This window comes from Mytilus galloprovincialis, chromosome 5, assembly GCF_965363235.1.
Source record: "Mytilus galloprovincialis chromosome 5, xbMytGall1.hap1.1, whole genome shotgun sequence".
NCBI lineage: Eukaryota > Metazoa > Mollusca > Bivalvia > Mytilida > Mytilidae > Mytilus > Mytilus galloprovincialis.
Window position 1 is genome coordinate 72,745,934 of NC_134842.1, and position 108,766 is coordinate 72,854,699.

Below are 108,766 nucleotides of genomic sequence, written 5' to 3' on the forward strand. Positions count from 1 at the left end.
GGCATCATTTCCAGTTGGTCGATCTATACGATGTGGCTGTGTCTTAAATAACTTATGCATTTTACCACGTCTTAGATTGTGATTAAAAATCACAAAAATATGTCGTCTGTCTGCGAATGTACGAATGTGACCTATTCCTGAATATGACAGTTAATTTACTTTGATGTAAGAAGTGTCTCGGTATTTGTACATCCAACATTCATGTATTCATTATATCTCACCTACGATAGAAGAGGAGCAGTATGTTTTCTGGTCTGTGTGTTTGTTCATCTATTATTTCGTCCGTCCTTCTGTCCTGCTTCAGGGTAAAATTCTGATCATGGTAGTTTTTGATGAAGTTGAAGTCCAATCGACTTAAAACTAAGTATACATATTCCATATGACATGATCTTTCTAATTTAAACGAAAATAAGATAGTTGACCCCATTTCACGGGCCACAGAACATAGAAAATAATAGTGCGAGTGTCAGGTTTAAGAGTTTTTTCAATTTAGTTTTTGATGAAGTTAAAATCCAAGAAATTTTAAACTTAGTACACATGTTCCCTATGATATACTCTTTTTAATTTAATTGACAAATAAGATTTTTGACCCCAATTCCACGGTCAACTGAACATTGAAAATAATACGCGAGTGGGGCATCCGTCTACTGTTGACACATTCTTGTTTTTTATGTTTTAGTTTTGGTTTCAGTTGAATTCTGTGTTATGTCGTATCGTTTATTGTTAGAATAGTTATACACTTGCCTTTCAACACCATTATTGTCATATTCCCGAATATAACTGTTATACGGAGTGTCAAATTGCATTGCAGAGCGGCGTGACTCGGTGTTAAGTTAGTTCAACATTCATAGTTTTATTTTAATGTTTCTGTTATGGTTTCGTTAGGATAATCTGTTTTCGTTTGTAGTCCATATAATTATAAAATTGCCTTTCCATACATTTTTTGTCATGAAAAACAAATTGAACGTAAACGTGTGACTGTATTTGATATCCTGTGGCCGTTGTTGGAATATGTTCGTTGTTGTTCTGCAGATTAGATGTTGTGTCGACTATTATATTTTTTGTTTGTGCGTCTCTCTGTTATGGATGTGCTGTCGTATGTTTGTGTTGCACTTTTGTCCCGTAGTGTTTTAGTGATATATTTTCCAACATTATGATAAAGCGGGCATGCCAATAAACCAGGTTTAACCCATTATTTTTGCCCCGAAAATGTCCTGAGCAAAATCAGGAAGATCGGAGTTGTTATCAAATAGTTCGTTTTAATGCATGTTAAGGTTTGTTTTTGTTGCACTTCGGTGTCCCCGTGCCTTTATTTCTTCGTGTAATTGATGATTTTCCCTTTGTTTTGGTTTGTTACCCGGATATGTTTTTTCTATCGAATTATGACTTTTTAACAACGGTTGCCTTCATTTATTTAATTTTAATTTTAAGTTTAATCAGTGCACAAAAGGTTATAATGTATTGAGTAGTCTGAGGAGATCAAGACCTTTTAGAAAAATTTAAGAGCTGATCCACAAATCGGACAAAGAATATTTAACTGGACAAGAAACTGGACCTTTGCATGATAAATATATATTCCTGAAAACATTTTTGATCGTAAATTTCAATCAAAACAATATCAGTTTTCATTCCAGGATCGAAGTTTTGTCAACTGTGCTGGGTGTACCCTCAGGGACAAAAACCCGCCATAAGAGCTATCTGATAATTATAATATTTATGTTGCAGGTATACCTTCTTGCACAACTCTCGAGGATGGATGTGTACATTATTTCATAATTTTTGCTCTTAAAGGTGTGGCTGATTCCAAAAGTTTTGATGGGTCAGTTACACCTGATTCAATAAATTCTGATATTATAGGTATACCTAATTTTACAACTGGTGATGTTATAGTGCCTGATTCTTAAACTGTTTATGTTACAGGAGTTCCTAGCTCTCAAACTTTTGATGTCACATTAATGATCTGTTTGATCAGAAATCTGACATCTATTTCTCAACCAATTAATGGATTTGACAGTCTACCACTACCAAGCGAATCCAACCCAGAATCTGACCTAGCCAGAATTAAATGGTACAGAAATAAACTAGCCCATCATGATAATAATACAATAGACACTGCTTATTTCAATACAGCATGGAATGATATTACAGTTGTGAGTATAGTATTTACCATTAGATAATGAGTATATAAACTCATCATAGATAACAGGATTAGATTTTATATTTACCCAAAAAGCCCAAAGAAGTACGAAGCCATAAAAACAACAGACGGTGAAAAAAAGTAGCGCTGAATAACAGTTTAATAAAGATTGATCATTTAAAAAAATGGACACGACTAGTACTCTATAAAACTTATTGTACATAAAGAAGTAAGGGAATAGGTTATTGTATATTGACCTTGGGTTACTCGAATCAAACATGTATTACAGTAACCTGTATGTCAGGTCCTCTTTACTTTGTCTGTGTTTCGATTGTATATTTTGAATTTATTTATTTGTAGGCTGTGAGTAGATTGGGTGGTCAATCACTTAATCAAGAGTGCCAAGAGTTAAAGGTGAAAATCTTAGATCAGTCAAATCAGGAAATTATGCTGGAAGTCAGACAATCACAGGAAGAGATAAAACAACTGAGACAAACAATGCGGATAGAGCACTCAGAAGTAAACAAAAATCTGAGCCATTTACAAGATTCTCACAGTACTTTACAGACTGAACACTCAAAATTGAAAGAAAACTTGAGCATTTTACAAGATTCTCACAGTACTTTACAGAATGATTACAGTACTTTACAGGTTTCGCACAGTACTTTACAGACAAAACACTCAGAATCAATGGAGCTTTCGAGAGATCCAGTACCCTGGAACATCAGAGGTAAAACATATTTATTCTGGGTGAAGAGTAGAATATTTATAAAAGGGTCGACACAGGGGGATTAAAAGAATTGTGATACTCATTTCTCTTAAAATGTGATCGATAAAGGATATTTTATGAATACTGAACGGAAACAAGTCATTATAATATCTAGGTATTGAGGGATGCGAAGGAACGAAATGTACGCTTCTCCTTGCCGACCTCTTTTTATTTTCATAGAACTCGGTGTTTCGTCACACTCTTCCCAAAATAACAGGAAAATCATAGAAGCCAGATCATTTAATTTCAAATTCAGATATATTGATGATGATCTTTCCATTTACAAATTAAAGAAACAATAGACACGGGTTCCTCTGTCTCATTTTTATGCTGCGTTGTTTTCCTCTTAGAGTTAATGTGTTACCGTCGGTTTAACTTTCTAACCCGGATTTGTTTTCTCTCAATCGATTTATGACTTTCGACCAGCGGTATACTTCAGTTGCCTTTCTTTAGTCTTATACCTAAAATTTGACATAAACGGTCATCGCAAAGACAAAGCCGACAAAGACTCAGTACTTTTGATTATCAATATCCTTCGCCTTATGATTGTTGCCTGTTATCTTTTTCTTGCATGAATATATATTTCTGCGTGAAATGTTATATATAAACGATAGAGACGATATAGCAGCATTGTCATTTGCTATTCGTAAGGTCATTGGTGACTTCAAAGGTTCACCTAACTACGATGTTATATTGTTCTTTTATTTGTCTTTGTTCAATTATCAATATTACTTTTACTGTTCGATCTGTTTTATGTGATATCCATTTGACGTGGCTCTGTTCTTATACATCCCTTCAATGTGTTGGTATTATCTTTGCTTTTTGCTGGTGTGTTTTGTATTTCTTTGGTTCTTATAACGTGACTCCGTACTTTTAAAGATCCCGTCATTATGTTATTGTACTATATTATATGATATTATGTTATTGGTCTATTATAAATTTGATTATACTTGAAACGACAAACGACACAATTATTTAACTCACGCAGTGGTATTAACCATATATATTGATTCTTAAAAATTAAAAAGAACTTCTGGACAACTTTAAATAGCGGTCTGTGTCTGAAATTAATTCTATAAGTATTTTAATTTTCATAATTATTAATAAATGTTTTATCAGTCTTACAAATCTAATCTTAAATTCTATCCTAATTCTATCTTATTTTTGGGAAATCTTATTAGAAATTCAAATGTGACGTCAACAAGTGTGTTGATGACTTAAGCTTACTCGGCTGATGTGCTGGTTGAAGTTGTTTCATGTAATGAATCCGTTTTTATTCTGTAGTAAGTCACCGCTTCGGTTTTCTAATGTGTATCTATTATATAGTCATTTTATAAATTTACTGTTTGCAAAAGTACGAATCATTCCAAATAATAAGGATGTTCTTATCCCAGGCAGTAAACCTTAGCCGTATTTGTTAAAACTTTTTGGAACTTTCGGTCTTCAGCTTTGTTTTTGTGTTGGCTTTCGATTTTTTTTCATCTGAGCGTCACTAGTTAGTCTTTGTGTGGACGAAACGCACGTGTGGCGTTTTGAATTTTAAACCTGATACCGTTTGTTAGCTATTATTCGTGTGTTTCTCTGTCCTATATTTTCTCCAGTTACTGAGGAATTAGAATATGGAATTACTTTCAATTCATTGATAACGATTGTTAGTGATGATATGTTCTTCCATAAAAATCGAATTAGCTCTCGCTGCGATATAGCCTTTTTGTGATAAGGCGTAAAGCAACCAACAAACAATCAATCTTCTATAAAATACATATACCAATCATTTTTACCCAAGAATGTCTCTGATGCCTACCCGACTGCAAACTCTAGAACCAACTTACTAGATATTATGACACCTTACAATTCAGAGAGCTTTGAGCTCACTATAGGGGATACCATAGCTGCTGCAGGAAAATTAAAGTCTATGTTAAGACTTTCAGAATTACACTAAGGTGTGTCTGATATCAAGAATACATTAAACAAAAGTAGAACAATAACTTCACTCTGCTGCTAGCAGAACATCTGTTCATTTTGGGTGCTTCTATAGAAAAGATGCTCGCATCGCTGTTATAGTTCATTTGTTAGTTATTGGTGAAACATCACACAAAGTCGCTTTTGAACCGTATGTTGTTCCTAAAGATAAACTAGAGGCTCTAAAGAGCCTGTGTCGCTCACCTTGGTCTAATTGAATATTAAACAAAGGACGCAGAAGGACTCATGACAAAATTGTGTTTTGGTGACGGTGATGTGTTTGTACTGAACATTCTTGCTGCTTACAATTATCTCTATCTATAATGAACTTGGCCCAGTAGTTTCAGAGGAAAATGTAAGTATAAATAGATAGATCTTGACCTGATAAGCAATTTAACTCCAGTCAGATTTGCTCTAAATGCTTTGGTTTTTAAGTTATAAGCCAAAAACTGCATTTAACCCCTATGTTATATTTTTAGCCGTGGCGGCCATCTTGTGTAGATGGCCGGGTCACCGGACACATTTGTTAAACTAGATACCCCAAAGATGATTGTGGCCAAGTTTTGATTAATTTGGCCTAGTAGTTTCAGAGGAGAAGATGTTTGTAAAAGATTACTAAGATTTACGAAAAATGGTTAAAAATTGACTATAAAGGGTAATAACTCCTAAAGGGGTCAACTGACCATTTCGGTCATGTTGACTTATTTGTAAATCTTACTTTGCTGAACACTAATGCTGTTTACAGTTTTTCTCTATCTATAATAGTATTCAAGATAATAACCCAAAACAGCAAAATTTCCTTAAAATTACCAATTCAGGGGCAGCATCCCAACAACGGGTTGTCCAATTCATCTGAAAATTTCAGGGCAGATAGATCTTGACCTGATAAACAATTTTACTCCATGTCAGATTTGTTCTAAATGTTTTGGTTTCAGAGATATAAGCTAAAATCTACATTTTACCCCTATGTTCTATTTTTAGCCATAGTGGCCATCTTGGTTGGTTGGCCAGGTCACCAGGCACATTTTTTAAACTAAATACCCCAATGATGATTGTGGCCAAGTTTGGTTAAATTTGACAAAGTAGTTGCAGAGGAGAAGATTTTTGTAAAATTTAAAGACGACGACGGACGACGAACGACGGACGACGGACGCAAAGTGTTGAGAAAAGCTCACTTGGCCTTACGGGCCAGGTGAGCTATAAAGGAATCGTAAATGTATGGCTATTACAAAATCAATCGTTTATGTAGCAAAACCTTCGACCGTTATATTTGGATTAGTCGTGCAATATATCATGAATATGGAAGACTATACCTTCCAAGCATTGCCATGCACGAGTTTGAACGAATTAAGACGGGTTTAACGTTTGACCTTTAAGTTATTCCATTTTAGACCGGATATAACATTATTATAATAATGATGATGATAATAATAATAATAATAATAATAATAATAATAATAATAATAATAATAATAATAATAATAATAATAATAATAGATAATAATAATAATACTAATAATAATAATAATAATAATAATAATAATAATAATAATAATAATAATAATAATAATAATAATAAAAATAAAATAAAAAATAATAATAATAATAATAATAATAATAATAATAATAATAATAATAATAATAATAATAATAATAATAATAATAATAATTATAATAATAATAATTAAATCTTTATTTAAAGAGAGTAACTCAATTAGAACTAGTCTAATTTTCATTGAGACCCTCAAACAAAATACAACAAAATACATGCATACACTTAACATTCATACATTAATATACAATATATATTACAATATATTTTACTAGTATATAAAAAATTCAATCATTCAAATATACAAACGGCAATAAATGGCAATATTTGATTAATTTTCTTATTCTTACAACCCCCCCCCCCCCCCCAAAAAAAAGAAAACAAAATATTTGACTTGCATATAATTTTCAAGAAAATGATTATAACAATGTTTCTTGAATAATTCCACATAACGACATTTTAAGCTCACCTGGCCCAAAGGGCCAAGTGAGCTTTTCCCCATCACTGTGCGTCTGTCGTCCGTCGTCCGTCGTCCGTCGTTAGCTTTTACAAAAATCTTCTCCTCTGAAATTACTGGGCCAAATTAAACCAAACTTGGCCACAATCATCATTGGGGTATCTAGTTTAAAAAATGTGCCTGGTGACCCGGCCAACGAACTGAGATGACCGCCATGCCTAAAAATAGAACATAGAGGTAAAATGTAGATTTTGGCTTATAACTCAAAAACCAAAGCATTCAGGGCAAATCTGACACGGGGTAAAATTGTTTATCAGGGCAAGATCTATCTGCGCTGAAATTTTCAGATGAATTGGACAACCCGTTGTTGGGTTGCTGCCCCTAAATTAGTTATTTTAAAGAAATTTTGCAGTGTTTTCTTATTATCTTGATTATTATTATAGATACAGATAAACTGTAAACAGCAATAATGTTCATCAAAGTAAGATCTACAAATAAGTCAACATGACCAAAATCGTCAATTTACCCCTTAAGGAGTTATTGCCCTTTATAGTCAATTGTTAACCATTTTTCTTAAATTTTAGTATTCTTTTAAAAAATCTTCTCCTCTGAAACTACTGTGCAAAATTTGACCAAACTTGGCCACCATAATCATTTGGGTATCTTGTTTTAAAAATTTGTGGCGTGACCCTGCCAACCGACCAAGATGGCCGCCATGGCTAAAAATAGTACATAGGGGCGAAATGTAGATTTTGGCTTATATCTCTGAAACCAAAGCATTTAGAGCAAATCTGACAGGGGATAAATTGTTTATCAGGGAAATTTTCAGGCAAAACAGACAACCTGTTGTTGGGTTGCTGCCCCAGAATTAGTAATTTTAAGGAAATTTTGCAGTTTTTTGTTATTATCTTGAATATTATAATAGATAGAGATAAACTGTAAACAGCAATAATGTTCAGCAAAGTAAGATCTACAAAATAAGTCACATGACCAAAATCGTCAGTTTACCCCTTTAAGAGTTATTGCCCTTTATAGTCATTTTTTAACAATTTTTAAAAAAATTTGTAAATATTTGTAAATTTTTAGTATATATTTTCTACTGTAATTACTGTAATTGTTTTTTATCATGAAAATGCAATGTTGAATCAATAGCATATAAATCCATGTTGTATTCTTTAACATGAAGTTGTAAATCATTTATATATATAAAAAATAACAGTGGACCTAAAATAGAACATTAAGGCACTCCATATTTTACAAACTATTTATCAGATTTAATGTTAGCGTATTGGACTTCTTGCTGTCTTTCAGCCAAAAATGATTTCATCCAATCTATCATATGTTCTCCGATATGATAAAATTTTAACTTTTCTAAAATTAAATCTGACCTCAAGCTTGAAATTTCGGGCGGGAGGAAAAAACGGATAAACCTCAACATTTTTTAAGAGACAAATGTCATCAGATTACTTACGAGATTGACTTTTTACCTTCAATGATAAATATTTGTGCTGAAAAGCTGTGTTTGCTTTGAACAAACTCTGTCCTGCACCGAACTTGTTTTTGACTTAAAAGGAAGTGTGTCGTAATGCAAATGAACGTACCAAGTCCGCATACAATGACAAAGAGATTGATCCAAATCCCTTTTTCTTAAATAATAGATATATTGTATCTAGCTTTTAAAAGACAAGTTATGTAATGGTCCCACTAAGACAATGTTCATTCACCAAAGTGAGTTTATTTTACACCCAAACAACTGCCAAATTAACGCAAGTCACACTTATGATTTTTTTAAACCTCGCATTCGACTCGGTTGACTATGATATTTTTCCTGTTATAACTGATATTTCCAGACCTTGCAAATACACAATATTTATTTAGATATAGCTAGATTCTAATTTCCCAAAATACGCAACCTTTTAGATGCAAAATTAAAAAAACTGTTTCAATGCTTGAATTGTTTTTCAAAGATAGAAAAAAAAATGGAAAAGTTTTAAGAAATATTATAGTTATTGGATGTCAATGGGTAAAGGCCACTATTACTTTTGCTATGTCATGAATGGAAAAAAATCAGAAGGTTCCAGATTCATCAGCGGTCATGCATCAGAGATCATAAATAATGCACTGAAATATGCCGACTCTTCGATATTAAAAAACAAGTCACATTTTGTTTTGTGTTTCTTCACTTTCTTGGTTACATAAGATGTTACTGTGTACTTATACATTCTGCCATTGTGTTGTTATGTCCTGGTTAAGTTTTGTTTATTTATCTGTTTGTTTTATAGTGATTAAGATTATAACACAACGTTTACAAAATAATGGAATTAGAAGTCATAGAAGTAAGAAATGAAGCAAGCTATAAAACCAGGTTTAATCCACTATTTTCTGTATTCGAAAATTTCTGTAAGTCTGAATTATGACAGTTGTTGTCCATTTGTTTGGTGTGTTCGAACTTTTGATTTTGCCATTTGATTACGGACTTTTCGTTTTGAATAGTCATCTCTGAGTTATTTTTGTGATTTTACTTTTTATACATTAAGGTTGAGAACTTGCGAACGCTCTAACAAAATTTTCTCAGAGCAGAGCGAATAACAACAAGTATGTTGAAATCACAACACCAACAAAACAGGACAAAAACAAAAACATATGCGCTTTAAAGACAATCGCTTTGTTTCGTTATTGGGCAACGACGGAAGTTCTGTGCCAAATGAAATAGTTTTGATAGTTAAAAGATTTTTGCGATGCAGCTGGACGATGAAAAAGTACGTCATCTTGCATATTTAAAAATTCAAAAGAAACTCAATCTGGATCGACGAAATGCAATTGGTATATAATGCAAATGCTTACTTACGTAAAAAGCACCGTCAATGATTCAGAAGATTTATGCCTTTGAGATTCATTGCATGATATCACCAATACTATCTGCATTAAAGATATGAGTTCCCTCAACTAACATACATTATAGCTAAACTCAAGACGTTATACCGGTTTTCTATGTTTTTGATTGCCTAAGTATGAATTCTTTTCAAATAACAGTGTTTCAGGAATTTTTGGTTGGCTGATGCGTTAAGCCTTTTTCGACTTATTTTTATAGTTCGTTCTTATGTTGTACTGTTATACCACTGTCCAAGGTTAGGGGAGGGTTTGGATATTGCTAACATGTTTAACCCCGCCACATTATGTATATATTTGCCTGTCCCAAGTCAGGAGCCTGCAATTCAGTGGTTTCGTTTATTTTTGTGTTACATATTTGTTTTTCATTCATTTCTTTTATATACATAAGGCCGTTAGTTTTCTTGTTTAAATATTGTAGAACATTGTTATTTCGGGGCCTTTTATAGCTGATTGTGCGGTATGGGCTTCGCTCATTGTTGAAGGCCGTACGGTGACCTGTAGTTGTTTATTTCTGTGTCATTTTAGTCTCTTCCCGAGACTTTTCTCATTGGCAATCATACCACATCTTCTGTTTTATATTCACTCTATAAGTGGCCTATGTTGGGTTCCTTTTCAAAAGTCTCCCAACAAAAACATTCGTTAAGATTTCTATTGCGTTTATACGCAATGATAGGTACTTGTTTAAATATTTATCTGCATACCGCATCTGCCTGTAAATTATTCCAGGACTTTCTTATCACTCTATCGGGCCCTTTAACTTCCGGGTTATATTTTGTTATAAGACTCAACGGTATATTTTTTTACGGCCAGAAACTTAATGATTTACTCTCGAAATTTTAAATTACACAAATTGAATGCTTATACTGTTTATGCTTAATCTAAGCATTATTCATTTAGATTTAATTTATTCATAATTTAACGGGTTTATTACTAGTTTGGATTTTAATCTAAAAAGATTAAATGCGAGTAAAGCCCGTTTTTTTCAAATGACTTCAGTAAGAAACTACTTCAATCTATTTATGTCATAGAGACCGTTGTAAGTTAAAGTTGCGGAAATTTAAAAAAAATGTTGGAATTCAAAATACAACTGATAGCCGAGACAGAGACATTCTCCCTACATGAGGTATCTGATTTAATATTTACAATTTAACTGAGTATGTCTGCTTACCTTTACATCCAACATAGCAAAACGGACGCCCAAACTTTAACCCTGGTTATACTACCGGTTTAAAAACAAAACCTAATGTAATTTATTTCTATTTTTTAATGAAATACTAAAAATAAGTATACGTTAATGAAAAACAATAACCACATAACCTACGTATTTATAATATGAACATGAATGATAGTTTCAATAAAAGAAAATAAATAAGCTTGATATAGACAAGATTGGACACGTTTGGGTTTGTATTGAAAAATAAGCATGTCTGGGCGTTTATACAAATGACAAACTTTGGTGCCCTTATACAACTATGCATTTTTGCAGTTGAGTGACGTCGATGTGGAAACGTTTTGGGGGAAGGAAACGTTTCTGAGTGTTAGATGCCTTTGTTCGTGTATGTTGTCATTTTGCTTAGTTTCTTTTGTTACCTATGCTGACATCGGACTCGGACATTTACTGGGCATATTGCTTTGTATTTAATTATTCTACATTTGCTATGAATACAGGGAAGGGTTAAGATAGCACAAAACAAGTTAAACACCGTCACAGCTTTGTGCATGTCCCAAATAAGGAGTTTCTTGCCTTTGTCAGTCTTGAATGATAACCATTTTCAGTACATTAATATATTCTGTAGTTATTTATGCCGTCCATTTTCACTCAACTAGTACACATTTGTATTTAGGGTCCATCTTAAGCCCGCCTCCAGGTGCGGGATTTTCACACTGTGTTGAAGACGCATTAGTGGCTTGTAGCTGTTTTCAGCTCTTTGGTCTGATTATTGTCTCATTGACATATTCTCCGTTTCCATTTTCAATTTTATTTGATACAATTTGAAGCGTGTTCTTTTGTAAAGGCATAAGTTGATTGGTGAAGACTGTAGGTTATCATCTTTTTGCTTTTGTTGTTTTTTGTTTTTGGATTGCTGTCTCATTATAACTTCTTTCAAATTTCATTTTACTCATACTGCAAGCAAGTCTTGAAACGTTTTGCCATTTCGGGGCCATTCATGTTTAATAATTAGCTGACTATACGGTACGTGATTTTTTCATTGTTGAAGGCTGTACGGTCACCTATAGTTGTTACTGTCTGTGTCATTTTGTTTTTTATCAATCGTTGTCTCAGTCGCAATCATACCTTATCTTTTTTTTAAAGACTTTACTATTCTAAGATTGACATATTGCTTATCTTTTAGTTCAAATCAAAGAGGAATTAGAAACATGGAAAGAAGATGATAAAAGGTTTATAGAAACAAATGGAGCAAAAACTGTTTTAAAGTTTATCAAAGAAAATGATTGCATTGTTGTTACTGGATGTTCTGGTACAGGAAAATCATCATTGGTGCGTCACGTAGCTCTACAAATGCAAAACAAAGGCTATGACATATTACCAGTATTAAATCCAAAAGAAATAATCAAGTGGTACAATCCAAATAAGAAGATTCTGTTTGTAGTGGACGATTTTTGTGGAATATATGCTGTCAATCCAATACAGCTTGCAAACTGGAAACTTTTGATGGAAAAAATAGAAAAATTAGTCGAAAAGAAAACAGTTAAATTAATTATGTCTTGTAGACTACAGGTTTATAAGGATGAAAAAATGAAGTCTTTGACATTTCATAAATACTGTGAATGTAATCTTTTGTCTGAAGATCTGTGTTTATCAAAAGCAGAAAAACAATCTATTGCAGAACTTTACTTGAAAACAAATGCTTCTAACATCAATGAATGTTATGACTTATTTGACTGTTTTCCTCTTTTGTGTCAATTATGCAGCAAAAACACAAAAATGAATATTATAGATTTCTTTAAGAATCCTTATACAGTATACAAAGACGAGATAGATAAATTGCAGACTGAGGGTGCACATGGCAAATACTGTGCACTTGCTTTATGTGTCATGTTTAATAATTGTGTGAAGGAAAAATGGCTAATAGGAGAAGTAAATCAAGATAAAGAAAAAATAATAAACAACACATATGAAGCGTGTAAAATGATCAAAGGTACATCACGATTGCTTCTACGTGATGAATTTGATTCGCTTACACATACATTTATCAGAAAGGATGGTAAAATGTACCGAACTATTCATGATAAACTGTTTGATTTTCTGGCTTTTTACTTTGGAAGTAAAATAATTGATTGCTTAATTATTAACGCCTCTTCTAGTTTAATAAGGGAAAGATTTTTATTTGCCAATAATGCTAAAAGTGATGAATTTATAATTAAAGTACCAGTAACAAAACAGGCAATGTATATCAGAAGAATAGTAGATGACTGGTCAGGAGGAAATGTAGTAGACGTCTTCTCTAACAGAAATATGGAAAGTAAAATGTTCAGGCAAAGATTCCTTGTACATATACACAGTTTAGAAGTTTCACAACATAAACAATTGGCTAGTCTATATGACATAAATAATCAAAGCACTCCTTTGATACAGAGCTGTGCTATAGGAGACCTTGATCTTATTCATTGGTGTTTACATCATTGTCCCAGTAATGTAAATCTTGGTCGTACGGGTGATGGGTTATCCCCTCTGATCGTTGCGTGTGATTATGGACATTGTGACATAGTTAAATTTCTTTTGAACAACAAGGCAGACATAAAGAAGTGTACATATACTGGAGAATCACCTTTGTTCTTTGCTTGTGAGAAAGGACACATCGAAGTAGTAAAGATGTTAATAAATAATAAGGCAGACATTAATAAGTGTACAGACGATGAAGCATCACCTTTATACATTTCTTGTCAGAATGGACATAGTGAGATAGTTCAGATGTTAATAAACAAAAAGGCAGACATAAATAAGTGTATAAATACTGGAGAATCACCTCTGTTTATAGCTTGTAAGATAGGACACACTGAAGTAGTTAAGATGTTAGTAAACAATAATGCTGATATAAATAAGTGTACTGATAAAGAAATATCACCTCTATTCATTGCATGTTCTTTCGGACATTTTGATATAGTAACAATTTTATTAAAAAACACAGCAGATATTACGAAGTGTAAATATACTGGAGAATCACCTCTGTACATTGCCTGTCATAATGGACATACTGAAATAGTACAGATTTTAATAAACAATAAATCAGATATTAATAAATGTAATGATCAGAAACTATCACCATTGCACATTGCCTGTCAGAATGGACATACTAAAGTAGTTCAGATGTTACTAGACAACAAGGCGATTGATAACAAGTGTCGAGACACGGGAGAAACACCTCTGTTCATTGCTTGTTACTGTGGATATTCAGAGATAGTAGCAATGTTTATGCACAGCACGACAGAAATAAAGAAGTGTAGATATACTGGAGAATCACCTCTATACGTTGCTTGTCAAAATGGACACACTAAGGTAGTAAAGATGTTAATAAACAATAATGCGGACATAAATAAGTGTAATGCTAAAGAATGTTCACCTCTGTTCATTGCTTGTGAGAGTGGACACGCTGAAGTAGTAACAATATTAATAAACAATAAAGCAGATATTAATAAGTGTGAAGACACTGGAGCATCACCTCTGTACAGTGCCTGTCATAATGGACATACTGAAGTAGTTAAGATGTTAATACACAATAAGGCAGACATTAATAAGTGTAAAAACACTGGAGAATCACCTCTGTTTATAGCTTGTTTCCAAGGATATACAGAAGTAGTTAAGATGTTAATACACAATAAGGCAGACATCAATAAGTGTTTTAACACTGGAGCATCACCTCTGTACATTGCATGTTTCCAAGGACATACTGAAGTAGTTAAGATGTTAATACACAATAAGGCAGACATTGATAAGTGTAAAAACACTGGAGAATCACCTCTGTACATTGCTTGTTTCAAAGGACATACTGAAGTAGTTGGGATGTTAATACACAATAAGGCAGACATAAATAAGTGTAATTATAAAGGAGCATCACCTCTTTTCATTACTTGTATTAATGGACATACTGAAATAGTTAAGATGTTGATTAAAAATAGTGCAGATATCAATAAGTGTGATAATAACCAGATATCGCCTTTGTTTATTGCTTGTACTCAAGGATTTACGAAAGTTGGTCAGATGTTGATAAACAATAAGGCTGAAATAAATAGGTGTTCAGTTAATGGAAGATCGCCCTTATACACTGCTTGTAACCAAGGACGAACTGAAGTAGTTAAGATGTTGATAAGAAATAAAGCCGATATCTATAAGTGTGATTATAACGAATGGTCACCTCTATACATTGCTTGTCTTCAAGGAAATACTGAAATAGTTCAGATGTTAATAAACAATAAGGCTGAAATTAATAAAGGTTCGGTTACAGGGACATCGCCTCTGTACATTGCTTGCTACCATGGACATACTGAAGTGGTTCAGATGTTGATAAACAATAAGGCTGAAATAAATAAGTATTCAGCAACTGGAGAATCGCCTTTGTACATTGCTTGTTACCAAGGACACATTGAAGTAGTTCAGATATTACTAAACAATAAGGCTGAATTAGATAAGTTAACAGTTACAGGAGAATCACCTTTGTTCACTGCTTGTTACCACGGATATACTGAAATACTTCTGATGTTGATAAAAAGTTATTGTGACATTAATAAGTGTGATGAAAAAGAATGGTGGCCTCTGTTCACTGGTTGTCTTCACGGAACTCTAAAATAGTTCATATGTTAACAAACAATAATGCTGGCATTAATAAGTGTGCATTTACTGGAATCTGAGAATCACTTTTGTTCATTGCTTGTCGGAAAGAACATAATGTAAATATACCATATGGCGGGCATTAATAAGTGTTATGATAACGAGTTTCGTCCGTGTAACTTAACACCAAACCATTTGTAATTTTAAAATGAAAAGTAGATTTTTCAAATTGCTCTACACCTTTGAAAGTTAATTTGTTTGAGAAATGTAGCAAAAATCTTTTGAAGTCACTTTATAAAAATCATTTTCTTAGTGAGATTTGAAAATTGTCATTTTTATGAGATTACATTTTTTGATTTCACAAGGATATTAAAAAAAATAATGATAAGTCGGTGTTCAAAATTATTTGATTTGTAAACAGTTTAAATAAACTCAAGCATTTTCATTTGCTTGATTTAGACAAATATCATATTTCAATCTCATTGTAAAAAGCAAATATTACAATTTCTGACCTAAGCATTTTTCATTTCGATTTTAAATATTGAAAAATGAAAAATGATCTAACGTAGAGCATTTTTCAATTTGACTTTTAATATTGAAAAATGATAAATGCTCCAACGTGGATCATTTTTCAATTTGAATGTTAATGTTGAAAAATGCTCCACAAAGCATTTTTCAATTTGACTTTTAATATTGAAAAATGAAAAATGCTCCATATAAAGCATTTTCCATTTTGACATGATAAATTGAAAAATAAAAAATACTCTAAGGTTGAGCATTTTCATTTTACTATGCAGTTATGAACGAAATGAAAATTGTTTGAATATAGGTGTTTTAAATTTTCGAATTGTCGACATTATTTCAAAATATCCAGTGTTCCTTTTATTTTTGTTTTTCCTCGATATTTCGTTTATCCACAGAACACACGACTGTATAACATCGAAAATGGAAATGGGGAATGCGTCAAAGAGAAATCAACTCGATCAAAGCGCAGCTCTAGGTCACCAATAGGACATCAACACAGCGAGAAAATCCAGCAACCGCAGGCGGGTTTCAGCTGGTCCCATTAACAAATAAGTACTTATTCGGTGAAAATGGAGGTGTCATTAAAAACAAAAATATAATTGAATTAAAATTGAAAATATAAAATAAACACAAAAACAAATTAAAATGTCAATTGTTTTTGAACAATTGAAAGGTCTTTCCCTTATTAATGTAAAATGCATGTTCCAATAGACGTAGAATGTATTGAAAAGTTCTTAAACACACAAAAAATTGTTAAAATATGATACAAAGCATCAAATTCGCTTATTATTAGATGACCTTGACTTTTTACCTTGTGACCTTAGTGAAGGTCATTGGTCCACAACGTCAATTTAAAAGATCCAATGGGTCTAGGACCTTTGATTCAAGAGTCAAAGCTAATTTTGTATTTTCATAAACAGTTAACAGTGTCTCAGTCACTTTAACATTTTTCACTGTTTACTATTTCTGTAAGATTAACCGATTTTGAGATATCGACCAAAAAGTGAAAAGGTCAAATGTCAAGGTCAACCTTTAAAACCGTAAAACACTCTAAATATACCTTAAATAAGGTCAAAAACACATAATATCTACCTTTGACATGACCTAGACCTTTGACCTTTTAACCTTTGTCAAGGTCATTAGTCCTAAATGTCATTGATGAAAACCCCATGGGTCTAGGATCTTTGGTAATATAATAAGCTGATTTTTACTTTTCCGAAACCTTGAACAGGAGTTATGCCCTTAAGAGGAAGGCCAAATATCTTCGATCAGATGTAACAAAGTTGCGCATTAATGACCCAAACATTTTCCTTATTCAACACTTCTGTAAGTGTCAGGTCTGGTCCTATACAAATTTCATCCTTCGGTTTTTTTTCTACCTATTACAGTTACAGTGTTGGAACGATAACAAGGTTTTTTGGTTTCGGAGGGATTACTCCGAACTGACAAAATTTTTCCACTCACAGGGTGAGTTCCATATAGATATTAATGACACCAATACAAAGTGTGAACATCAAGTTATCAAAGGTACCAGGATTATAATTTAGTTAGCCAGACGAGCGTTTCTGTGAAAGAGAGGTATGGACTCCCTAAGCATTAAGTTATCTATGTTTTGAGTGAGGGGTTGGAGATTTTTATGTGATTTTATCCCTCAAAAGTAAGCAACACTGAAAAATCTTATTAAGAAATTCCAAGTGGAATTTTATTTTATTTAGTGAGGGTGTAGGGGTAACACGGGGTGTTCATTTCCCAAAATCCTTCTTTTCTTTTCCCCCAGATCTCAAATTGTCTCATGTATTTCAAATTCGACTTTTTAGCTCGACTGGCCCAAAGGGCCAAGTTAGCTTTTCTCATCACTTGGCGTCCGGCGTCCGTCGTCGTCCGTCGTCGTCGTCGTTAACTTTTACAAAAATCTTCTCCTCTAAAACTACTGGCCCAAATTTAACCAAACTTGGCCACAATCATCCTTGGGGTATCTAGTTTGAAAATTGTGTCCGGTGACCCGCCAAACCAACCAGGATGGCCGCCATGGCTAAGATAGAACATAGGGGTCGTATATTTTGGCTTATAACTCTGAAACCAAAGCATTTAGAACAAATCTGACATGAGGTAAAATTGTTTATTTTTCAGATGAATCGGACAATGGGTTGTTGGGTTGCTGCCACTGAATTGGTAATTTTAAGGAAATTTTGTCTGTTTTCGGTTATTATCTTGAAAATTATTATAGATAGAGATAAACTGTAAACAGCAATGATGTTGAGCAAAGTAAGATCTACAAATAAGTCAACATGATCAAAACGTAAATCGTAAATTTTTGTAATTTTTAACAAAAATCTTCTCCTCTGAAACTACTGGATCGAATTGAACCAAATGTAGCTACAATCATTATTAGGGTATCTAGTTTTAAAATTGTGTGCGGTGCCCCCGCCAACCAACCAAGATGGCCGCCATAGCTAAAAATAGAACATAGGGGTAAAATATAGATTTTGGCATACAACTCTGAAACCAACGCATTTAAAGCAAATCTTACAGGGATTAACTTGTTTATCTAGTAAATATCTATCTGTCCTGAAATTTTCAGATGTATTGGACATCTGGTTGTTGGGTTGCTGCCCCCCAATTGGTAATTTTTTAAAGGAATTTATCCGTTTTTGGTTATTATCTTGAATACTATTATAGATAGAGATAAACTGTAAACAGCAATAATGTTCAGCAAATTAATATCTACAAATAAGACAGCATAACCAAAATGGTCAGTTGACCCCTTAAGGAGTTATTGTCCTTTATAGTCAATTTTTAACAATTTTCATTAATTTGGTAAATTTTGTGAAGTTTTTACAAAATGTTTTCCTCTGTAACTAAAGGGCCAATCATTACAGATAGAGAAAATTGTAAGTAGCAAGAATGATCAATAAAGTATGATCTACAAACACATCACCATCACCAAAACACAATTTTGTCATGAGTCCATCTGTTTCCTTAGTTTAATATGCACATACACCAAGGTGAGCGAGACAGGCTATTAAGAGCCTCTAGTTACATTGTACAACAACAAAAACCAAATGCTGCATGCCCTCAGTGATTACGAAAAAAATCTAGTTTAACTGAACATCGCACATGAATTGTTCTATCATTAAGAAAAACTTATTGTTTTATGTAATTGTGTGAAAGCTTACCAGATGGACATTCCAACCCATAGATCGAAAATAAACCTACAATGCTATGGCTAAAAAAGAAAAAGACAAACAGACACATAATAGTACACAAGACACAAACAGAAAACTAATTACTAAGCAACACGAACCCCACCAAAAACTTCGGGCATTCTCTGATGCTTCTGATAGGAATACCGAATCTGCTCAACATGTGGTACCCTTCGTTTTGCTCATGTTATTACAAACCCGGTAAATAGTGTAATTCGGTAGGTCCGATTAGTGAAGAGGGAACGGGGTTGTAGTACGACATGAGGAACATATCCGATATCATCTGTGAAATGCATGTTTCCTAACAGTCCACCAACTCATGATGGCGTCCGTAAAATTTACGAAGAAATTATTTCAACCTCATCATTCAAAAATATTGACTTAATAGCTTCATTGAGATCAGCACCCTCTATCAAGGAAATCATGATAGGACATACAAGCCCGGGAATATCGCATCAATTGGGAGATATATACTCCGTATGCAGGTGCTGCTGGAATGTTGCTACATAGAAATGGAAAGTTCACAATTGGAAAGCCGAAGTCACCTCTTTTGTCGAAAAGTTTTGTTTTTAACCAACCCTTATTGTCAATTTATAGATGTAAGTCAAGATACACGTATTAAGTTTCAAGTCCAGTTTTTGAATCGTAATATTACAGTATACGACTGGTTTTCATGCTACTTATTTATATAAATATGAAGCTTGAAAGATGTGGTACCAAAAAAAATATATGATTGCAAATAAGACAGCTATCCACTATAGTTCAAATGGAGCAATTATAGTTAATCATACGGCCTTCAATAACGAGAAAAACAACCATACCATATGGTCGACTATAATTAAGAGGCCCGGACATGAAAAATGCGAAACAATTCAAACGAGAAAAACTCACGGCATAATTTGTAACAATACAGATAACGAAATCACATATGACAGATATGAAGCAACGACACCAGTCCACTGATTTTTAAACTCCTGATTTGGGACAGATACTTCAAGAATGTTACGGGGTAAAAAGATTTTTATGAGCGCTCAACCCTATCTTCTATAAAACACCGGATACAAAATTATTTAATTTTTTTACTGCCTCGTGGCAACTGATGATACTGTAACCTTGAGATTGCTATCTGTATTATTTATTCGGCAGCCATCTAATATTATGTTCATCAGAGTAAACAGTACGTCAGTACTTTGATTTGTTTTCTCTATGCATTCACACCTTGCTATTCAATTCCTTTTTTTCTTTGTCATAAATAAGCTTAATTAATTTGAAAATCAGATGTCACTGTGATTATATCTGTTCTGCAGATCTTTTCTTTACTCTCAGATTGGTAAATTTCCCGACACGAAATATTTTCAATGATTTTATAGCACAACTAGTTTTTTGTTAGTGCAGCGAACGAACTGAAAAGTTGTGTCGAGTGATTGATATTTTTCGATATCTATACGAAGAAAATTACCGATTACATATCTGTTTATTGTTCTATTACTGGGTTTTTTTCACACTCCTTAAGGAAATGCCTGCTCTATTATCAAAGCCGTGATATAAAAATCACTACAGAGCAGGGTGATACAGGCGTAGGGAAGGACGATATATATCAACTGTATGTTAGGTTTTTCTTTCTACGAAGTCGAAGTTAATAACAAATTTGTTACCTTTGACCATAATTTTGTTAAACTGGTAACAGTGTGGTCGTTGTCGGTTATCTGTTCTCTGATAAGACGAAATATTTTTTTCAATGCTAGGTCTCACGGTTTGTTTAACAAATAATGGATGCAAGCTATACTTTATTGTAGTTTTAACATGGGTAGGCATTATATTCGTGATTAGTTTTGCCCGAGCGATAGTGAAATAATGCTTTCATATGTTAAAATACAATAAAGTATACTAAAGTGGCTTAATTGCATCAATTATTTCGATTCTGATTAGGACAATTAAAGGTACTTTCTATGTCCGATGTGTGAAGAATTGAACATTTGTGTAGGCTCTTCCATGAACCTTCCTTTTATGTTTGTAAACAAACAAACGACTGACAATGTGATTTTTCAGAGGGGGGAGTTTTGAACAGCAAGCATGAACGGTTGTTGTATCTAGGTCAAATATGTCAATTTCGAATTGCAACACATGCCAGTCATATTTAACATGTTTAATGAATTAGTAACAGTATGTGTATCATTTAAGAGTTAGGAAGTGTTTTAAGTTTATGAAATATATTAAATACATGTCAATTTGATAAAACCCAGTGTTCTGCAGTTAGGCAGTAGTAAATATAAGCATGTGCAAAGAAATTTTATTGGATTAATAGCCTGGGATTGTTCACAAAGCAAAAGAAGCACGTCATATTAGAATTAATATTTTGTTTTGTCTTGTTGGTGATAGTTTAAATATAGATATCCAAGATAAAAAAAAGTTGTTTGGTAGTACATTAAATAATGTTTTAGGAGTAATACTTGTTTTCATTTAATAGAAAATACTTACTTGTGGAAAATTTGTAGTTTCAATACCTTTCTAGAACGCCTCCATCCATGTTTTTTTGTCGGGTTTTAGAAAACATAAAATTAAAAGACAACGATCCGACCACCAATGGGTCGTCAACACAGTGAGAAAAGCCCGCACCCAAAGACAGCTGCCCCTTAAATTGCGTACGTATATATAAAAAAAGAAGATGTGGTATTAATCCCAATAAGACATCTCTCAACAAAAAACTAAATGACACAGACATTAATATATATAGGTCACCGTACGGCTTTCAACAATGAGCAAAACCCATACCGCAGCTGACAAACTACATAAACCGACAACATCGGAATCTTAATTTTTACTCTGCGTTTTGTTGTGTGTTTGTATATTCTACATTGGTTAAAGGTATAGGGTGATAGTTTAGATCTCACAAAAAATATTTAACCCTTGTCCCAATTAAGGAGCCTCTGTGTTTTATTAATTTTAATTAATTGATATCTTAATTCATTAATATTTTGCATTTTGGTGTGACATCCATATTCACTGAACAAGTACAGTATTTTAATAGGCCATCTGAAGCTCGCCTCTGTGTTGAAGACCCATCGGTTGTCTTAAGCTGTTTTCGGCACTTTTTAAGGGTTATTGTCTCTTATACACATTTCCTATTTCCTTTCGCAATGCTTTCTTATAATATTATTCATCCCGTGTTTTCATTATTTTGTATATAAATAAATTTTGTGTTTTTACTGTCTTCTGATTGGTTAAAATTATTAGTTTCATTTTCAAGGATGTCAATTTTGATGGCGACACGCCCACTTTGACGCTGTGTATTCATACGCCAACATGTGTGTACGTTGTTGTTGTTAATACAAATAATATAAAAGTTCTTTGAGCCTTAGTTTTGATAGAAATTTATTTATAATGAATGGCAATAATTTATTTTGATTTTATTGAACCATAAAACTAATTTTTGACTCTTCACATTTTACATAATCCGCTTCGCGGATTATTCAATGTGAAAGTCAAAAATTAGTTTTATGGTTCAATAAATTCAAAATAGATAATAGCCATTCATTAATTACATTGTATCATAGATCAAATTTATTCGTTCAGTGTTAATATGTCTTTTGAACGAGTTAAGCCATTTCGATTCATATTTTATAGTGTAAAATTGAAAATGGAATTGGGGAATGTGTCAAAGAGACAACAACCCGACCAAATAAAAAACAACAGCAGAGGGTCACCAACAGGTCTTCAATGTAGCGAGAAATTTCCGCACCAGGAGGAGTCCTTCAGCTGGCCCCTAAACAAATATATACTAGTCCAGTGATAATGAACGCCATACTAATTTCCAAATTGTACACAAGAAACTAAAATTAAAATAATACAAGACTAACAAAGGCCAGAGGCTCCTGACTTGGGACAGGCGCAAAAATGCGGCGGGGTTAAACATGTTTGTGAGATCTCAACCCTCCCCCTATACCTCTAACCAATGTAGAAAAGTAAACGCATAACAATACGCACATTAAAATTCAGTTCAAGAGAAGTCCGAGTCTGATGTCAGAAGATGTAACCAAAGAAAATAAACAAAATGACAATACATAAATAACGACAGACTACTAGCAGTTAACTGACATGCCAGCTCCAGACTTCAATTAAACTGACTGAAAAATTATGATTTCATCATATGAACATCAGGCACAATCCTTCCCGTAGGGGTTTAGTATCATACCATCATAACATATATGAGAAGAACATAACCCGTGTCATGCCAACAACTGTTTTTAGAATAAATGTGTCTTTCTTTGTTGTGATGTTTCACTATTGTTTCAGGTAAGGGTGAAGATGTTCAGTAGTTGTCGTTTGTTGATGTGGTTCAAAAGTGTTTCTCATTTCTCTTTTTTATAGATTAGACCGTTGGTATTCCCGTTTGAATGGTTTTAAACAAGTAATGTGTGATTGATGTTCTCAGAGAGCCATGGCTCAGACTGTACATTGACCTTTAATGGTTTACTTATAATAATTGTGACTTTGATGGAGAGTCGTCTAATTTACACTCATACCACATCTTCTTATGTCTTATAAGTACGTCTGAAGCAGTCTATCTATTGGATCACTAGTGAATGATCCAATAGATCAGAAAGTCAAAAAATAGTTTTATGGTTCAATAAATTCAAAATAGATAATAGCCATTCATTAATTACATTGTATCATAGATCAAATTTATTAGTTCAGTGTTAATATGTCTTTTGAACGAGTTAAGCCATTTCGATTCATATTTTATAGTGTGTCTTTCTTTGTTGTGATGTTTCACTATTGTTTCAGGTAAGGGTGAAGATGTTCAGTAGTTGTCGTTTGTTGATGTGGTTAAAAAATGTTTCTCATTTCTCTTTTTTATAGATTAGACCGTTGGTATTCCCGTTTGAATGGTTTTAAACAAGTAATGTGTGATTGATGTTCTCAGAGAGCCATGGCTCCTTGTTGAAGACTGTACATTGACCTTTAATGGTTTACTTATAATAATTGTGACTTTGATGTAGAGTCGTCTAATTTACACTCATACCACATCTTCTTATGTCTTATAAGTACGTCTGAACCAGTCTATCTATTGGATCACTAGTGAATGCAATACAAGGCTGAAAACACATTCTGTATATATAATATAATTCGTCTAAATAACAGTTCAATAATGTTAGATCTGTATGTTTGCGGATATTAACGGGTGTTTGGCATGTTCCACACACATGTAGGCCTACTGTCGTGTGTTCTGCAGGTAAAATACTTAATAACAATTCACATCTTTTTTGGTCATTATCGTACTTTTCGGTATACTACTTATGTTCGGAATTAGTTGGTACCACACAGAGTGCACACGTGTACATCATTAATTAACATGTTATTGAAGAAAGTTTTCTTAAAACAAGCAAAAAGGAAAAAGATACAGTGAAACATTCAAAAATAGTGTAGACAAGTTGAAAATATAAAACACCTATATTCAAACAAATTTCATTTCGTTCATACACTTTGGAGTATTTTTTATTTTTGATATAGAAAATCAAATTGAAAAATACTCCACATTGGAGCATTTTTCATTTTTCAATATTTAAAGTGAAAATGAAAAATGCTCAACGTTAGATAATTTTTCATTTTTTAATATTTAAAATCAAATTGAAAAATGCTAAAGGTCAGCAATTTCGGTTGATACAAAAAAAGTTTTGGTTGGGACTGTGTTGTTTTTGTACACCTATTTGTGACATTTTGTTCACGCATCATTGTCAATATAATGGAAATTGACGCGACTGTCGTACAAGTGAGAGGTTTAGCCCTATAAAACCAGGTTCAATCCAACTGTTTTTACATTTGAAAATGCCTTTTCCAAGTCAGGAATATGACAGTTGTTGTCCATTCGTTTATTATGTGTTTTGTCATTTGAATTTTGAATTTTGCAATGATACGGGACTTTCCGATTTGATTTTCCTCTGAGTTCAGTATTTTTTTATTTTAATCTTTTTGTTTTCAATATTTGCTTTTTAGAATGATATTGAAATATGTTTTTTTCGTAAAACAAGCAAATATTAATGTTTTAATTTATTCAAACTGTTGATAAATTACACAATTTTTAACACAAATTTATCATTATTTTTTTAATATCCTCGTGGAAACCAAAAATTTAAGTCATGAAAATTACAAATTAAAATCTCATTAAGAAAATGATTTCTCGAAAGTCACTTCAAAAGATTTTTGTTCATGACATTTTTCAAACCAATTAACTTAAAATTTTGTAGAGCATTTTGCAAAATCTATTTTTCCAGATTAAAATGACAAATGTTTTGTGTAAGTATACACGGTCTGAGTTGTCGTTCTGTTTATTGTTAGTCAGAATAAATCATACTGAAAATGTCAATAAACAATAAGGCAGACATTTATTGGTGTATGAAAATGAGAGTATCACCAAGGTTAATTTCTCGTCAGTGTAGTCATACAGAGATTGTAATTAAGACACGTAGCACAAGAGTAGAGCTTGATTAGAAATTCAAATCAAATCCATATATTACAGAGAAATAATACATATACAATTATCAACAGTAAATCGAGACAAACCAATTAAACTATTTTAATTTGTAATCAATTTTCAGATTAAATACAAAGATCAAGTAGAACTGAATTTCACTCGAAAAGAAAATCACATCAATATATATTGTATATAGTTATGACTGAAACAGATTCTATAGAATTTAAATAAAGGCAACAGTAGTATACCGCTCTTCAAAATTCATAAATCGATAGAGAAAAAAAAATCCGGGTTACAAACTAAAACTGAGGGAAACGTATCAAATATAAGAGAACTACGACACAACAGGGACACAACACCGAAACGTAACACATACAGAAACGAACTATAATGTAACAATGGCCATTTTCCTGACTTGGTACAAAGCATTTTATGTAAAAAATTATGGGTTGAATCTGGTTTTGTGGCATGCCAAACCTTCCGCTTTAAGGCAGTGTTAATTATAACATTAAAATGACAACATTACACGACAGGGTTACAATGAATAAACAGATAAATGGGAGAAAATATATAGGACAGAAAAACAAACGAATAACAGCCATTAAAAGGTAACAGGTTAAAAAATATTTTTATAATCCAGACGCGCGCTACGTCCACACAAAACTATGCTCAGATGTAAAAAGTTTGAAAGCCATAACAACTACAAAGTTGAAGATCTCCGAGGACCAAAAGTTTCAAAAAGTTGTGAGGCCAGGGTTATCCGCCTGGGACAAAAACATCATTATTATCAAGAATAATTCATAGTTTTGCAAACAGTAAGTTTTATAAAATGACTATATATTAGATATACATGATTTAACTGAAGTGGTGGCTAGCTATAGAATAAAATCGAATACATTACAAAATCACATCCCTGTAAGCCATAGTAAATGCAATGCCCAAAGTGACGTCACATTTAAATTTCTAAAACGTGTTCCGAAAGTTAAGGAGGAATTTGGATGAGATTCAAAATAAGATTTGTATGACTTATCTAACTTATATTAATAACAGTAAAAAAGATAATACTACTAGTAATTTATATTTAATTGAAGTAGTAATTACATGATTAATTGTAATATCTAGCTTTGCATACGTAAAAACCATTATTTGCAATGTCTCACAACAGAGCTTGGAATGAATAGAACCGCTGGTAATCCTACATATTCTTTAACATCATTTACCAAGGACGAAATTTTACAAAATCACAAATCTGTCCTTCTTTCTTTTGGTATCAAAATCGCAGAAAACGAAGAAAATTTACCGTCATTATACTGGATACCAAAACGTTCGACTAAACATCTTTCTAAAGAACTGACTACTATCGTTCTACAGTTAAACATGGGCTTCAAAAATATTGTGATGAGATATATTCTACCAGTGATGTAAACCAGATGTGGATTCTCAAAAATTCAAAAGATCTACTGCTTAAAATTTTATCACAATCTTTGCATTTTTGCAGCAACATAAAGACTTTTGATTGTTCTATGCTTTACACTACTATTCCCCATGCTCAGTTCAAAGATCGACTTCACAATCTCGTTTAACAGAGCCTTTTCTACAAAAATGGGAATCGTAGATACAAATTTCTTGTTTTGGGTTACAATAATTCATATTTTGCAAAGAACCACACTGAATCTACCAAAAAATATACTGAAGATTATATTATCAAAATGCTGTACTTTTTGATCGACAATATATTTGTTGAGTATGGAGGATTTATATTTCAATAGTAAGTCGATATTCAAATGGGTACTAATTCTGCACCTCCAGTGGCCGATTTGTTTTTGTACTCATATGAAGCAGAATTTATTCAGAACCTTCTATAAGACAACAAGAAAAAGTACCTTGCGAAGTTCTTTAATTTTACTTTCCAATATATTGATGATGTCATATCATTGAATAACCTATTTTTCAGCAAATACTTACTTCTTATATATTCCAGTGAACTTGAAATTAAGGATACTAGAAGGACTGCTTCATACCTTGATCTTTTCCTCAATATTTTGGCACAGATGGACGTCTTCGCATGAAAATCTATCATAAACGGGAAGATTTTTTCAACTTACCAATTACCAATTTCCCATTTCTCAGCAGTAACATACCCGCTGTCCCTTCGTATGGTGTTTACATATCTCAGTTGATACGTTATGCTCGTGCATGTTCACACTATACGGAATTTATATACAGGAATGTGCTGCTAACGCAGAAACTGCTCAAACAAAGTTATGAGGAGGACAGATTAAAAATGACACTCCGTAAATTTTACAGACACCATCACGAATTGGTTGATCCATACGATGTGTCTTTGTCCAAACTAACTTGATGTAGGACATTTTTACCACGTGTAAGATTGTGGTTTGTCATTACGTCGTCTGATCTTTTATTACCTAACGTGACTTATTCCCGATTGTGACTGTTTTGCTGCGTGCGAATTCGCATTGCTATAAGACGTGTCACGGTACTTTTCTATCCAAAAATTCATGTATTTAGTTTTGATTTTACATTTGTTATTTGTCATCGGATTTTGTCAAATGTCTAGTCGTTTGTAGTTGTAAATTGTATTTTTTTCTGTTGTATTCGTGTGTTATGGTAAACATGGTAAAGATAATTAATCACCCAGTTCATTTATTAAATTCTAGTTTGGGTCAACTGAATGTATACGATATATTTGGTTTGATTTAGAAGAAACACCATCATAGCTAGATAATACAATTAATTATCATTGTTATTGATTAATGTTATATCAGAATTATTTTTTGGAAATTTTAGAAATTCAAATGTGACGCCACTTTGTGCGTCGATCTCTTCGGCAACTCGGTGTGACTTTTTATGTGCTGGTTTAAATTGTTTTATGTATTCGTTTTTATTCTGTAATTACTCACCACTTCGGTGTTGTCATGTATATCTTCTAAATGGTCATTTTTATAAATTCACTGTTTGCAAAAGTATGAATTATTCTAAATACTTAGGCTGTTCTTATCCCAGGCAGAAAACCTTAGCCGTTTTAGGCATAATTTTTTGGCCCTTTTGGTCCTCAAAGCTATTCAATTTTGAACTATTTTTTTATCTAAGCGTCACTGGTTAGTCTAGTGTAGACGAAACGCGCGTCTGGCGTATTATATCATAAACCTGGTACCTTTTGAAAGCTATTATTTGTGTGTTTCTCTGTTCTATATGTTCTCCCATTTATTTGTATTGCAGTCCTGTCATGTAAAATAAATGTTGTCATTTTAATGTTATATATAGCATTGCCATAAAAGCGAGAGGTTTGGCTAGCCATCAAACCAGGTTTAAACCACCAGTTTTTATGTCCTGTACCAAGTCAGGAACATGGACATTGTTATACTATAGTTCGTTTCTGTGTGTGTTACATTGTAGTGTTGTGGTTCTGTTGTGTCGTAGTTCTCTTATATTTGATGTGTTCCCTCAGTTTTAGTTTGTATCCCGGATTTCATTTTTTCTCAATCGATTTATGAATTTCGAATAGCGCTATACCACTGTTGCCTTTTTCAGCTAAGTAAGATCTACAAATTAGTCAACAGGATCGAAATTATCAATTGACCCCATAAAGAGTTACTGCTCTTTAATATAAAATTTTCACAACTTTTGATTAATTTTCGTAATCTTTGTACAAATTTTCTCTGGAACTACAAAGCCAAAATTAAATCAATGATGGTCTTAATCATCCTTAGTGTATCTAGCTTTAAATATATATCCAATGACCATGGCCATTGACCAAGATGGCCGCAATGGCTAAAAATAGAACATGAGCCAAAATGCAGTTTTTTGGCTTATATCTCTGAAACTAAAGCATTAAAGCAAATCTAAGATGGGGTATTAAATTTGTTCATTGGGTGATAATTTAACTATCTGGAAAGTTTCAGACGCGTCAGACAACCCATTGGGTTGCTACCAATCAATTGGAAATTTTGCAGTTTTTTGTTTGTTTGTTATTATCTTGAATATTATAATAGGTACAGATAATGAAAAATTGAGAAAGGAAATGGGGAATGTGTCAAAGCGACAACAACCCAAACATAGAGCAGACAACAGCTGTTTAGTAATGTAAGATCTAAATATAAATTAACGCGACCAAAATTGATAATTGACCCATAAAGAGTTGCCCTTTAAAGTCAATTTTTACATAAATCTTTTCCTCTGAAACTACTGGACCAAAGTCAGTCTCAGATAGCAAACATGTATTGCATGGGCCCATGTTGGCATTCTGTTGGCAACATTGTTGGACCAACGTTGGAAAACTATGTTGGGCCAACGTCATTTTGCTCATCGGCCCGTCGTTGGCCCAACATGTTGGGTCTTTGTTGGCCCAACATCAGTATGCCAACAAAGGTAACTATTTGCCCACATGTGTTAACAATGTTTAATTATGCTTTCCATTATATTTATAAGTAGTCAGTATATATTCTAGCCTAAACTATTAAGTGCATAATTAATACACAATCAACATGATCAACTGTCAATTGGAGAGTGAGAGATTTCACTCGTGTCAATCGAGAAGAAGTAATAATTGAATATTTAAAAAATTGAAACTATATTCAAATTTTATTTATTATTTGGGCTGTTTGCGCAAAAAAATATTCAAACATTAAGATAAATACATTTAGATGACTACACAGATTTGAAAATATTTGATAAAGAGAATAAAGAGCACATGTTTTGTTTGCACTTTGAAATAAGGCAGCAACCATTTGATTTTCTGGGGGGGGGGGGGGGGGTCTATGGTTTTTTTGTCTGGACAAATTTTTATTTTTTCGCCTGCGGCGAAAAACAATCTATTTTTTTTTGCGACAAGTCGAAAACATTTTTTTTTTTCTTTCAATTTTCAATTTTAGCATAACATATAGTGGCAGCTGAGGGTGAAACAAACAATTTTTTTTCTCAGAATCAAAAAATGGAAACAAACTTTTTTTTCCAAAAAAAAACATAGCCCCCCCCCCCCAGAAAATCAAATGGTTGCTGCCTAATATTTAAAAAAAAATCTGTGGTATAAAACGGGGAGATAACTGTTGGTTGAGTTTTGTTGGGCCAACGTTGGTCTCTTGTTGTCCTGCCAACGCCAACTGTTTACCAACTGTGCCAACCAATCACCAATGTTGGCCCAAGGCAACAAAGTATTGTTATCTAGGATATAGAAAGAAATAATTGTAATCAGTATAGATAGAAATAATTGTAAATAACAAGAATGTTCAGTAAATAAAGATCTACAAACAAGTCACCATCACCAAAACAGAGAATCTGAAATAAATGTATGAATGTAACTTTATTATTTCATAGCCAAGACTGGCTCAATGTTTTCAATTAATCAAAAGTAAAATCACAAAAATACTGAACTCAGAGGAAAATCAATTCGGAAAGTCCATAATCACATGGCAAAATCAAATAACAAAACGCATCAAAAACGAATGGACAAGAACTGTCATATTCCTGACTTGGTACAGGCATTTTCAAACGTAAAAAATTATAACTTGATTGAACGATGGTGTCTTCATCATATATATGCATTCATTTACAACTTTTCATATTTTTTTCGAAAAAAAAATCTTACATTACAACATGTGTTTGAATACAAATAGCGTGATTACGTCCACAGTGTAAAAAAAACCAACAACAAGGGAGCGAACGACGTGTTTTAGGATGGAAACAGACCCAATACCGTATCTGCTTCCTAGGTTATAGCATTACCCAGAATTGCCTCCCTTTGTACGTTGTTTAACCGCGATGGCGGACTCCACGGCAAACGAAAATAAAAAAGAAATGCAAGATAGCGACGACGAAGAAAAGGCAGATATAGAAATGGAATGCGAGAAGGATTCAGATTCAAACGACTCTGACAGCGAAAATGAGGAATCGGAGAGACAAGTTGCAGAACTTAAGAAACAGGTCATTAACCATTTACAAACTTGTACAAAAATGAAGTATATTCAGCGAAAACTGAGGCCTTACTTCAGTACTTTTTATATATAGTATACAAATTTCCGGTGTCTGTCCGTCTGTCTGTCTGGCTTAAGGTTTATGAGCCCTTCTGTAGCCATTTTTGTACGAATCTATCAAAACTACAGATATAATGAATAAATTGAGACAGGCCATTTTGAAACTTGATGCAAAGCATTATTATTTACTGTTTTATTGCATTTAATAGAAAAAGAGTACTTTGTGGCAAGAAAATCCACAGCCTTTAATACAGAGATTTTTGCCAATATGAGGAAGGCGCTACCTTAAATGCCAGCTTTATACTAAGACAATGTCCTATATATATTGATTGGTTGTTCATGATCATGTTGTTGGTTGTTTAACGTCCAGTGGCAAATTTGAAACATATATTACTCACTTGCTTTTCTATGATGTGCTAGTGTTTACAATGTATTTTTTACAAAAAGATCTAACCAACCTGTGGGTTACACTAAAGACCTGAAAGTGGACCTGAAAAGACCTGAAAGTATACGACTAAAATTATTCAAATTGCAATAACTTTTTTATTATTGGATGGAATTTCTTCAAGTTGGAATTTTATTAATTGTTAATATCCATATTTCATTAAAATTTAAATATTTTCAATCAAAAACATTTTTTTGAAGCTAAAAGTTGGACCTGAACGGAGAAATGAAAAGACCTGAAGGTACCTGAAAATCTATGGTTGGACTAATTCTAACTTCAATAATTTTTTTAAGACTTAAAGACCAAACAGCCTATTGTTTATGCGCATCAGCTAACGCAACTTGGTATAGTGACATAAAAGCTCTATGACGTTGTTTCTAACTATGAAAAAACATCAAATTATAACGTCCTATTTCGCGTTTTTCACGGATTTCAAGATGGTGTACGATACGTAGGTACGCTACCAGTACGTCTCCCAAGAAAAGAGGAACTATTATGCGTCGCGTTACTATAATATCCTGTGGAAATTTAACACAACTGGACACATAAGATACTACACTATATTTAACCTTCGTTCTAATAAAAATAATAAAATATCAATTTTGATCTCGACGTTTTGCATTTGCGCCGTTCTGCATTTCATTTTTTTTATTCTTTCACATGGCTGCGTAGATTTTGTCTTATATTTGCGTCAATCAGCATTTCATTTTTTTTTTTCTTCACTTGCAAAGATTTTGTCTTTCGTTTGTGCCGATTGTGTACAGGTTAGGTGAAAGTTATTTTTATGCCCGATAAATAGGCATTATGTTTTCTGGTCTCTGCGTCCGTTCGTTCGTCCGTCTGTCCCGCTTCAGATTAAAGTTTTTAGTTACAGTTTTTGACGAAGTTGAAGTCCTATCAACTTAAAACTTAGTAAACATGTTCGTTATGCAACGATCCTTCTAATTTTAGTGTCGTTTTTTTCACAAGGTTAGGCCGATAATCAATTATTCCTTAAAGTTTTGACATACTGGCAACACTGATGTGCATGTAACTGATGTCTGGATGATTCCCGTAAAATAATGTCCGATCTTGCAATGAAGTTAAAATTTATTTATACTGCTTATTTGACCAAGTCTTATAGTAAAAATAAAATAATGACAAAAATCAAAAACTCGATGCAATAATTTCTAAACGTTCGTCTTAGTCGAGAAAAATAATGGTAAAAAGAACTCCGTCCATGCTTTTGTATGTCTGTCTTTCAACAGTCCCGAATGAGCTCGTTACGGCAAACTTCTGAACTATTCACGCAAAAAGAAACAAGCACATCTAGTTTGGTATAGTCAAATACTCTAAGTTAACCAGTGCCGTCTTTCATTTCTTTTTTATACGACCGCAAAATTTGAAAATTTTTTCGTCGTATATTGCTATCACGTTGGCGTCATCGTCGTCGTCGTCGTCCGAATACTTTTAGTTTTCGCACTCTAACTTTAGTAAAAGTGAATGGAAATCTATGAAATTTTAACACAAGGTTTATGACCACAAAAGGAAGGTTGGTATTGATTTTGGGAGTTTTGGTCCCGACATTTTAGGAATTAGGGGCCAAAAAGGGCCCAAATAAGCATTTTCTTGGTTTTCGCACTATAACTTTAGTTTAAGTTAATAGAAATCTATGAAATTTTGACACAAGGTTTATGACCACAAAAGAATGGTTGGGATTGATTTTGGGAGTTTTAGTTTCAACAGTTTAGGAATTAGGGGCCAAAAAAGGGCCCAAATAAGCATTATTCTTGGTTTTCGCACAATAACTTTAGTTTAAGTAAATAGAAGTCAATGAAATTTAAACACAATGTTAATGACTACAAAAGGAAGGTTGGTATTGATTTTGGGAGTTTAGGTCCATCAGTTTAGGAATTAGGGGCCAAAAAGGGACCCAAATAAGCATTTTTCTTGGTTTTCGCGCCATAACGTTAGTATATGTAAATAGAAATCTATGAAATTTAAACACAAGGTTTATGACCATAAAAGGAAGGTTGGTATTGATTTTGGGAGTTTTGGTCCCAACAGATTAAGGGGCCCAAAGGGTCCAAAATTAAACTTTGTTTGATTTCATCAAAATTGAATAATTGGGGTTCTTTGATATGCCGAAACAACTGTCATGACTGTGTATGTAGATTCTTAACTTTTGGTCCCGTTTTCAAATTGGTCTACATTAAGGTCCAAAGGGTCCAAAATTAAACTTAGTTTGATTTTGACAAAAAATGAATCAGTTAGGTTCTTTGATATGCTGAATCTAAAAATGTACTTAGATTCTTGATTTTTGGCCCAGTTTTCAAGTTGGTCCAAATCGGGGTCCAAAATTAAACTTTGTTTGATTTCATCAAAAATTGAATAAATGGGGTTCTTTGATATACCAAATCTAACTGTGTATGTAGATTCTTCATTTTTGGTCCTGTTTTTAAATTGGTCTACAAGAAAGTCAAAAGGGTCCAAATTAAACTTAGTCTGATTTTAACAAAAATTGAAATCTTGGGGTTCTTTGATATGCTGAATCCAAAAATGTACTTAGATTTTTTATTATGGGCCCAGTTTTCAAGTTGGTCCAAATCAGGATCTAAAATTATTATATTAAGTATTGTGCAATAGCAAGTCTTTTCAATTGCACAGTATTGCGCAATGGCAAGAAATATCTAATTGCACAATATTGTGAAATAGCAAAAAAAAATTTAATTAGAGTTATCTTTCTTTGTCCAGAATAGTAAGCAAGAAATATCTAATTGCAAAATATTGTGCAATAGCAAAATTTTTTTTAATTGGAGTTATCTTTCTTTGTCCAGAATCAACTTAAATCTTTGTTATATACAATATACAATGTATATTCACTTTTTACTACCAACTGATAAATTAATATAATCTTTACCATTCAGTGATAACAAGCAGTTTTTTTACATCTTAATATTTTATGATGTATTTAAATGAGTAGTTATTGTTGCAAACTCCATTAGAAATTTTAATTGAGATTAGTTTTGGAATAAGGGAAAGGGGGATGTGATTAAAAAAATTGGGTTCAATTTTTCTCATTTGAAATTTCATAAATAAAAAAGAAAATTTCTTCAAACATTTTTTTGAGAGGATTATTATTCAACAGCATAGTGAATTGCTCTAAGAGAAAACAAAAATTTTAAGTTCATTAGAACACATTCATTCTGTGTCAGAAACCTATGCTGTGTCAACTATTTAATCACAATCCAAATTTAGAGCTGAATCCAGCTTGAATGTTGTGTCCATACTTGCCCCAACCGTTCAGGGTTCAACCTCTGCGGTCGTATAAAGCTACGCCCTGCGAAGCATCTGGTTTATTTTCAATAATTTTGCTTATGCGGGACAGAGGACAAAAACAAAAGCGGCGTGAAAGGTTATTTCAAACAATTTTCCATTCCGATTGATGGTGTTTCTGCAGGTTTAAATTGTGCGTCAACAACATCATAAACATCTGAAACTGATACATGTTTAATCTCTAGTATTACCGGATAATAAAGCCACGTAGGTGAATATAGTTGTTATTCTTGGAAATTTAAATGTGGGTTTCAAGCGTCCAATTTCGCGATTTCTTTTTTCAAATAGTGCGCCAGCAAGGAAAGTTTGTACATGTACTATGACGTCAGATGCAATGTTCTAAAGAAAGACAACTCTTTTCTTCAAAACGAACGAGGAAAAAACATGAAAACTTTTTTGAAAGGTCGGTCACATACACTTTTTTTTGCTTCATTTTGAAGAGTACATATGGCACTTTCCTTCTTTAAATTTTTATGAAGAAATCACTGGTAGATATTTTTTAATACTGGAAACGTTTTTCAGTTTAACGTTTAATTTTTGGCGGGAATGAAATAAATCATATTTTTAAAGATCAAATCAATATGAGCCTTAAACTCTTGGACCTGTATTTAAAAGATACAAATCTACTGTTTAACGTGAAACAAGAATTATGACTGTAGGTTTGATATAAAGCATTTTTTTGAGAGTTTATATAACAAGCAAATATTATGTTAATATTCGGGAAAACACGAAACTGAGGTTGCTATAGTGACAAAACTAAGTCGGTGACCCCAATTTTTTTTCGTCATATTTTGTTCTTCAAATCATGCATCACCTTCACACAAAATTTGAAGGAAAAATCACTGGTAGAAATGAATAGGCTGTTTGGTCTTTAATGGTTATCTTTCAACTTTAGATTTTGTGAAACAAAAAGTTCAGTATAATGTTAATATTAAAAAAAAATATTGAAAAAATATCGTTGAGGTGTCAAAACTCGGACCTGAACGGAAAATTAAATAACATAAATTTGCTTGAAAACCCTGTGGTCGGATTTATTCAAGTTCTTTAACTGTTTTCAATCAATCTCCTTGAAATATGAATTTTGTTATAGGAAAGGTATAAAATATCATTGAAATGATAAAGAATTTTATCGAAATTAAAAAATATAATGGTTGAGTTACAAAATTCGGACCTTGTCGGGGAAATAAAAGACAAGAATGAATCATAGGGGTAGATGTATTTAAACTCGAACAACATTGTTTTTTTCTATTTGTTTTCATTTTAGACAAAAGTCTAATGAAGAGAACGAATGACTTTATATTTATACAGGAACATATTTGAATACAAAATACCTTTTTGATGATGAAAAAAAAGAAGATTGCCCGTTGAAATTATTCAAACCAGAGACATATAATACAAACATATAATACAATAGTATTATATGTAGTATTATATGTCTCTGTTCAAACTAATTCAACATGCTTAAACTGCATTAATATATATTAAAGCAGGTCTTAAACTTAAAAAGGAAAATAATAGTATTGCTTCCCCAGTAAACTATATGTAATTTAAAGACGCGTGTTCGTCGATTGAAATGTTTTAATTACGTGAACGTGTGCCGGTTGTAATAAACTATTGAATCTGAATCTGTAATTCAAACCTTGTATTGATATTAGGTGATAATTGGATCATTAGTCTAAATAAACATTTCACTTAAATCTTTTAATAGGATTATCACTATATCTTGTTACACGAACTATGCCTTTATTTATAAGATTTTTACCCAATTTTATAGTATTTCATACTTCATAGTTAACATATATCTTTTTTAACCTAAGAATTATTTATATCTTAAGCTACTTTTATTGCCCCATTTTGAATATAACTTCTATGAGATTATTTACAAGTTTAAATAGTATATTTTTGTATATATTTTGGTTTTAAGGATCAGTGTCTCATAAGTATTTTTTTGGCTGGATATTGATTGTTGTTTGTGTGTATATGAATATTGTTTGAATGCCTTGTTTCAATCAATATGTGACACTATAATAAACAATGTTATTCTTTATTCTCTTCCGTCAATTAAAAATTACAAAGAAGATGGGGTGAGATCCCAATGAGACATGTACAGATCTCCACAAGACAAAATTTTGGGAGTTTTGGTTCCAACAGTTTAGGAATAAGGGGCCCAAAGGGTCTAAAATTAAACTTTGTTTGATTTCATTAAAAATTATATAATTAGGGTTCTTTGATATGCGGAATCTAACTGTGTACATGGTGTATGTAGATTCTTAATTTTCGGTCCCATTTTCAAATTGGTCTACATTAAGGTCCAAAGGGTCCAAATTAAACTAAGTTTGATTTTAACAAAAATTGAATCCTTGGGGTTCTTTGATATGCTGAATCTAAACATGTACATTTGTACTTAGTTCTAATATGACGTCCTTATTACACTTTGTAAACAAAGCCGTGTTCTAATGAGCACAAAATATGTTTGACACATGCGCACGAACTTACTGTTTATATTAATGTTATTTCTATCGTTATCCTTTAAAATATATACACTTAAGCAGCTAACATAAACTTTATTATATTTTTTTTATGAAACTACATATATTTACCCTGTTTGTAGATTCAAAACTTATCAAATATGAAATGCAATGCACAGACTCCTCGAGGAGGAAATGGGAACAGACAAACATTTTTACGGTAATTTTGTACGCTTCGACCTATAAAAATACTGTATTTGTCCTATTAGAATCGAAATAATTCCTTCATGTCATGCTCTATGCTCATTTTAACATAGGTAGGCATTATATTTGACCACATTTTACACCTCGCTAACGCTCAGTGTAAAATATCGACAAATATAATGCCTACCCATGTTAAAATGAGCATAGAGCATGACATGAAGGAATTATTTCTTAAATTTTTGATTATTGGCCCAATTTTCAAGTTGGTCCAAATTGAGGTCCATTTTAAACTTTGTTTGATTACAACAAAAATTGAATTCTTGGGGTTCTTAGATATGCTGAATCTAAACATGTACTTAGATTTTTTTATTATGGGCCCAGTTTTCAAATTGGTTCAAATTGGGGTCCTAAATTAAATTTTGTTTGATTTCAACAAAAATTTTATATTTTGGGTTCTTTGATATAAGCTTAATCTAACCAGGTATCTAGATTTTTTATGTTTGGGCCTGGTTATCAAATTGGTCCACATTGAGGTCTTAAAGGGTCCAAAATTGAACTGTATTTGATTTCATCAAAAATTGAATTATTGGGGTCCTTTGATATGCTGAATCTAACCATGTATACACATGGAAAAAAGTATTGCAACACCTTGATTTTTTAAAACTTGAAAAATCAGCCTCTTATTTTGGATGGAATATGATAAAATATTTGAAACACAGTAAATGATAACATTGGCATTAAAACAAACAAAAAATGTATGAAAAAAAATGTTTTATCGAAACCAAAATTTTTATTACAAAATGAAGTGTTTTTTGTACAAAAAAATGCATTTTACAACTTTTACTGTAGTCGAACTTTACAATGTCAGACATTTCAAATTTAATCTATAGATGATTGTTCACATCATGGTTGATTATTATTGGCCAAATAGTTAGTACTTTGTGCGCAGCCTCCATTCAAAAGGATAACTGCATCTTAACGTCTTCTGATACCTGCCATAAGTCAACTAATTTGTTGCTAAGGTAGCAGCAACCATTCCTGACGAAGGATATTGTTTATATCATGACGTTTTTGAACTGGGGTACTGTCCTTTCGTGCACTTTAGCTCAATAGTGTCCCATATATATGCTCGAGATGGTTCAAATTCGGGCTATGATCGGGCCAAAGAAGATAAACGTCGTCGTCGTTGTCCGAATACTTTTAGTTTTTGCACTCTAACTTTAGTAAAAGTGAATAGAAATCAATGAAATTTTAACACAAGGTTTATGACCACAAACGGAAGGTTGGGATTGATTTTGGGAATTTTGGTCCCAACATTTTAGGAATAAGGGGCCAAAAAGGGCCCAAATAAGCATTTTCTTGGTTTTCGCACTATAACTTTAGTTTAAGTGAATAGAAATCTATGAAATTTTGACACAAGGTTTATGACCACAAAAGGAAGGTTGGGATTGATTTTGGGAGTTTTGGTTCCAACAGTTTAGGAATTAAGGGCCAAAAAAGGGCCCAAATAAGCATTATTCTTGGTTTTCGCACAATAACTTTAGTATAAGTTAATAGAAATCAATGAAATTTTAACACAAGGTTTATGACCACAAAAGGAAGGTTGGGATTGATTTTTATACGACCGCAAAAATTTTAATTTTTTGGTCGTATATTGCTATCACGTTGGCGTCGTCGTCGTCGTCATCGTCCGAATACTTATAGTTTTCGCACTCTAACTTTAGTAAAAGTGAATAGAAATCAATGAAATTTTAACACAAGGTTTATGACTACAAAAGGAAGGTTGGGATTGATTTTGGGAGTTTTGGTCCCAACATTTTAGGAATTAGGGGCCAAAAAGGGCCCAAATAAGCATTTTCTTGGTTTTCGCACTATAACTTTAGTTTAAGTGAATAGAAATCTATGAAATTTTGACACAAGGTTTATGACCACAAAAGGAAGGTTGGGTTTGATTTTGGGAGTTTTGGTCCTAACAGTTTAGGAATAAGGGGCCCAAAGGGTCCAAAATTCAACTTTGTGTGATTTCATCAAAAATTGAATAATTGGGGTTCTTTGATATGCCAAATCTAACTATGTATGTAGATTCTTAATTTTTGGTCCCGTTTTCAAATTGGTCTACATTAAGGTCCAAAGGGTCCAAAATTAAACTTAGTTTGATTTTAACAAAAATTGAATCCTTGGGGTTCTTTGATATGCTGAATTTAAAAATGTACTTAGATTTTTAATTATTGGCCTAGTTTTCAAGTTGGTCCAAATGGGTGTCCAAAATTAAACTTTGTTTGATTTCATCAAAAATTGAATAAATGGGTTCTTTGATATGCCAAATCTAACTGTGTATGTAGATTCTTAATTTTTGGTCCAGTTTTCAAATTGGTCTACATTAAGGTCCAAAGGGTCCAAAATTAAACTAAGTTTGATTTTAACAAAAATTAAATTCTTGGGCTTATTTGATATGCTTTATCTAAATATGTACTTTGATTTTTGATTATGGGCCCAGTTTTCAAGTTGGTCCAAATCAGGATTCCATATCAAGTATTGTGCAATAGCAAGAAATTTTCAATTGCACAGTATTGCACAATAGCAAGAAATATCTAATTGCACAATATTGTGCAATAGCAATTAATTTTCAATTGGAGTTATCTTTCTTTTTATAGAATAGTAGTTGATAATATATGTTGGAAATTTGCCAGACATGACTATGATGTCATTTTCTATTTTTATTTGCCAATAACTTTATGTAAATAACTTCATTGGAAATTTGCCAATATAAAATGTTGCTGATGGAGCTTTTTTTCCTTATCTTATCTAAAATGTTTTTAGATAATGTATGTTGGACATTTGCCAGACATGACTATGATGTCATTTTCTATTTTTATTTGCCAATAACTTTATGTAAATAACTTCATTGGAAATTTGCCAATATAAAATGTTGCTGATGAAGTTTTTTTTATTGTTTTATACAATAAACAATGTATATTCACTTTTACTACCAACCAATCTTTACCATTCAGTGATAACAAGCACTTTATTTTACATTTTAATATTTTATGATGTATTTAAAAGAGTAGTTATTGTTGCAAACTCCATTTGAAATTTGAATTGATATCAGTTTTGGAAAAAGGGAAACGGGGATGTGAAAAAAAGGGGGGGAGGGGGTTTAAATTTTTCTCATTTCAGATTTCATAAATAAAAAGAAAATTTCTTCAAACATTTTTTTGAGAGGATTAATATTCAACAGCATAGTGAATTACTCAAAGGCAAAAAAAAACTTTTAAGTTCATTAGACCACATTAGTTCTGTGTCAGAAACCTATGCTGTGTCATGATCAACTATTTAATTTTAGATTTAAAAAGTTTGAAGAAGAAATCTTTAATTGATTTGTAAAATCTTGACATTTGTTTTGTGTAAAAAAAAACCATGTAATGTCAAAAATTTGATCACAATCCAAATTCAGAGCTGTATCACGCTTGAATGTTTTGTCCATACTTGCCCCAACTGTTCAGGGTTCGACCTCTGCGGTCGTATAAAGCTGCATCCTGCGGAGCACCTGGTTAGGATTGTATTATTTGCAATGGGTTTCCTTCTGATCAACCTTCAATATGCTTGATTTTCCCTAGTAGATGTTATAGGGGGTGTTTTTTATCTCGAAAGGTCTTTAACATTGTTTGTTGCCTGATTTGTATTCTCAAAACAACTTATAGTGGAATGGTGATGACCAACAATATGTGCAATTGACACAGCGACATATCTGCTTCTTTCATGCTGATTATCTGCCATCTTGCTGCAGTACCAGACCTATCCCTATGTTTGCCATCTCAAGTTTCTCAAGACATAATGTACAAAACAAATACTTCTGTAATACAAGTCCCTGAGGACACTTTTAGTATTGAGGATTTTTTTTATATTTTTATTTACTTATTATATACTATGTGTATCATGTTTATGTGTTATTGACAATACTTATCTTATTGATAAGGATACAGAAAATGATGATCTTGCATTGTACATGTAACATATGGATTTAAGAAATGCAAAGGTCTTAAAATATGTTCCCACAATGTGAATAGATTGGAATGCAAGTTTGATGAGATTAAATACAATCTTATGTCCACTCCAAATCCCCCAGATATAATTGGTTATTGTGAAACTTTTTTGGGTAAAAATACTTCTGATAGAGAAATAGATATTCCTGGATATATTTTACAAAGGAAAGATAGACTAACCGATGGTGGGGATGGTTGGGCTGTCTATTTAACAGAAACCACCTCTTTTTCTAGAAAAAATGATTTTGAAATAAGTATATAACATTGAAACTATTTGGTTTGAAGTTAAACCTAGCTATAAGAAATCCTTTTTGTTGTGCTTTGTTTATAGGCCACCCAAGTCTCTAATTGGTTGGATAGATAAATTTGAGGATGAGATTAACATGATTAAGGTTGCAATGAAATATAATTCAGACGTAATTCTTATGGGAGATTTTAACATAAATTGTTTACAACCCAATGAAATACCACAAAGATGGTTAAATGCCCTAGAAACTTATAACTTTCAACAGTTAATTAAGGAACCAACCAGAGTAACAAATGAATCAAAAACTTTGATTGATCATATATATATATGTCACCAGTTTAAGCATGGTTAAAGAGGCTCATGTTTCTAAATATTCTATTAGTGATCATTATCCAATATGTATTTCTTGTGTACAATTTGGAAATTAGTATGGCGTTTATTATCACTGAACTTGTATATATTTGTTTAGGGGCCAGCTGAAGGACGCCTCCGGGTGCGGGAATATCTCGCTACATTGAAAACCTGTTGGTGACCTGCTGTTGTTTTTTTCTATGGTCGGGTTGTTGTCTCTTTGGCACATTCCCCATTTCCATTCTCAATTTTATGACAAGACAAGAGAAATTGTATGATAAAAAACATACTCATTCAACAATCACTCATAGAAATTTTAAGACTTTTAATGAGCAAAACTATTTCAAAGATTTAAAAAGTGCACCTTTTCAACATATTGAATTTGAAAATGACCCATCTGTTTGTATTGAAATGTGGTACAACATTTTTAATAACATTTTAAATAAACATGCCCCTATTGTGAAAAAGAGGCAGACAGCCTGAATGAATGGTACAATAAAGAAATCTCATATGCAAGAAAAATGAGGGATAAATATCATTCACTGGGAATGTGGGCTGAATATAGATTCTGGAGAAACAGAACAAAACATATCATTAATACATCTAAACAGAAGTATTATAATAATAGATAGAAGACTCAAAATATACCGTGACTGATAGTTCTCAGGCCCATCATGGCAGGGTAGCACTCGCTAGATGTTATAAACCAGCGTACGTGTTCGGCATCGATCGACCTCCCAATTGAATTCGTCAAAATTACATGCTAGGTCAGTTTCGTATGTTTCAGACAATATTGAGATTTGTTCGTTTGTGATATTTCCTACAACACGATGAAGCAGATACAGCACAAAGAAGCGATTTTCTGATAACTTGACGTGACTCCACTCTCCAGTTGCCTTATCATATGGTCTATGAACGCAAAAAATAATGAGACTTTCCATTACTGTTTTGGTGTGCCGTGGTTGCAGGCTGATTGGCTCCGGTAGTCTGTCAACCACATCGCCTTGGCATATTTTCAACGATATCGAAGGAATCTGATAATTCTAATGCCGATTGGTACATCTCATTCCAAACTGATGAACTGTACACTGTAAAATGTGCTCTAAAACTACATATCTAAGACTTGAGTGTTACAAATTCAAAAGTAAAAATCTTGTAAAAGATACAAGTAACCTTCCGATTTTGTCATAATCTCCAAAAAAAAAATATTTTGAAACCAAATGTCGTTATTTAATGATATTTCATCAATTAAAAGAAGTGACAACATAGGTGTTTCCTTTAACATTCAATTTATAAATTTTTATTTTGCCATTTCTTTTTTTGCATGCCGAATCAATGTGCACGCAACTTTGGAGCTAAGATCTTTTTCTGAATGAACAGCTTCATCAACACTTGTAACTAGGTTGTCAAACTAATATCCGGGATAGACGGAAAAGACAAAAAGACACCAACAGTCTCCGATTCCGATTGACCAACTAATCTCTCTCTTCTGCCTTTTTTTTTTTTTGTGAAAATGACGTGTCTCGGGGTAGCTCCCTGAAGTCAAAACCACAACGCCAAGTGACGTCATATTTGAAATTGTAAAAAATAACAAAAAAATTACGTCACATTTGAATTAGTAAAACAGATCATCAAAAAATGAAAATGAAGTCACATTTGAATGAATAAGATAGAATTAGGATTGATTTAAGATTATATTTGAACTAAATACTGATATTACATTTAATAACCATTCCCAAATCATGCCTCTACAAGATGAAATATAGAGATCATATCTGGGAACCAGTATGTCAAAAATATTAATTATCTATTAATATTGTATATCTCCCCAGCATGGTTTGTGAAACAGCTGTACAATGTGCAATCTATAGCATGTTTTATTCACATACCAACAATTTTATCAAAATTTGGACTTAAACATGTTAAATTACCAGACATATCTGTGAAATAAAAAAAATATTTGACTAGAATATAAAGCCACTGCCTGGCAGTTCATTTCAAATGCACTGCATTTTTTCCCACTATCATTGTCTTTCACCCAGTTAGAAGTGCTAAATCTAAGCATTTGTCTTATTTTACTTTCAACCCTAGAGTGTTTAAATTTTTGTGTGTGCCGAAGCTTCCAACAAAAATGCTACAAGACTTGAAACTCAATTGTCATTTATTTTACATCGCTTTTATTATTGGTCTGAATGGAAAAACTTGGCGATTTTACTGCCAATTATTCTCCACTTTACAGGCCTTTGGTTGGGCATGTCATATATAAATAATATGTCAAAGCTGGTCAAAGGCATCTTTAACATAATCATTCTGATCAAGGGATCACCAAAGGCAATCCCTACATAGGATACAATGTCTGTTTACAAAATATTTTGTACACTCTTTGATAATTTTGTTTTGATTGAATTTAATGAACCTTGCTCTTCAAGTATAAAGACACAGGACAACGTTCTTCATGATTTCAAAACTTTCGACCTCGATTTCAAACTAATGCTTTGAATCTCTATATGCAAGTGTTCATGTCAAACACTCATGTGATACCAAACGGAATAAATCCGAGTAATCCATTAACAAAGTTTTGAGCCGGAAGTACAAATATAAGATTTTTGGTAGGAATGAAAAAAATCAAATAAAACAAAATATTGCCCACCAATTTGTCTGATATTTCAGATATATCTTATGCATTACGGAAATAAAATTATATGTGCAACATTGAGTTATCTGTGAATAGCTAATTAGATGAGAATAAAATTTTGATGCCATTTTTATATCATCAAGAAGAAATATACACCATCAAGTAACCTTCCGATTTTGTCATAATCTCCAAAAAAAAAATATTTTGAAACCAAATGTCGTTATTTAATGATATTTCATCAATTAAAAGAAGTGACAACATAGGTGTTTCCTTTAACATTCAATTTATAAATTTTTATTTTGCCATTTCTTTTTTTGCATGCCGAATCAATGTGCACGCAACTTTGGAGCTAAGATCTTTTTCTGAATGAACAGCTTCATCAACACTTGTAACTAGGTTGTCAAACTAATATCCGGGATAGACGGAAAAGACAAAAAGACACCAACAGTCTCCGATTCCGATTGACCAACTAATCTCTCTCTTCTGCCTTTTTTTTTTTTTGTGAAAATGACGTGTCTCGGGGTAGCTCCCTGAAGTCAAAACCACAACGCCAAGTGACGTCATATTTGAAATTGTAAAAAATAACAAAAAAATTACGTCACATTTGAATTAGTAAAACAGATCATCAAAAAATGAAAATGAAGTCACATTTGAATGAATAAGATAGAATTAGGATTGATTTAAGATTATATTTGAACTAAATACTGATATTACATTTAATAACCATTCCCAAATCATGCCTCTACAAGATGAAATATAGAGATCATATCTGGGAACCAGTATGTCAAAAATATTAATTATCTATTAATATTGTATATCTCCCCAGCATGGTTTGTGAAACAGCTGTACAATGTGCAATCTATAGCATGTTTTATTCACATACCAACAATTTTATCAAAATTTGGACTTAAACATGTTAAATTACCAGAGACATATCTGTGAAATAAAAAAAATATTTGACTAGAATATATAAAGCCACTGCCTGGCAGTTCATTTCAAATGCACTGCATTTTTTCCCACTATCATTGTCTTTCACCCAGTTAGAAGTGCTAAATCTAAGCATTTGTCTTATTTTACTTTCAACCCTAGAGTGTTTAAATTTGTGTGTGTGCCGAAGCTTCCAACAAAAATGCTACAAGACTTGAAACTCAATTGTCATTTATTTTACATCGCTTTTATTATTGCATGTATTGGTCTGAATGGAAAAACTTGGCGATTTTACTGCCAATTATTCTCCACTTTACAGGCCTTTGGTTGGGCATGTCATATATAAATAATATGTCAAAGCTGGTCAAAGGCATCTTTAACATAATCATTCTGATCAAGGGATCACCAAAGGCAATCCCTACATAGGATACAATGTCTGTTTACAAAATATTTTGTACACTCTTTGATAATTTTGTTTTGATTGAATTTAATGAACCTTGCTCTTCAAGTATAAAGACACAGGACAACGTTCTTCATGATTTCAAAACTTTCGACCTCGATTTCAAACTAATGCTTTGAATCTCTATATGCAAGTGTTCATGTCAAACACTCATGTGATACCAAACGGAATAAATCCGAGTAATCCATTAACAAAGTTTTGAGCCGGAAGTACAAATATAAGATTTTTGGTAGGAATGAAAAAAATCAAATAAAACAAAATATTGCCCACCAATTTGTCTGATATTTCAGATATATCTTATGCATTACGGAAATAAAATTATATGTGCAACATTGAGTTATCTGTGAATAGCTAATTAGATGAGAATAAAATTTTGATGCCATTTTTATATCATCAAGAAGAAATATACACCATCAAGTAACCTTCCGATTTTGTCATAATCTCCAAAAAAAAAATATTTTGAAACCAAATGTCGTTATTTAATGATATTTCATCAATTAAAAGAAGTGACAACATAGGTGTTTCCTTTAACATTCAATTTATAAATTTTTATTTTGCCATTTCTTTTTTTGCATGCCGAATCAATGTGCACGCAACTTTGGAGCTAAGATCTTTTTCTGAATGAACAGCTTCATCAACACTTGTAACTAGGTTGTCAAACTAATATCCGGGATAGACGGAAAAGACAAAAAGACACCAACAGTCTCCGATTCCGATTGACCAACTAATCTCTCTCTTCTGCCTTTTTTTTTGTTTGTGAAAATGACGTGTCTCGGGGTAGCTCCCTGAAGTCAAAACCACAACGCCAAGTGACGTCATATTTGAAATTGTAAAAAATAACAAAAAAATTACGTCACATTTGAATTAGTAAAACAGATCATCAAAAAATGAAAATGAAGTCACATTTGAATGAATAAGATAGAATTAGGATTGATTTAAGATTATATTTGAACTAAATACTGATATTACATTTAATAACCATTCCCAAATCATGCCTCTACAAGATGAAATATAGAGATCATATCTGGGAACCAGTATGTCAAAAATATTAATTATCTATTAATATTGTATATCTCCCCAGCATGGTTTGTGAAACAGCTGTACAATGTGCAATCTATAGCATGTTTTATTCACATACCAACAATTTTATCAAAATTTGGACTTAAACATGTTAAATTACCAGAGACATATCTGTGAAATAAAAAAAATATTTGACTAGAATATAAAGCCACTGCCTGGCAGTTCATTTCAAATGCACTGCATTTTTTCCCACTATCATTGTCTTTCACCCAGTTAGAAGTGCTAAATCTAAGCATTTGTCTTATTTTACTTTCAACCCTAGAGTGTTTAAATTTTTGTGTGTGCCGAAGCTTCCAACAAAAATGCTACAAGACTTGAAACTCAATTGTCATTTATTTTACATCGCTTTTATTATTGGTCTGAATGGAAAAACTTGGCGATTTTACTGCCAATTATTCTCCACTTTACAGGCCTTTGGTTGGGCATGTCATATATAAATAATATGTCAAAGCTGGTCAAAGGCATCTTTAACATAATCATTCTGATCAAGGGATCACCAAAGGCAATCCCTACATAGGATACAATGTCTGTTTACAAAATATTTTGTACACTCTTTGATAATTTTGTTTTGATTGAATTTAATGAACCTTGCTCTTCAAGTATAAAGACACAGGACAACGTTCTTCATGATTTCAAAACTTTCGACCTCGATTTCAAACTAATGCTTTGAATCTCTATATGCAAGTGTTCATGTCAAACACTCATGTGATACCAAACGGAATAAATCCGAGTAATCCATTAACAAAGTTTTGAGCCGGAAGTACAAATATAAGATTTTTGGTAGGAATGAAAAAAATCAAATAAAACAAAATATTGCCCACCAATTTGTCTGATATTTCAGATATATCTTATGCATTACGGAAATAAAATTATATGTGCAACATTGAGTTATCTGTGAATAGCTAATTAGATGAGAATAAAATTTTGATGCCATTTTTATATCATCAAGAAGAAATATACACCATCAAGTAACCTTCCGATTTTGTCATAATCTCCAAAAAAAAAATATTTTGAAACCAAATGTCGTTATTTAATGATATTTCATCAATTAAAAGAAGTGACAACATAGGTGTTTCCTTTAACATTCAATTTATAAATTTTTATTTTGCCATTTCTTTTTTTGCATGCCGAATCAATGTGCACGCAACTTTGGAGCTAAGATCTTTTTCTGAATGAACAGCTTCATCAACACTTGTAACTAGGTTGTCAAACTAATATCCGGGATAGACGGAAAAGACAAAAAGACACCAACAGTCTCCGATTCCGATTGACCAACTAATCTCTCTCTTCTGCCTTTTTTTTTTTTTTGTGAAAATGACGTGTCTCGGGGTAGCTCCCTGAAGTCAAAACCACAACGCCAAGTGACGTCATATTTGAAATTGTAAAAAATAACAAAAAAATTACGTCACATTTGAATTAGTAAAACAGATCATCAAAAAATGAAAATGAAGTCACATTTGAATGAATAAGATAGAATTAGGATTGATTTAAGATTATATTTGAACTAAATACTGATATTACATTTAATAACCATTCCCAAATCATGCCTCTACAAGATGAAATATAGAGATCATATCTGGGAACCAGTATGTCAAAAATATTAATTATCTATTAATATTGTATATCTCCCCAGCATGGTTTGTGAAACAGCTGTACAATGTGCAATCTATAGCATGTTTTATTCACATACCAACAATTTTATCAAAATTTGGACTTAAACATGTTAAATTACCAGAGACATATCTGTGAAATAAAAAAAATATTTGACTAGAATATAAAGCCACTGCCTGGCAGTTCATTTCAAATGCACTGCATTTTTTCCCACTATCATTGTCTTTCACCCAGTTAGAAGTGCTAAATCTAAGCATTTGTCTTATTTTACTTTCAACCCTAGAGTGTTTAAATTTTTGTGTGTGCCGAAGCTTCCAACAAAAATGCTACAAGACTTGAAACTCAATTGTCATTTATTTTACATCGCTTTTATTATTGGTCTGAATGGAAAAACTTGGCGATTTTACTGCCAATTATTCTCCACTTTACAGGCCTTTGGTTGGGCATGTCATATATAAATAATATGTCAAAGCTGGTCAAAGGCATCTTTAACATAATCATTCTGATCAAGGGATCACCAAAGGCAATCCCTACATAGGATACAATGTCTGTTTACAAAAAATTTTTGTACACTCTTTGATAATTTTGTTTTGATTGAATTTAATGAACCTTGCTCTTCAAGTATAAAGACACAGGACAACGTTCTTCATGATTTCAAAACTTTCGACCTCGATTTCAAACTAATGCTTTGAATCTCTATATGCAAGTGTTCATGTCAAACACTCATGTGATACCAAACGGAATAAATCCGAGTAATCCATTAACAAAGTTTTGAGCCGGAAGTACAAATATAAGATTTTTGGTAGGAATGAAAAAAATCAAATAAAACAAAATATTGCCCACCAATTTGTCTGATATTTCAGATATATCTTATGCATTACGGAAATAAAATTATATGTGCAACATTGAGTTATCTGTGAATAGCTAATTAGATGAGAATAAAATTTTGATGCCATTTTTATATCATCAAGAAGAAATATACACCATCAAGTAACCTTCCGATTTTGTCATAATCTCCAAAAAAAAAATATTTTGAAACCAAATGTCGTTATTTAATGATATTTCATCAATTAAAAGAAGTGACAACATAGGTGTTTCCTTTAACATTCAATTTATAAATTTTTATTTTGCCATTTCTTTTTTTGCATGCCGAATCAATGTGCACGCAACTTTGGAGCTAAGATCTTTTTCTGAATGAACAGCTTCATCAACACTTGTAACTAGGTTGTCAAACTAATATCCGGGATAGACGGAAAAGACAAAAAGACACCAACAGTCTCCGATTCCGATTGACCAACTAATCTCTCTCTTCTGCCTTTTTTTTTTTTTTGTGAAAATGACGTGTCTCGGGGTAGCTCCCTGAAGTCAAAACCACAACGCCAAGTGACGTCATATTTGAAATTGTAAAAAATAACAAAAAAATTACGTCACATTTGAATTAGTAAAACAGATCATCAAAAAATGAAAATGAAGTCACATTTGAATGAATAAGATAGAATTAGGATTGATTTAAGATTATATTTGAACTAAATACTGATATTACATTTAATAACCATTCCCAAATCATGCCTCTACAAGATGAAATATAGAGATCATATCTGGGAACCAGTATGTCAAAAATATTAATTATCTATTAATATTGTATATCTCCCCAGCATGGTTTGTGAAACAGCTGTACAATGTGCAATCTATAGCATGTTTTATTCACATACCAACAATTTTATCAAAATTTGGACTTAAACATGTTAAATTACCAGAGACATATCTGTGAAATAAAAAAAATATTTGACTAGAATATAAAGCCACTGCCTGGCAGTTCATTTCAAATGCACTGCATTTTTTCCCACTATCATTGTCTTTCACCCAGTTAGAAGTGCTAAATCTAAGCATTTGTCTTATTTTACTTTCAACCCTAGAGTGTTTAAATTTTTGTGTGTGCCGAAGCTTCCAACAAAAATGCTACAAGACTTGAAACTCAATTGTCATTTATTTTACATCGCTTTTATTATTGGTCTGAATGGAAAAACTTGGCGATTTTACTGCCAATTATTCTCCACTTTACAGGCCTTTGGTTGGGCATGTCATATATAAATAATATGTCAAAGCTGGTCAAAGGCATCTTTAACATAATCATTCTGATCAAGGGATCACCAAAGGCAATCCCTACATAGGATACAATGTCTGTTTACAAAATATTTTGTACACTCTTTGATAATTTTGTTTTGATTGAATTTAATGAACCTTGCTCTTCAAGTATAAAGACACAGGACAACGTTCTTCATGATTTCAAAACTTTCGACCTCGATTTCAAACTAATGCTTTGAATCTCTATATGCAAGTGTTCATGTCAAACACTCATGTGATACCAAACGGAATAAATCCGAGTAATCCATTAACAAAGTTTTGAGCCGGAAGTACAAATATAAGATTTTTGGTAGGAATGAAAAAAATCAAATAAAACAAAATATTGCCCACCAATTTGTCTGATATTTCAGATATATCTTATGCATTACGGAAATAAAATTATATGTGCAACATTGAGTTATCTGTGAATAGCTAATTAGATGAGAATAAAATTTTGATGCCATTTTTATATCATCAAGAAGAAATATACACCATCAAGTAACCTTCCGATTTTGTCATAATCTCCAAAAAAAAAATATTTTGAAACCAAATGTCGTTATTTAATGATATTTCATCAATTAAAAGAAGTGACAACATAGGTGTTTCCTTTAACATTCAATTTATAAATTTTTATTTTGCCATTTCTTTTTTTGCATGCCGAATCAATGTGCACGCAACTTTGGAGCTAAGATCTTTTTCTGAATGAACAGCTTCATCAACACTTGTAACTAGGTTGTCAAACTAATATCCGGGATAGACGGAAAAGACAAAAAGACACCAACAGTCTCCGATTCCGATTGACCAACTAATCTCTCTCTTCTGCCTTTTTTTTTTTTTTGTGAAAATGACGTGTCTCGGGGTAGCTCCCTGAAGTCAAAACCACAACGCCAAGTGACGTCATATTTGAAATTGTAAAAAATAACAAAAAAATTACGTCACATTTGAATTAGTAAAACAGATCATCAAAAAATGAAAATGAAGTCACATTTGAATGAATAAGATAGAATTAGGATTGATTTAAGATTATATTTGAACTAAATACTGATATTACATTTAATAACCATTCCCAAATCATGCCTCTACAAGATGAAATATAGAGATCATATCTGGGAACCAGTATGTCAAAAATATTAATTATCTATTAATATTGTATATCTCCCCAGCATGGTTTGTGAAACAGCTGTACAATGTGCAATCTATAGCATGTTTTATTCACATACCAACAATTTTATCAAAATTTGGACTTAAACATGTTAAATTACCAGAGACATATCTGTGAAATAAAAAAAATATTTGACTAGAATATAAAGCCACTGCCTGGCAGTTCATTTCAAATGCACTGCATTTTTTCCCACTATCATTGTCTTTCACCCAGTTAGAAGTGCTAAATCTAAGCATTTGTCTTATTTTACTTTCAACCCTAGAGTGTTTAAATTTTTGTGTGTGCCGAAGCTTCCAACAAAAATGCTACAAGACTTGAAACTCAATTGTCATTTATTTTACATCGCTTTTATTATTGGTCTGAATGGAAAAACTTGGCGATTTTACTGCCAATTATTCTCCACTTTACAGGCCTTTGGTTGGGCATGTCATATATAAATAATATGTCAAAGCTGGTCAAAGGCATCTTTAACATAATCATTCTGATCAAGGGATCACCAAAGGCAATCCCTACATAGGATACAATGTCTGTTTACAAAATATTTTGTACACTCTTTGATAATTTTGTTTTGATTGAATTTAATGAACCTTGCTCTTCAAGTATAAAGACACAGGACAACGTTCTTCATGATTTCAAAACTTTCGACCTCGATTTCAAACTAATGCTTTGAATCTCTATATGCAAGTGTTCATGTCAAACACTCATGTGATACCAAACGGAATAAATCCGAGTAATCCATTAACAAAGTTTTGAGCCGGAAGTACAAATATAAGATTTTTGGTAGGAATGAAAAAAATCAAATAAAACAAAATATTGCCCACCAATTTGTCTGATATTTCAGATATATCTTATGCATTACGGAAATAAAATTATATGTGCAACATTGAGTTATCTGTGAATAGCTAATTAGATGAGAATAAAATTTTGATGCCATTTTTATATCATCAAGAAGAAATATACACCATCAAGTAACCTTCCGATTTTGTCATAATCTCCAAAAAAAAAATATTTTGAAACCAAATGTCGTTATTTAATGATATTTCATCAATTAAAAGAAGTGACAACATAGGTGTTTCCTTTAACATTCAATTTATAAATTTTTATTTTGCCATTTCTTTTTTTGCATGCCGAATCAATGTGCACGCAACTTTGGAGCTAAGATCTTTTTCTGAATGAACAGCTTCATCAACACTTGTAACTAGGTTGTCAAACTAATATCCGGGATAGACGGAAAAGACAAAAAGACACCAACAGTCTCCGATTCCGATTGACCAACTAATCTCTCTCTTCTGCCTTTTTTTTTTTTTGTGAAAATGACGTGTCTCGGGGTAGCTCCCTGAAGTCAAAACCACAACGCCAAGTGACGTCATATTTGAAATTGTAAAAAATAACAAAAAAATTACGTCACATTTGAATTAGTAAAACAGATCATCAAAAAATGAAAATGAAGTCACATTTGAATGAATAAGATAGAATTAGGATTGATTTAAGATTATATTTGAACTAAATACTGATATTACATTTAATAACCATTCCCAAATCATGCCTCTACAAGATGAAATATAGAGATCATATCTGGGAACCAGTATGTCAAAAATATTAATTATCTATTAATATTGTATATCTCCCCAGCATGGTTTGTGAAACAGCTGTACAATGTGCAATCTATAGCATGTTTTATTCACATACCAACAATTTTATCAAAATTTGGACTTAAACATGTTAAATTACCAGAGACATATCTGTGAAATAAAAAAAATATTTGACTAGAATATAAAGCCACTGCCTGGCAGTTCATTTCAAATGCACTGCATTTTTTCCCACTATCATTGTCTTTCACCCAGTTAGAAGTGCTAAATCTAAGCATTTGTCTTATTTTACTTTCAACCCTAGAGTGTTTAAATTTTTGTGTGTGCCGAAGCTTCCAACAAAAATGCTACAAGACTTGAAACTCAATTGTCATTTATTTTACATCGCTTTTATTATTGGTCTGAATGGAAAAACTTGGCGATTTTACTGCCAATTATTCTCCACTTTACAGGCCTTTGGTTGGGCATGTCATATATAAATAATATGTCAAAGCTGGTCAAAGGCATCTTTAACATAATCATTCTGATCAAGGGATCACCAAAGGCAATCCCTACATAGGATACAATGTCTGTTTACAAAATATTTTGTACACTCTTTGATAATTTTGTTTTGATTGAATTTAATGAACCTTGCTCTTCAAGTATAAAGACACAGGACAACGTTCTTCATGATTTCAAAACTTTCGACCTCGATTTCAAACTAATGCTTTGAATCTCTATATGCAAGTGTTCATGTCAAACACTCATGTGATACCAAACGGAATAAATCCGAGTAATCCATTAACAAAGTTTTGAGCCGGAAGTACAAATATAAGATTTTTGGTAGGAATGAAAAAAATCAAATAAAACAAAATATTGCCCACCAATTTGTCTGATATTTCAGATATATCTTATGCATTACGGAAATAAAATTATATGTGCAACATTGAGTTATCTGTGAATAGCTAATTAGATGAGAATAAAATTTTGATGCCATTTTTATATCATCAAGAAGAAATATACACCATCAAGTAACCTTCCGATTTTGTCATAATCTCCAAAAAAAAAATATTTTGAAACCAAATGTCGTTATTTAATGATATTTCATCAATTAAAAGAAGTGACAACATAGGTGTTTCCTTTAACATTCAATTTATAAATTTTTATTTTGCCATTTCTTTTTTTGCATGCCGAATCAATGTGCACGCAACTTTGGAGCTAAGATCTTTTTCTGAATGAACAGCTTCATCAACACTTGTAACTAGGTTGTCAAACTAATATCCGGGATAGACGGAAAAGACAAAAAGACACCAACAGTCTCCGATTCCGATTGACCAACTAATCTCTCTCTTCTGCCTTTTTTTTTTTTTGTGAAAATGACGTGTCTCGGGGTAGCTCCCTGAAGTCAAAACCACAACGCCAAGTGACGTCATATTTGAAATTGTAAAAAATAACAAAAAAATTACGTCACATTTGAATTAGTAAAACAGATCATCAAAAAATGAAAATGAAGTCACATTTGAATGAATAAGATAGAATTAGGATTGATTTAAGATTATATTTGAACTAAATACTGATATTACATTTAATAACCATTCCCAAATCATGCCTCTACAAGATGAAATATAGAGATCATATCTGGGAACCAGTATGTCAAAAATATTAATTATCTATTAATATTGTATATCTCCCCAGCATGGTTTGTGAAACAGCTGTACAATGTGCAATCTATAGCATGTTTTATTCACATACCAACAATTTTATCAAAATTTGGACTTAAACATGTTAAATTACCAGAGACATATCTGTGAAATAAAAAAAATATTTGACTAGAATATAAAGCCACTGCCTGGCAGTTCATTTCAAATGCACTGCATTTTTTCCCACTATCATTGTCTTTCACCCAGTTAGAAGTGCTAAATCTAAGCATTTGTCTTATTTTACTTTCAACCCTAGAGTGTTTAAATTTTTGTGTGTGCCGAAGCTTCCAACAAAAATGCTACAAGACTTGAAACTCAATTGTCATTTATTTTACATCGCTTTTATTATTGGTCTGAATGGAAAAACTTGGCGATTTTACTGCCAATTATTCTCCACTTTACAGGCCTTTGGTTGGGCATGTCATATATAAATAATATGTCAAAGCTGGTCAAAGGCATCTTTAACATAATCATTCTGATCAAGGGATCACCAAAGGCAATCCCTACATAGGATACAATGTCTGTTTACAAAATATTTTGTACACTCTTTGATAATTTTGTTTTGATTGAATTTAATGAACCTTGCTCTTCAAGTATAAAGACACAGGACAACGTTCTTCATGATTTCAAAACTTTCGACCTCGATTTCAAACTAATGCTTTGAATCTCTATATGCAAGTGTTCATGTCAAACACTCATGTGATACCAAACGGAATAAATCCGAGTAATCCATTAACAAAGTTTTGAGCCGGAAGTACAAATATAAGATTTTTGGTAGGAATGAAAAAAATCAAATAAAACAAAATATTGCCCACCAATTTGTCTGATATTTCAGATATATCTTATGCATTACGGAAATAAAATTATATGTGCAACATTGAGTTATCTGTGAATAGCTAATTAGATGAGAATAAAATTTTGATGCCATTTTTATATCATCAAGAAGAAATATACACCATCAATTAAGTAACCTTCCGATTTTGTCATAATCTCCAAAAAAAAAATATTTTGAAACCAAATGTCGTTATTTAATGATATTTCATCAATTAAAAGAAGTGACAACATAGGTGTTTCCTTTAACATTCAATTTATAAATTTTTATTTTGCCATTTTTTTTTTTGCATGCCGAATCAATGTGCACGCAACTTTGGAGCTAAGATCTTTTTCTGAATGAACAGCTTCATCAACACTTGTAACTAGGTTGTCAAACTAATATCCGGGATAGACGGAAAAGACAAAAAGACACCAACAGTCTCCGATTCCGATTGACCAACTAATCTCTCTCTTCTGCCTTTTTTTTTTTTTGTGAAAATGACGTGTCTCGGGGTAGCTCCCTGAAGTCAAAACCACAACGCCAAGTGACGTCATATTTGAAATTGTAAAAAATAACAAAAAAATTACGTCACATTTGAATTAGTAAAACAGATCATCAAAAATTGAAAATGAAGTCACATTTGAATGAATAAGATAGAATTAGGATTGATTTAAGATTATATTTGAACTAAATACTGATATTACATTTAATAACCATTCCCAAATCATGCCTCTACAAGATGAAATATAGAGATCATATCTGGGAACCAGTATGTCAAAAATATTAATTATCTATTAATATTGTATATCTCCCCAGCATGGTTTGTGAAACAGCTGTACAATGTGCAATCTATAGCATGTTTTATTCACATACCAACAATTTTATCAAAATTTGGACTTAAACATGTTAAATTACCAGAGACATATCTGTGAAATAAAAAAAATATTTGACTAGAATATAAAGCCACTGCCTGGCAGTTCATTTCAAATGCACTGCATTTTTTCCCACTATCATTGTCTTTCACCCAGTTAGAAGTGCTAAATCTAAGCATTTGTCTTATTTTACTTTCAACCCTAGAGTGTTTAAATTTTTGTGTGTGCCGAAGCTTCCAACAAAAATGCTACAAGACTTGAAACTCAATTGTCATTTATTTTACATCGCTTTTATTATTGGTCTGAATGGAAAAACTTGGCGATTTTACTGCCAATTATTCTCCACTTTACAGGCCTTTGGTTGGGCATGTCATATATAAATAATATGTCAAAGCTGGTCAAAGGCATCTTTAACATAATCATTCTGATCAAGGGATCACCAAAGGCAATCCCTACATAGGATACAATGTCTGTTTACAAAATATTTTGTACACTCTTTGATAATTTTGTTTTGATTGAATTTAATGAACCTTGCTCTTCAAGTATAAAGACACAGGACAACGTTCTTCATGATTTCAAAACTTTCGACCTCGATTTCAAACTAATGCTTTGAATCTCTATATGCAAGTGTTCATGTCAAACACTCATGTGATACCAAACGGAATAAATCCGAGTAATCCATTAACAAAGTTTTGAGCCGGAAGTACAAATATAAGATTTTTGGTAGGAATGAAAAAAATCAAATAAAACAAAATATTGCCCACCAATTTGTCTGATATTTCAGATATATCTTATGCATTACGGAAATAAAATTATATGTGCAACATTGAGTTATCTGTGAATAGCTAATTAGATGAGAATAAAATTTTGATGCCATTTTTATATCATCAAGAAGAAATATACACCATCAAGTAACCTTCCGATTTTGTCATAATCTCCAAAAAAAAAATATTTTGAAACCAAATGTCGTTAATTAATGATATTTCATCAATTAAAAGAAGTGACAACATAGGTGTTTCCTTTAACATTCAATTTATAAATTTTTATTTTGCCATTTCTTTTTTTGCATGCCGAATCAATGTGCACGCAACTTTGGAGCTAAGATCTTTTTCTGAATGAACAGCTTCATCAACACTTGTAACTAGGTTGTCAAACTAATATCCGGGATAGACGGAAAAGACAAAAAGACACCAACAGTCTCCGATTCCGATTGACCAACTAATCTCTCTCTTCTGCCTTTTTTTTTTTTTGTGAAAATGACGTGTCTCGGGGTAGCTCCCTGAAGTCAAAACCACAACGCCAAGTGACGTCATATTTGAAATTGTAAAAAATAACAAAAAAATTACGTCACATTTGAATTAGTAAAACAGATCATCAAAAAATGAAAATGAAGTCACATTTGAATGAATAAGATAGAATTAGGATTGATTTAAGATTATATTTGAACTAAATACTGATATTACATTTAATAACCATTCCCAAATCATGCCTCTACAAGATGAAATATAGAGATCATATCTGGGAACCAGTATGTCAAAAATATTAATTATCTATTAATATTGTATATCTCCCCAGCATGGTTTGTGAAACAGCTGTACAATGTGCAATCTATAGCATGTTTTATTCACATACCAACAATTTTATCAAAATTTGGACTTAAACATGTTAAATTACCAGAGACATATCTGTGAAATAAAAAAAATATTTGACTAGAATATAAAGCCACTGCCTGGCAGTTCATTTCAAATGCACTGCATTTTTTCCCACTATCATTGTCTTTCACCCAGTTAGAAGTGCTAAATCTAAGCATTTGTCTTATTTTACTTTCAACCCTAGAGTGTTTAAATTTTTGTGTGTGCCGAAGCTTCCAACAAAAATGCTACAAGACTTGAAACTCAATTGTCATTTATTTTACATCGCTTTTATTATTGGTCTGAATGGAAAAACTTGGCGATTTTACTGCCAATTATTCTCCACTTTACAGGCCTTTGGTTGGGCATGTCATATATAAATAATATGTCAAAGCTGGTCAAAGGCATCTTTAACATAATCATTCTGATCAAGGGATCACCAAAGGCAATCCCTACATAGGATACAATGTCTGTTTACAAAATATTTTGTACACTCTTTGATAATTTTGTTTTGATTGAATTTAATGAACCTTGCTCTTCAAGTATAAAGACACAGGACAACGTTCTTCATGATTTCAAAACTTTCGACCTCGATTTCAAACTAATGCTTTGAATCTCTATATGCAAGTGTTCATGTCAAACACTCATGTGATACCAAACGGAATAAATCCGAGTAATCCATTAACAAAGTTTTGAGCCGGAAGTACAAATATAAGATTTTTGGTAGGAATGAAAAAAATCAAATAAAACAAAATATTGCCCACCAATTTGTCTGATATTTCAGATATATCTTATGCATTACGGAAATAAAATTATATGTGCAACATTGAGTTATCTGTGAATAGCTAATTAGATGAGAATAAAATTTTGATGCCATTTTTATATCATCAAGAAGAAATATACACCATCAAGTAACCTTCCGATTTTGTCATAATCTCCAAAAAAAAAATATTTTGAAACCAAATGTCGTTATTTAATGATATTTCATCAATTAAAAGAAGTGACAACATAGGTGTTTCCTTTAACATTCAATTTATAAATTTTTATTTTGCCATTTCTTTTTTTGCATGCCGAATCAATGTGCACGCAACTTTGGAGCTAAGATCTTTTTCTGAATGAACAGCTTCATCAACACTTGTAACTAGGTTGTCAAACTAATATCCGGGATAGACGGAAAAGACAAAAAGACACCAACAGTCTCCGATTCCGATTGACCAACTAATCTCTCTCTTCTGCCTTTTTTTTTTTTTTGTGAAAATGACGTGTCTCGGGGTAGCTCCCTGAAGTCAAAACCACAACGCCAAGTGACGTCATATTTGAAATTGTAAAAAATAACAAAAAAATTACGTCACATTTGAATTAGTAAAACAGATCATCAAAAAATGAAAATGAAGTCACATTTGAATGAATAAGATAGAATTAGGATTGATTTAAGATTATATTTGAACTAAATACTGATATTACATTTAATAACCATTCCCAAATCATGCCTCTACAAGATGAAATATAGAGATCATATCTGGGAACCAGTATGTCAAAAATATTAATTATCTATTAATATTGTATATCTCCCCAGCATGGTTTGTGAAACAGCTGTACAATGTGCAATCTATAGCATGTTTTATTCACATACCAACAATTTTATCAAAATTTGGACTTAAACATGTTAAATTACCAGAGACATATCTGTGAAATAAAAAAAATATTTGACTAGAATATAAAGCCACTGCCTGGCAGTTCATTTCAAATGCACTGCATTTTTTCCCACTATCATTGTCTTTCACCCAGTTAGAAGTGCTAAATCTAAGCATTTGTCTTATTTTACTTTCAACCCTAGAGTGTTTAAATTTTTGTGTGTGCCGAAGCTTCCAACAAAAATGCTACAAGACTTGAAACTCAATTGTCATTTATTTTACATCGCTTTTATTATTGCATGTATTGGTCTGAATGGAAAAACTTGGCGATTTTACTGCCAATTATTCTCCACTTTACAGGCCTTTGGTTGGGCATGTCATATATAAATAATATGTCAAAGCTGGTCAAAGGCATCTTTAACATAATCATTCTGATCAAGGGATCACCAAAGGCAATCCCTACATAGGATACAATGTCTGTTTACAAAATATTTTGTACACTCTTTGATAATTTTGTTTTGATTGAATTTAATGAACCTTGCTCTTCAAGTATAAAGACACAGGACAACGTTCTTCATGATTTCAAAACTTTCGACCTCGATTTCAAACTAATGCTTTGAATCTCTATATGCAAGTGTTCATGTCAAACACTCATGTGATACCAAACGGAATAAATCCGAGTAATCCATTAACAAAGTTTTGAGCCGGAAGTACAAATATAAGATTTTTGGTAGGAATGAAAAAAATCAAATAAAACAAAATATTGCCCACCAATTTGTCTGATATTTCAGATATATCTTATGCATTACGGAAATAAAATTATATGTGCAACATTGAGTTATCTGTGAATAGCTAATTAGATGAGAATAAAATTTTGATGCCATTTTTATATCATCAAGAAGAAATATACACCATCAAAGCATTAGGTGGGCAGAGTTACCTGACTGCATCGCACACATACATAAGCAATTAAAATTATTAAAGATCACAGTAAAATGATGATGAAAAAATATTCCTGACCGAATTGGATGTGAGTTTAAAAGAAAATAGAATGTGTGGGTACATGAATTATATGTTAAGTATAAAATTGTTCCTTCTATTTTTCAGATATCAAAAAACCCTTACCTGTATGATGTTCACATAGATTTAATTAAGTTATTAAAACAACTTGGAGAGTTAGAACAGCTTAGAGATGCCAGACAAAGAATGAGTGAATTATTTCCCTTGGCAGAAGGTATATGAGGAGTTTAAGTTGTTCCACAATGTTAACATTTTATTGATGAAGGAAAATGATTTCGTTGATAGATAATTACCGAGTTCTCTCAATCATTTTTTTTTGCCCTGCTGGCTGCTGGTACTTGAAGAATATTTGCTGGTCCTCAATTTTATTTCTAATAGCAAAATACTGAAATTGTGTCTGCCCTTTACAAAATTTAGGTGATCAAACCCTTCTGACCACTACTCTCTCAGAACTGTAAATACAATACAGGTAAGGTTTATTTTGTTTTAGGTCATTGATAACTTATTGTGAATAACATTGATTGAGGGTTTAATATGTACCATGCTGAGTTAATACTTTATATATTTAAAATTTAAAAGCAATTGGAGTGAGAGTATTTTAAATCATAATCATTGTTTTACTGTTATTCACTTAACACGGTTTGTGTGCTATAGTCCATTCATGTTGTAACAGATGAGAATTTCATCATGAGATATAAGACCCTGTTTACACTTGTACAAAATTGAATCAATCTTAAAAAGACCAGTTCGCGTTTACATTGCACCAGCAAGACCGATCGAGATCGATCTTATTCAATCCAGTGCGTTTTACACTGCAACATAATTAGAACCTGCCTGACATTATGACCTTATATTTCGTAAACAAATAATCCGAAAAATAGAAAACTCAAAGAAATTCTGCATCTCACACACACTGCAAAATGATGTAGAAAATAGTTTGCTCATTGGGATTTCATATGAATTTATTAATTATTATTTTGATCCATATACATTACAAGTCTTTGAAAAAAGACATCTGTGTAGACCATTGCTAAAAAACTAACGATCAATGCGTTTGAGGATGAGAATTTGCATTAAAGCAATAGAACTTTATATCTATTTAGGAGATAATCCCAAAACAGTGGGATCTATGTTTACTTTTCTTATTCCATGAATCGTTTTGAAACACATGTGTTTTTGCCGCTGAAAATGCCCAGATTTATTTCCATATCTTAATATAACATTCATCTGAAAAAAGATCAATCACGATCAATCCAAGCGTTTACACTAGAAGAAAGATCGAGGCAAATAAGATCGATAATTTTAAAACCACCTCTGGAGGTAGACTTTTTTTTAAGTCTGATTGAAGATCAATCTTTCCCGTTTACATTAGTCCAAAGATCGATCTTAAAAGGATTGATCTCAGTAAAGATCAATCTTTTTTTGCTAGTGTAAATGGGGTCTTACTCTTCATGCAAGTCATATCTAGTAAACTTTACCCATTTCAGATAATTTTTTGTGGTACTTTCCATGTTCTGAAAATTCAGAAATTACAATGTATTGCATTGTATTATTGTTGCGAAAAAAGGTTAAATGCAATAATTTAAAGATGCATTTTGAAATTTTTTATGTGAATTAAAAAGGATTTTTCTCAATATTCAAAAGTCAAAATACTTTCTGAATTTACATTACCTTTTATTTTCTGACTTATTGTGGAAAGCGGGTTAGTGTTATGTATTAATAAACCAATTTAGAAAATCTACACATTATACAGGTCTATGATTAAAATGGCTTAAAGATGAGATTACATATAAAGCTGTTCATGATTAAAAAGGTACAAGTTATGTATTGTGTCAATTTATTTCCACAGGTTTGTGGTTAGAATGGCTTAAAGATGAGATTTCTTTAGCTGGTGATGATCAGAAAGAAAGGAAGAAAGTAGAAGACTTATTTGAAAGAGCTGTCAAAGATTATTTATGTAGGTTCTTACTGTTATTGTGCATTTTTTAAAAGAATTTTTGACATATACACTACAGCCCACGTGGACTTTGTCATTTCCACGCGCCCACGGTGGTCGTGTGAATTGGGTGGACATTTCGGTCCACGCCCGCCCACGTGTCCACTTGTCCACGGTATGTCGTGTGCATTGGGTGGACATCTGTGGTCCACGCCCACCGACCGGTCCACGGTATAGCGTGGAATCCACGCCCACTGCTGTCCACGGGAGATCGGGTGGGCGGGGTCGATCCATGAACGTTATATATCGGTACAGTGGTTGCCATATGTTTATTGATTTGTAAATGTATTGATATGCACTTGTAACACTTGGTACATGGAGTAATTTATCCTATAATAAAACATTGTGAAATTTTTGCATTGTTTTGTACGTGAATTAGGAAGCCTTAGCTTAATGTTTTGTTCAGAGTTCAGTTGTATTGATTTGACACCAATGAGTAAACTTAAATTGAAATTATGTGAATTTGCCATTTTAAAATTGTTGTCGTAAATACTGATTGCCGTGTAGATACAATAAACCAAGATGCCACCTGAATTATTTCAATAGAATAACATGTGCTCTTAGAAGGCAGTTATTGCCACGTGCTTACAAGTCATCAGCTGTTCACTATATTCGTTTAATCTTAAATATATGTCCCATTTGTCACTTACAACTGATTCAACCCGAACATATTTGAATAAAAAAAGTCATGGAAAACCCTTGTTAATTACCGAAAAACATATTGCTTATTATATAAACATTATGCCGTGAAATTTCTTTTTTTTTGACCTCATTTCGTTATTTCCAGAAGGACAAATAAAAATACTATGAACTTTAAAGAATACAAAAATGAAAGAAAAGATCACTGACGGATGCTTATATATGTACCAGTGTTAAAATCAAATTCTTGTTAAAACATCGGTTGTTAATTATCTTCATTATCTTTACTCATGAAATTGACAGGTAATAAATCACACAAGATATTAGCGTTGTTTGTACATGTATTCATTGAGCTGTGATTCGATCATCAGATATAGTAATAAAAGATTTTGTGATTTGAATTGCGATGTTAGAATTCGGTTAGATTGTCTATTGCATAAGTTAACCGCTTTTCAATGAATTTAGTTGAAGCAACACTTAATATTGGTATCATTGATTGACTGAAGCTTTTTAACGTCCAGTAGCAAATATTTCATACAGGTACAAGTTTAATTTACAATTTATATCAAAATAACCCTGACAGATTAAAATGCAAACTTTATAGATGTGTACACAAGAAATATACAACATGTAAAGTTAATATTAATAATATATTAGTACATAGATAATTGACCAAAATGGACCTTACTTTCGCAACACCTTGTCTTCTTTGTGAACTACATTTTGTAAAATAGTTTTCAAATTAGATTCAGAGTCAAGTTTATTAAAATTATGATGCTTAGTTTCAACTTCATTTAACATATATTTCTAGTATTACTGCTGGTTTGCTGATGAAGGTTTAAGTGTTCCTCATCATCTAATTGGTGAGCTTTACCCGCTCTATTTTCTCTTTGATTTTTCTTAAATAAGCCTATTTTATTTTTCAAAGTTACATGTATGGTCATTTATACGTAATTTTATTAAAAGCTGACGACTGTTATTTTTTGGGGTTTGAATTGCGCAACTAGTTTTCTATTATTTTTTTTGTTCCTGATAGACTGTGCGTAATTTATTATACATATTCAGGACGAATACTCAACAATAATAGATACATGTAGTTAACCTTGGCACTTGTAATGTTTACAGAAAGTTAAATATACCTATTTAAATAAAGATGATTTAGATGATTTTGATTTTTTGGTTTTATTCTTTTGTGAGAAGACATGACACTAGCAATGATTCGTTTAACTATAGTATGTACAGCATGCCTTGTACTTTTCTTCATACATGTATTATAATGCATCTTGTCAGCATCGTTTTGTTAATTTTGTGTATATGTGACTAATCTCGAGGAGGTAAAACTGTATTCATATAAAGAAACTAATCTGCGCAAAGCAAGGCTAAAACATTAAAAAAATAAGATGTGATTTATTTTTTTACTCAAAGTCGCAGAATATTTTAAAATGCAGTTTGACACAATTATGTTTTCATTGTTGAAGGCCGTATAATATGACTCTTCCTTCTGTTTAAAATTCTATATCAATAGTTTCATCTTTATTAAAATTATCTATTGCTAATTACATGTACATGTATGTGCCTGTTCAAGTGAATTATGTAATCCATTTCAACTAGAATCCCTCAATTCAGACAAAAAATTCTCAAAATAAATTTTAAATGTTTCAATTATATATGTACATTTGTAATTATAAAATTTGTAATAGTATATTTGAAATCCGTAATCAAATGTATGGTTTGAATCTTATAAAATCTTACATTCTATATTACATCAAATTCATATTTTTCAACTACAGTCATTTATTTTTAAAATACTATTTTTTTCGGCTGGATTTTTTTCTATATATGCATACTGCTCTATTTCTCTTCAATTACTCCAATGGGCGTATGACATTTGCGCCGATTTTGAAAATTTTCTTTCTTTCATTTGAGCCGATTTCATTTTTTCATTTGCGCCGATTTTATGTTTACTCCTAATTAGATTTACAGGTAAGTTAATACTTGTACATGTACTGTACTATACCATTGGTAAACCTGGTTATAAATGTTCTTCATTTATGTTTAATTTAATTTTGATTCATATTGTTCTGGAACTTCGTTGTAAGACGATGGACATAGTGCACACTGAAACGAACCGAGGAGTCAATTCTTTAATCATATCGAGGGCCATACATACACATGTATCGGAAGGTCAGTGTCCTAAAACATAACATCATATCTTACTAATTTACCATAAAATCGTGTAAAGCCAGATTCACCACAGATTATATTGTCAAACACAGATCGAGCATTACCATGTGGAAGATGTTCGAAAGACAGAGGCTAAAGAACTATACGGGTACTGTCAAGAGAAAAGTCTGGAGGTGCATGTATCTTGTAGGCCTTCTTCCATCTCCCCGTGGTGAGCAGGGGACAACAGTTAATATACATGTTATGATTCAAAATTCATAACATTTTTACAAGTGGCTAATGAAAGAGGTATATATAATGATAAATGAAAAATAACACGACTTGGATAGAGAGTTCTCTCATTGGCACTCATAACAAATCTACTTATATCTATTCACCTGTAATTTACCTGTAAAAAAATTCGGCGCAAATGAAAAAAAAACCCGGCGCAAATGCAAAACGCCGACTCCAATGCAGCCAGACAGGTGTTGTTCCCACCGAAACAAAAAGCCATATTTTTTTTTTTTCATTTGACAGCTACGGTATACCCCAATTATCATATCATCACACTGACAGGGACCTTCAAATAAGCAAGGTATTCAAAAATAGTCATCCTTTCAAAATGTTTTGTTTTATTTTATCTCCGGGTGGAACTGTTATATCATTCATTACAACCTGTGTGCTTTATAAGATCAACAATTCTATTTGATTTATCATTGTTAAAAAATTCGGCGCAAATGAAATGCAGATCGGCGCAAATGCAAAACGCCGACTCCAATGCAGCCCGGTGTTGTTCCCACTTGTACAGTTGATATTAAGTTTTCTTTCATTGCTTTTTTTATATAGAAAAACATAATTTTCGAAATACTCATTGTTACTATTAAATTTAACCACGTCCCACCTTAATGTACTCACAATCACTGAACAATAAGAAAGAATTCTGTATATATATGTTATCCTCTAAACTCAATAGGTTATATATATAATGTATATGTCTCAATGTCATGAAAATCACGTGCTATTATCGTACACTACTCTGCTGTCGATTTATATGTATACTTTATTATGTTTTGACCTCTTGTACACGTTTGTGTCTGAGGAAATAAAATATGTTGTTGTTGTTGTTGTTGAAAACCATTATTGGTCCCTTTAACGAGACAGCAACCAAACGACATAATTAAACTATAGATATATACAGTCCAAATTATTCCTCCGGTATTAAATAAAGATACTTGAAATTTGTAAGAATATTTCAGGTTGATATTTAATTGTTTAATATCTTTTTTTTTGGTATTGAAATTAAAACAATTGATTAATCGAAGTGAATATCTATACTTTGGAAATCATTAAATTTGTAAGAATATTTAAAGTTGATATTTTGTTTTTTCTCATTCATGCACTGGTGTAATATTCTAGAGAATTGCTTTTTTGTATGAAAATTAAAACATTTGATATATAACGAAGTCAATATCCGTACTTGGGAAATCCGTATTTTGCTTTACAAAAAAAAAAACATAGTTTAAAATCAAACTTTGTAACTGTTGACTATAACCACGGATTTGTTTAGATTAATATATAAATCCTTGATATAACCAAGTCCGACTTTTGAAATTCAAGACCATACGTACTCATGTGATAATTCATTTCGAATTATATTTTTTTTTATATTTAAATGTGTCCGTTGTAAATGATGATTTAGAAAGTACTTTTCGGAGAAAAATGGCTAACCTTTTTAATAAATGAAAGGAAAATTGTACAGAAATATAGACATCTTTTTCTTTTTGTGTATTTAGGTTTGTGATTTAAAAAATAAAATCTGTTCCTTTCTCCAAGGTCCTTTAAAACATACTAATAGGCGATACCCTGTAAAGGGAATTTCTATTTCAATTCATTTGTCTTTAAACAGACACTCCTTCGATTAAATTCCAAATCTGATTGGTCAAATCCAAACTGTGGGCGGTCTTCCCGTTATCAGGTATATTATCATTGGTTTACACAGAAAGTTGAACGCCAATAGTAAACCAATGAACATGCAGAATACAAGTAACGATTTTTAAAATATATTTTCTTATATCAATGACCAGAGCTCTGATCAATGACTTAACTTAATCTATAACTCTGAATTTCTATTACAAAAACGACAATAGTTTCTTCTTTTTTCACGCAAATATACACGGTCCACTGCTTGCACTCAAATTCTCGTATTTGATTTGTTATATAATTAAAACAGGAACTTTCATAGATGTTTTAGTGAGCGTTTGTATGCATTCGATGGATAATTTATTGTTTTATCTTAAAGTCTTTGTTTTTATTAAAATATATTCAATATTTGAGAAGTTATTTAAGGTTTTATCAAATGAACATTTCATCTAAGTGTTAATTGTTAATAATTTTTTCATGTCCGTAGATATGGGTATTTTAACACCCTGAAGTACCCCAGTACACCCTGAGGCGAATTTATCCCCGGTCTTAGTCTGAATCCGGTGAGTTTTAGGGAAATACGCGTACAAAGTGTAACGTGAAAACAACGTTATAGTAGTCTCAGGTTAGATCGAAAGTGTACTCTTTGTACTTTGAATATTACTGAAGATGAAGTCCATTTTGTTTTACAATGTGAATGCTGTAGAGACTTAAGGAGGCATTTTATGAAACCTTATTATTATAGACGTCCATTGTCGTTCAAATTAGTGCAACTCCTCAGCACTGAAAATAAAAGATTTGCGTAATTTTTGTAAACTCTTGATTAATGCACTTAATCATAGGACCAAAATGTTATTGATCAATACTTGATATTTATTCGCTTCTCTGATGTAGTATGCCATGTTGTCATATTAAAAATGTATTTGTATTTATTGCACTGATAAGCTTAATGTCTGTGCTCAGAGTATTAAAGTTTTTAAAAGTTTTATAACTTTTTTATACTATCCTGGATTTGTAACAAACTTGGACAGAAGCTTGTTTATTATCAAAAGCTAGTATCTAGAAAGAAATTAAGTTAAAATTTTGTTCTTTATTTCCGTATTTTACATGTACTTATGAATGGACTTAGCTTTTCTTCTAGATACATTACATATCTGCAGTTAAAGTGTTTAAAACATTTATTAGATTCATAAACTATGCTGCTTTTTTACAAAACTTGGACAATCAAAAGTTAGTATAGAGAGGAATATCTTTATTATTTTTTTTCTCATTTTTGTTGAGGCTGCGATTAACATCAAAAGTAGGCGAGACACCAGGTTCAACGGAATCCTTACAAATTTAATATACAATAAGCACATTTTTTTTTTAATTCAATTTTTTTTTATTATTAAAGTTTCTGTTATAAAAGTCTGTTGGAAAACGTTCTATTAAACTTTTTTGTGTGTTGCATAATGTAAAAGGATAATTCTGAGGATAATTAGATTATTTAGATTTTTCTAACTGCATAAAATTAAAAAAAGTTTCAACTTTTATTAAATATGAAACAAACAATATTTCAAGCAACTTTTCCTACTTAAAAATGTTTTATTTTAGATTTTTCCTGATTTCACAACTTTTGAAATCATAAAAATGGTCACTTTAATTAAAAATAATAATTCAAGAGAAACAATTCCCTAATTGCATGTTGTTTAAATTGCAATAAAAACGCAGAGGTTTAATTTGTTTATTTAATATTTTTATCTAAATTCACATTTCGCCTTAATTTAATTCCCATCTGGCCTTAGTATATTTTTTACCTTTTTACCTGGAATTTCCAGTTAAGGTAAAATGAGAACACACCATAAAGAGTTGGATAGAATTATATGGGATTATTTATCCACGACCGACGATTTCATTCTTTACCAATTAGCGTGTTGATTAGTCGTTTTATCTTTAATAATTATTAAAAAGAGTCGTGTCACGGTGATTTGCGATGGTGATAAATTAAATAGTTTATTAAAGTCAAATAAACACATACATGTACAAGTTTACTCGGTAAACAAATACAGACGGTTTCATTTAAAAAACCAATTGAAAAATCTCCACAAAGTCGTAAAATTTTCCATTCAATTTTAATATTTCTTTTGAAAACGGTAAATGAAATTACAGATCAAATTTGAAACAAAATGTGGCTTTCTTATGGATCAAAACCCCCTTTTGATAGCGTTGTCCACTTTTGTCTACTACTAAACATTCTTATACTGAAGCAAGGTTCCGTTTGTAACGTAATTTATCGTTGAAAGTGTAGAAAAATCCGTCCGTTCGGAACAAATCTTAACTTGAGTACACAAGCCATTTTGCATACGGGCCCAGTGAGAAAGCCTTGAGGGAATATAAATAAAGTCTGAATAATGACTATACATGTATCTCCATATTAATCTCAGTTTCTATATTTCATCATAATTGAGTATTTTTCTAATAGACAAATTTAATTTGTTGGTTGCTTAGCGTGTTGTGGCAAAAGTCTCATGCGCAATCAGGACGGCAAGTCGTATTAGAAAAAAAGAAAAAGATTATGAAGTACTACGTTAGAAACGGTAAACGTCTAAACACCACCTAGGCCGCCTTGGTGCACTAAGCCCATGTTGGAACAGTCATATAAGCACCAAGGTCATTCAGTACGATCCCGAGTACGATACAGTTTTGAATAAAGAGCATATATTTAAATTTTGGTGTAAATATATTCAGAAATTAAAGACTTATTAACATTATACCTTTGTAATTTGGTTTGTGAGAATAAAGATATATATAGAAATGTAACTATATACCCGAGTTGAAATGACAAAGATTTAAGCAATGACAGGTCGCAGGACGGCCTTTAATGACGAGAAAATCCATATCGTCTAGTCATCTTTATGTATACTAGAACACACCCGCGAAATCGCGGGCATTCAGAGCGTAGTTTAAAGTATGTAAAGTGTTGTTGGAAGAATTTTGTAAAGTATATTGAATGACTTGAGAATTTCAGCAAAAGTATCATAAGTCATAGGTTATTGGGGTCAGGAAAATGTTTTTTTTATCCCTCCTCTATTTCCAATTTTTGGTTTTCTATCAATTTCAATATGAACATACATTTAATATGTTATGAACATTTAAGTAAGGAGCCTGTAATTCAGTGGTTGTCGTGTTACATATTTGTTTTTCGTTCATTTATGGAGAGTTGTCTCAACATGGCAATCATACCACATCTTCTGAATATTTTTAGTGCTTATCTGTATATTATGAACATTCATTACTATATACTGATATAGTTTATTTACTTTCAATTCTAAGTTTACTTATCGATCCATGGTGGACATTGATATAGTATACAGACTCTCTCTATTTAATAAACTCTTTGACCGCCGTGGATGATAGTAAACTTGAAAATGATAGCAGATAGAATTCTGAAAATACACTTTATTCTTTGTATATGTATGTTCAAAGTATACAGAAAAACGCAAACCGGAAGTCTAATCTGACTTAAAGTATGGGCTTTGTTCGCTGTTGAAGGTCGTACGGTGACCTATAGTTGTTAATTTCTGTGTCATATCAGTGGTCTCTTGTGAATAGTTGTCTCAACATGGCAACCATACCACATCTTCTTTTTTTTTGTAATCAATGAATTTTGTAAAAGATTTAATGACTGGAGAATTTCAGAACAGGTATCAAAAGTTCACATGAATATTTTTAGCGCTTATCTGTATATTATGAACATTCATTACTATATAATTTTACTTTCAATTCTAAGTTTACTAATTGATCCATGGTGGTCATTGAAATAGTATACAGACTCTCTCTATTTAATAAACTCTGTGACCGCCGTGGATAGTAAACTTCAAAATGATAGCAGTTAGAATTCTGAAAGTATACAGAAAAACGCAAACCGGAGGTATAATCTGACTTAAAATTTCGTCCAATGACGGGACAATATCCGGATGCCTTTTTTCTTGTTTTTCTCCCAAAATAAATCAATCTGAATAATCATATGAATGGATGACAAATGCAACTCTACACTGTACCTATAGGACACAGAGGCGTGTTGATTAATTTATTGTTGAAAGAAGAGAAGCGACACCCAAAATGAGGTCTTCTCGTTTAATAGTATAGATGCATTGGTTTTTTTTGTTCCAAAAGTTAAAAAAAAATAGAGAAAATATTGTCCTAACATGTAATGTAAATTTGACTGATAACAGTTTTTAAACGATTATATGTTCAAATGTTGTCAGCTGTTTACAAAGAACCTGCAAAATAACAAATTCTCTGTACTTTACCGAACTAAATATATTTAATCAGAGTCGGCAAAATAGCCACTGCCTTAATCATGATGATATAGAATTAAAAAATCTCTTATTTCCGAGCCTTTTTATACAAATAAGATGATGTGGTATGAAAACCAATGGGACAAATCTCCATTGAAGTCACAAGTCACAATTATAAAAGTAAACCATTTAATATCGGTCAAAGTACGGTTTTCAACACGGAGCCTTGGCTCACACCAAACACGGTACGTCTAAAAACTGCTAATTAAGGACGCCTTAGTCGGTGCATTACCTTAGTCAGAGACATATATACATGTGTATATATGTCTCTGCCTTATATAATTAGTGCACCAAGGACATATACAATGCCACTAAGGACTAGAAGGAGTGATGTTATATGTATTATTTTTCCATATTAAGATAGAGATTGATATTAAATGCATAAATTTCATAATCAAATTTTATAGAAAAATAATCATAAATAAAAGAGATATTCAACATTATTTAGGCACGTGCCAGTGTTTCTTTGATATTCCGAAAATTAGTGAACCGATTGACACGTTCCAAATAACAAAACAACTGATTAAACAATCATAATATTTTTATTTTAAATAATTAACAATTGTATAAAAAAAATGCTTAGATGTGTTCTTATTTAAAATGATTAAAAGAACAAATAATTTTGCTTTTGTTTTATTTCATTCCCGACAAAGTTATTTGCAATAGGTGCATGAATTTGGCCAGTTAAGAGTGTGGTCAGCTTGTTAAAATGTTTATGTAAGAGATATCAAGACAAAAGCCGTCTGTTTACAAAGACTTTTTTTTTTACCAAATTGTCTCTTTCAGATATTGTTTGAAATGATTTATGAAATAATGACTATGTGCTTTACTCATTGTTGAAGGCCGTACGGGGTCTTATGGTTATTAATTTCTATGTCATTGTGTCTCTAGGGAAGAGTTGTCCAATCGAAACCGTCCAATCATACCACATCTTCTTGTCTATGTTGCATGTAGTAAAAATTTATTATCATAGCGAACTCGTTTTTGTCCAGAAATATATTGCTCGAACGTGTTTTTCATATGATGATAAATTTGAAATGAACCATAGCAAAGGCAAAAGATATAAACTCTGTCCAAATACGTCCGTTTACATGTAAGTTCAGTTTGGTTACATGTAGTAAATATTTTTTTATCAAATGAGTTCGTTTGTGCCCTGAAATATATTGCTCAAACTTTTTCTTCATATTTTAAAAAATTTGAAAAGGGTCGCATAAGATAATCTCTGTCAAACCAGTTCATATATGAACTCAGTGTGGTTGCATGTAGTAAAGATTTATTATCTTATTGATTTCTTTTTGTCCAGTAATACATTGCTTAAAGTCTTCATATATGAAAATAAAATTTGAAAAGTGCACCACAAGAAACAAAATAAAGTGTTTCAGCTCCATACCTTTCTATTGTTCGAACACTTTATTTTGTTATCAAAATTTTTATATATTTCAGTCTTTTATTAATTTGAACAACAATTTAAAAACCCGACATTAGACATATTGCTCTGGTGACACATTTATAATTCATATGAAATAATTACAAAATACACTTGAGAAAATACTTCTTCATTCTGAAAAAAAAACCATGAATAAAATTTCAACAACAATTCATTTATTAGTATCCAACTTTACCAATCTTGTCGATTAAACACGATAGATATAGCAGGATTCCCGTGTAATCAGTTGACACGTGTCAAACGGGTCATTGATTTTCGTCATATCAAAGAAAAACAGGCACGTGTCTAAATAATGTTGAATATCTCGTTTATCTAAGATTATTTTTCTATAAAATTTGAAATTTATGTATTAGATATCAATATCTACTATAATATGAAAAGAAATTACATTTAATGACACCCCATCTAGTCCTTAGTGACATGTTATAAGTCCTTAGTGCACTAAGGACTAAGGACTCCTTAGCAGTGTTTAGACGCACCCCACCATACAGCCCACTTAAATTAAAGTTTAAAATATTTCACTTAAATTTCTTTAATATTTCGAATTTCTTATACATGTGTTAGAATAAAAACAATCATTTCAAATTTTTTTTATTAAAAGATTTTAAAATGTTTTAAATTTCTTTATCTCTTTTTAACCCCAAAATCTGCCATTTTCTCTTATTAAATAAAACTATTTTTGTTTGGCATTTAAGGTATAGCAAGGAGGTTATATTAGATATCATATCATAAACACCTCTACACTGCATTGCTACCAAAATTACACCTGAACTATATGACCCAGTCACTGATAACAATCACGTGACATATGCGATTTATCCAATAGCCCGAACTGTTCGCGGTAACAGCCCGGACCATCAGAGGGCCATGTCAAGTGGGTAATAAACATGTCGATTTTTTATAATTTTATCATTTTTTTCTGATATCCTGGGGATGCTAATTTTGTATCAAGCAGAGTGTTCACTCTCCTTCTTATATAACTTCCTTAGGTATAGGTAACACATAAAATGTTGGCATTTGAGAAAGACACCGATAAATATTATATAATAACCTTTCTTTATTTCTTGATTTCTTCATGGATCAGTGGTTTTATTACCTGTTAATTACTGGCACGTGCCGTCGGACAAAACCTTTGATGACAGAAAAAATCATATTACGACAAAACAACAAAATGTACTGACAAAAAATTCAGATATATTATCTTGAGGAAAAAATACATCCGATGGTATGTTTGTTTTATTCATAACACCATCCCATCACGGGCTTAGTGCAGTTTCAGGAGCTTAGTACACCAAGACGGCCTAGGTGGTGTTTAGACGCTCCCGGTTAGAAATTTCTCATTATTTGGTAAAAGGATATTTTTATTAGCTATTAAAATTGATACGAATCATATTTCTATATTTCTTCTGACAAAATTATATCTGTTCCTTTAAAATAACCCATAAATTTCAGATTAGATTATAAGAACATTGGAACTGAAGTCTCTGGAATAATTCATAAATATAAGGGCTTTTGAACTTATAAATATTGTATAATTTTATATATATATCATAGGCGGATCCAGCCCCCCCCCCCTTAGGAAAAGTTCTGAATCCGCCACTGTATATATGTAGGACTCGGAACCGCGATGGTACTCAGAACCGCGATGGTCACGCTGAAGTGCGATGGTCTACGTTGAAGTGCGATGGTTAAAACGCTGAAGTCCGATGGTAACATTGTGACGTTAACTTGTTGGTATTTACGCTGAAGTCCGATGGTGGATACGCTGTAGTGCGATGGCCAACTTAAGACTTTGAGTAAAAGCAAAATGCACATGGGCTGTTGTAATAAAATAACACCATTAATATTTGGCTGCTAGCCTCTTATTTTGAAGATGTTACAAATGTATAACTTCTGTTTACATCAAACCAAAGACTTTAATTTTTGTTTTAATCTAATTTTCCAAGTCTCCAATTTTTATTTTTTATTTTTAAATTGCCCACATAAAATTATGTGACGCTTACCGTAAGATAAATTAAGATTAATATTTAGATTACTATACTGTATTTATCATACAAAGAGTCTGCGGCATAATTCAGAATAATGGTTAGCCCATTTGGTGACCAAGTTCATCTTTCAGCCGCTTTGCTGCCTAAAATGTTTTAACATATTTTTTTAACCTCAACATGTAATGCTTAAAACTGTTCGGGACTTGAATTGTTTGTTTCTTTCTTATTTCCTTACTTTTCTTTGTTAGCATGAAACCTTCATCTACAAAACCCTATTCTCCTGCATGCGAATCCATGTTGTATTTTGAAAACGTCATATTATTCAAACGTCATACACAAAACCATCGCACTTCAGCGTGACCATCGCACTTCAGCGTCCCCATCGCACCTCCGAGTCCTACATATATAGACTAATATAATAGCAGGATTGATTCTTCTTATGGTTTCTTGTATACTAGTATTTGTCAACTATGAGGAATCCTATTAAAAGAAATGACTCAGTACATATTAGATTCCAATTCTATTCTGTTTGGTTTTCTCAAATGAATATATCAATATTTTACCGAGATTATATATAATGTGTATATATGCATATTGTGTAACCTTTTGATTAAAACTATATTCATGCCGTAAATCTAGTTTTTTTTTTATTAACTGTTAAGGAGGTATCTCAGCATTAAAAAGACGGGAAAAAAACAACATTGGAGCAGGTGTTCATGTATATAAAAGAAATACTGATAGCGATTAGGATAATAAAGTTCTTTTTGCATGATCCTCAAAAATGAATATCTGCCTTCTGAGTGGATACCATAAAGTCTTAAGTGATGGGTTGAAGCAAATTCAATACCTCATTGATAGTTGAACTGTTCAAATTTTCCCGCAATTTTTGGAAAACCTTCTTCAGATATTTATCAATCAAAAACGCAAGTAACGTGGGTACAAATGTCTGCGACAGTTTAATTTTCAATTTTAAAGTCCGATATCGGCAAGATAAAATCCGAAAACCCACGAGCTACTATGCGAGAATCTTTTTCTCTAATGATTAAAACATAAATAAAATGTTGTTAAGCGAAATCTCCTTCGGTAACCTTCCACATTCCACAAACTTGTCAATTTTATTAATTAAGATTTGGCAAAGTTGATTCATTCGGTGAACTGGTAAAGGTTATGACCCTTAAACGTCTCTTACAAAGATAAAAAGTGCATGAAATATTGCAAACTACTTTACAAAAAGATTTTATTGGAATAAACCCCTTAAAAAGCATCAAATGTATCCGAAAATCACGAGTTATATTTAGAACTGTGCATACTTCTTCCCACCGTTTACCGTGGGCATTGTATGTCCACGGCTGTCCTCGGTATAGGGTGGACACCACACCCACGACTGTCCTCTGTATAGGGTGGACAATACGCCCACGGAAGTCCACGGCATAGGGTGGGCACCATGCCCACGGTGGACAACGGCCGTGGACAGAGAGTGGACGGCATTGGTTTGTCCACCGTGGGCAAGTGGAAATGACAAAGTCCACCTGGACTGTAGTGTAGCTATGGCATTGACATAGTGGTAGCAACAGATAGCAAATCTGACTTGATGCACTGAATAAGTAAATATAAGGGTTGTTAGACAAATAAAAAAAAGACTGCTGAACATATGTATATGAGAGGATCAAACCAGAGAAGTCTGCGTTGTTAACACATGTATCTATAAAGATAAAACCAGAGAAATCTGCAGAGCTTCCCTTTATGTGTTTTTTTTTAGATCCCTTTTTGTCATTAGACTCCTTTATTTTAAAGATATTTATGCATTCAATTGTCCCAGCCTGTCAAAAGCTTTCGATATGAGTGTACCTGATGAAGGTAAATACGGAAAAACAGAATTTTTTTTACAGTGATATTTTCATTGAAAATGACAAGATGTGTGAAATTGAAAACAAAGCTCTCATTACATCAAAAACATTGAACAAGTTCACCAAATCCAGTATTTTGAATGGTTGAGGTCTGAGTACGATAATCTTGCTCTAAATCTTTATGACTGCAAGGTCAGTTAAATGCCCATTCGAACCAATTAAACCCTCAATTATTATGACATAACTTAAAGATAATTCTCTTATCTAAAAAAAAAGACCAAATAAACATGATAAATGTATTAAATAACAAATGCTGATGTATATTTTTTTAATAGCTGTTAAAATATGGCTGGAGTATGTACAGTTCTCCATTGGTGGAATGGCATCACAGGATGGTGTGATCAAGATCAGGGAAGTGTTTGAAAAAGCTTTGTCATCTGCTGGTTTACATGTTGCACAGGGATCCAGTTTATGGGAGGCTTACAGAGAGTTTGAAAATGCCATCTTAATGGGCGTTATGGTAATTTAAGTTATCTCCCTTTAAACGCATTTGTCTCAAAAACAATTTCAGTTTTTTATTGCTAGTGTAAATGCATATGTAATAAGAGGCGAAACTGGTCTGTCTAAAGTATATTGTATTAAGGAAACAAATTGGTGACACGCCACATAGTTTCTTCTTTTGGAACAACGTGAATAAAAAAATATCTGTCTGCCTCTGCACTTCAACAAAATTTGTCTTAATACTCAACATAGATACAAATTTTAGTCTGCCTTTGAACAAAAACAGTACAAAGTCAATTAAGATTTCTAATATAAATACAATTTTAATTTAAATTTACATATAAAGGGAAAAGTAGGAAGTCGATTTTAATGAATAACATTTTTTACTTTCAGCCTGCCCCAGGACAAGTAGGAAGTCGATTTTAATGAATAACATTTTTTACTTTCAGCCTGCCCCAGGACAAGTAGCTACTAAACAGCAGGAAGATGATTTTGATGTACAGCATAAAAGAATAATGGCTTTGTTTAAAAGGCAATTGTCAGTTCCATTAAATGGTATGTATATCTGTTGATGTACAACATTAAAGAAAATACAATAATGAGAAAGTTACCTAACAATTTAAGTATACCACAAGCTTTATCAATTTGATGAGTAAAGAAGATGTATCTATAATATAAAAGAAAAAGACCGATTTCATTGAGGTGCATCTCCTCTGAAACCATACAAAGTCGGAAATATTTGAGATAAGACTTATAAATATAGTGTTTTGTGCTTCCTAAATTTGTCTTTGAAACATTCTTTTTTTCCACAGAAAATAACCAAATTTGGAGTCTGTTATCGTTCCCTGTCTTATAAGCATTTGTGCAGGCTCAGTCAATGAACTACCTGCAAAATTTAAAAATTCTTTGTTTCAACACTTGTCCATTGTACCGTGAATTAGCAGGCATCTTCTAGTTTATAATAAATGTATGAAACATATTTTAATGAGACAGCACCTCAATGACGACACATGACAACCAAAAGACATTTATGTAACAACACACAATCTTACAAGACAGGTGACTTTACAATATGTCAAGGTCAAAATCATCAGAGTCAAGGAGAAAAAAAGTAATAAGATACTAAGACTATCAAATGACTGGTATTACTGACAAGGTTCTTGGCTAGTCACACACATAAATATGTATCTGGGTTACTTTTCTTATTTGTAGGTCTCAACCCTACCTCTTTGATATCAGTTTGCTTCATTTTGAAAATTTTTAAATTGACCTTGACATTCAAATTCTGACTCGACTGAATGTCACAATTGTTTGTTTTAGATATGGAAGAGAGTTTTACAGAGTATAAAGAGTGGCTTCAGGGTGAAATAGATAGTCAAATTAAACAACAGTTCCATAAAGCTCTTGAATACTACAAGAAAATACAACCTTATGAAAAAGATTTGGTAGGTGGCATGGTAAAACTATGAAAAAAGAACCTTTTAAAATAAGATTTGGTAGGTGGCAAGGTAAAGCAGGATATTTTTTTTTGTTTTTGTAACAAAGTTCAGAAAAGAATACAGTGGTGTTTATGGTTTGCCATTAGTTTTTAAATTTTTGCTGCATGCTGCAAATTTAACCTCATATTTCACAAGGTCATTCACTGTTTCAGTTTTACAAGTGATTTCATGGTTCAAACCCTCAAACCCTCAAAATAGAAATAAAGTGCTATTATTGGTTGAATCTGAATTGATTATGAGGTTTTTATCCAATCATGTGTTGATTATGCTTCTGAAACCATTACCCATGATGCATTAGATTATGAAATGGTGAATTGTTAACTTCCTTGTTATTTGGTTAATTAACAATTATCCTAACAACATTGAATATATTTGAATCATTCTAAATTGGTTCCTAGAGTGGCTATCTTTGTTCTTCTAACTAATTTATGTATCATTTGTGTTGTAGTTAACCAAGGAAGATAAGAAAGAGGTGTACACATCCTACATAGATTATGAAGTATCACACGGTACTGCAGCCAGAGTTATATGTCTGTATGAAAGATCTGTCCAAGAAAACTGTCTAGAACCAGAGGTCTGGATTAATTATACGCAGTACTTGGTGAGTATAATATTTCTAAGGGATACATGTTTCGTGTTGCCTTATATTGTCCAGCAGTTGCTACACTTAGGGATTACTTCATTTGTTGTTGTTGTGTCACACTTTGTTTATCTGCAGTACAGAATCCTACCAAAATTGCACAGACCTGGTTATGAAGGAGGGTTTGGATGGGGTTAAATGATTAAAAAATAATGCCCTTAAAAAAATAAAGATTAGGGAAAAAAGGGGTTAATTTTTTTAAGATTAGAGAAAAAGGGGTTAATTTTTTAAAGATTATAGAAAAAAGGGGTGGAAATTAAATGTTTACAGAATAACACAATACAGAAATCAATGAGCTGAAATGTAAACTTCATCATATGGAAAATGAATGTAATCAACATAAATCTACCATAAGTGGAAATTAACAACCACCTAGTCAATATCCACAGATGAATACTCAATTCACTCCATTTCCAAGATGTCAGAATGGGAACTCAAATCAACAAACTCAACAACCACTAAACCATCCACATACACCTGGGCTACAGTGGACAAGACCTCCAATATGGACTAAACCACCACAATACCAAGCACCTATTGGACAGGATAGACCACAGAATGAGAACTTTCCTCAACAGGCACTAAACAATCCACAGATACCTGGTGTACAATATACAAGACCTGCAATGTGGACTAGACCACAACCCTATCAAACACCTATGGGATTGGTATTCGCCCCATATGCTCCTCATGTGCAACAACAAAAAACACACATAAGCTATGATACAAGGCCTAAAAATGTTCAACCACCTCGCCAAAGAGTAAATACCGAAACACAAGGACAAAAACGGTCCAGAATGCAAAGAAATCATCAAAAACTGGCGAAAACCACTAACACTAACAGTGAACAAGTTTACAAACAACAAACTCTCCATCAAGTGCAAGAAAATCAGGAGCCAAACCAAAATTCTCATCAAAATCTGGTACAAACTCCAGAATCAAATCAGGCGAACACCCAAATAAGGGATGGACATGTATATACAAAACATGATATGGACACATCTCATAGTACATGTAAGCCAGATATTCCACCGTCTAGAAGTACATTACATCATAGAAGTATTTCGGAACCAGCCTTAAATAATGAACAAATAAACTCAAACAAGCCTTTTTTAGGAGCAGGCAGAGCCTCATCAGTAAACTGGACAATAAACCACATGAATTTATAATAGGAACCATCAATATTCAAAATATAAAAGACAACACCCTGTATCTTAATTCAATCCTGGATACAGTGCAAATTCTATGTATACAAGAACGTTGGCTGCTATCTTTGGAAAAAAATATAGCAATAGAAATAAATAAAAAATTCTCGTCAAATATCAAATCAGTGGATGACGAAAACCCACTAATAGACTTTAAATCTATCCGTGGCTACGGAGGAACAGCAATTCTGTGGCAGAAAGATCTAAACAACACAGTTAAGGTGGTACCTAACACTACAAGGAGATAACTCTGTAAAGTCAGCTTAACGTTTTAATTACGTTGTGTTGTAAAGGGAATATTAAGCTTCTCAATGATCAAAATTAGTGTTTGTCAAACTGCTATGTAACCAGTGTAATTTTTCTGACAAAACGGTTGGTTCCAAATTTTTGAAATTTTTATATTTTTGTTAAAGGGTCAAAGTAAATACGTTGACAAAATTTTATAAAAATTAAACGAGCCAAATTAATTTTAGTGAAAGTGTTGGGTACCACCTTAACATAATGCCGGATGGGAATTCTCGTATTCAAGTGATAACAATAAACAGCAGTCCAATTGCAACATGCTTAATTAATGCCTATATGCCATCTGCACAGAGTAGTGGGGCCATTGAATATAAAGATACATTAGATCAAATCTCCGAAATTATGGATAAGTATAGAGAAACATATATACCAGATAATTTTAGGTGGTGATATGAATGCGTCTTTACATCGTGACAATAGGAAACGGGACACTGTCTTTGGAGAATTCAAAAACATAAACAATCTCCATATACCAGATGGTTATCCAATAAAGCCAACCTTTTTTCATCACAATGGCAAATATACCTCACAAATTGACTATTTCTTGTTTGATGAAAGAATTATCAAATCCAAATGTGAAAATAGCTATGAGGCATCCTACAAATACCTCTGATCATACTCTAGTCACTGCAAATATGGCTCTAAAGGTTAAAAGATGTTCTCTACGACCTGTCAAAATATATACAAGGCCAAACTGGAGAAAATGCAACAAAAGCCTCTACAAGCCAACTATTGAAAGTAGTCTAGACAATACATCTGGAGAAAAGAATCACGTATACAAAAATTGGAATTAACACTTCATAAAGCTGGTACAAAATCTATTCCGAGCTACAGGAAGCTGAAAAAACTAAAATCTGTTGGGAAAGGCATATGGAATAGCAAAATTAGCCAAGCATCTAAAGAAGCAAAGTCTGCACATAGGAACTGGATAGATAAAACCAACAAAAATCAGGATGCAGATCAAGAAAAGCTGGCTCTCAAAAACAAAAAAAGTCATCTGAGACAACTACAGAGACAGGCACATGCATCAAAGAAGGAAAAGTTCATAAATGAAATCATGTAAGCTTCAGAAAAAGACAGCAAAACATTCCATAAATTAATAAAGCAACAACGATCTAATCATTCATCAAATACTGACGTTCTTTACATTGGAAATGAGAAATTTGAAGGAGAAAGTATTCTAAAAGCATGGACAATACATTTCGAAAAACTCGGAACACCAAATCATGACAAAAATATCTTTGACCTGAAACGCTTCCACTTGGCTAAATTGCAAAATGACATCATTTTTGAAAATCAACATTCCAAAAAAGAAATTAAACAAGCAACACCTGAAGAAGTTAAAAGTGCAATTAAGAACCTAAGCACTGGCAAAACATCAGACGAAAATGGTATATGTTCTGAACATTACAAATATGCTGTAGATGAATTATCAGAAGAAATCGCAAGCATAATCAATGATATTTTCTCCGATTTGGATGTTCCAAAAAATCTAAAAAATGGTTTATTAACACCTGTTCTTAAAAAGAAGAAGGATAAAACCGTACCTGGAAATTACAGGGGAATTGTTGTAACAAGTATCTTTTCTAAAATCTTTGAATCAATCGTTAAAGGAAGGCTAGAATATGAGCTACTACCATCACAAAATCCATTACAGAGAGGGTTTACAGAAGGCGCATCAAGCCTCTTTGCAGCCTTTATTACAACTGAAACTATTCTAATATATCGTCTTCTTCAAATATTATTAGAACTTGTTGCACTGGATGCAGAAAAGGCATTTGACACCCTGAGTCATGAGATCATGTTAAATAAGCTTTATCATGATGAAATTGAGGGAGATATGTGGATCCTACTACGGAACATCTATCAAGATCTGTCTCTCAAAATCAAGTGGAATAATGAAACATCAGAAAGTATCAATATCATGCAAGGGGTTCGTCAAGGAGCAAAATTATCATCTCTGCTATACAAGCGATACAATAATACCATTCTCATTGCAATATCCAGTAGTAATCTAGGCGCAAAAATAGGCAACATACAAGTAGGCTCTCCTACATGTGCGGACGATATTGCCTTACTGGGTGAGTGGTCAGATTTACAGGCAATGCTCAATATTATAGACTTCCACACTAAAAGAGACATGGTTAAAATTAATCCAGACAAATCAGAGATAATGTGCATATCTAAAGGATTAAAGCAACAAACGCATTCATACAGCTTCAATGGAAAAGAAATAAAAAGAGTAGAAAAGCTGAAGCATCTAGGTATCACCAGGGCAACAAATGGCAAAGTCAACTTGGACGAAAGGCTAAAAACTGGCCGGCAAACTATATATGCCTTGCTAGGTTCTGGCCTACATGCCAGAACAGGAATGTCACCGCTGGTACTTAAAAAGATCTGGAAAACATATGTTGTCCCCCGCTATCTTTATGGACTCGAAGTACAAATATGCATGAAAAAGGATGTATCTGAACTAGAAAAGTTACAGAGGAAAGTGTTCAAACAATTTCAATGTCTATCAGATAGGACAGCATCTGCAGCAGTATATATACTAATAGGAGCTGAACCCATTGAATCGGTACTGGACAAAAACATGCTAGCCTTATTTCTCTCAATTTCTCGCCTAGATGGCTCAATAGAACATCAAATCCTAGAATGGGAACTAGAAATCAGCACAGAATTTGACAATTCCTTCATCTGTCGTATAAGCAAAATTTTACAAAAATATCAACTCCCAACAGCAGAAGAAATTATGAAAAATCCTCCATCAAAATATATTTGGAAAAAACAACTTCAAAAAGCCATAAATGATTACTGGTCTTCAATTTGGACAGAAGAATGTAATACAAAATCAACACTCAAACATTTATCGTTGCAAAATAATCCGGTAAATAATCCGCATAACATTTGGAAATGTGTTCGAAATAATCAATATGACATCAAAAAAGCGGAATTGTATAAAAGCAAAATTCAGTAAAAATATAGTACTGCCTGACTGTAAGCTATGTAAGGACAATGATGAAACCCTTGAAAATTTTCTCCTGGAATGTACTAGGCTAGGTGATGTACGACAAAAATGCATGGCGAAGCTAGTCAACAAGCTAAGAGAGATAGAAGGGGGTGGTACAATCGACGTCAGTAATGATGAAATACTGATGGAAATTATACTGGATTGTTCTAAGACAAATATACTGAATAATCAGCCAATGGACAAGCTACTGGATATAGAAAGGCAAACACAAGATCTTTGCTACCAGTTACATATAAAGCAAACAAAACTTTTATGTGACATCAAGTAAAAGAAATGTATGAAGGCTCTAATTATTTTAGATTTTAACTTTTATAAATCTAAAGTATATATTTAAATACGGAAATAGCAAATAAGTCTTACTAAAATGTTTTAGATTTTAACTGTTAAAGTTTTCAAGTAATATAACACCGAAATCGTAAATATATGGTGTGTACTGTCTGCATGGGATGCCAAGCTAACTAGTACACTCTATAATATCTTCAAATTATCAAGAGCAATATCCAATATAGTCTGTACAGTCTGCATGGGATGCCAAGCTAACTTGTATCAGTCTATCAAGAAGTGCGTGATTTATACTTTTAATGATAGCCTTGGCAGGGCACTTATAGTTTTATTAAATAAGCCGTTAATAACATTTTTATACGACCGCAAATTTTGAAAAAATTTTCGTCGTATATTGCTATCACGTTGGCGTCTGCGTCGTCGTCGTCGTCCGGCGTCCGAATACTTTTAGTTTTCGCACTCTAACTTTAGTAAAAGTGAATGGAAATCTATGAAATTTTAACACAAGGTTTATGACCACAAAAGGAAGGTTGGTATTGATTTTGGGAGTTTTGGTCCCAACATTTTAGGAATTAGGGGCCAAAAAGGGCCCAAATAAGCATTTTCTTGGTTTTCGCACTATAACTTTAGTTTAAGTTAATAGAAATCTATGAAATTTTGACACAAGGTTTATGACCACAAAAGAACGGTTGGGATTGATTTTGGGAGTTTTGGTCTCAACAGTTTAGGAATTAGGGGCCAAAAAAGGGCCCAAATAAGCATTATTCTTGGTTTTCGCACAATAACATTAGTTTAAGTAAATAGAAATCAATGAAATTTAAACACAATGTTAATGACTACAAAAGGAAGGTTGGTATTGATTTTGGGAGTTTAGGTCCCAACAGTTTAGGAATTAGGGGCCAAAAAGGGCCCAAATAAGCATTTTCTTGGTTTTCGCACTATAACTTTAGTTTAAGTTAATAGAAATCTATGAAATTTTTACACAAGGTTTATGACCACAAAAGAACGGTTGGGATTGATTTTGGGAGTTTTGGTTTCAACAGTGTAGGAATTAGGGGCCAAAAAAGGGCCCAAATAAGCATTATTCTTGGTTTTCGCACAATAACTTTAGTTTAAGTAAATAGAAATCAATGAAATTTAAACACAATGTTAATGACTACAAAAGGAAGGTTGGTATTGATTTTGGGAGTTTAGGTCCCAATAGTTTAGGAATTAGGGGCCAAAAAGGGACCCAAATAAGCATTTTTCTTGGTTTTCGGACCATAACGTTAGTATAAGTAAATAGAAATCTATGAAATTTAAACACAAGGTTTATGACCATAAAAGAAAGGTTGGGTTTGATTTTGGGAGTTTTGGTCCCAACATAATAAGGGGCCCAAAGGGTCCAAAATTAAACTTTTGTTTGATTTCATCAAAATTGAATAATTGGGGTTCTTTGATATGCTGAATCTAACTGTCATGACTGTGTATGTAGATTCTTAACTTTTGGTCCCGTTTTCAAATTGGTCTACATTAAGGTCCAAAGGGTCCAAAATTAAACTTAGTTTGATTTTGACAAAAAATGAATCAGTTAGGTTCTTTGATATGCTGAATCTAAAAATGTACTTAGATTCTTGATTATTGGCCCAGTTTTCAAGTTGGTCCAAATCGGGGTCCAAAATTAAACTTTGTTTGATTTCATCAAAAATTGAATAAATGGGGTTCTTTGATATACCAAATCTAACTGTGTATGTAGATTCTTCATTTTTGGTCCTGTTTTCAAATTGGTCTACACTAAAGTCCAAAGGGTCCAAAATTAAACTTAGTCTGATTTTAACAAAAATTGAAATCTTGAAGTTCTTTGATATGCTGAATCCAAAAATGTACTTAGATTTTTTATTATGGGCCCAGTTTTCAAGTTGGTCCAAATCAGGATCTAAAATTATTATATTAAGTATTGTGCAATAGCAAGTCTTTTCAATTGCACAGTATTGCGCAATGGCAAGAAATATCTAATTGCACAATATTGTGAAATAGCAAATTTTTTTTAATTAGAGTTATCTTTCTTTGTCCAGAATAGTAAGCAAGAAATATCTAATTGCAAAATATTGTGCAATAGCAAGATTTTTTTTTAATTGGAGTTATCTTTCTTTGTCCAGAATCAACTTAAATCTTTGTTATATACAATATACAATGTATATTCACTTTTTACTACCAACTGATAAATTAAAATAATCTTTACCATTCAGTGATAACAAGCAGTTTTTTTACATCTTAATATTTTATGATGTATTTAAATGAGTAGTTATTGTTGCAAACTCCATTAGAAATTTTAATTGAGATTAGTTTTGGAATAAGGGAAAGGGGGATGTGATTAAAAAAATTGGGTTCAATTTTTCTCATTTGAAATTTCATAAATAAAAAAGAAAATTTCTTCAAACATTTTTTTGAGAGGATTAATATTCAACAGCATAGTGAATTGCTCTAAGAGAAACAAAAATTTTAAGTTCATTAGAACACATTCATTCTGTGTCAGAAACCTATGCTGTGTCAACTATTTAATCACAATCCAAATTTAGAGCTGAATCCAGCTTGAATGTTGTGTCCATACTTGCCCTAACCGTTCAGGGTTCAACCTCTGCGGTCGTATAAAGCTACGCCCTGCGGAGCATCTGGTTTATCATAATATAGTGGTGAACGCTATTGCCGCAATAGTTCTGTGTACATTTCTTATCGTGATATTGTATTTGCAACTTGTGCTGTGTACATTTTTATTGTGATACAAGTGGTGAACATTAGCTGCATACATTTTTACCGTGATATCGTGTTGATTCTTATTACCGCAATTGTGATGTGTACATAATATTTTTAACTTATTATCGTCATAATATTTTAAGACTTTTAAAATATTTCTTTTAGTCGTACATATTTTTAATGTAAATATAAAGATATCCGCAATCTCGGTGTGTAAATTAAATTGCTCATCCGATAAGTGGAGTGCTCCGATTAAACGGAGGTGAATACCTGTACAGAACAGAACAGAACAGAACAGACCCCCAATCCAGACCCTCATGAAGAGTGACAGATTATCTGATTTTATGTTTGGAACTTTGTGTAAAAATGTTTAATCTGATTAAATTTATTTATGTAGTCTCCTAATCAGATGTATTATTTATTTGTGTATTTTGATAACCTTATGACACATCTTTATAATATTCGAATAATCTGACTGCTCTTTTGTTCGTGTATTTGAAATTTTTTTATTACTTGTCTATTTGTGTATTTGAAAAAAATAAAAACACATGTTTTTGAGTATTTGAATAATTGGATGACATATCTATTTATGTATTTATACAATCTGATTAGGGCTATTCCAGAAAAAAAATGTATGGGGGGGGTTGGGTTGGGTTGGAAGGCACATTATATTAATAATGCATATGGTGATGGGTATCAGAGCAACTTTTCACACTTCAAAGCTCTATAAGTCTCAATTACAATTGTCTGGGTGACGGGTGCTGACAAAAAGTGCCTTCCAATATCCCCCCCCCCTACATTTTTTTCTGGAATAGCCCTTATATATCTATTCATGTATTTTTATAATTTGATTACACATGTATTGTTGTATTTGCATAATCTGATAAGCTCATCTATTCATGTTAATGAATAATATTTATTATATTTCAAGGACGCAAAGTTGAGGGATGAAACATTATCAATTCCTGTATTTGAACGATCAGTGAGGAATTGTCCGTGGTGTTCCCAGTTGTGGAGTGACTACTTGTTAACATTAGAAAGAGCCAAGAAATCTCATCAGACAATAAAAGGTAATTATCTCCCCTTTTGTCACAGAGGCACATAGTAATGGTTAATGTCTTTCCAGTTGATCTGTGAGTACAATAGCATTTATATCATTGTAAATTTTGAACAATGGCAAAAATGTAAGATTAAATATTTCAATTTCAGGTAATGCTGCATTAAAAAATTCTATAAAAATAAAATTTGAACTTATATTTGTTTCTTCATAATAAAGAGTGCCCTCTAAATCAAGAATGCCATTAACCATGTGAATAAAACCCAATGAGCATATTTGCTAGGATGTTTACCTGAAAGGATGCTGGGATAATATTTGATGGCTTATTTTTTCAGGTACCGTAGACAGAGCTTTGTCCTGTGGGTTTGCAGAAGGAGGAAGTTATTTACAGATATGGACAACCTACTGTGATTACTTAAGAAGATGGATACGGTGGGATGAAGGTAATTAAATATAGATTCCATCACTGCAACATGTGTGTTACGATATTTCTCTGCTCAAGACAGTTAAATTTGAATATTCAAAGCGTGAGGCTTTACTTTTTGTAAATAATTAAAAAATAACTGGAGAAATATGGTAATACATGAGTTAAAATGGCGGAACCTGTTTCTCTAATGATTTTTATCCTTCAGTATTGACGATTTGTAGAAAGATGTGTTTTATGTGACGTCATCAGGCATGGTCGCCTTTTTTTTGTTGTTGTTACAAATGGAAATTCAAATGAAATCATGAAAATTTAACGTCAAAAATAAATTTGGACCAATCATTTGCTGAGGACAGATATAACATCAGCATGATTAGTGATCAAAAATATTTTTCTTACACTGCTCAAGAAATGTAAAAATAGTTAAAAAATTTAGAGACTGAATAATTAGTCAATTGGCATATATCAATGAATGGTGTACAATGAAAGGGAGGTTTTATTATTGACAGGTGTTTTTCTTTTTGATGTTTGCAAAAAATCAGAAAGCCCATTTCTACCCAATATCCATTTTAATGGAATAGTCCCCAGAAGCAGAATGAAACATTTTAGTGATGTTTTGGCTCTTAGAAGTGATTCTAATTACGAAAATGAGAAAAAGTGATGAAAACGTTGAATAATATGTATAATTGTATGGATGGAATTTTTCATGAAATGGATTAATATGTACTGAAATTATTCTTGCTTTATTGTTTAACCTCTACATTTTATATAGTTATTTTAATTTTAAGGGATCTAGATGAAGATAAATACAGATATGCTTAGGGACAACAACAAAAGATCGATGTAGGATAAAAAAAACTTTAATCAAATATTTTAGAGGTGGGGGGTGTTAAAGTTTTTTTGTTTTTTTTTATCTGAAATCGATTTATACATATATCCCTATTGGTGAATCAATTTTTCCCAAATTAAGTTAAGAAGGGTGGGGGAGGGGGGTCAGTGAAAAAACTATGTGAATTAAGTTTTTTTATCCTACATCATGTACATTGAACTTTTGATGTCGTCCCTTTCCAAAGACAACAATAATGTAACTTTAATCTTCTGTTTACTTCTTTTCAGATCATGAGGAACAATTAACTCTATTTAGAGCAAACATTGAAAAGGCAGTGGAACATTTATGTAAGTATAGGTTAGATAGGATAAAGCTAGAAGTTACAAAAATTTACTGTGAAAATTGAAAAGAAATGCCTCAATTCAATGGGTCAAAACAAAAAAAACTTATAATAGCCATGAATTCCAAAGGTCAGACCTAGACGACTTTAAAAGGCCAAGAATAACATGGGTCAATGCAAGATGATATAAGAAGATGTTAAAATTGAGAATGGAAATGGGGAATGTGCCAAAGAGACAACAACCCGACCATTGAAAAAAACAACAGCAGAAGGTCACCAACAGGTCTTCAATGTAGCGAGAAATTCCCGCACCCAGAGGCGTCCTTCAGCTGGCCCCTAAACAAATATACATATATACTAGTTCAGTGATAATGAACGCCATACTAATTTCCAAATTGTACACAAGAAACTAAAATTAAAATAATACAAGACTAACAAAGGCCAGAGGCTCCTGACTTGGGACACGCGCAAAAATGCGGCGGGGTTAAACATGTTTGTGAGATCTCAACCCTCCCCCTATACCTCTAGCCAATGTAGAAAAGTAAACGCATAACAATACTCACATTAAAATTCAGTCCAAGAGAAGTCCGAGTCTGATGTCAGAAGATGTAACCAAAGAAAATAAAGAAAATGACAATAATACATAAATAACAACAGACTACTAGCAGTTAACTGACATGCCAGCTCCAGACTTCAATTAAACTGAAATTGTATGAGTGCCAATGAGACAAGTCACAATTTTTAAAAGTAAACTATTATCGGTCAAAGTCTTCAACACAGAGCCTTGGGTCACACCAAACACCATGCTGTTAAGGGCCCAAATGTCAATTGTAAAACCATTCAAATGGGAAAACCAAACGGTCTAATCTATTTAAAAAACTAGAAACGAGAGACACATTATAAAAAGCACAGACACCTATTGGACAAAGCAAGATAACTCATAAATTAGGTTTTTGTCTACAAACAAGCAATATTTAGTTTTAGGTACAGTATAATCTGAATTATCATGACTACTTGTATGTTTTCAGATACCATACCTGATGGAGATCCCACTGGAAGTCTGAGACAATTCTGGGCCAGTATTGAAGTCAGTAAATAAACTATAATATAAAAAAGAAGATGTGGTATGATTGCCAATGAGACAACTGTTCACAAGAGACCACAATGACACAGACATTAACAACTATAGGTCACCGTACGGCCTTCAACAATGAGCAAAGCCCATACCCCATAGTCAGCTATAAAAGGCCCCGATAAGACAATGTAAAACAATTCAAACGAGAAAACTAACGGCCTTATTTATATAAAAAAAATGAACAAAAAACAAATATGTAACACATAAACAAAGGACAACCACTGAATAACAGGCTCCCGACTTGGGACAGGCACATACCTAAATAATGTGGTGGGCTTAAACATGTTAGCGGGATCCCAACCCTCCCCTAACCTGGGACAGTGGTATAACAGTACAACATAAGAACGAACTATAAAAATCAGTTGAAAAAGGCTTAACTCATCAGATGGACAAACATACAAGTGGACGTGGCCGGGTACTTATAACTCTTTATTTTTTTTATTTTCTTGACACAAGCTTATATATGTAGGTTAAGCAAAATATCTGAAAAAAAAATCTTATTTAAATTCATTATTTATTTTCAAAAGGGAAATCTGTCTAAACATCAAAATGTTTCTTTTTATTTTCAGTGCAATAATTATATTCAATAAAATATTGAAAAAAAATCTCATAAATTCTCATGATGTCTACAGAATTTAAGTAAATCAACAAATAAAGGAAACATATATAGAATATAAAGTTATCACTGGCATACACCATGTTTTTCCAGAAGAGGAAAAGTGTTAGTGTTGGAAAAGGGAATTGGTATTAGCAATGAGAATTTGGAAGTCATGCATGCAGAGCCCAAAAGTAGTCTTGTTTGCCATGTATGACAAAAAATAGCAAAAGAGTTCTTTTGTATCACTTGAGGAGTGGATTTGGAAATGAACAAAACTTAATTTTATGATATATATTGTAAACTTCTCATCTTTTGTTATGCAATTAAAGCTATCTTGACTATTAAACTGGATATTGTCTTATTTTTGTAGGCTAAATATTGTAAGAATGTGACCAAAGGTAGAGAATTATGGAATGAAATCATGACAGAGGGACATGGAAATGAAGCCGCCATGTGGCTCAACTTTTATCATTTTGAGAGGTTAGAGATTGTTTTAAAATTATGGAAAGATGTATCATTGTCTATTAAAAAGCAAAAAATCATGATGACCCCTAATGTTCTCCAGGAATCCATAATTGTCATTGCTTTCTGTTTAATTTTAATTATAAAGAGTTATGGCTCAAAAGTGTTGACTTTAGAAAATATTAACATTGCAGAAAGATATAACAAATGGACTTAACTCTGTATTTGTTGTGTAGAAGCTATGAGGATTTTAAACATTGCAGAAAACTGTTTCAAAGGACACTTAACTCTGTATTTGTTTTGTAGGTGCTATGGTGATAATAAACATTGCAGGAAATTGTTACAAAGGGCACTTAACTCTGTATCAGATTGGCCTGAGAGTATTGTGGATGCCTTTATTAATTTTGAAAGAGAGGAAGGTACGAACAGAAAATATTTTTGATAAAGATATATAAAATTTTCCAATCATCAATACCTTATATATTCTTCTTCCGTTAACAACCATATATCACAACCACAGGGGCTGCATGGTTTAATAACAACCATTTAATAATATTTATCATAAACAAATAATGAATCAGCTCGAAATGTCATCATATATACACAGCTACTTTTGCAAAGGTACTGTTTCTGTACTAAACAAATGCAGTACTGGAAATTTACTTTTAATATTTAGTACTATTTCTTTACCTTAAAACGATTGTAATATTTAGGTACTTGTATTTTACAGTACTTGATTTGTACTAAATATTTTGGTACAGAAATAATACAATATTCCATGTTTGAAAATCATAACTTTAAGAGATTTGAAATAGAAAAACTTTCAAAATGCTGAAAATGTAACGGTAGTAACCAAGAATCTGTAGTACCTAAATTTCAAGCACAAATAAAGTACTGTAAAATACAGGTACCTAAATATTACAATAATTTTAGAGTAACAAAATAGTACTGAATATTAAAAGTAGATTTCCAGTACTACAAATTTTTAGTACAGAAATAGTACCTATGCAAAAGTAGCTGTGTATGTTTCAATAAACACAATCTTTTGTAAATCAATCAATCTGTTAATGCATGATACAAAATATCAAATTGGATGGATATAAAAATTAACGTGACCTATCGAGTAGACCCTGTTGTGCCGAATGATTTAACCGCTAAATATCAAATTGGATGGATATAAAAATTAACATGACCTATCGAGTAGACCCTGTTGTGCCGAATGATTTAACCGCCAAATATCACAAAACATGTAACCTAAATCACCATCTATGGGCAGACAATTCAGAAGAAAATTATTTCACTCTAATTCGTAAAATCAACCGAGTGAAATTATACAAGTTAATTTAATGAAGATTATTTGTCCCAGTCCCCTCAGACATGGTCAATTGACTTTAAAAGTTTTGTATTTTTCATTTCAACATTTGCATATTTCTATCAAAATAACATCTAGGCGAGACATATCTCTGTGTCAATAGTTTATTTCTTGAATTGAAGGTGATTTAGAGCAGTATGAATCAGCTTTAGCTAAGTGTAATGCTCAGATGGATAGAATCAAAGAAAGAAGAAAACAGGTAAGAACTTTAATTAGATAAGTAAAATCACAAAAATAATTAACTCTGACGAAAATTCAAAGAGGAAAGTCCCTAATATAATGGCAATATTAAAAGCTTAAACATATCAAACGAATGGATAACAACTGTCATTTCCCTAACTTGGTACAGGCATTTTCTTATGTAGAAAATAGTGAATTAAATCTGGTTTTACAGCTAGCTAAACCTCTGACTTGTATGTCAGTCTCAGGTTATATATTTAACTGATCATCATTGTCACATTTTGATTCATAGATTTGATTAATGATAACAGACTTAAGTTTGATCTTAGTTCTGGTTTGCAACTTCCATTGATCTAAATTTTTAATCTCTGATGATAATATTATTTCTCAGTTTGGGCATATTAACCACATCATAAATGTGTGTACATTTTATTTATCATTATTATACCGTATTTATAACAGTGCATTATATAATATTAAGATTACTCTAAGCGCTTTACAATATATATCCATTCACATATATAAGTATTAACAATAAAATATGAAAGCCCATGTTTAAAACTTCTAAAACAAAAAGATTTGAAAAACATAGCATTGATAAAACAATAAAATTTATATAAAATGGGCATGAAAAAATTAAGGAGATATTGAATCCGTACCAATAAAAGTAAGTTAAAACTTCAAAAATATTTGCTAAAATAAATTAAAAATAACCAATATAAGCAAGTTAAAAATTCAAAAAAAGTAATTGCTTAAAAATTCAAAAATTACAATGATATAGAAATATTTTAAGAACTATGAAAGGCATGTCTGAATAAATGAGTTTTCAGGTTTTTCTTAAGAACATTCATGCAATGGATGTTTCGTAGATCACTCGGTAAATCATTCCACAAAACGGCTGCTGCTTTGTCAAATCTTCTTTCCCCATATGTTTTAGTGTTTACACGTGGCGTTGTTAAAATCATGGAAATTTCAGATCTAAGTGTTGCATTGGTTTGTAAACTTGAACGAGTTCTTGTAGGTAGACCGGTGCCTCCTAGTGCAAAGCCTTGAACACATACACAATAAGTTTATACTGGCATCGATATGTTATGGGCAGCCAATGAAGAGACTTGAGGATTGGTGTTATGTGGTCGTAATTCCTCTTCCTTGTAATGACCCTGGCTGCTGTGTTTTGCACTCATTGTATGTCCTAGTGACACTTAATCTTTCATGTCAGGTCCCAGAGTTGTGCTTTTAGCAATAAGACTACAAGTGGGGACATACTGACACATTTGAAATCAAGACTTTATGCATAATCTAGGTTCTCATTTATAATAGTTAGTAAGTTATCTATATTGGGTCATAGAACTGTCGTAAGATATACATGACTGTCTGACAATCTTGAGCCAGCATTAAAGATACCATGACCTATTTTAAAATTCATAATATTTTGATGTGTTTCAACTTTAATATTACCTTGACCTATTTTAAAATTCATAATATTTTGATGTGTTTCAACTGTAATATTACCTTGACCTATTTTAAAATTCATAATATTTTGATGTGTTTCAACTGTAATATTACCTTGACCTATTTTCATTGATTAGGCAGCAGAGAAAGAAGAAGGAGAGAAATCCAAATTCCAAAAAGGAGGGAAGAAACAACAGAAAACATTTGACAAAGGTCATCATACGGACAAAGGTCACCATTCTGACAAGAAACAACAGTTTAGCAAAAAAGACAAAAATTCAAAATTTGATAAGAGACAAAATAGTAGTAATGATAGTGGTGATAAAGTGTTTGTCAAACCATATCAGAAGAAAGAGACGAAGAGTGACGATACAAGTGAAAGAATTTCATTGGATGAAGATCAAAAGGCAAGCAATGGGTTGAAGAGGAAGGTGAGAGAGAAATAAAAAGAGTAAATTCTATGTGCTAAATTATCATATTAAATTAAGTATTTTAAATCAATTAATCTGAGTGTTATAAATAAATGAATTGTGTTTTATCAGCTCTGATTAAAGACTATTAATTGTATCATATTGGCTGTAGGCTGACTGTTGAGACCATACACCTAATCGCTAATCCCGGCTGACCCGGCCGCTTGAACTTTTGACGTCAACAACAATCACTTTTCCATTGTGGCGTCAGATATTTTGTTTTATGACGTCAAAATTTTACGGGAACCTGTGTGATTTCCAGCAATGGCGGACAAATAGCGATAAGGTGTATTGAGGGGAGTCATACTAAAACATTTCCATAAAGTTTGAATTGTTTTATTTAATATAAAAAAGAAGATGTGGTATGATTGCCAATGAGACAACTATCCACAAAAGACCAAAATGACACAGACATTAACAACTATAGGTCACTGTACGGCCTTCAACAATGAGCAAAGACCATATCGCATAGTCAGCTATAAAAGGCCCCGATAAGACAATGTAAAACAATTCAAACAAGAAAACTAACGGCCTTATTTATGTAAAAAAAATTGAACGAAAATCAAATATGTAACACATAAACAAACGACAACCACTGAATTACAGGCACATACATAAATAATGTAGCGGGGTTAAACATGTTAGCGGGATCCCAACCCTCCCCCTAACCTGGGACAGTGGTATAACAGTACAACATAAGAACTGAAACTTTTTCTGAGCTAGAGATATTAGAAAGAATAAATGGTGGATTGTTACCCTTTGTTATGATACACTAAGGAAAATGTATTATTTTGTAAATAATAGTATAAACAAATGCAATAATAATGTAGGGACTTGGTGGCCAAAGTGGTTCAAGTTGATAATCTACTGCACGCTGAGGTGGTAGTTTGTTTGATTCCAATTTTAATTGAACAGAATTGTAAGTGAACTTTTTGAAGGTCAGGGTTCTCTCTGGGAACAGTGCTGAAAGTGACATAAAGCAAGCATCAATAAAAACAAATTTAATTTTTCATACAGGCAGAGGACGATCAATCTTCAGAATCAGTATTCAAAGTACCACCTCCTCCTGGGTTCAAAGGTCAAAAGTCAGGACCACCACCAGGTTATAAAGGGAAGAAGTCAGAGCCTCCACCAGGTTTCAGAGGTCACAAGGCTGGGGTTTCGGAACCACCTCCAGGATTTAAAGGGAAAAGTTCTGAGGGTGAAGAGCCACCAGCCAAAGTACAAAAAACTGGTATTAAATATTTTAAAGAAGTTCCAGTTTTGATAGCAATAGAAAAGTGTTTAAATTTTAACCAATTTGATAATGTGGCCATCTATATAAAAGGTGTTTTAAGATTTTCAACTAATTTCTCATTCTTTGAAATCATTGTTGACTAGTTCCTATAAATTTATACAGATACAAAATATTGTGTTCAAAAATGACACAAAATCCTTACAGTGCTTCCATATAAAGGTCATTGCTTTGAATGCTCAAGCTAGAAATTTAGCTTTTGAATTCATTGGCAATGTTAGGACCAATCAGATGGTCTGAACAGCATTGTTCTAAAAACGTAAAAGCAATTGTCTATTTTCATATAACCAACTTTTGACTCTAGGAGGTTCTATATTTTTTGGACAGGTTACCTACACTATGGTAAAAAATTCTGTTACCTGGTCAATTACAAGCAACCAAAAGAAGTAAAATCAAATATAAAAACGGTGCACTTTGGGAGGAAAGTTTACTGCTTTAGGATGATTTAGTCATGTATAGAAAGCATTTTAAAAAGGGTTAACTTTCCCTCAAAATTGTACAGATTAAAATCTTGAATTTACTTGCTCTTACCTGACCAAGTAACCTGTTGAAAAAATATAAATATTGTGGCAGTTAGGAATATTATCTCATTATTATTTCCCTTGTTTAAAACTATAAATTTCATATATCTTTATTTGATGATTTAGATGAAGCTTATTCAGTATATATTTGTTAAATTACATAGCTTTTGCTATTTGAATTCATTGGTTAAAGATATTTATTTATATTGTAATGTTTAATATTTGCATTGTCGCAAAACCTTTCCAACCATCCTTTAGGTTAGTGCATATGCTACGTGTCTTCTTAATAAGGGTAATCTCAAGTCAATGAATGCCTCATTTTTATACGACCGCAAATTTTGAAAAAATTTTCGTCGTATATTGCTATCACGTTGGCGTCGGCGTCGTCGTCGTCGTCGTCGTCGTCCGGCGTCCGAATACTTTTAGTTTTCGCACTCTAACTTTAGTAAAAGTGAATGGAAATCTATGAAATTTTAACACAAGGTTTATGACCACAAAAGGAAGGTTGGTATTGATTTTGGGAGTTTTGGTCCCAACATTTTAGGAATTAGGGGCCAAAAAGGGCCCAAATAAGCATTTTCTTGGTTTTCGCACTATAACTTTAGTTTAAGTTAATAGAAATCTATGAAATTTTGACACAAGGTTTATGACCACAATAGAACGGTTGGGATTGATTTTGGGAGTTTTGGTCTCAACAGTTTAGGAATTAGGGGCCAAAAAAGGGCTCAAATAAGCATTATTCTTGGTTTTCGCACAATAACATTAGTTTAAGTAAATAGAAATCAATGAAATTTAAACACAATGTTAATGACTACAAAAGGAAGGTTGGTATTGATTTTGGGAGTTTAGGTCCCAACAGTTTAGGAATTAGGGGCCAAAAAGGGACCCAAATAAGCATTTTTCTTGGTTTTCGCACCATAACGTTAGTATAAGTAAATAGAAATCTATGAAATTTAAACACAAGGTTTATGACCATAAAAGAAAGGTTGGGTTTGATTTTGGGAGTTTTGGTCCCAACATAATAAGGGGCCCAAAGGGTCCAAAATTAAACTTTTGTTTGATTTCATCAAAATTGAATAATTGGGGTTCTTTGATATGCTGAATCTAACTGTCATGACTGTGTATGTAGATTCTTAACTTTTGGTCCCGTTTTCAAATTGGTCTACATTAAGGTCCAAAGGGTCCAAAATTAAACTTAGTTTGATTTTGACAAAAAATGAATCAGTTAGGTTCTTTGATATGCTGAATCTAAAAATGTACTTAGATTCTTGATTATTGGCCCAGTTTTCAAGTTGGTCCAAATCGGGGTCCAAAATTAAACTTTGTTTGATTTCATCAAAAATTGAATAAATGGGGTTCTTTGATATACCAAATCTAACTGTGTATGTAGATTCTTCATTTTTGGTCCTGTTTTCAAATTGGTCTACACTAAAGTCCAAAGTGTCCAAAATTAAACTTAGTCTGATTTTAACAAAAATTGAAATCTTGAAGTTCTTTGATATGCTGAATCCAAAAATGTACTTAGATTTTTTATTATGGTCCCAGTTTTCAAGTTGGTCCAAATCAGGATCTAAAATTATTATATTAAGTATTGTGCAATAGCAAGTCTTTTCAATTGCACAGTATTGCGCAATGGCAAGAAATATCTAATTGCACAATATTGTGAAATATCAAATTTTTTTTTAATTAGAGTTATCTTTCTTTGTCCAGAATAGTAAGCAAGAAATATCTAATTGCAAAATATTGTGCAATAGCAAGATTTTTTTTTAATTGGAGTTATCTTTTTTTGTCCAGAATCAACTTAAATCTTTGTTATATACAATATACAATGTATATTCACTTTTTACTACCAACTGATAAATTAAAATAATCTTTACCATTCAGTGATAACAAGCAGTTTTTTTACATCTTAATATTTTATGATGTATTTAAATGAGTAGTTATTGTTGCAAACTCCATTAGAAATTTTAATTGAGATTAGTTTTGGAATAAGGGAAAGGGGGATGTGATTAAAAAAATTGGGTTCAATTTTTCTCATTTGAAATTTCATAAATAAAAAAGAAAATTTCTTCAAACATTTTTTTGAGAGGATTAATATTCAACAGCATAGTGAATTGCTCTTAAGAGAAACAAAAATTTTAAGTTCATTAGAACACATTCATTCTGTGTCAGAATCCTATGCTGTGTCAACTATTTAATCACAATCCAAATTTAGAGCTGAATCCAGCTTGAATGTTGTGTCCATACTTGCCCTAACCGTTCAGGGTTCAACCTCTGCGGTCGTATAAAGCTACGCCCTGCGGAGCATCTGGTTACTTTTGGCTTAACATGATAAAAGTTGTATTTTGATGATTAAATTATATATTGCTTTCACTGTTTTTGGTTTTCATTTACTGAGATATAGCCCTTTTACATTTGGCATCTATCGTCTCTGTATAAATCAGTTTACAAACCAGAACAAGCTGTGGTCCGCATCCCCGAATCTCCAGCAGAATTGTTCCTGCTACAATATGATTCCGGAAACAAAGGTCGGTAACATAAAAATGGTGTATTCAGCTTTGGTGCTAAGTTAAGTTGGTTTGCATGCTTTTTTATTTTAACTGTAACTGATCATTTACAGATGGAGATGACAGATTACATGAAGGTCAAGGTGACATGGGACCAGACAAGAGTTTATGTACAGCATTTGTTAGTAATTTGGCGTATGATGTAGATGAGGATCACATTAAAGACACGTTTTTACAGGTACTTCTATGCCCAATTTATTATGCATTATGTTTTCTGGTCTGTGCGACTGTTTGTCCATCTGTCCCGCTTCAGGTTAAAGTTTTTGGTCAAGGTAGTTTTTGATGAAGTTGAAGTCCAATCAACTTGAAACTTAGTACACATGTTTCCTATGATTTGATCTTTCTAATTTTCATGCCAAATTAGATTTTCCCCCATTTTCACAGTCCTCTGAACATAGAAAATGAAAGTGTGGATGGAGCATCTGTGTACTGGGGACACATTCTTGTTTATCTTATTTTTAACTTGACAAAATAAATATGTAGTTTTATTAAGAAGCCTATAGATGCTTACCTCTACATTATTCAATCTTTAATTTTCTAATCTGCAATCATACATCTCCTGTATTGTCCCCTGTTTTGCGGGGGGGGGGGCATAGAAATATTGGGCGTCAGTCCTTACAAGTCTTGTTTGCACTTTCACAGGTACAATTCTTGCCAGATTTTTATAAAACTTATACTATAGGTTAATATCAGTTATATCTCAGACAAGTTCTAGAATGGTGGACAAAACTATTTTTTTTAAATAGTTATGCCTTTTGGAAATATTCAATTTATGGAAAACAGCCTTGTTAGCACTCTCAAAGGTACAATTCTTGCCAGATGTTTATGAAACTTATGCTATAGGTTGATATCAGTAATATCTCTGACAAGTTTTATGATGGTGGATGTTCATCTTTTTTTAAAGAGTTATGCCTCTTAGAAATATAAGTTAAGTGCAAAGCAGGGGACATTGGAACTCTTTTATTGATTTTATATAAGCAAGAACCAATTTACCAAAATCAGCAATTCAGCTTTTCTCCTCAGAAATTATATTGTATAATGTTCATACATTAAAAAATAACTTTCAATCAATCAGTGCCAAGATGTTGTAATGTCAATAGAATGGACTAATGGGACCAATTGACTTAACAGCCAGCACCATGCTTGCCATCTGAAATCTGAAATTCAGAATCAGCTTTAAGTCTGAAATAAACAGATGAATTTATTTACTCACGTGTGATTTTTACATTTTTATAATTTTAGTTTGGAGAAATAAAGGAAATCAGATTGATAAAGAATTTCAAAGGAAGATCAAAAGGCTACGCATATATAGAATTCCCAGATGAGGTAAGGACAGCTATTTAATCTTATTTAGAACAGTGCTTCAAAAAAATCATTTAAATGTCAATAAAATTTCCTTAAAGCTCATGGGCAATTTTAGTCATGCTGATATTTTATGCCACAAAGAAATTGAAAATTTGAAAAGTCAGATCTTTTGCCAGGTTTCAAGCAGGTTCATATGACAAATAATTGAAAATATTTTTCTACATTTTTTGTTGTTAAAAATGATGTCAATACAGTAATTTTATATTTATTATAGTTGTGTGTAATAGAAGCATTGAAGTTTGACCGTACTCCATTAGATGGACGACCAGTATATGTGTCCAGGTGTGAAGACAAATCAGTCAGAAAACCACAGTTTAAAGTAAGAAATACTAGAAGATGCCCTCGAAATCGCTGTACAATTGGACAAGTGTTAAAAATATAGAGTTTAAAATTTTACTGGCAGTACGGTGACCGAGCACGCCCAAAAGCCAATATGACACAGATCAACAATGGTCTCCGAATTTAGAAGTTTTCTCAAAAATTGGCATTTTCTGAGGAAAAAAGATTTTTTCAAAGACAAATTTGAATGAACAAAACACTACGGGAGTACATTTATACATTGTATCACAAATATTTTCAACATTGATTGGTTTCAGAGGAGTTGCGGCTCAATGAAATAGGTCTCTTCCTTTAGTAGTATAGACACCAATAAAATAATAGTGTGGATTGTGGGAAAATCTTTCATAACTGACATACCATATTAGAATACATTGCATACATAAAATGGACCTAATCCTAAAATGACCCACAACCAATGTCTATAAGTTACTTCACCAACCTATATTTCAAAATTCATTTAAATCAAAAGTTCAAAGATATAAAATAAAGAGAACTAGATTCATGTTTATTTGATCTTGACATATATAGTGTTTTCCTATTGTTGAAGCCCCTTTTACCAGACATTTATTCTAGTTCATAATTGGTCATTTTGATGACCAAACCAATATTTACTAGAGTGTGGCAATATAAGATAGACATCCTGTAAGCCTGATGTTGATAAGATATTTCACATAAAATTGAGAAAGGAAATGGGGAATGTGTCTAAGCGACAACAACCCAACCGTAGAGCAGACAACAGCCGAACATACATGATGCAGATTTATTTTTTGTTTACAGTTTGCTACAGAGTTAGAAAAGAACAAACTATTTATAAAAGGCCTACCATTTACCTGCACAAAGGAAGCCCTGTCTAATATATTTTCACAAGTAAGTTATTTATCTGTACAAAAATGTCATGACTTGTATATTCTCACAGGTAAGTGTTTTATCTGTACAAAGAGAGCCATTTACCTGCATATAGGATGCCCCATATATTTTACTTTATTAGATAAGTTAAAGGTTTGTGGTTTACTTTAACAAAAGAGGCCATGTCTTATATATTCACTCATGTAAATAGAAGATTGGTCTATTGATTTACCTGCACACGGAAGGGAAATTTAATTATAAATTTTTCTATTGATTCTAACAAAATTGACTTTTTTTTATAATTGTTTCATGTACAAAACACTGCATTTATACTTCATATTATAAACATTTCTGACTTTGAGTGGTTTCAGGAGTTGTGGCTCAATGCAATCTGTCTCCTCCTTTAGTAGTATAGATGTTAATTAACCACAGTTCATATACTGTCAACGTGTGGTTTGTTTATTTTGATTTTATTTATTTGTCTTTCAGCATGGAAAATTAAAGGATGTCAGATTGGTAACATACAGAAGTGGGGCTCCAAAAGGGTTAGCTTATGTAGAATATGAAAATGAGGTTTGTATATAGAGTGTATCAAAACTTATTATTTATAACATACAGAAGTGGGGCTTAAAAAGGGTTAGCTTATGTAGAATATGAGAATGAGGTTTGTATATAGAGTGTATCAAAACTTATTATTTTGGTAAATTCATGGTTTAATGTAAAGAAGGCATTGCACAATACAAAATCTTGCAAGTAGGCTTTTTATTAACTCAATTTCACTCAAAATAACATTGTCGTTAGTAATACACTTTCTCAGAAGCATAGTTCGTATACTGGTCTGTCTGTCCCATGATGTTTCAATCAAAACTATATTAGGAATAACAACCCTGAAATTTGGTAGCAAGCTAACTGTGAGCATGCTTTACATTGTTTTCGGTTTTCCTCATCAATCCCATGTTTATCTAAGGCTAATTGCATTTTATGAAGTTTTCATGGCATTTTTTTCAGGATTAGTTTTTACAACTATATATAGGTCACCATACGACCTTTAACAATAAGCAAAAGCTATAAGTCCAAAAGTAAGCTAAAAAAGGTACTGACAAAACAAAATGTAAAACAATTCAAGCAAGAAAAATAAGGTTTTAAGTTTCTTATGATTTTGACATGATGAGTGGATTCCTTTATATTTGTGGATACCAATTTTCGTAGATATGTGATTTCTGCGAAATTCGGGATACATCTTTATAAAAACTTTAATTCCTTGAACATTTAAATTCGAGATTCACCTGTACCCATGAAACCCACGAAAATTGGTATCCAAGGAATAGTAATAAATCCATAGTAAATGAAATAGCTAGCTTTCTTTCTTTGTGCAGAATGAAGCCACACAAGCTGTGATGAAAACTGATGGGCTGGCGATAGGGGAACACACAATATCTGTGGCTATTAGCTGCCCACCAGATAGGAGGCCACAAAAGGATCAGTTTGTACCAAGTCTGGGAAGTGGCAAGAAAGAAACTGAAGTGTAAGTCACCCATACCTTTTTATCATATGTAACTTTTAAATATGTCAGTACTTTACGAGGGAAACTAGATTGCAATCACCTTATCCATCTTTTCAACAAATATTTTTATGACTCACCTATGAGTATTATGTTTTTTCTGCCTGTGTGCCCGTCTGTCCCACTTCAGGTTTAAGTTTCTGGTCAAGGTAGTTTTTGATGAAGTTGAAGTCCAATCAACAAGAATTTTAGTACACATGTTTTGATCCCAATTTTAGGGTCCACTGAACATAGAAAATGATAATGTGAGTGGAGAGCTCAATAGTGATGAGTTGTAGGATGTAAGCACATTTCAGATGTGTCAACACCGATCAATCTATTCCTGACATTAATCTGTCTTGTTTAAATCCTCAGTATTGATATTTTGTTCTAAATTGATCTTTAATGCTTGAAAGGCACTGTAACTTTTGTACAGCATTAATCATTTTTGTTTGCAGCCATTATTATTTCTCTCTCATATATATTTTTCAGAAGAGGAAAAGCTAGAACGCAAGTTTCATTGTTACCAAGGGCACTAAAGACAGCAAGTGCAACTTCATCCAATGAAAAATCTTCATTCAAATCATCATCATCAGCAGCAGCAGCAGCCAATGAAAAGCCAGGATCTAAAGAACAATCTGGCAAATCAAATGATGACTTTAGAAAAATGTTATTGGGGAATAAATAAATTTTAGGAAAAATAAATATTTAAAAAAAATAATAAAAAATATTGAATTGTATTCATGATGTGATTTTTTCCAATATTTTGTGGAAAAAACCAATAGTTGTTATAAAGACAACTTTGCCCTGGTGAAGTCTTTTGTCTATTTTTTTTTATTTGATTATTGGAAATTCAGCTAGAAGGTGGTAAATTTATAATTGAAGTACAGATACCAGTTTGACATAACTTCTGGGCCTGTTAGGAGTCACATGCACATTAGAACATGACTCCCAATCATCTATTCTTGATAAACTCTTGTATATGTTTAACAGATTTGAATGAAGTTAATAAAATGCCACATTAAACTCCTGAAAATGTGTCAGCACCACCTCAAGTACCTCCAATAATACAATAACCTAGTACAGATAGATACAGTTAACTCTTGATGTCTCAAACTCGGTTGACCCGAAATTTCAGATGAGTCGAAGTTTTCACGTGGTCTCGATCTTTGTTCCATATAAATGTATGTATTTCAATTCCTGATTAGTCGAAATTGGATGACTCTAAATTTTGGTTGAGTCAAACTAAATTTACGGTCCCAAGGTTAACAAAGGCATTCAAAATTCATTATTTATCTTGAACTAATACACATATGTCAAAACATGACCTCAGGGATTAAAATGGATTGAAGAGTAATTAAATTATTCGTCACTGTCCATTGTATTGATTTATGACATGCTAGTTCCACGAGAGTTGACTTAAGATTATCTTTTATAAAATTTGTATAGATAATTAATGATACATTGTTAATGTTCATGAAAAGTATTTAAAATGTTTACAAAAACAATTAATCGTAATTTAAGGTGGTATGGTAGTCTAAAATAAAAATGATAGAATTTGTTCATACTTTGCCAAAACGTAGTATCTATTGATACATGTTCAAAAATATAATAAAAATGATAGGTCATCGCGCATTTTCTCAAGCTACAGGTTGTGACAAAATGAAGACACCCATACTGATGATCTTGGATGTGTATAAAGTAGGGATAAAGACTTCCGTTGGTGATTACTAATACCTGAAACTTTTCAATCAGCGTCTTTAATCTTGTTGTATTTTCTTTTGAAAAGAAAGTGTGAGATGAAAGAAAATGAAGAGAATTCTAAACTTTTTAAAATCTTTTGTATCCTAGATTAAACAATTTTGTCAACTTTATATGACCTAAATAATGCTAAGATCGATCGGAAATTACTCCCTTAGATAAAAGCCATAGGAAAAAATTGTAACTGAAATAATTGAATAATTAAAAATAGCGTAATTATAACAATGAAAGACCAGGAACTACAGATACATCGGTCTGATACCAGAATAGCGATCCCCTTCCCATTTTCATCTGGACTAATTTTAGCTTTACCAAGCTAGGCAACAGTTGTGTCCCTTGGTCTGTCAAACTTCCGGTTTTCGTTTGAGTCGAACTACATGTATCTCAAAATATTTCTCTGGTCTGGCTAACTTCTAGATAACGAGAGTCGACTGTATTGGAAGATTTGGTATGAGTGCCAGTGAGACAACTCCCCATCTAAGTCACAATTTGTAAAAGTAAACAATTATAGGTAAAAGAATGGTCTTCAACACGAAGCCATGGCTCACATTGAACAGCAGCACCTGTAAATGTTGAAATATGTACCAACCTTCAGCCTTACCTGAAACAATAGTGTAACATCACAACATAGAAAGACACACTTTGAAATATCAATTGAAATGGCTTAACTCAATCAAAACACATATTAACACAAGTAAACATGCACTGAACGAATAAACTTAATCTATGACACAATGTAAATACAAAATCAATAAAAAAAGTGGGAAATAAATAAAGACAGTAGAATACCCCTGTGAAATATTAAATAATTTCAGGAACTCAACCATATATACATATCTAAATAAAACTTATATGTTCACCAAAACCAGGGGCAAATCCAGCCGTTTTCAACAGTGGTAGTTCTGACAACATCTATCTGTTCCACCTAACAGCAGTTCCAATGGAAACTTTGTTATAAACATTGTCATAATATCTTTTCCTGTTGGAACAAATATTCTATACCATTTATTCCTTTAGGAATATATGCTGTAATATTTATTCCTGTGGAAATAATGTTCCAGAATATATTTTCCTTTTGGAACTTAACGGTATATTACGAGGGAACTTCTATTCCGTGACAGTTCCCCACCCACAATAAAGGAGTTCCATCTATATTAACCCATTTAATGTAACTGGGAATCAGGGCTTGTGCAATCCTACAACTCTTTTGCACACTCTGGTTTTTGTCTATCCTGTGACTTCTGTCGCATAAAGCTGGGCATAGGGATAGTGATCCCATGGCAGCAGCGTCAGCTAACGTGTTTAATATTTTAGAAGGTAGAAGTCCTGGATCCTTCATACTTTGTATATAGATGCCTTATGTTACTAAGTTTCTGTCTGTCATATGCCAATCATCCTTGACCTCATTTTTGTGGTTCAGTGACTACCGGTACTAAAAAAAAAAAAGTTGAGATTATAAGTTTCCTTAATTTCTCTCTTATTATGAGTAATAGGATAACTATATTTGACAGTTTTCACTTGACTTAACCTCATTTCATGGGTCAGTGAGCAATGTTGAGTTTTCGTGGTTAAGTCCATGTATCTCAGATACTATAAGCAATAGTTCTAGTATATTTTGGTGT

General features: G+C 32.3%; 1 protein-coding gene across 1 annotated transcript; it reads left to right on the top strand.

Moving 5' to 3' along the window:
- Positions 1 to 31,531: 31,531 nt before the first annotated feature.
- On the top strand, positions 31,532 to 106,123 carry LOC143076374 (spliceosome associated factor 3, U4/U6 recycling protein-like). Its single transcript, XM_076252110.1, has 23 exons — positions 31,532 to 31,697; positions 62,146 to 62,272; positions 63,908 to 64,015; positions 78,734 to 78,918; positions 79,349 to 79,454; positions 80,220 to 80,344; positions 80,847 to 80,999; positions 89,524 to 89,662; positions 89,985 to 90,092; positions 91,190 to 91,249; positions 92,271 to 92,329; positions 93,346 to 93,455; positions 93,744 to 93,856; positions 94,932 to 95,008; positions 96,579 to 96,872; positions 97,929 to 98,145; positions 101,347 to 101,471; positions 102,536 to 102,619; positions 102,873 to 102,977; positions 103,775 to 103,864; positions 104,333 to 104,416; positions 105,220 to 105,368; positions 105,876 to 106,123. Exons 1-23 carry the CDS (start codon positions 31,536 to 31,538, stop codon positions 106,069 to 106,071), a joined length of 2,976 nt encoding a protein of 991 aa, XP_076108225.1. The 5' UTR covers positions 31,532 to 31,535; the 3' UTR covers positions 106,072 to 106,123.
- The last annotated feature ends 2,643 nt before the right edge of the window (positions 106,124 to 108,766 follow it).

Bases quoted from the DNA above. Each gene is read 5' to 3' on its own strand.
- LOC143076374 (XM_076252110.1), top strand. From the start codon at position 31,536: ATGGCGGACTCCACGGCAAACGAAAATAAAAAAGAAATGCAAGATAGC. The intron at 81,000-89,523 runs GTGAGTATAATA...TTATATTTCAAG, and splicing joins TTAATTATACGCAGTACTTG to GACGCAAAGTTGAGGGATGA. The intron at 91,250-92,270 runs GTAAGTATAGGT...GTATGTTTTCAG, and splicing joins AAAGGCAGTGGAACATTTAT to ATACCATACCTGATGGAGAT.